This window comes from Lepisma saccharinum, chromosome 26 (genome assembly GCF_977018435.1).
Source record: "Lepisma saccharinum chromosome 26, izLepSacc3.1, whole genome shotgun sequence".
Taxonomy (NCBI): Eukaryota; Metazoa; Arthropoda; class Insecta; order Zygentoma; family Lepismatidae; genus Lepisma; species Lepisma saccharinum.
The window spans coordinates 45,810,390-45,954,568 of NC_139254.1; the positions used below are offsets into that span (position 1 = coordinate 45,810,390).

Below are 144,179 nucleotides of genomic sequence, written 5' to 3' on the forward strand. Positions count from 1 at the left end.
ATGATAATACCATACAATGTAAATACTGTAAAAATAATTTTAATTCAGATTATACAAAAGTTCGACACCACAACCATTTTAATGGAGAATATATTCATACATTTGTAATTCATGTAACTTGAAAATACAGAAACCAAATTATATTCCAGTATTTAATCACAATTTGCAAATTTTGATGCACATTTATTTATCAAAGAATTGGGATATGATGCAGAGAATATCAATATTATACCACGCAGTAAAGATAAATATATTGTTATAGAGAAAACTATAAAATTAGAAAATGGAAAAAAGTTGTTCTTAGATTCCTGGATTCATATCAGTTTCTTTCCAGCAGTTTAGCTACTCTGGTGAGTCAAGTAACTGATGATGTATTTGTTCATACAACAGAATATTTTGGTAGTGATAACATGAAATTGCTAAGGGGAAAAGGAGTCTACCCCTATCAATACATGGATATTTTAATAAATTTAATGAGACACAGTTAACATCGAGAGATGAAGAATGTAGCGAGTTAGATTATCAATATGCACAGACATCATCATGACAAGTACTTGATTCTAGATGTTCTCTTGTTGGCTGATGTGTTTGACATTTTTCGAGATCGTTGTTTCAAGAAATATAATTTGCATCCTGTTTTTATGAATACAACACCCGGATTATCCTGGCAGGCTATGCTTTTAAATACAAAAGTTGAAATTGGTCTCATCAACAATATTGAGCAGTTCGTGTTTGTTGAATCTGATAAACGTGGTGGTATAGTCTAGTGTCCTTTAAGATATGCAAAAGCAAACAATAAATATTTATCTAATTATAATACTGATGACAAAAATAAATATATTTTATATATTGATATGAATAATTTATATGGGTATGTCATGACTCAATCACTCGCAATTGGTAATTACGAATGGATGACCGATAGAAAACTTAAAAACAGGGATTTCTTAAACTGGTCTGAAATCATATAAAAGGTTGTCTACTGGAAGTTGATTTGGAATATCCATCAGATCTCCATGACGAACACCATGGATTAGCTATGGCACCAGTTTCTCAAAAGGTTTCGGGTACAGAGGAAACAAAATTGATATTATCATTTGAAATCAAAAATAATTATGTGGTTCATTATCGATGTTACAATATTATTTGAATCATGTTATGAAATTAATAAAAATTCATAAGGGGTTAAAATTTGATCAAGAAAAATGGTTAGCTCAATATATTGAGAAAAATACAGACAATAGAATACAAACAAATTCTAAAGTTTAAAAAAATCTTTATAAATATTGAAGATGTCTAGAGAACAAAAGAAATCTATTAAGGTGTAATTTGGTGTCCGATCAAAAAAAACTCCAGAAACTTATTGCCGATCCCACATACAAAGGTTTTACAAGAATTACTGATGTCTGACTCTTATTGAAAGATCCAATATCAATGTAATGTGTGATGTACCAATAGCTATGGGTGTTACCGTCCTAGAATTATCTAAATTGGAGATGTATAAATTTCATTTTAATGCTATGAAACCCAGATACAAAATAAAATTGAAGTAGCTTATATATTATATATATAGATACGGACAGTTTTATATATGTGATAGAAACATGTGTTTATACAGTGATTTGTTTGCTATAAAGAATATTTCGATTTTAGCAACTATTCAGAAAATGATCTATTATACAGTCTTAAAAACCAGATGATTCCTGGGAAAATGAAAGATGAGGCATCAGGATCTATAATATTAGAATTTGCCGGATTCAGACCAAAAATGTACAGACTGAAAATAAATGGGGAAGAAGGAATTAAAAGAGCTAAGGGTGTAAATCGAGCATGTACAGCAAGACTCACAGTAGAAGATGTCTGCATATCATCTCACTAGCAAATTGGATGGTGTCTATACTACAATAAAAAATAAAATAGCCCTTGATGGCAATGATAATAAGTTGCAAATGTTAGATTGCAATATCCATACTAGAGAATACAGACACTATAATACAAATAAAAAATGTTATAAATGTTAATCCAAGTTTTCTTAAAATTGATATAGGTATTAATATATTTTTTTAAACATTTTTCTTATTTATTGTAATATCTATTTGCTGAGTCAGGTGGTGTAGAGTAGCCTAAGGCTAAATTTTGCTTTGAAGTAAATAAATAAAAATATATTGTATTCTATTATATTCTATTAAAATTGTTCTATCACTCTCTCATTTTTACATTATATATATATATATATATATATATATATATATATATGATTTCTCTACAATTAAAATTGCATTGCATATGGTATTTTGGCCCGACCCTGTGGCCGAGTGGTTAGCACATCGCGCTGCGACGCCAAGGGTCCCGGGTTCGAATCCCGGTCGGGCTTGGTTGTTTGTGAATGTCCATTCATCAATTTCATCATTTCAACACTCATCCCCATCTTCGCAAATTAGCCAAGAGGCAAAAAACGCGAAGTAAGATAAACTAAATCAATCAATCAATCAATCATATGGTATTTTGAGGTAAAGTTTCATGAAACTCACATATTAACTTAATATTAATTCGATAATTAATAACTACCAATTTTCTACTTGATTCATTTATTAAAAACATTGGTCTGTGAATTATAAATTCGTCTGGATTATAATACATACCGATGTTTCCTTCAGTTACTCTTTTAAATGTACTATAGGCTTCATATAATTTCAAAAAATCTTGATCTGCAATGTTTAAATTGAAATTTTCACGTGGGAATACCTCATTTCGACCATTTCTCAGATATATATTTTTAATTTTACAATTATCAAACTGGTTGCTATCTTTTTCCTGTTTGTTATCTATCCCTGTCTGAAACAATACAGCTACAAACTCTGGCATATCGTATTGTAGAGATTGAAACTGATTAGTATTATCAAATACAAAGAATTTGCCCTCCACAGGCCTCTGTGTGTATGTATAAAATTGTATCGGAATTTGAGGATTTTTCAAAATGTTGGCTTTGTATTTGAGAGTATAATTCGATTCATATTCATCAATAGGCGTCACGGTAGAGGCACAAGTGGTTCGGATCCCACTTTAAACTCTAGGTCCAGTCCCGATTAGCCTTACTGTGCATAAAGTGGACTTAAACACCAAATCAATCAATCATTCAATCAATCAACAATAGGCACACGTAACTCCATAGATTGAATCACACATTTTGCAGCATCGGGCAAACTAGCATCATTAGCTGTTCCATCTGGATTCAAAATTTTGTATCTCATTAATAAATTATGATAATTGGGTGATCTGCGAAATATGATACTTAAACCACCTCAACATATTTTTTTTATAATCAGAGAAAAAAACAAATAGCAATCTCATGGGGAACAGTACTGTGTGACTTTTTGTTATGCATTTTGTTCCAGCATCGAATCCACCAACTTTATAATATACACCCTTTAATTTGGATAATTTTAATGTCCCCACTGTAGTGGATGTAATTCCAGGATAATCAATTCTGTCAATGACTGTACCTTGCTTTCTGATTTCAATTTGTGAGAATAAAAATGGATCAAAATTATCTATAAGTTTTACATTAGCAGTAGCTGGATATTCTTCACTATTATTTTTTTTACAATATCAAATTTTATATACAGATCCGATCTATGTGGATGAATAAAACCATCGCCTACTGTAATAATTTCCTTATTCGGTTCATTATGAGTAACAAAATGTCCTTCTGTTTGGAGGGAATGATTGTGATTCATAACTTTCGATATTTTCCATTGGTATTTATTTATATATTAATTTCTATTATTGCAGTGGTATTAGCACCGGCAAAATCGATTATCTCATTTTTCTCATTTGAAATTCTTATCTCTATGTAATTAACTTTATCATAATAAACAGGAAAATACATTGGCGAGATTGGGGAATAGATAATGGGTTCCATAAATTCCGAATTTGGTTTAAATATGGCAATGTTACCGGTTTCCTTGTGAGTACCAATTGAATTTTCTTCAGCTTTGATAATCATTCCTTTGGAAATATTGCAGGGAATATTCAATGTCTCGATAGCTAGGAATTTTGGTATAAATTTACCTGTGTGTCTAATACCAGGTTTTAATTTTGGCTCCATGCAATCCAAACACTTCATCTTTTTCAAATTTTCCAGGACTTAGGTAATCCCTTGCCAAAGAACACAACTCATTTTTTTCAGGTTCACTTATAGTTTTAGTAGGTGGTTGTTGGAGGGTCAGAGGTGTGTGAATACTAGATAATGATTTAGGATGAAAATCTGCATAATTTCTAGCAGTAAGAGGTACCAATTCATTTATGAGATTTTCATTTCTTTCTGTGACACCCTTAATCTCTTTACCGAGACCACTGATTGCATCGATAATTGGTTGGTCTTGATGTTTGTGTTGTTCATAGACTCCTCGATTCTCTGATTTCCAACCTTTAAATCGTTTAGTCACGTAATTTCAAATTGTCTTCGATTCTATGTTTTGTCATATTTTTTGATTAGAGGTTATTTTAAAATGTTATAACGTTTTCTTATATCGATTCTATGTTCATAAAATCGTTGATTTTGTTTCTGAATTTTCCATTTTTGGGTTTTCGATTCATATCAATTGTATCAAATCTAAAATTATTATTTTCCCAACAGGATGAGCAGAATTGGAAAATTGGTGGTAATTTAAATCTCCCCCCACATAATATTCATAAACATGTTTAAGATTAGTGTGATCTTCACGAAACAAACAAATTACGTTTGTATTATCCCTCAGTAACTGTTTGGGAATCTTGGAATAAGTTTGAGCCAAATAAAAACAATCTTTTCCCCTGTGTCGACCCTGAGTAAAGAAATTTCGAATTTGATTTTGATTTTCCAGAATCACATTATCAAACACCACAACAGAATTTTTTAAAGAGTGGTCAAGAGGTTACAGATAGAACATGATATATGGAGAATAAGAAATAATGTGGAATTAGAAAAATTAATCAATGGTGCAGACATTATACGATATATTAAAAGTCAAAGAATTAAATGGTTAGGCCACATGCAAAGAATGGATAACATGAGAAGTATAAAACGTATACTAGAGTGGAGACCTATGGGAAGGCGACTAATTGGAAGACCTAGGATGAGATGGATTGAAGATGTATGAGAAGATTTAAAGATTCTCAAAGTTAGAAATTGGAAATAAATGGCAAAGAAGAGGAAAGATTGGAACGACTTGTCTGAGAAAGCTAAAACCCACAAAGGGTTGTGATGCTAATGGAAGAAGAAGGTCAAGAGGTTTTATTTTTGATCCAAATGTGGCTATACCCAGTCCCTCATACAGTTTTATGAGTTGCTGGTGCTTTGGTTGTTCCAAACTCTTTCAGAATACATACAAGTGTATATTTTTCCAATCTTATCAATTGGGGGCAAGCAAAAAATTATCTATTGGCAGTGTAGTTTTTCTACAACCAGAGGGACCTACTATGAGACATCTTATGTTACCGGGTAACAACTTACCATTTTTTTACTAGTTTCCACTAAATCTGGTAAACGTTGTACAACATTCCAAGTTGGTATCATGGAATCACCTGGTTTGCATCTATCCAACTTTTTTCTGGCAATCCTAGATATTTAACATACAATTTGTTATCTTTTTGTATATTTTTTCAATAAGATATGTATCTGGATATTTTGTTTTACTAAGATCCTCTTCATAAAATTTTCTTCCAGTATTTTATTATAATTATCTTTTATTATGTATGTATACCTGTTTCCTGGTAAAACTGGAAGCACAGTAAACAACTCTGTGCTCCAATTTTTGGTGAAAACCTTCTCAAATAAATGTTTGAATTTACTGACTCTCACTTGATCTCCTATTTTAAACTTGGGTTTTTTGGTTGTGTATTTATATTTTTTACAATAAATAGTAGAAATCAGTCCTTTCTCGTCAGATTTGGTCACCTCAGCAGGTCTCAAATGAATAGTTCTATGTATCGAGTTATTATACACGTATTTATGAACTAGGTCAGGCAAAATTTTTACCCATTTATAGCTACCCTGTAGAGTAAATTGTTTCGACATGTGATTTTTTAATGTTCTGTTGAATCGTTCTACTATGCTTGCTTTAAGATCACTGTATGTAGTAGAATAATGTCTAATATTATGTTGATTCATTAATTTGGTAAATGTGGAAATGTAAAATTATTTTCCTCTATCTGTTTGCAAATAATTCGGTATCCTTCTCTCAGTAAATATTAATTTAAAAGCCTCGGTAACACAAGTACCAGTTTTGGATTTTAGAGGAAGAGCCTATGCATATTTTCTAAACGTATCTATCACAGCAAGTAAATATTTGTAACCATGATTTATCTTATGTAAACTTTTTAACATTCCTGTGTTTATTTCGATCAAATCCCCCTGCCATAGATCATCTATACCTTTTGTTGCTACAGATAATCGTTTGTACTTACGACTGGCTGGTTTGTGTAATTCATTAACTATATCTTGTCTAGATATTTAGTATGAAGAGACAATATTACATAAAATGGATTATTTTCAGGGTAAAATTGTTTTATATCATATTTAGTTTATCATCATTTTCAATATCAAAAACAGATAATTGTTCATCCTCATGTATTTTATATTTGTTGGTAGACTCATCCGATGTACGTAAATCATGTAATCTCTGATATAGAACCCAATTTCTGGCAAAGTGCACAATAGAAAGATCTGCGTTGTTCGTCATTAAGAAGAAAATTGGAGTCTCAAGAAGTAAATCTGATAATTAAAAGGAAGTATTCCGTTCATGATGGCATACTATTTTTCAAACCTTATGTAGATGATAATTGGAAGATAATAGTTCCTAGTGCTTTAATTGCAGATGTTTTGTATAAACAGCATGATTTAAAGGGACATTTCGGTTATTTCAAAATTTTTGATTTTTGTAAAAGGTTTTATTATTGGCCTAAAATGCGTAAAAGTATTAAGGACTATTTAAGAAACTGTTTTTCATGTGTAAAGGTATAAGCAATGAACCTTTAAAATTTCAAAGGAAGAATTACATGTGTATTCAACCAAACCTCACTACTTACTGTCAGCCGACTTAATTGGTCCATTACCTTTGTCTAAAGGTTTCCAACATATATTAGTCAATGTAGATGTAATGAGTAAATTTGTGATGGTTTATTGTCTTCGACGTGCAACCTCAAAGGAAATAATTAACAAATTTGGAATTTACTTTAATCATTACCCAAAGTGTAAGGTAATTCTCACCGACAATGGTTCGCAATTTAAGTCAACTGAATTTAAAAGTTATTTAGATTCTGTGAGTGTTAAACATGTGTTAACTTCAACATATGCAGCTTTTGCCAATCCTGTCGGACGTTACAATAAAGAGCTTGTGCGACTATTGAGATTGTTTTGTAAGTATAACCATAAACTTTGGTTTAATTATGTGAATATTGTCTTTCATCTATTGAATAATTCAAAATCCGAAACAACCGGTTTCACACCATCTGAACTTTTTATGCATGTTGATTATCACGATGAAATAATAGACAAAATAAGTTGGCCAGATGACTTGAAACATTTACCCTTGAAGACAAAGTGTATAATGGCTGAAGCAAATAGAAAAGAAAAACCAAAAGATTGAAAGGGATTTTCATGAACCTAAGCATCCGATAAAATCTGGTGACCTGGTTCTTGTTAGAAACCATCTTAAAAGCAAAGCTATAAGTGATAGCATTCACAAATTTTTCAGCTTGTATGTTAGTCCTTATCAAGTCAAGGAAGTTAAGAATAACCAAGCACATTTAATATCATTGTCGACGCCAGCAAAGGAACAAAAGCAGAACTTAACAAATCTTAAACTTTTCAATTGTACAGAAGAAAAGAGAACAGAGCTATTGAAAGCAAAAAATGTGTAACTCAAATGATTTTTGTGTATAATGTTGTGTTTATTTTCTGTGTTCTCAATTAAATATTTGTGTATATTTATGAAAGTTATAAATTTTGCTTCCTTGTATAAAGATAATATGACAAAGAAACTTACCTGAATTATGTATGAATGGCATGCTTGGACGCAAATATTTGTATTTCGTTAGTGTTTGTAGAAAGCAGTTTGTAATATGCCCCTTTTATTGTAAATTTTCTTCTTGTTCGACAATTTAATGTATATTGAATAATTGTCTCACGCAGAAAATGTTTTCTAAGAGAGGGGATTATATTGTGACAAGCACAACAGTTACAATGTTGTGTTATGTTGAGTTATGATGAGTTTGTAATGTGAATTTATGAACGTATGTGTTCAAAATGAAACAAATGACTATCGAATATAGTAAACAGTTTGTAAAAGTTATGTACAATATCTAAGTTATGAATACAAGAAATATTAACATTGGAATCTAGTTTTATGTTGATAAAAATGTGTAGGTTTCAAATCCCAATTACCAGCTAGGAAGCATCCTTTGCAGAACAAGATAAAATGACAGTTGCAGCACTGAGGATTGCACAGCTGGTTAGATTTAGTAGCATTAAGACAAAAGGACAACCAGCTGCTGAATTCAGACGTCAGAACGTAGATCAAGACACACCTCTACCTCTACACTTAGGATTGACATTTCGGAAAATGTATTACCTTGGAATATGTGTATCATATAAAAGAGTTCAACAAGTCGAAAAATAAACGCAGGTGTATGTGAATAATGTAACCATTAAAGGAATAGAAGCTTCCCCACACATTGTAAAGCACAGCGATCTACAATATAGATCATGATATCTGCTCTAATACGTCTGCCAATATATTACAAGGTACAAATAGTCACTAATGCGAAACACCTCCGAAAATAACAATAGCAACGTGGTAGAAACTCTAAATCTTAATGTAAATAACAAAACATCTCTGCCACACTGGAACAACACACTTTCTCCATCACTTGGAACTTCTTCCATGGGCTGCATTTTATTCTTGTAAGAAAGAAAATGATAAACTGATGAATTTGAAGAGTAAGTCGGTATTGCATCCTCTTCTAAAAGAAGATATTAACTCCCTAGCCATAAATATTATTGTCACTATATTAGAAACCCAAAAGAAACCGCTATTATAATATCAGATCAACCAGTATACGCACTTGCGATACAACTTTGGTGGAGTTATCCCGGGTTGTATGACAGCTGAAAAATTTGCTTGATGTTAGAATTAGACATTAAAATGGCAACTTGCTAGTTGGAAAGGTCTGGCTGGACTTGAAACGTCATTCAGTGAAGTGTTGCTACTCCAGGAATAGCTGAAGGCCTCCTTAAATCATTGACAACAGTAATGATAAATCATCCGAAAGCTTCACTCAGTAATGCAACAGAATGCAACAAGATTCTGTACAATTCAAGTACTGGAGACAACCATACAATTACAAGGTTTTCTCTTTGTTTTAGTACGGATCATCTGTAAAGTGAACATCCTCTACTTTCTTTCAGTACTTGAAAATATATCCCCTCGATGAACTCTCGATTGAGTTCGGAACTGCAATATTTGTCCATTTATGAACTGTAAACGTATTCTAAGCTTCCCAGTGGTGTATCAGAGTTGATTTCACTCTTCCATTCATTCATGGGGTGCGACAAGGTGTCGTAAATGTTTGGCATTGAGGAAAAAATGCCTAGAAAACATGGATGCCATTTCATGATATTAATGTGACTTTAAAGAATTTTAAAATATGTGAAGGAAAACATGACATTTTCTGACACTTCTAGCTTGTAATGATCCTATTGAAAGTCAACGGGGTTATTACAATGCAGGCACGCAGGTTGTACTGCTTAATAAGATACTAGCTGATTATCTGGCGTTACCCGGGTATTTATTTATCCCAAACTTCTATTAAGACAGAAAAATAATGAATTCTGACTATAGTGTAACATGTATTTACAGGTATTTAATCCACCCCTCAACACAAAGTATTACCCTCGTGGCAAGGTTGATTAAATGTCATCGTGAATGTCACCAATTAGCTTAGTAACTCCGAACACAACAAGTAAAAGCTTAGCATGTGGTGCCTCATGCACACAACTTTTCTCAGCGTCAGCGTGGAATTTGCTTTTTGCGTAAACATGTTTTAAACCTCTATGTCATGGTTATAGCTCTTGGTTATATACAACTTGAAAACATATTGCTTTACTTAGGAAAAATAAAGTTCAATATACTAGCGAATTTGAGCGAATGAAGTTATTACGGGATGAATAGGCTACATAAAATTATTACCTTTTTGACTTTTGAACGTTCATTATCTAATGTTTCTTCCTAGAAAGATCTGTCGGCTGATGTCACGGTTTACAGGGTTGCCAAATTGAAGGCTCCGGCCTCTATTAAAGTTGGCCGTGCATAGATTAGTATCGAATTCATAGTTTTCGGAGTCGCTAAGCTAATTGGTGACATTCACGATCAAATTTAAAATTAGTTACATTTTACACTATAGTTAGAATTCATTATTTTCCTGTCTAATGCAAGATTGGGATAAATAAGTACCCGGGCAACCCTGGGTAATGAGCTAGTACATATATAATTACTAGACAAAGTATGATGACTGAGATCATGCAGAGAGATTATTCAGTCACATTTTAGAACAGTTTCTAACCTCTAGGTGAATAATGAAAATGGGCACAGTGAGTAGACGGGGAAAAATCCCTTGATGTGGAGAAACGATGAAACCTTTTTCTTCTTTTCACGTGTGAAAATTGCGTTACGCACAACCCACTGCACTGACCTCGATCGCTGACTGCTTTCGGTGACGCAATTCCATGACCTTCCTTGACACTAAACTTTTTCTTGGCATTCAAACTGCCGTTGCGTGTGCGATGCCTATCGTGAAATCCGATGCTAAAGAGGTTGGTTTCTTGAGTGTGTTCCAAGAACCAGTCGTCAGTAGTAACCAGAGAATGTGCTGAAAGTGTCTATCTTCTTGATTTTTACTACAGGTTCCCAATCAGGTAGCTATTTTTGTTGTATGTAGATTTGTCTTGTAAAAAGTAATATTTAAGAACAAATTAATTTCTAAATGAGAAAATTAAAGTAAAGCTATGTTAATTTTGTCTTCATCAAGTTTGCATTTACTTGCCTATTATCAGCTTGCAATGCTAAAACGGATAATTTGACGGTCGTCTGACACTTCGTTTGTATTTTTGCTAGGATCGGTTGATGTTTTACTTGGGGATGTAGATGATCGATTGATTTGGTTTATTTTACTTCTTTTCTCCCACTTTTGGCTAATCGCGAAGTTGAGGATGAGCAATGTTTTGATGAAACAAAAGAGACACTCACCAAGAACACCCATGCACAGGCGACAGGCCAGGATTCAAACCCGGGTGCTGTGTTAATCACTCAGTCAAGGAAGCCGGTCAATTAAGAAAGGGCGTAGGATTTTGTTCGTGGTGCTACCTTTCACACCAAACTTGCGGGAGTGAAGAAATGAACGAAATGTAGGTGTCGCATTTACATGACAAAGTTAGATTGGGAGCATAGGCGTGGACAGACCCTCTGATTAGGAAGGGGGCAAACATAGGCACGACTTATGGGGCAATACAAATTCTGCCCCCCAAATTCCTCAAGTCGTATGCACATTATACGCAAAAAAATTGTGTATATACCCACGCCCCATATACACACATATTTACATAAAGTTTACCCTCTGGGCATTGGTCCCTCTATTGTTAAATATTGCCCTGCATTTTTTGAAAAATTTAAACAGTGGTTGCTTGACGTGATAATTGCACTTGTCATTATTGTTTTAACATTTTTGGTTATTATCTTACACAAACCTCGTGTCCATTGACTAACGGTGATATTTATTATGGTAAACGCATGGGCAATATTTATGTATTAATCTTAATGATTGTTTGATTTATTATTTTAAGTCCACTTTGTGCACAGTAAGGCTAATCGAGACTGGACCTACAGTTTAAAGTGGGATCCGACCCACTATGTGCCTTCACCTGGTAACTAACCAGGGGCCCCTAGTAGCCTATTAATCTTAAGTACTTCATGTTATTATATGTGTAAATTTAAGCATTTCACCCAGTATAAGTTGCTTTTCTTACATACATACCCTTGCCACGAATTTGTTTACTTCCTTCCTGATCAGCAATTAACTTTTCACACTACAAGGTGTGGTACTTTTGGTCACTCTCGTACCGCTACACGGGTTCGAATCCTGACCTGGGCACGGATGTATTGCGAGTGTCCATTCATTAATTTAGTCATGTCATCACTCATTCCCATCTTCTCAAATTAGCTACAAGTGGCACAAAAAGCGAAGTAAAATAAATAAAATTAAATTAAAGAAATCAAAACCTGATCATTGTTCAGACACATGCAGCTCAATGCCAATATCGACTACTGATCGTATCATTGTTCAGACATCGTTGCTCATTTACCATGTCGACTAAGGTTGCTGAATGCGCATATTGTCTACTGATCTTGTTATTGTTCAGCCAGGTGTTCCTCAATGTCATTGTTGACTACTGCTCTTGACTTTTTCAAGGTAATAATAACTAATTAGACTGTGGATTCATACCTTGGTAGAGTTCAACCGGACAGACAAATCAGTAGAATATCACGTCAGTTAAAAGCCCAAATCATTCTTGAGATTTCACACTGAACGTGAAGTCTGAAACAGTGATGTAATCGAATCGAGATTTTTGATGGAGTGGAAGAGTGGAAAGATGTATGAGGATCTCTAGCCGTTACAGATATTTAACAAAGTTTTATTATGCAGGCAATTGTATTAAGAACGTAAAATTATATTTTGAAAATATTATTGAATAACAACGCCAAAAGCAACTTATAATGGAATGTCATATTTACTCACTATTCACTGAGTCGACGATTGTAAGTAGAGCTGAGGTGATAATTGAAGTTTTTCGGAAAAAGTCACGTAAATCATAAAATGTAATTTTATTTTCCTTGCATCTAAGTAAAAATGAATCAATTAACGGAAATATTAGAAGTAAAATTTCACATTGGACATGTGTAAATTTTCTAAACAGTGTAGATGAGAGAACGGATTTTTAGGTCCATACCTTTTTTTTGCTACGTCCTAGACGTATCCTACGAGGGATGATCGAAAAAAAGATTACAAAGCCTATTATGGCTTATGTGTTAGACATAGCAGGAAGATCAACACACCTGATGATGGACGGCACTCAACACTAGTCCTCGATGTAATCACCTTTTTTGTTCAAGCATTTGTCACAGTGGTACATGAGGTTTTCCATACCGGTTGCACAGAAATCCGCGTCAAGTTATCGTAGCCACCGTGAGGCAGCTCTTTTGACATCATCACATGTCAGATAATGGTGGCCAGCCAACCAAATGGTAGTCCCAGCTCAGCTGATATTGAGCGTAATGTTCTTCTTCTGTCCTCACAAATACACTCATCCACAAGAGCACAGTTCACGTCAGTGGTTGAGGCACTGGTCCTACCGCTGTGTCGAGGGTTGTCATTAACAACACTGGTCCCTTCTTCTTTGAAGGCACGACACCACTGCACTACATGTTGCCTTGAAATTATCCCTTCCCCATACACCTCCACAATCTGCCTATGAATGTCAGCAGGAACCACACCACTGCCTCACTTCTACTCTTGACCAATTTTCTAGACGAGTCACCATTTTAAATGTCCGCTTCTCGGCTATACATGGTCAGAATCCGAAGTCCTCAAACTCGCAACAAGTCAAACATGTTATTAATTTACACATAAATTTTCGTTACGTTACAGTGAATAAAACAAAAGTTATATGCTTTGTAACCTTTTTTTCCGATCATCCCTCGTATTTAGAGATATTTACGTTTCATGTACACAGCACCTCCTCTACTGAAATTCAATGTGAGCTATAAATACCTATAAATGCCCTAAAAGCTATGTTCTGACCTAAAAAAACACATTTTAAACCTTTGACATAACTTTAAAAATAACCTATATTATGAACAACCCTTAATTGAATTGTTTGAATTGAATTGATTGCATTGTTGTTTTAAGACCAATTTATGCACAGAAAGGCTAATCGGGACTGTACCCACAGTTTAGAGTGGGGCCGAACCACTATGTGCCTCTGATATCGAACCTACGACCTATTCGTTACGATGACCTTATTACTACTCCTCAGGGAGCTCCAAACTGGTCTTAGGAATCAGCAGCAGTTGAGAAGTTTCTCCATGGACACATCTGGGTTGTAACGATCACATTGAAAGTTAATGAAATTCTTACAATCCAGAAGTGTCCATGACTGTGCAAACGCATACTCACGGACGACTGGAAAAAATCCATTATGGAGAACATTGAAAAGCATATGCAGTATTTTGAAATATGATGAAAGGTTTTGTATTGGACAAACTGTATCTTGTCTATAATGAAATTACATGTAACATTGCACCTCTTTGTATACAAATTGTACCTGAACTAGTTATTTCATTGTTATTTTTAGTTAATAATTACAGGTAATAATTTATTTTAAGCAGCTAAAAGACCTGAAATGGAGTTATAAAGTCCTAAATCCCGTTTTTTTACCACCTAAAAATCCGTTGATGATGATCTTACATATATACGATGACTGTAAATTTTGCTACATAAAGAATAGGCATAAAATTGTCTGTCGTAACATTGTATATTTCGACTTTATTTATATTTCCAGAGAGATTCCCTCTGCATTACGCAAAGCGGGAAAAATGTTTCATGCAGAACGAACTAAGGAAGAGGAGGGGAAACTTCGAAGCCTTTTCAACGACGAAGACGCTGAGCGGATTCAGAAAGACTTGGAGCACCTGAAGGAGTGGCTGAGGAAGCAGCCTCACTTACCACACGACGTTGGTAAGTAACGACTCAATTGCATAACTTTTAAAGTGCAAGTTCAATCTTTCCCAGCATTAAATATTGCAGGTGTTCTAGACCAAATGTATTCTGGGAAAAATCCAAGCTTTTCGGGGCTGAGGAGAAACCTTAGCTTGACGAAACTTGGAATCTTCTCCAGAGCTTTCTTGATCAGAAACCTGAGAGAAATTCTTCGCTGGTGATCTGGCGTCCCAGTGGATGGAGAGTGAAGGGAGGTTCTAAAATCATGGACTATTCTCCAGAAATCAGTAGTTTACATAATATGAGACTCAAGGTATCTCTTGAAAGTTTTTTTAGTTCAGTCTGAACTTGTTAACAACTCCAAAGTATTTTCAATATAATTTCAATGTTATGATTTGTAAAATAATAATAATAATAATAACCAGCACAATTTTTTCTGTCAACTTTTTTATTTATGAACATATCAGAATATTGTGAGTAGTTTTTATGATGAATGCAAGAACAAACCAATTTGAAGAGTACCGGCACCTGTCCTCCCAGATCAATATAAAACTGAAATTTTAAGTTTCTATGACTGGAGGGTAAGCTGTGACCACTCCCCTTTCTCCCGAGGAGAAAATCCTGCTCACACCCTTACAATGCTGTGGTTGATCAAAGAGTTCAATTTATTTGCAGTGCCGAAACAATGCATCAAAAATGCATTTTTAGTGGCTTCTACATGCACGAGTGGCACCTATTTTGATATTTAAGTTAGGAAATATAATTTAGTTACTTAAAATATATTTACTTTTGTTCTTGATACTTTATATTTTTTACTTCGATCAATTTTGGGAGCTGATGAATTCAAAATGCCTTTCATATTTTTGTAAGGTCAAAATTTATTTTCTGTATCAGGTAAGTAAAATCACCGAACGATTGCATTAATTGTGCATACAAATGTATAACTTGAAAATATGCTTTTAGATGCATAAGAGCCCATCGGACGGGCCATTGACACACTAAGGTGCATAAAAGGACTCACTCCTTAGTCAAAATTCATTTGATGCAGTAGAAGTGCATCAAATCCTGAGACAATTTCCAAAATTCCAAGCTTACACGTTTAGATGTGTCATTTGATGCACTACGAGTGCATCAAAATTCGCTTTGATGCACTTCGTGTTCTCTGACTGGAAGTACGGTGTTACTTTTCTTTAAAGTAAAGATATTCTATTAACGATTTCAAGCGTACGTGCATTACGATATTTTATTGCAATTCTTCTCAAGAGAACAACGTTCATATATTTTCTGAGATGCTCTCTGAAGGGAGGATACAATAATATCGATGTTAAAAAGTTCTGAGAATAAGACGATATTGTAAAACTCAACAAATGCATGCTAAAATATTATTTGTATCTGTAATATTTTAATGATTGTATTGTTGTCAACTCCACTACCTTTGGTAGTTCCTTCATGCTTTCCTGATGTCGTAGTGGTTACATCGTCGCCTTGTAATCGAGAGGTGCAGGGTGGAGGCACCTTTTAAACTGTTGGTCAAGTTCCGAATAGCCTATCTGTAGGATAAAGTTAACTTAAAACAAAAATGTAATACTTCCTCAAGTTATGGATAAAATGCTGTATTAGACAAATGCAATTGTTTCCTTGAGCGAAAAATAATTCTTCTACATGTAAGTATAAACTGTGAAAACGCATGTTCTCATTGTAATTTTTAAGGCTTAAAAATACAGATTATGTTGGAAAGCAATAAATTCATTTCACATTTAGATATTTTTACTTGATTGTACAAATAAACTTAGGATTTGTTTCTTCTTTGCTACAACAATTACATAAACATTATCTATTCTGTTTTAATTGGCAGTACTTTTCAAGCAAAGTAAATCTATTGAGTAAATATGTTTGACGTTGAGAAGAATAATGTCACTTCAATGCTCAGGCTATCACGGCCTGTTGAGACATTTACCTAATATCAAGTCTTCTCGGGGAATCTCCCCTTAAAGTAGCGGTATAGTATAATAATTAATAACATGTTTCCAAAATTGATGTTCCTATTTTCAGATAACACCATGCTGCTAAATTTCTTACGTGGTCGAAAGTACAGTTTAGAGGCTACGAAGACTAAGCTGGACAAGTTCTTCACTTACAAGGGAATCCTGCCAGAGTATTGCCAGAATCTCGATCCACTCTTACCTGAAGTCAAATTCTCAATGGAACATCAGTGAGTATTACTGCACGCAGTATATGTTATTTTATGTTTAACTTCAGTTCTTTGAACAACACTCACACAAACCTTACGAGAACATTTTTTCGGAATATTGACATTATTGTTCCAAATTACTGCAACTCATCGGTCAAAATGTTCATGCAATAAACATAGCAATATATTTGCATTACTCGCTTCAAATCGCATTGTGCCATTGCGCACATCACACAATGATAATAGCTTCCTAATGATGGGAAAGACAAACTGTGAACTAGTTCTCGTGGCATTATTAAGGCGAGTCTGAAATGAACTGGTAAATGGTCAATAATCACAAGGATAGGTCTACGAAACGACATATTCAAATTTAGTAGCATATCGTATCATTTTTGCATTCAATAAATTCAATATTACCACGTCCTCAAACATACCCCGTTTAAGTAAACTAAAAAAATGCTGAAGGGAAATTTGTTTTAAATTTTCTCTCAATCATAAATTATGTTTGGAGATCCGAATTTGAGGATGTAAATAGGACCAGCATTGGTGCACTTTTTAAAGATCATAATTGATTAAAGTTTTTACTAAGTTTAATCACGCTCTTCTTCTAAATGTATTCTGAGAGAGTGAATTCTTGCGCAAGATGTGAAAAATCATTTTAATAATTATTGAATTTTAGTTTTCTTTAATTACATTCAATATTCACTTGACATTGTCCATTGTGTAGTTCTGCTACTGCATGTACCTATTTTAACAATTCGGTTCTTTTTCAGGTGAACAATTTCTTTAATTGTAATTGTATCCATTGTCTAGCGCAGGGGTTTTCAAACCTTTTGCTGTCGTGGCTCCCCTTCGCTGCCAAAATCTGTACGTGCCTTCGGTCCGAAATAATAATAGAAAAATGCAGAGGACTACCGAAAACCAACAGAAAATCTATTCATGTGTTCTTCACTGTTGATAGACATACAGGTAATGAGAATACGAGTATAATGTGCGTAATTGATACAGGTGGCTTACAACTTTTTAATGTTTATTATCTTGTGTCAATTAATTCAGGAATTCCTTATTAATCAGAATAAAGAATAAATACAGACAGTAAGATCTGACGCATAGTAGATGGTAACACAATTAAGCCTTGCTCCTATACTAAATAAACTAAAGTTCCACCCTGCTATTTGTATAAATACTTTCTGGTTGTGTACTCCATCATTTTAGTTTAGTTCCTCGTCTAAGGAAAAACCTTATATAGTGTAGAAAAGTTACGTGTATATTTTCTTTTTAATTTTTAATAAACTGCCTTGGTCAGCAATTTTAGTTTACGTAGATAATATATGTTAAAAAAAGCATACAGATACAGCAATTGTTAAATTTCTTCATTTACTTGCTTTAATTGTAGGTCTCTTTCTTCAAACAATTTTCTCAACGTACGAAGCCAGTCACCAATGCTTTCAACTTTAATTGTTTTTCATTTATTTGAGAAATCCTGAATACAGAGAGGATTTATATCAGGATATCAACAACAGAGAGAAAAATAGAAATTAACAAATGAGAACACGCAAACATACACAAACACACATTGATATGTAACAAGAATAAAACAATACCTAGAATATAACATATATTAATTACTCTTCAGCTGCTTAATACACGTCTTTCTGAAAGCCTGCTTAGATAGATGGAAGCCTGGAGGACCATTTAGTGTATTGTACCTTGTTTGTAGACTATAGAGAAGTGACCATTGTTCTAGGGATAGCCTTGAGGCTTTTGTGTAAAAGAAGTTGTTGCATTTGCTGTTGGTACGTAGGATCCGGATGTGAAGATGTGGCAAGCGTTCGTTAGTGAAAAGTTGTCCATTCATGATTTTGAAAAGAAATGTTAGATCTGAAACTTGACGGCGAATTGAATGATCGTGAATTTGAAGATTGGATAGAATTTCATGTTTGGAAAGGTTTGCAAGGGCTGGACATCTAGGTTTTGACTATTCTGATGAAGTAATTTACCACTTTATTTGTTCTATTTATATTGTTATGACAGGCCATTGACCAAATACAGCAACCATATTCAATAATAGTTACAACGCACGTTGTAAAGCAGGTTTTGAGGGCAGAAACATCTGATATCTCTAAATCTGTAAATTAACCCAAGGGTTTTCATGGGTCAAGAAGTTATGTAATCTACATGGTGACTGAAAGTGAGTTTTTTTTCGAAAATGACCTTTGTGCTGTTGTACGAATGGGATAATTTTGTTGCGTAATCTATAGTATGGCTCTGTAAAATTGGAGGAACAGATTTCTCGGGATTTATTTTCAGATCCCAGTCCCCGCACAAGCGTTCAATGTTTCTCTTACAAAGCAGCAACTTCCTTTTGAAGGCTAGGTGCAGAAATCCCTTTTACTTCGACGGGGATAGAAGTTGCTTCATTGAATAAGGCATAGTGCTGTCAGATTATTCTTTATTCCTGTTTGGAAAGTTATACCAAAATTAAACTTTCACAAAACAGAGTTGCATTTAACTGTGTACCATACTTTGTTCCCTACAAACTTTAACTTCGAACCAATAAGTTGCTGACCAAGGCAGTTTATTAAGGTAAAAACACTTAACACGTAACGTTTCGACCCTGTATCAGGGTCTTCCTCAGACGAAGAACTAAACTAAAATGATGAAATAAACTACACACAGAAAGATTTCATACACATAGCAGGGTCACAAGCCACACAACAACAAATCAAATTGACAGTCCTTATCTAGGAAGATTTCTACAAAGGAATTAAACATATCACCTCCTGACAGTTGTTGACTAATGGGTCTACTACACTGACAGGTGATTGGCAGGTCAAGATCAGCAAGAGTCTAAGAACCACCTGCTCACCACTCCCCCACCCCTCCTGCCTTTCTGGTTATGGGTGAATACCTCCTCCTCTGGTCTTCTTCTTTTCTCTTCTTTCTTCCTTCTTCATACTTCTTTTTTCTTCATTCCTTTTCTTCATCCTTTCAACTTTCTCTAACACACTCTTCCATTCCTTGTTTATCTTGAGCCCTCCATTCCAATTCATGATGTCTTCTCCTTTCTTTTCTATTTCTTTGGCCTCCTTCCATTTTCTCACTAGTTCTCTCTTCTCTTTTCCTATTCGCCTAGCCGAATCCCATTCAACTTCATGTCCTGTTTCTCTAGTGTGTTTGAATATGGCATTCCTGTCTCTCTTCAATCTCACATCATCCATGTGTTGCTTTAACCTGTCTTTAAGTCTCTTCTTTGTTTCCCCTATATATACACTTTCACATCCTCTGCACTTCACCTCGTAGATAACCCCTTCCTCTTCCTCCTCTCTCTTTTCTTCATTCTTCTTGCTGGCTATACTTAAAATAGTGCGTCCTCCCTTCCTGTAAGTTCTTATACCCACTTTCCTCAGCACTTTGCATATCTTCTCTGTGGCATCGCCCATACTTCTTATACCAAACCATCTCTCTTTTTCTTTTTCTTCCTTCTCTTCCAGTCCTCTCTCTTTTATCTCTTTCCTTCTTCTGTTGATGTTGTGTCTGTCTTTCTTTTCATAGCCATTCTCTTCTAGTTGTTCCCACAGGCTATTAATCTTGGTTTCTTCTTCCCCTTTCTCTGTGCATATCTTCTTTATTCGGTCTTCCATATTCCTTATAAAATTACGTTTAGTTCCATCACCCACATCACTTCTTTTGTGGCAGAACACTCCTGCCGAACACTTCTTTTGATACCATGTAGCCACTATCCCCATTCCTCTCTTCTTTTTCATCTCAATATCCAAGAAATTTAATGTTCCTTCCTGTTCCGTTTCGAGCTCAAGGAATATCCCTGCTTTCTCATCTTCTACATCTTTAACAAGCTTACTCAGCTGCCTTTTTGTTCCTTTCCATATCCCAAAACAATCATCCACATATCTACAAAATAGACTTAACTTATCTCCTCCTTTCACTATCACTTCCTTCTCCCATTCATTCATAACTAATTCCGCCAGCACAGGGCTCAAGCAAGAGCCTATATTTAGACCTTCACTAATCTTGATGATTTTACTCCCCACTCTGCTGTAGCTATTGTCCCAAATGGTTTCCAGCGCTTGTACCACTCTCTCACTATCCCATTCTCCTATAATGCTTTTCCCAACTTTTTTCCTCACTATATCCACTACGTGTCCCCTTTTGATGCTCGGGAACATGCTTCTCACGTCTAGGCTAAACATTGTGATTTTATCCCCAGACTCCTTCAGACCTTTTATAAGGTCCACCACCTGCTCACTGTTTTTCACGGCTCTGCTTTCTTGTTCTCTCACTAACACTTCAATTACCTTTTTTAACTTCTTCTCCAAAGGTTCCAAAATATTGTCCCTGCAATTCATCACTGGTCTCAACTTTATCTCTTCTTTATGTATTTTGGGAAAGCCTTTTAAACAGGGCAGTCTTCCTGCCTCCTTCGTGAGCTTTTTAAACCCCATCCTTCCACAATCTTTTATGATCTTTTCTCTAATATTGCGCTCCTCTTCCATTCCACAAATCTCCTCATACGTGTCCCCTTTCAGGTCTTCAAACTTCTTCTCGTACCATTCTTTTTCCATCACGACTGTGGCCCCTCCCTTATCTGCCTGTTCCACCACCACATCGTTCCTTGTCTTGATTCTTTTCATACCCTCCCTTTCCTTCTGGCTCAAATTATCTAATCTTCTCTGTTTATCCATTTCTTTCTTCAAAATGGCTGCTGTTCTTCTTCTAATCTTATCCCTTTCTGCCTCTTCTTCAATATGTAGCACCGCTTCCTCAATATCATATACAATCTCTTCATAGTTCACATTTCTCTCCATCACTTTGAAACCTCGGCCTAATTTCAAAAAAGCTTCCTCTTCTTCTGATATTTGAACATCTCCGATTATAACCACTCTTCTCCTGCCCTCTTCACCTTCTTCCTCTTCTCTTCTTTCCTCTCTCCATCCCAGTCTTTCTCCTTTCTTCTTCATCTTCAGTTTCACCTTCTCTCTAAAGTTTTCTTGCCAGCAGAGGATGTGAAAGTGTATATATAGGGGAAACAAAGAAGAGACTTAAAGACAGGTTAAAGCAACACATGGATGATGTGAGATTGAAGAGAGACAGGAATGCCATATTCAAACACACTAGAGAAACAGGACATGAAGTTGAATGGGATTCGGCTAGGCGAATAGGAAAAGAGAAGAGAGAACTAGTGAGAAAATGGAAGGAGGCCAAAGAAATAGAAAAGAAAGGAGAAGACATCATGAATTGGAATGGAGGGCTCAAGATAAACAAGGAATGGAAGAGTGTGTTAGAGAAAGTTGAAAGGATGAAGAAAAGGAATAAAGAAAAAAGAAGTATGAAGAAGGAAGAAAGAAGAGAAAAGAAGAAGACCAGAGGAGGAGGTATTCACCCATAACCAGAAAGGCAGGAGGGGTGGGGGAGTGGTGAGCAGGTGGTTCTTAGACTCTTGCTGATCTTGACCTGCCAATCACCTGTCAGTGTAGTAGACCCATTAGTCAACAACTGTCAGGAGGTGATATGTTTAATTCCTTTGTAGAAATCTTCCTAGATAAGGACTGTCAATTTGATTTGTTGTTGTGTGGCTTGTGACCCTGCTATGTGTATGAAATCTTTCTGTGTGTAGTTTATTTCATCATTTTAGTTTAGTTCTTCGTCTGAGGAAGACCCTGATACAGGGTCGAAACGTTACGTGTTAAGTGTTTTTACCTTAATAAACTGCCTTGGTCAGCAACTTATTGGTTTCAATATGGAAACAAGGCTTAATTATATTACAATTTAACATTCATATGTTTATACATGTATATGCAAGGTCAAAAGTCACATCAGGTGAACTTGAAGTGAAAATTTTAATATTGTCATATAATTATTTTTTAATGAAAACTATGCTCCCTTAGCTTCAAAACAAGCACAAGTTGAAAGTTATACCATAATTAGAAACAAAGTTATGAATGGTTTTATATGACCTTGAAGGCACATAAATTTTATATTTGTTATAAGTAGGGCTAAGATTTTTATGACCTAAAAATCACAAAAATGTGCAAAATGAAATATGCTCTTATGATTTAAAATTTTACAAAATATGCACTATAATTTGAAAAATATTCCCTTATAACTAGACTGTTTCAAACATTATTATATAACTTATGCTGAAATATTTCTTATGCATGCTGTTTTTAGTTCACTTTACGGGCCCTGATGAGTTGAAATGCACAATAGATACTTTCTGTAAATTTTCAATTAAAAATGAAAAATATTTTGCTGGAGTCCAAAAAGGAAAACCTCGACTGAAAATGGGAGTAAGAATGAATCCACTTGCAAAATGATTGTATATTTCTTGAAAAGCGAAAATATGCTGACTATGACAAAAAATCCATCAAAATATGCTTTATCATATAGAAATTGCTAAATATGCCAAAATATGCCCTTAAAAAGCACCTTAAATCAGTTAGTTTCTTCACAGTATGAATTTTTATGTATATTTAGGGAACACATCACCCTTACCAAAAAAATATCCTAAGTCCTAAAAATCCTAGCCCTAGTTATAAGATTGGCAACCCTGCTGTATGAATACCGTGTATCACTGAGAGCTAAAATTTTACACATGTACGAGGGGGTATCCAAAAGTTTTAATTATCACCATGAAATAAAAAACATACAATAGTCACTTGCAGTGGTCAAAGTTAGTTCTTCTCCACGTAATCTCCCTGCAGAGTCACACATTTTTGCCAGGGTTTCTTCACCTGTTTCAAGCCCTCTTTGTAGAAGTTCTCCGCTTTGCTCAAAAACCACTGTTCCACTTCGAAAATAACATCCTCTCTGTCGTAAAATCGCCGACCACGAAGTGGTTTCTTCATCTCGGGAAAAAGGAAGAAGTCGCTTGGCGCAAGATCAGGCGAATAAGGTGGATGCTGCAAAAGTTCATAGCGTAACCGGTGGGCTGTGACAACGGATGCTTGGGCCGTATGGACGGCTGCATTGTCGGCCAGGAGACGGACGCCTTTGCTGATCATGCCACGACGTTTTTGTTTCAATGCATCACGCAGTTTCTCCAGAAGGTTGCAGCAGTAATCGCTGTTGAGGGTCTCGCCCTTTGGAAGGTAATCGGTTAAGATTACCCCGCGGCTATCCCAAAAAACGGACAGCATCACCTTCCCGGCAGGTTTCTGGACATTCGCCTTCTTGGGAGGGAGGAGGATGGATGTTTCCACTCCTTTCTCATTTCTTTGGTCTCCGGATCGTAGAGGTATACCCAGCACTCGTCCATAGTGACGAGACGAGCAAGAAAATCGTCTTCATTCCGCTTCAACAGAGTCAAATTCTGCTGGGAAAAGTCGTGGTGGGTTTGCTTTTGAAGAGGTGTCAACAAGCGAGGTACCCAGCGTACAGACACCTTATTCATGTGCAGTTCCTCATGAATAATCCTCCACGCACCTTCGTAACTTAGTCCAGTCTCCGCCATCACTCTTTCCATGGTCGATCTTCTGTCGTCGAGGATAATGGTCTCCACTTTCTTCACCATGGCAAGATCATCCTTGATTGAGGGTCTACCCGCTCGTGGCTCGTCTGTCAGGGACATGTGATCACTTTGAAAGTTCCTCTACCACTTCACAACCGTGTCATATGATGGGCTTTCATCCCCATAGACAGCTTTCATTTCGTCGTGGATTTGGAGTGCGTTGTTACCCTTCAAATGGAGGAACTTTATGACACTTCAGGCTTCAATTTTCTTCATCATGCAGGTTGATGTCTTCTACAGCCTGTGGAAAGAAAACTACGTTAGACAAAGATTTGATATTTGCACAAGTATGCATGGCAATGACACTGATTATGCACAAAAAGTTTCATGTAAATATCTCTATAACTTCGTAATTAAAACTTTTGGATACCCCCTCGTACATTACTTCATGTCTTCTACCATTCGAGAAAATGTCATGAAAATCTGAAATGATCGGGTTTAAGAGTTCATTTTTTGGTAATAATTTGGCATGGAATAAATCATATGAATGTCCATAAAACAAAACTTGTTTAATGAAGATTTATTAATAGAGGCAGTGAGAAAGCCACTAATTTTACTTTATAGCCTTTTGTAGAACATACGTTAGTCTTCAATTTTTTTTTAAAAAATGACCTGAAAACTGCGTTGTCTTTCAGTGATAATGCAATTTTAGTAACGTCAGACTTTGACACAAAAAAATAAACATTATTAACAATGCAATATTTTTTCTGCCTCTCAGTGCAAAGGAATCTTGGTGACAACTTTTAAAATGGAATATACATATATGTATGAAATTTAGAAAAAGACATTGATTTGATTCTGAGACATATTATTTTTTTTAATCACTGCAGGCAACCATCATGGTTTTGGCAATGACCAATCCGTGCAAAATTCTGAAAATTCAGCCTCCTGTTTCTCAGTAACTATGAGGTGCAGACAAGAAAAATTTTGAAATTTGTCTGAGTGATTTGATGTCGAATCAGTCAATGATCGTCTGGCTTTTCCTTCGCCAGAAAAGGAAATTCTGCTTGTTTACAAATCCATGAACGTACACATAATACTCGTGAGAATAATAAAAAATAATAAATTTGAAGTTAATCTTACTTCCGTCAGCCATTTCCGATATTTTTCGCAGCATTGGAGACGTCTTTGTTTGTCAATGTTACAGAGCTGCTCGATGAACAAAATCAGATACAATACGTGCATCTCACTGTTCCACGGCACATGCCATTCATACGTATATGTTTTGTACTTGTTTACTTTGCCTGAAATTATTGTCATCAATTCTTAAATTCCTAATACTGTACGGTGTTGTGATGCCATACAGCATTTCGGGCCAAGCATGTGACATTTTCTGCTACCAATGAGATTCCTGAACGGTACACGCTACATTGAATATTCAAGCACTCGATTGAAACTCATCTATTTCGAATAATTTTCTCTCTTTCCATTTCTCGCTATGTACACTAACAATGGAATGGAATTGCCTATTGTTGGTTGGTTGATTTTGATGCTTTAAGTCCACACGATTATTCGTAACTGGACCTAGAGTTTAAAGTGGGATCTAAACCACTATGTGCCTCCACTGGGTATCGACCTCTTCTTTACCAGATACCTTGATCGAGATATTTACCTGTAACCCCTCGGGGACCAAATATCTCGATCGAGATATGTTGGCATGTTCGTAGTTTTTACGTCATAATGTCGCTATTATTCGCTGGAATTGGAATTTTCTTCTTTTATATTGTTGTTAACACATATATTGCACCGTGAGAACTCTTGCATGTCTTGGTGTTCCAAAAAAAGGCGGGAAAATGGCGGCATCTTCTGTCAGCTTCTCCTGAAGAAAAAAGCATTGTGCCCATCATCGGCCGGAATTTTTGTTCCACTACAATAATGCAATTGAACCTCGATTTGGGAATAGTTTGCTGGTCGGTAGCAGGAGGTTGCCAAGTACTTTCAGTTTCGGCAAAAAAAGGGGGGGGGGAGTGAAGGGTGGAGGAAGGGAGGGTGTAACATAGGAAACGATCAAAGCGCAGGCGGAAATAGAAATCCTCATACCCGAGTACAGATATTAGTCACGTGACTGCAATGTGACCGGCAACGTCCAAAAATAGACTGATAACATACTTCTAAGAAATTCCGCGGTTGTGAGTCACTCACAATCGTGGTTGTACAGCGAAAAGTTCTTGTAGTGCGTGTCTGGGCATTGACAAGTTTCAGTGGCGTACAGACATGTCGTTTGGAGGTAGGGTACAAGTCGTGTTCTATTGCTCATATGATAATAGTACAATTATTTTCTTGTTCCAAACATGTCTGCGATCATTTCCATGTGTATTTTGACAATGACCTATACTTTGTTGTCCAGGAAGGGGCATTCTGTTTTTAGAAATTTTGGAATTCTCCAGTTCCTCCCCTCCCCTCGCATCCATATATACACTCAATGTGCATAAAATGTATGTACTCCGAATCTATGATTCATTCCCCGTATAACGGTACCTCATTCGTCCGTCTAGGGCAATTAGCCTCCGATCTACAGTCATCTAAATGAAACTCTGCATTTTGCTAAAGATTTGCCCGAGACCTCTTTATTACAAGGCGAGATGAGTTCATTGCGCCATCCGGAAAGCCCTTGGAGCTGCCTATCGGACCGGGCATTTGCATCACACTGTATTTCTAATAGCTGGGAATGTATACGTCAGCATCATGTATGTTAATTAAAACAATATTGAATTTCATTTCTGCCAGACTTTTTCTTTTTAATTATTGAAGTTTGTTTATCAAAACATTTTAACATGTATTACGTAACCTAAATCTAATATAACTCCGGATCTCATTGACTACTCGTTATTCAATTTTGTAAGTTACTAAGTAATATTGTTTGTATGACATATATGTTTTTTTGGAAATAATTAAAAGATCCACTTTTGAGATAATGGGTACCAAAAATTTATTTGCAACACCTTCAGTTATTTTTTACCGGGACATAGGCACGTAATATCTCGTGTCAATTAGCCCCCAAGACCTTTTCAACGCCGTCTGAATCACTTCTAAAGAGGCCCTGATTGCCGAAATATTGCGATTTAAAGTTAACAAGATGTTAAAAAAAAAATGCTCATTATCTCACATTTTGCGTCCTTGTAATTTCGGAAATACGAAAAATATGAATCTTCAACTTAGGTGCTCTTCGTAATGCAGTATTAGAATAGGTAAATGGGAAACACTAGGCAATGGATAGTAATGGCCAACTAACATGGAAATCCAAGGAACCTCTTAATATTGATAAATTGCTTTTAACTTTAAAATTAAGAAATGTATTTAAAGAGAACGAGTTGGTGACCCAACTTTCATACAATTCTCCTCATGCTAGCCAGTGGTATGACACTAAACAACGTTGATATAATTTGGAGATTTTATGTGACACACATCTTTAGGAAATTTAGGACTATCTGTGCTCAAATTTATTTATTATGCATTTAGATTCAGATTCAGGTAGTGCACTTATTACACAATGAATGTTATACATTTCAGTGTATTATGCATTGCACCCGGCTACACACCTGACGGGTATAGAGTATTCATCATGAGCTCTCGAGGCCTCGCCCCAGAAAACTTCGACAGCGACGTAGCCATAAAGCGCGTGGTATGCTGTTACGACACCTTCTTAGGATGGGACACTCTGAAGAGAGGCACTGTGATAATCTGTGATTTGAACGGATTAAAATCCGGGCATTTAGTGAAAGTTACTTTTCCGCAAATTACAAAAGCATTGATGCTGCTCCAGGTAAGCCTTTCTTACTTAGTACGCTACTTTATAATTAACTTCAAGGCTAATACTGTCTAATTAACTATCACTGTAATTAATTTCTCTGTTGTCCTGTATGTAGGGTATCCGACGGTCGCATGGGATTGTAGTTTTTTTTCCCGAGGTACCGTCAAGCGGGGTAACTTCGTCTTTGAGTGCAACTTCGTCATGAGACTGATAGATGTCGGTAGGAGTCACATGCTGGTGGAACAAAGCGAGTGTGAAGCCACAGACGTTCAGTTGTGGAGCGGACATCAAGGAAGGAAGTGTGTTGTGTGCAAGTGCATTGTGCTTTGACGGTGTTTCTCGTGCACGATGCCAAGAACATATAAGAAGGTAGTTGGTGGTCGGAAATTTCAGAACTATACCTCCGATTAGTTGCAGGAGGCTTTACGATTGATCGGAAAGGGGAAAACGGTCGCAGAAGCGTGACGATCTTACCTCTTCATGGGGATAATTTTGACCTGATAGAAACGTAAGCAGAGATGAGGAAGTTACCTCATTTGCTGGGGTAACTTCGTCACGAAAATACTGACGTATTTCCACCCATAATATTTTTTGGAATTTCTTTGGTATTCCTTCAGTACATTTATAAAGGACAAAGTGTTCCTCGCGTATAATTTTCGTGTTGTCACTCGCCACGGATTTTGCAGGGCACATTAGAATATGCCAAAATCTGTACGAAGTAGGAAGGTTATTTCAGGGAGGAATATTCCCAGCAATGCCCTTTCATTGAGTGGTTCTTACATTCATTGAGTCTATAGCAAGCGGGTACCTGCGAGCAATCGTCCAGGGTAAGGACGACAGGGGAGTGGTGCTGTTCACGTTACTGTAACACTCTCTGCTGCGAATAGCTGGTATCTGCAGTCGCGTTGCCCACCCCCATACAACCTCTTTCCCTCTCACGTGTTCATTGGTTGAGCCCTGTCGAGTCACTACTTGCGCAAGAACTTGGTTTCGGTCGCTTGCTCCGTACATACTTGGGGCAGAGCATATATATTTTTATTTGAACATAAAAATTCTGATTTTGAAACATTATTGCGTAGCCTAGCAACAGATTTTAATATTGACATAATCATACAAGAAAAATACAAATAATAAAAAAATATTCTAATATATTTACTGTAATATAGATTTCCAAGTAAAATAAATCATGAGTAATCCTATGTATAAAAGCCTCAATCCCACAACTCACTGACATAAACGTTCACCGTAAAGGAAGCCCCTGAGGCAAAGAATGGTCCATTACAAAAACCTACCCCGAGGAAATCTAAAAATTCACTTAATTTTAAGAGTGAAAATGTTTTTATTACATCCCTAATATCGCCAATTTCTAGGGGCTACAAATCCGACATTTTTTCATAGTTCATCTCCGAGATCATCATCAACACACCATGTAAGTTAAAATATGTCCGTGAAACAAGAGTCACATCTAAGGTATATACAAATATAACATTTTCGTGGTTGTTTCAATGATATATTTAGAGATGTAACCTTGCCGTGTTTGCCATGTTTATTGTTGAATTCGTTAATATTTTGAAACTCACAGTACTTACTCAGTTTATTACTAAGATATAAAATTTTTGAGTATTTTTACAATATTAGAGCACACATGTTCTAAACTTTTCAAACAAGCAAGGAACATTCAGGAACCCCATCTCTAACACGGGAGCATCCATAACGTGTCCAAATGTCACGTCTGCAAAAGCACAAGACGGGGCCAGAGGCCACATCACAAAAACTGAATATGCTGACCAAGGCAGAAAAATTATTTTATTTTAAAACGTAAACTAAACGTAACGTTTCAACCTTCTTCATCAGACTCAGTACCAAGTACAAATGAAACAAGGTACAAAAGGGGAAGAAATATCTACACAAAAATCACTCCCCTCCAGACACAAGATTATTAGAAAGTTGTTTTCTCTCGAGAACATTCCAACAGGTGGCCTTCCCTTGTCAATTGTGCTTTCACCTGACAGGCGATTTGGCTATACATTGTCTTTCATCTGGAAAGTGGTTGGACTCTTTATCTCACGCCCTTTTTCCTTATCCTTACTTTCTTCATTCCTCTTCCTTCTTCTCTCTTCCTTCGCTCTTATCCTTTCCACTCTTTCTAACACCTTCTTCCATTTTTTGTTTATCTTCACTCCCCCATTCCAGTTCATTGTGTCTTCTTCTCCTTTCTTCTCTATTTCATTGGCATCCTTCCATTTTCTCACCAGTACTCTCTTCTCCCTTCCTATCTGCTTAACTTCATCTCAGTCTATGTCATGTCCTGTTTCATCAGAAGTGTGCGAGTCCAATATAGGTAACGCTCCAACCTCACCGTTCATTGACATAAATGTTTTTCATAAAGAAAGCCTCAGAAGCAAAAATAAAAACCCTTTCCATTACGACCCCCAATACATTTTCTGAAAACAACGATGATTTAAAAAATACACTCATCCATTTTTTAAATGATGAATATGAATTTTTGTACGTCTGTAGCAACGCCCGTTTCCAGTGGATAAAAATGTAACATTTTCTCTCATACTGGATCCTCGAGATCAACAACGCAGATGATTTAATTGCAAGTTAGAAAACTTGTATCAAGCAAGAGTGACACCTACATAAGAAGATTCAGTTCAGAGATTACATAAACAGTCATGGCTGTTTTAGTGATATTTTTAGAGATGTAACGCTGTCGTGTTTGCAATGTTTGTCGTTGATCATCCAAACAGACGTTGCTAGGGAACTTACAGTAAAGTTACGTTAACCTCGAAAACTATGGTAAGTGAGAATTGTATGGAAATTTTCGTATTTCAAAATATAAGCGTTAAAATTTATTGGGGAGCAGTGGCGGCTGATGGTCTGGCTCTATGTGTGTGCACTTCATTCTCGCGTCCAGAAGAAGTGTAGTACCATCCATGTCAAATACTCGCAACCGTTCTTGCGTAGACAATGATGCTAAATGTATTGGCAACCCTAGTTTTGATCACTGAAACTGAGGCTATGACAGTTATATTTCATATTGTTTTTAACACTGATTTTTTACAAATTTAAAATATTTCGGAAATAATCCAGCCAAGCATGAGAAGAGCGATGTTATGTGCAGTATGTAATTCAGCATTCGATAATCTGACAAAATCATTCAAAACATAGAAATACCTATCTACAATATCAATACTATTGTCGATTTGCAAAATATTTCGTAAAAACTTCCTCCCCTGATATTATTGCGTACCATACCCTGTTCGATTAAGAAATATTGACCCTGGCAGACCTTGTCAGCTCCTTGCTCAGAAATGTGTAGGATAAGCTTTCTACAGGAAATGGTAAGAACACTGGCATTTGGCAAGAGGTGACGAGAGGCCAAGCGAGGGTTTATATACGTGCGCATGAGAGCGACACGAGGTCTTTTAATCTGGAATCATCGGAGAAGCAGGAGCTACTGGTCTTATTTCTAAACCGAACAGGGTAAGCTAGTCTACACCCATTCTGCCATTTGCATTGCTCACTTCAGTCTAGAAACGAATCATGAGTCTATTTTAATGAATTGTTAGATATTTGTACCTGCCCGTTCAGGGCTGTCTCTACCATCAACTAGTACTAATAGTACATCCCTATTTAAGATCCCCGCGTTCAGAGGAACGCTACGTGGTATGAGATGCGTGGGCTTTTCATCCATTTTTTCGGAAATGTGATGAAAAATTAGAGCAACGTGGTTCTTTTGGAAATGAAAGCATCATGCCTTGTTTTCCTAAACAGACATGAAAATTGAAAGGGTAGGCTGCGGAATTTTTTCATTTATTTCACTCTAAAATAAATGAAAATTGAAATGCATTAATATCATGTTAGACTTGTTTCTTCGCGGAATTTTTTCCTAATGGGGGTTAATTTTTCTTTAAATAAGGTACGTCACCATTGTTAGTAATGCCTTATGTCATTTATTGAGTTGGAGGACGAGCTTGATACCACATTGGATAGGCTCATCATTCTCGCCAATAATGCTGTTGGTCCGTCTTTTGATGTGGAGGGCCTACCTTGTGCCTCATCCACCCCAATCAGAAGTCCTCCATTAACTAGAAGTCGCGCACGCGCGCAGGCTCACTTTCAAATTGATAATCGTCCCACAGTTCTTGTGGACCCACCCACCATGGCTCAACTACCTTTTGTTCATCCCTTCCTGTTCGAGAGCATTCAGTTTCAGGGTGCCTCGGGGGAGGATGTTACTAAATTCATAGATCGTTTCGAAAGTGCGGCGATTCTGAACAATTGGGAGGAAACGAAGAAACGGCAAATTTTCCCGGCGTTGTTATCTGGGCCAGCCCTCCTCTGGTTCAATGCAGCAACCAGGCGTCAATTTAGTCAGCTATGAGGACGTCAAGAAAAAACTTATCGAAGAATTCACAGGCTCCCTTGATCAGCTGCAGATCGAGGAGCGGATCAGATATCGGTTCCACAGGGACGATGAACCGGTATCATCTTATGTTAGGGACAAGCAGACCCTCTTGTTTAAGATGGACCCTAACATGGCTGTGAATAAGCAGCTTAAATACATAAACGCAGGTCTTCAACCGGAATTTATCAGGGAGATATACAAAAAACAATATAATTCAGTTCCGGAGCTTTTGAAAGACCTCAAGGAATATGAAAAAGCAAAGTTCCTTATGCGCCGTAGAACGGTGCAAGAGCTCTTGCATTCGGCTCAAAAGGAAACTCTTTTCCCGTCTCCTGCTGAGTTGCGCATTCCTCACCAGAACCCCGTAGTCAGCACTACTGCGGTTGCTCCGGAATCAGCACCTCGGGCTAATCAAGACATGACTAATCAGCTGCAAGCCTTGCAAGCTGAATTGGACCTTGTCAAAAGACAACAAACGTCTCTCCCAACTTCAGAACCGTCCGCTGTAGAAGCTTTGGCTAAGCAGGTTAGCAACCTAGCGTTAAAAGTCGAGGAAGTTATACAGTCACACGATCACGAAAATTTTCAAACTGTAGGCCAAAATTATCAAAGGGGTAATTTTAATCACAATCGTGGTTCAAACAAAAGACGAGGCTTTCAGGGCAGGGGCAGTAGAGGCTACCGTTCAAACAACGGCCGGTTTCAGAATCGTTCCAATTTTCAGAGTGGCCGGGGGCGAGGTTCACCAGCCCCCCGCGGTCGTCCCGATCAAGGTGACCGGCGTGGCCAACAACTTTGTTATAAAAGTGGTTTTCCTAATCACCACCAAGAATTTTGTCTTCAAAATCCAGAAGATTTAAACGCCAATTAACCGCAAGTAATGGAGACATACCTGCGGGCAGTAAAAAGATTTTAGTCTCTACTTTCCCGTCTGAAGACCTCATTTATGTACATGCCAATGTAAATGGGGAACGTCAAAGGTTTATTGTCGATTGTGGGAGCCAAATAAGTGTAACAAGTGATAAGGGTATTCCTGCCCATGCTAAGAGGTTTAAAATCAACACTCTAGTTAAAGGTGTCACGAATAATTGTTTAACAATTAAAGAAATTGTACTTTTAGATTTTTCTCTAAATGGCTTTACATTTAGGCACCCCTTCAGGGTGATACAAGATTTTGGTCATAATACCATCCTTGGTAATGATTTTCTCAAAGCCCAAACTGCAACTTTAGATTTTGAAAGCAATAAATTGGCTTTGAGCAGATTTGGCACTCCCCCACGCAACCGCATTCGGTTTGAATCGAAGAAAGCTTTTGATGTTTCCGTTAAATTGGCAGGTTTGCTGGTACATACTGTTGAACCTGAATATGTGGCTTCTAAACTAATTGTTGTGAAACCAAGATCACATTTGTGCATCCCTTTAAAATTAGTCAATACAGCAAATCAGAATTTAACTTTACTTGAGCCGGATGCAAATTTTCAGGCTAAATCTGGCATAATGGTACCAAGGTCGATACTCAACCCTGCTACACAACTTGTTTGGGTATCCAACCCTTTGAATTATAGAATTGTAATTCGCAAAGGTACTCGGATTGGTGGCGCAGAATCTTGTGAGTTGGCAACGGTGGATCAGGAAAATAGTTCTGTAACAGTTAATTTAACAAAGGAAGAATCAGAAAACGACGATATCCCACAAGTGGATATATCCAAATTTGACATTAATCCTCAATTGGAGGAACATGAGTAAAATCAACTTTTAGAACTTTTGTTAAAATACAAAAATGTTTTCAGTTGGTCCGAGAATGACATGGGCCTTGCCACCAATTACAAACACAGGATAAAGCTTTCTGATCCTACTCCGTTCCATAAGCAGCAATATCCGATCCCGGTACATTTGCGAACAGAGATCAAGAAACAAATTGAGACTTTGAAAAAACAGGGAATAATTCGGGATAGTACAAGTCCTTATAACTCACCAGTTATTCTTGTGAAAAAGCGTGACGGAAGTTACCGTTTTATTCAAGACGGTCGCTTTTTGAATAAACGCTCTGTGTTCGATGCCATGGCCATGCCTTCCATTCAGTCTATCTTGCACGATATGGGGGGAAAGCAGTACTATTCTAGTGCCGATTTACGTTCAGGATTCTTTCAGATACCATTAACCGAAGACAGTAAACAGTACACAGCCTTCTCTATTCCCAACCTAGGTCATTTTGAATTTAATGTTTTAAGTCAGGGTCATATTACTTCGCCAGCAGCGATGAATCGAACACTTCAATTGGCCTGTAGCGGAATGCAAAGTGATAACTTCGCCTTCTATATGGATGATTTATTTACCTGGGGCCATACCTTTACTGAAATGTTGACAACACTGGAAAAATTGTTTCAGTGTCTACAAAACGCTGGCTTGAAAATTTCTCCACACAAATGTAAATTTGGTTATTTTGAGATACTCGCCCTTGGACATTTGGTGGGGCGTTATGGCCTACGCTTGAGTGACCGTATTATTTCTTCCATTAAGACTTACCGCACCCCCTCCACCACAAAACAAGTTAAACGATTTTTAGGTTTATGTTCATATGTCCGTAGATACGTCCCATCCTTTTCAGAGAAGGCCCAACCTTTCCAGTCCCTTTTGGGCAAAGGCAAAAAATTTGTATGGGGGGAGGACCAAGAAACAGCTTTTACAAACTTAATACACGCTTTAATAACTGCCCCAGTTTTGCTACCCTATGACCCTTCTAAAGAAACACGCGTCTACTGTGATGCAAGTCTGAAAGGCCTTGGTGCTATTTTAACACAGCCAAATGCAAATAATGATTTCCTTCCTGTAGCATATGCAAGTCGAACACTCAAAAAATGGGAAGAAAAATTGTCCATCATGGAACTAGAACTATCAGCGGTTCTGTATGCCCTCAAAACCTTTCGGTTTTATTTAATTGGGAAACATTTCGAAATTGTAACAGATAATAAAGCAGTCAGTTATTTGCGTACCACCCGTAATTTGAGTTCGAAGCTCTCGCGGTGGAGTGCAGAGCTTGATTCATACGACTTCACGGTCGTTCATTGTAAATCTACACAAAATATTTCCGACGCTATTAGCAGGGAATCAACCAACCCCCCGGACGACGAATCGCCAGAATTGGGCGAACCTCGTATATTTCTCCTCCAGGATGAATCAATAGATGTGTGAAAACACCAGCGCGACGACTCATTTTTTTTCAGAAATCATAAAAGTATTGGAGGGGGCAGATGACGCCCAATCCCCCTTCGAAAGACAGGCTTTTTATTATGTGCTGGAAAATGGTCTTTTATACAGGAACCATAAGATGGGTGGGGGAAGTAAGAAATTACTTTGTATACCTAAGTCCTTACGTCATACTGTAGTTGAACAATTACATTCTCACCCGTGTGGTGGTGGTCATTTAGGGTTTACTAAAACATATTACAATGCGCTCAATCGCATATATTTTCCCTATATGAAACGTTTTATACAGGACAAATGTCGCCAGTGCCTATCTTGTCAAACAAACAAGCGCCCTACAGGGCTGCCACAAGGTGAACTCCAGACCTTTCCAAGCTGTCGCCCTTTTGAACGCCTAGCTATAGATTTCGCGGGACCGTTCCCTCCCAGTGGCCCAAATAAATGTAAATATATTTTATCATGCATGGACTTTGGTACCCGATATATGATTGCTGCTCCTGTGGTCGATACCACTGCTCAAACGGCTGCTAACTTTCTCTACGAGCACATAATATTAAGATTTGGTTGTCCAAAAATTATCAACTCTGACAGGCGGGGTTCATTTAATTCCTCTGTATTTAAAGAGCTTAGTGCTAAACTCGGTATTCAGTTAAAATTTGTTACTGCGTATCACCATAATACTTCCGGTTTAGAGGAACGTGGTATCGGTATTTTGCAAAGTACAATTAAGCATTTTGTAACCCCGAAACATGATGACTGGATTACCTATCTACAACCAGCTGTGTTTACGTATAATATTACACGCGGCGACTCCAGTCGTTTTAGTCCGTTTTACCTCATGCATGGGTTCGAAGCCCGTCTGCCCTGGGAAAGTATGCTTCACGCAGATCCCTGCGAAAATAGTGCGAACACAGACAAACTTGAAAGGCTAATCAAGGCACGAGACGCAGCTCAAGAAAATTTACGTAAACGATTTGAGTCCCAAAAGAAGTATTATGACAGACGTCATCAAGCAACAAGTTACGCTCCTGGTGAATTGGTATTATTATATAACCCCACTCAGAAGGCAAAAACGGCTAAGTGCTTTTCAGGTGTTTATTTTGGGCCCGCGGTAATAGTAAGAAAGGAAAATAGCAATGCCTATTTAGTGGAATATGAAAATAAGCGCGGCAAGATTGTATCCGATTTAGTGGCTGTGCAAAGGTTAAAACTCTATCACCGCCCTTCAGGGGGTGAGGAAGAAACGAATATCGTATCTCTTCAAGAGGAAGATTTCGAACCAGTAACCGCCCATACGTAGCCCAAAGCACATGTCGTAATTGTTTTACTTTCTGTGTGGACCTTATTTTATAATTTTTATATTTTATTTTAATTTTATTTTTCGTTCCATTTCCCTAAAAGTATCAATACGTCAATTCGTTTTCTCGCCAAACGTATAAAACCTAATGTACGCACCATTGTTGTTTTCTCGTAGAAGTAAAACTATTTTGTTAGGCAATTGCATGTTTTATATATGAAGTTATTTATAAACACGCTCTGAAATATATGTGCATTTTTCCCAGCCATGCATGAGTTATAAAAAGAATTAAATATGTTGTCAGTGAGCTCACTTAGTTAATTAAAGCAACGAAAGTGCGGCAAGAGCGTTATCTAGTGTATATTTGTCTTTTCTATTGTGTATATTAAACCTACCGGTAGTATGTGAAAAGACCCGTTATTATAGTTAATAATGTAAGAAATGTTAATGTCCCCGTGACATTTAGCCTTAAATAAAGAAAGAAGTCTGCGTAAGCCGACTAAAATGAAGCAGAGAACCAAGTTCTCATTTAGACCATGTAATTTGTGCTAATAATAAGCAAGGTGTGAAGTTTCATACGTTTGACGAGATATTTTTTTTTTTATCTATTTTCAGTTAAAATTATTCCTGGCCGACAGTTTGACTTTATCTTCTTGACCCCTCCTTGAATAATTCCTATTTACATTGCACTAATTGCATTGTTTCTAAAAACTAGCTAAAATACCCGAGAAAATTTTAAGTTAAATTTATTTTGTGTAAAAATATGTGATTTATCACATTTATTGATTTGATATTTATTGGCCGAAAAGTAATTCATTTATTCTCAATAATAACTAAAAATAACAGTTGTGGTCATTTTAGCAAGTTTAGGTTCAATAATTGCTACATATTTCAACAAGATGCAGTTTTTCCTATATTTATTAATTTTAATTGCATTTATTTCTCACGTCAATTCCCTATCCTTCAAGGAAGTGGTCATAAGATCTTTCCAATACCCGTACATTATTTGTTCAGTAATTACGTTAACACTAGTTTTTATTTGTATGTTAATTATTGCCTTCATTTGTTGTCGGCGAAGATGTAAAAAGTTAAAAGTTTTGGAAAATAATTGCCCAAGGGAAATGGAACGAGTAAATATGTCTTCAAGTGTACAATTTTTAAATATATCCCAGTCGGATAGCGACTCTTGGCACAGTGGTCCCACCCAACCCGTTACATGTCGAAATCTTGCGTCAGTTTTTACCTTTCAAGACCCCTTTTATGACCAAGCAGATACTCCAAACGTAATTATCCCACTTGAAATTCCTCCCGTCCGTCTAGATACATTTAATGTTGCATGTCAAACTTTTAATCCATTAAAGTTAGATGATGTTAACACCTCATCTCGCTCTGTTCAAACTAATCCTGTTAAAGTAAAAAGAGTTAAAGGAGTTACGGTGAAAACACAAAACGTAGATGTGTCTCGAACCGACGACCCCCAGCCCCACTCTGAACCAATTGTCCCTTTCATTCAAAACATGTTTTATGACGACATATAATCAAGCTGCTTCTCCACGCACTCCCCTAGCCGTTATGCAACCGAGTTCGTACTAGCCTGGGGCGCCGAGCAAACATCTCCTTCTTTTTATTTTCCTCCGGTTCTGTCTCGATGAAATCCAGGTACATCAAGAACCAAAAGTTCATGAAAGGTACTCTCTTCCTCTTCCTATTTGCTCCTTGGCACCGCCTCCCTCGTTACCAGTCCTAAGTTTCTATCGTCGTGTTCCTCGCAGAGAAAGAACACGTTCCTGTTATTGGTCATCACTCACGGGGGCTCCGCCCATCCAGAACGGCCGCTATATACTTTTCCCCTTCCCCCCCTCCGACTCAGATCACACATTCAGCAGAGATGAACGATGTCTTTAGCTAGACTCCTCGAGTTCCTGCTTTATGCTGAATTGCATTTCCCTCGCAGTTATCTTTCGTCGAGGCCACTTCGGTGCGCAGTTTCTACTCCACATTCGAGTTAGCGGAAGATACATATCCTATTTCAGTCTCGGAGAAAGAGAATTTGATGACACCTTTCTTTGTTGTAGATGAACTTTATACTCTCAGGTGGCTTCGGCAATGAAATTCCTAGCCTCCAAACGAGGTGTGAATAATAGCCTCTTCAAGGGCGCTTATTTATGCGACGTTTTTCTCGTTTCTTCAGAATTTTCAAAAGTTTCCCGAATGAAATTTAATTACTTCTTACAGATTAATTTCGTATTAATCTTCGTACAGTAGGTAATAGCGAGTAATTGTGTTTATATTTTAATCTCCCACACGTCATAGACTTTAGTTGAAGTAATATCATACGAAAGGAACGTGTTGCCCAGGTTATTTGTAGGGGTGAGAAAATTGTCGCACAACATCCACTCGGCTAATTGTGACGGCCATGCCAAATCCTATACCTTTTCTCCTGGACCAGCGTCATGATGTTTCGTTTACGGTTCCGTTTATATTTTTTTACCAAGGCGACCATAAAAAGTAGTTTTGTTTACCTTATTAGGCTAAAAACTCAAAAGAGTGGATTTAGACGCCTACAGTTGTCATGGGTCAAGTGTAATCTCTTACGCGGCGAGCATTTATGCTAAGTGACAAAGAAAATCCACGGCGGGCTATAGCATGACGTAGAGTAGTTTTTTTCCCTCTTTTCTTTTTAACGCAATGCCTTATATTTTTTTTTCCTTTATTCTCAGAACCGTAAATTTACTTCACAGATAGCCAAGAAATGTTTTCTAAATCAATAACCCAGATTAGTTTCAGTTTTGAATTTACATTTTTACCTAAGAGAGACAAATGCGCCCCCCCTATTTTGCCGACGGTTTCAGCCCGGTCAAGGCAACCTCCTAGGGTCACACCCGGGATGTTTATGGTTTTCTTTGAGCAATTTTAATTTGATTTTTTTTTGGTTGGTTAGTATTCTAAACCGTTTTTTCCATTTTTCTCCGTTTATTTAGATCAATTTGTTTCATGAAATATTTTTGTCCCATTTTCCCGTTACTGTTATCCTATTACTACTTTGGAACTTCATTTTAACTGTTTATTTATGCTATACGTCAGGCGTATGCAAGCGCAAACCAACCTTGACTAGTGAGCGTTAACAATGCGTCACTATGTCGCCTTGATTTATTCATCCATTTTTATGTATTTTTCGTAACTAATGATCCTAACTTCATTGGTGCCATGTCATCTACTCTTTTATTATATCTTAGTGATCCCGAATTTACTTGTGGCTAGGTCCGTTTTAACAGCTGTGACGTTACCAGATTTTGGGTTAATTATTTTTTTTTTCGTCAGTTCCTCATTTTTACAATGCTTTGACACTTCTGACATGATATTAATGGATTTCGTCGGGTTATTTTTCTGATACCAGGGGATATATTTTATACCATCTACATATTACTTTTATATATTTATCAATATTTAATCCTACATATTTTCGTTTATTTTGTAGTGCCATGTTATAACTTTAGTTTTATATTGCACATTATTTTATATTTTGGGAGAAGCCAGGGGCTATATATATATATAATTTAGTCAATATATACATATATTACTTTTGATGAAGTCAGATTTTCATTTTAATGGTGTTCCAGTGTTAAGGCGTCAAATGACATTTTCCGCCTTTTATTTATTTAGCCTTCATTCAAACTTTGTTTTATAATTTATATCACTTATTGGGCAGTTTATTTTATTTTAGTTTCCTTATCTTTACTCATGATTTTCACTTGCCTATAAAAGACGATTACTTTACACATTTTTTATACATTTTAAATATTGAATGACTGAGAACAATGTAGTTTTTCCCATGTCCAACCTGTTTCCTACCCTGTTCGAGAATTCCACGAGTTCAAGGAATCTCGAAAGTAGTCCAGCGATTTTTTTGAGGCCGGAAGAAGAACGCATTCCTGAAGGCTTTGGAGCTCACCAGCCTCCTTTGGTTTTCAGCGGTGTATGTCACGTAGCAGCACCGAAAATCCTATTCCAATTGATATCCCAGGATCGGAACAGCGTCAGAAACATCAGAAGAAATGTCATCTTACAGAGCAAACCCACCCCCCCCACGACTCTAACCCCCCTTAAGAAGAAGCATGAACATCTTTCATGTACATCGTCCCCTTTTGCTCTGTAAGGCCAGGCAGTGTATTTCACCACATATTGGAACTTTCCGGGTACAGTCAACGACCCAAATGTGTTGAGACCCACCCCTGTGGATCAGCAACCTGCCAGGCCACCTGTGAACAGTTTCATCCTACCAGTGGCCATATTTACTGTTCCCCTTCTTGGAGTGATAGCAGCACGGTACACCTTCCGTTTTCACATGCAACCAGCGTACGAAATGTGTCGCCATTCGATGTGTGCCGGAAATATGCAATGGCGTCTGCTGTGAACTTTCGGGGGCCTATCATAAAAATCCCCCAGTGTTCGCCATTGGACAACGCATATTTTGGGGCTTGGAAACGCTACTTGGAGTGGCTTCCCATGGACTACCCTGTGTTCGCCCGCCCCACGGCCAACGTCTTTTCATCTGACCTTTGCTGGATAATATTCCAGAACTTTCCACACCGGGATTCGAATCCGGTCCCCCAGTGCAATTGTGATCGGTCAAGGACCGTGTATGTCCCGGAACAGTGCTTCGTACCCCAGGACTCCGGGGTTTGAGTGTATTTGGATTGCCCTGCCTTTTGATTTCTCAGGTCGTAGTGTGCACACATAGTGTGCTACGAACGTCAGTGAAAACATAATCTTCAACTATTTTTTTTAATCTTCGTGTGGTTGTGCGCAGTCCAGTGGAGCTTGGTGTTTACCACGGTCTTTTTGCTCTCGCCTCGAACTGTCATCCTGATGAGGCGGAAGATTGCGAGCATGCGGCCTTAAGGTTTCTCACGGATTACGTTCGGTGCTTAGTTAGCGCTTGTTCAGAAGACATTCGCATGTATCGCGTTACGATGCAGTGTGTTGAACTTTCCGCTGACTCCACGGACCTCCGAACAACACTTTATATCGCATGTTGACCAACCGTCAGCATTGTTGATTACGAAAGACTCTTCCAGCGTGTGGCTAATGAAAACAAAAGACTTTCTTTCAGCATTCAAGCTTGAGCTTAATTCTGTTCCATTTAATTTTCGGTGAAGGGTCTCCGACATTTTTTTTTATTATTTTATTTTATGTAACCTTTTTTTTTCATGTAATAAACAAAAACCTTTTAAATTTTGGTGAATGGCAGAAGGTTCAATTTAAACTTTAACGATTACAATTTCAATTTGAGGAAATTGTCTCGCAAGAGGGAGTGTCGTACCATACCCTGTTCGATTAAGAAATATTGACCCTGGCAGACCTTGTCAGCTCCTTTCTCAGAAATGTGTAGGATAAGCTTTCTACAGGAAATGGTAAGAACACTGGCCTTTGGCAAGAGGTGACGAGAGGCCAAGCGAGGGTTTATATACGTGCGCATGAGAGCGACACGAGGTCTTTTAATCTGGAATCATCGGAGAAGCAGGAGCTACTGGTCTTATTTCTAAACCGAACAGGGTAAGCTAGTCTACACCCCATTCTGCCATTTGCATTGCTCACTTCAGTCTAGAAACGAATCATGAGTCTATTTTAATGAATTGTTAGATATTTGTACCTGCCCGTTCAGGGCTGTCTCTACCATCAACTAGTACTAATAGTACATCCCTATTTAAGATCCCCGCGTTCAGAGGAACGCTACGATTGAACGAGGAGTATAATAACATCGGAGTACACCAACGAAGCCGATTCAAGTATCACATTGAGGAAATAAGTTGTAATCTATCTAGCTGTTGCTTATATATATATTACTTCAGATGCCACAGGCTTTGTAACTATCTTTTCTCCAAAGATTCAACAACGGTAAAAATTAAGTCTCTGCTTTCTCTATGTTTGTTTAGTTTCCCTATTTATCATTAAATCAAACACTTTGCACTGAAACAGGAACGACCATTTGACAGCACTAACCAATTTTGCAACGCAATAACAGGCACACAATGCAAAAGAGCTGACAGATTGATGTAAGCTCCGTCCGCGTGGGTTGATAATTCGGCTACTGCGCCACAGAACTGTTTATTTTGGCCAAGATGCGCTAAGCAAAGGTAATACCAGACATATTTAAAACACCAGTTTCGCTTACAGTCGCCCACCTCCCCTCCCCTTCTTCTCTGAAAAGGATGAGAGGGACAATATACAGGGTGAGGCAGTCAAACGGGAAGATTTAAAAAAAAATCACAAAAATAGAGTGTAACAGAAATGAGGTGATATCTTGAAACTACAACGAATAAAAAAACTTCAAGCAACATCAAATAGCAATATTTCGATAATGGCCTTTCAAGATCGCCAAATAATATAAAGTTTAACATAAATAGGCTAATAGGGACTGTATCTACTTGATATTTACAGGTCGATAATGTTAATGGACGATTAATATGTACCAACAGCTTTGGGCCTCTTTCCAGAACTGATTAAGGGAGACCTTTATAAATCATGCTTCATAATGATTCCCCCTAGTTTCCAGCATGCAAGATTTTTACGCACAAAGGAATCTAATGAGAATACAACAACACCATTGTGTTGTGTTATGGAATAAAAATTGAATTAATTAAATAATAATGGTTGCATATTATCTACACTTTGATTAATTGTGTAAAAATTTCTAATACATTTTTTTGTACTTGCTTAAAACATTAAAACATGGCCCCCTTAGTCCACCACGGACTATATTTCCTTCAAATGGGAGACTCTTGGATCACTACAGACAATGTTTGCCTACTGGTTATGTTAACCATTTTGCAAAATATTGTGTAAATTGTAGGTGAAATACATGTTTTTGACACCTGACAAACAAATAGGAATTCCTTGATTGATCAACGACTTCTTGGATTAGAATGTCATCATTAATATTTCATATTAAGTTTCATAGAAAGAAATTGTTTATAAGGGCGCAAATAGTTTTACGGGGCGCCATGGCATTCTCTTTAACATTTTTCTTTCATATAGATCGTTTGACTCCCATGGCCAACTCCCGCCGACCCATAGCTATGGCTCTGAACTTGGACTATAAGAACAGCAGACATTGCGAGCGGAGCGAGCAAGACAATTTTACGAAATGTACTTTTACTTGTATACAATTTGTAATCGAGGAGGGGGGCAATTGCCCCTCTGTCCCCCTTGCAAGTGTCCTTGGCCGTCTGGAAGAAAATGCAAGGAACACATGAAAACTAAATCCATCACGAGTATCCGATTGTCCTGCTATTCTTAGATTCTCTTAGTCTTGTTTTTTTTTTTTTTACTTCAATGTTTGCTTCCCCTAGAATGGACTTCCATCCAAGTTCAGGTGGGGACAATACCCCAGCCATCTGTGGTTGCGGCACTATTTATGAGTGTCTCTTCATCAATTTCACGTCATCACTCATTGTTGCGATTAGCTAGAAGTGGCAGTAAAGCAACGCTAAGTAACAAAAATTAAATATACATTCCCTCTCTCTACCACATGAATCATTATTACCAAAAAGTAGACTTGGGAAACAAAAATTTTAGCAGTTCCAAGTAACACATCCAAGAAAAACATCCGAAAACATTAGGCACCTTGAATACAAGACTACTGTCACAACTGTTCTAGATACTGAAAATTGCGAAATCATTTCCCGAAGTCTGAATCTGGAAGGTAATCCCCCACCAATCCTGATACGACATTATACGGAACCCCATATACCCTAATAAATCACAAAATCAATAAGTGTTTTTGTTATGATACTAGAGTAACACATGATATAATCGTAAACAGTGAACTGTTTGATGACAGATATGGCGTAACTAGATGTGACCGGAAAATGAAAACCTTGGGAAAAAAGGATGGAGGGGGGGTTATTTTAGGAATACAAAACAAATTCAGATCAACCACCATAGAATTAGCTGACCTACCAATTGAATGTGTCCTCGAAAAAACTGTAATTAACGATATTATGTCTCTGTATATATGCATAGTATATTTCCCACCCTTGTGTGCTATTTCAATTTATGAAGCGTTCTATGAAGCGATTTATTCTGTATGTCTTCCCAGTTCACGCATACTCCTCGTAGGTGATTTTAACTTGCCGGAAGTAACAGGTTCTAATTATGATTTCAGTAAAGACTCGCAAAAATCTAAAACTCTCTCCAACTTTATGTCTTACTACAATTTAAGTAGTGTAAACAATGTGTTAAACACCAACAACAAAACACTAGATTTAGTTCTGACTAACATCCAAAACGTGTCGGTCTGCAAAGAAACTGAAACGTTAGTACCGGAGGATGAACATCACCCCCAACTTAGCATCGAATTCTTTGTTACGAAACATGTGAAAGCAAATAAAGAGAAAACAATTAGCATGCGTAATTTCCAAAAAGCAAACTTTGAAGTAATGTACCGTGAAATTGCTACCATCAACTGGGAAGAAATATCCAATCAAAAGAATGTAAATGACGCGCTTGATATCTTTTACGAAAATCTTGATAAAGTTTTCGAAGTCACCGTCCCGTACAGAAAGAAATCCATAACATCACGATATCCTAGTTGGTTCACCAGTGGCATAATTAAAAACATTAAAAGCAAATCCCACCACCATAAGAAATGGAAACGTGGAATCGGTGATACCAACTTTCATCGTGCTCAGTTTGAAACTCTCCGCAAAATAACGAAAAGGCAAATTGAAAAAGCTTACAGGAATTACATATCAGAAACAGAAAATTATATAAAACTTGATTTTAGACACTTCTGGTCCTTCGTCCAAAATAATGGGAGGAAAAATACGTCCATGCCCCTCAAATACAATGACACTACACTAGACGATGACGAGGCAATTGCGAACGCCTTCGTCCAGCATTTCCTTTCCACCTATAAGAGCACGACCGCGAATTACGACTGCAATTTAATCGAAGACCACGAAAAGATAGACGTAGGTGAAGCATTTGTACTAAACGCAGTCAGTATTGATGATGTTGAAAAGGCAATAAAAAAGTTAAAACCAAAGAAATCCTGTGGCCCTGACGGCATTCCGCCCTACGTGTTAAAAGGTTGTGCAAGCTTATTAGCCCTACCCTTAATGAAAATATTCAATCTTTCCCTAGCTACGTCTGTATTTCCCAGGAAATGGAAAACATCTACAGTGCGTCCCGTACCCAAAAATAGTGGCACCGGTAACATTGAAGAGCATACATAGACCCATATCTTTATTGTCTGCGGCCGCAAAAGTTTTTGAAAGTATTACCGTGCGTCCATTTCGATCTGCAGCCGAGAGATCGGGAGAAGCGTGGCGGGCGGCGCTGGCGGAGATGCCGACATTTGCGGCCTGTAATGCTCGCTTATTTTTACGGACATATCCAGACATTTATATAAATATTGCAAAACGAGCACTAACCTGGGTTATAATTCATCATCTGTAATTCATCCAAGTTCTGCAATTATATACACAAAAAAATACGCTTTAGAAGTGACGATAAGAGTCACAGGTAATAAAACATTTTAATCATAGTTTTGACCAGCAACGTCCTGCTTAAGTTTATATCCTTGAAAGAGTTTTGTGTCGATGGGGATCGTTTGGAGGTTTCGAATGTGCAACACTGTATCAAGATTACGCTGCCGACGAAACCATTAAAAGTCAATGGTTTTCGTGAGCTTCCTCGATGAACTCGATGAAATTGGGGCAGCGTTAGAAAGTTATCCAAACAAACCTCTACGCCGTGTTTCACAGGAGATGGGAGTGTCAAAATCATCAGCACATACAGCCACTAAGCTACTAAAATTAAAACCATACTCTTATAACACAGGTTAGTGCTCGTTTTGCAATATTTATATAAATGTCTGCATATGTCCATAAAAATAAGCGGGCATTTCAGGCCGCAAATGTCGGCATCTCCGTCAGCGCCGCCCGCCACGCTTCTCCCGATCTCTCGGCTGCAGATCGAAATGGACGCACGGTATTTATCAAAGATTGTTGTCACACATATCCCCAGTAATATCTGCTAACCAACACGGATTCGTCCCGGGTAGATCCACTGTTACGAACCTATCCCTCCTAAGTCATTTCGTTGCAACTAATCTATACAGATATATCCAAAGCCTTCGACAGAGTAAACCACGATATTTTGTTGAGTAAACTCTCGTGTTACGACCTCTCCAAACCAGCACTAAATTTCTTTGCTTCTTATCTTAAAGACCGTAAGCAGAACGTATCTTATAATGGAATTTTAACAGAAGAGTTTGCAGTTTTCTCAGGAGTCCCCCAGGGTTCGAATCTCGGACCTCTGTTATTCTTAATTCTAATCAATGACTTACCAAAGTACCTGTGTGACTCATTCAGACTCTTATACGCGGATGACTTAAAATTCGGTAGGACTATTTGTAATATTGATGACTGCAAATCCTTACAGAATGAAATCAATACAGTAACAAAATGGTGCGAAATAAATGATCTTAATCTGAACATAGAAAAATGCTGCACGATGACATACTCGCGCAACAGAAAGCAAATTGAATTTAATTACAAAATAAATTCATTCATTCATTCATTGTTTTCTGCCTAATTGGCAGGTTTTTCACTGCAATCTCCAGCTTTCCCTGTTCTCTGCCTTACGCTTCGTAATAGCATACGACCCAGTTAATTTAATATCATCCATAAGCTGATATCTCTTTCTTCCACGGACTTTTCTTCCTTCAACCATTCCCTCCAAGGCATCTCTTAGCAGGCAGTTTCTTCTTAGACAGTGTCCTAACCAGTTTCTTTTCCTCTTCTTGATGGTCTCCAGTATAGATCTTTTTTCACCAACTCTTTTCAGTACGGCTTCGTTTCTTACCTTGTCTGTCCATTTTACACGCTCCATTTTTCGCCATGTCCACATTTCAAAAGCTTCGAGTCGTTTCTCTTCATTTCTTCTCAACGTCCAGGTTTCTGCACCATATAGTGCTACACTCCACACAAAACATTTCACTAATCTCTTCCTTAGACCTATGTCCATGGGTCCACAAAAAACATTTTTTCTTCTATTGAAAGCTTCTTTTGCTATTGCGATTCTCATTTTCACTTCTTGGTTGCAGCTCATGTCACTGCTTATAGTGCATCCGAGGTACTTGAAGCTATCCACTTGCTGGATTCTTTCACTGTTTGCTCTCACATTAATATTCCTTGGTTTCCGTCCTATAACCATTGCCTTTGTCTTCTTTACATTAATCTTCATTCCATACTGCTCACAGCTGCTGTTTAACTCTTCTAACATACTATCTATGGTTATTTCATCCTCAGCGAATAATGCCATGTCATCAGCAAATCTTATGCAGTTTATTCTTCTTCCTCCCAATTTGACACCTCCTGTGCCCTGGAAACAAGTTTTCACTATATCTTCTAAATAGATATTAAACAAAGTAGGCGATAGGCAGCATCATTGTCGTACTCCTCTTCCAATTTCACAGCCTTCTGTCATTTCGTCTCCTGTTCTCACTTTAACTCGTTGATTCATGTATAAGTTGCTTAGAAGTCTTCTCTCTTTCCAATCTACACCAATTTTCTTCAGAATTTCTAAAAGTTTAACCCAATTCACTCTATCAAAGGCTTTCTCCAGGTCTACAAATACTACAAACACCTCCTTTCCTTTCTCTAAATATCTTTCCCCAATGGTCCTCAGTAAACCAATTGCATCCCTTGTACCTCTTCCTTTCCTGAAACCAAACTGTTCTTCCTCTAACTCGCCACTGACCTTCGAGTATAGGCGTCTGTTCAGAATTCTTAGAAGAATTTTTGCCGAGTGAGATATCAAGCTGATTGTCCTGTACTCAGAACATTTTCTGGCATTGCTTTTCTTCTGCAGAGGTATCAAAACAGTCTCCGTGAAATCTTGTGGCCAATCTCCTTTCTCATAGATTTCATTGCATAAGTGCAGTATTTCTCTTTTTTCATCTCCCAGGCATTTGATAAGTTCAACAGGAAATTCATCATTGCCCGTTGCTTTCCCATTCCTCATTTCTTTGAGTGCTTGCTCAAATTCTTCATTCAGGATATAGTATCCTTTCTCATCATCAGGCACGTCGTCTTCATTTTCTACATTCAAACTGTCTGGGCGATTCTCTTTCTGGTAGAGCTCTTCAACGTACTTTCCCCACACATTCGATATTCCTTTTTTGTCTGTGATTTCACATCCTCGTCTTCTATCATCCACATTGTTTTCCATTTCTTCATTTGGAAGCCCAAGCAGTTTAATAAATAACACAAAAATTAAAAGGGTTAACGAGATGAGAGATCTAGGAGTTACATTTGATTCAAAACTTACATTTGCAACACATGTTGAAAGGGTCGTAAATGAGGCACACAGGAACCTAGGGTACGCAATTAGAATGAGTAAAGAGTTTATGAATAAAGAAATAATGAAAATAATATTTAACCCTTTAGTCCGAAGCAAAGTAGAATATGCAGCAGAAATATGGGCTCCTCAGGACAAAAAGTACACGCATAAAATAGAAATGCTACAGTCTAAATTCGTAAGGTACGCCACTTATAAAGAAACAGGCATATATCCCCGATACGAATCATACACTTCCCTCTGTAAACACCATAACCTGCCTTCTCTCAGCAAAAGAAGGAAGATGCAATTGCTCTGTTTCTTATACAAAATCATTAACAATAATATTCAAGTGCAACATCTTCTAGAACAAATACACATACGTGTTCCTATCTCCAAGACACGATCCAAAGGGGGCCTCTTTTACTGTAGTAACAGAAGATCGAACATTATAAATAAATCACCTATCAGGAGAATGTGTGAACTGTACAACAGATGTTCCGAAAGGGAACCAAAATTAGACATATTTCACATGCCTATTGGGACATTCAAAAATGTTATTCAAGGAATGGAAGAATAAATGTCAACAATGTAAACCTTAATTCAATATTTGTAAATATATATTTCTTTCGTAGTTTATACTCAATTACATATATGTACGTACTTTCTAGTGTGTCAATTATTTACAGGTCATTTATTACACACATAATTAATATATTTCTTTAATGTAAATAACTTCTATCCTTGATTTATCCTTGTTTATTTTATTTCCATATTTTATGTAATTTATAATATATTATATCAGTATCTTATATACAGGGTGTCATTTTAATGGCGCCCCACGGACCACAGATTCGTATAGAGAACATCAAAACAAACAACTTTTCTCAGTAACATTTTTCCCGTTGGTGCATCATTTCGGCGCTACAGCCTTTCAAAAAAGACTCTTTTGCCGCCTGGATGCTGGCAACCCAACACAACATTTGATCGTATCTGTGATGTCATTTCCTGCGACGAAACAGCGCACGGAAGGGTTGGAAGGAACACACAAATTTTGTGAAAATTGACAAACTACCAACCACATGATTAAGTGTGAAACGAAGCGAGAAACGCGTCCATTAGACCGAACATCATAGCCTAACAGCCGGAAGGCCAGCAGTCATCTCAGGGGAAGATAGAAGTGAATCAACGTTATGAGATGGTAAAAAACGTATTCAGAATTAAGTGTCACTATCGGATTTTGTCTCAGCCTACATGTCAAATATCAACAATAATACATTTTATTGGACTTACAGCTTACATGTGGCTGTTTACGCCCAGTTACATGTCAAGTATTTGCAAATCTCGTTGCAAGGTTGATATCTACACGTTTGTGTCCAGATGCCTTGTGGTACTTTTGTGCTGATAACTAAAGTATCCGAGGTTCACGTTGTTACAATACGGCTAAAACACGTACAACCACAGTAACAATCTAATGATGAATCAGTAGCGAATATACTGTCCTATTCACAGTTGCAAACTATTTATTGCATTACATGTGTTTCCGGTACGTATATAAACACAGTCGTCGGAGAGCTTGTATTACTACTACTTATATCCCTGCTTTTTCAACCAATTTTGTCATTTGCCTCATGATGCCCTGAATATAGATTATATTATGTGTTGCTTACCTTTGGAATTTTGAGATCTTTCATTTCTATTTTGTCATCTGTTCAGTGTGTCACAGACAACTAGTATCAGAAGGACGAAGTGGATAGACTAAATTGTAGATGCCAACTTGGTAACTAGATTTGCAAATATTTGACACGTAAGCTGCGACAAAATTCGATATGACCACTTCCACTTGAATTCTGTTTTTTTTCTACCAGTTTTCGTGTCGTTTGTTTACTTCCTGTTAGGTTAAAGAACGTGTTTTCTCGTTTTATTTTACGGTACATAATGTGGCTGATTGTAGCTATGTCATTTTACACAGAATATAAGTGTTCCTGGCAACCCTGGAACGCATCGCTTCAGGGCGGGATATGACGTCACAAATGCAGTCAAATGTTGTGTGTGGTTGCCGGCATTCAGGCGGCAAAACGGGCTTTTTTGAACGACTGTATCGCCGAAATGACGCACCAACGAGAAAAATGTTACTGAGAAAAGTTGTTTGTTTTGATGTGCTCTATACGTTTCCGTGGTCCGTGGGCGCCATTAAAATGACACCCTGTATATTGTACATGGTGGTAAAGATCTGAAATACTGAGTGTAAAGATAAATAAGAAATGTAGAACACTGTAATTGGGCATTCGCCTGTTGTGTTTAGTAATAAATAAATAGTAAATAGTAAAGATTAGAGAGAATTCCAGGTAGGAATGTGTTCCGTATTTTTCACAGGGACGGCAAAGCAGGGTCTCAGAAGGGGCATTTTCCTCCCCCCTGCCCACCTCTAACTACGGGCCTGGTATCCGTATTCTTTGGCCTACTAGTAGATTATACATTTCACAACAGTAGATTCAGAAATGACTTCATCTTTTGGCCAAATCTACTCTGGTAGATTATACGAGCGATAGCAATATTTCTTGGCCTACCAGGTAGATTATACGGAGGGTGATGTTCATCGATAGTTAATTTTTCATTAAGGTAAAAATAAGCAGTGTTTAATTAATGTTTTTAGCTTAGCTTTATTAAAGTAATTAATTAAAGTAAATAACGTTTACTTTTTTACTTTAACGTTTAATTAAGCTCTATCACGTATAAGCTTATAATAAATATCAATTTCTTGGTAATATTACTGTTTAATAGGAAGGCAGATTTAATTGTTCCTTGAGTCGTTAAATTAATGCCCTATTGTCCCCATATCATCACAGAGTCAACCCAATGCCCTAAAAAAATAAGGTCCGATATTCCCCACTGGAGAAAAAAATGAATGGTCCCTGTCTCCCTCTCCAAGATGCCTGCAGAGGAGATTCGAACCTGGAACTTCTGGAACGACAAAGTGCTGTCAAATCGTATCGGGAGATATTGTGACTTTGTTCTTGTGCGGATATCTAATTTCACCCCAGAGTTAAGTCAACGCTAACTTTCATTATATATATATATATATCCGAACCCTGAGTGCATAAGAACATATCTCCGGCTAGAGAAGAGCTAACATCATGGGTAAACTGAATAATGTTCCCCGTCACAACGTCGAACCCGGTACGTTGTAGTCAAGCCAGGTTGTGATTTTTACTGTCACTGCAACGTTGTGCCGAAGCCGTGTTTGCAGGAACCAAGGGCATTTCAGTTATTGGCGTCTATAACGTGGGGCCCGAGAAGCTTGTTGGATCAGACTGTATCTGTGGCCGATGTACGCAGAACGGTGAAACTAAGTGTCATTGCCCGAGAAGATTGTTGGCGCACGTTGTGTCCTTCCCCGAAAGACTTAGAATTGTGAAACTTTGTGTGCAGAACGGTGGAACTTTAGTGTCGTTCAGGAAGACTTAAAACTTGAAGTGTGAAGTATTCACGCGAGTGTAATGAACAGTGAGTTTAGTGGCAGAGTACTGAGGAGTAGATCAAAGAAAATCATGGACTCGCGAAAGAAGTGCAGTTGCTCTGAAGAAAGGGGTGACGAAACAGATCACTTCCAGTGTTGCCGATGTTCGTTACACTGTCACTTCACTTGTGATGGACAAGATGTAGCCACGGTGGAAGGTGATGTCGTGTGCAAGGCTTGCAGGTCTGCATCCAAGCAGTGCCTATTGCTATCAGCACGCCCTCCATCGGTGATGTGGTACAGTTGATTCTGTCTCTAAAAGAGGAACGAAAGCAAGAGAAAGAAGAAGAAGAAGAAGATAAACGAAAGAAAGAGAAAGATGATGAAGAAGATAAGCGATGAAAGAGAAACAAGATGATGAAGATAGACGAGAAAAGGATAAACAATCTCTGCTTCAGAATCTAGCCGATGAGCGTAAGAAATAAAAAGATGAGGAAAGATGAATGAAAGAGAAACAAGATGATGAAGATAGACAAAAGAAATAGAAAGAAGAAGAAGAAAAGAAGCTTCAGGCTAGGTTGAACTCTCCTAGCTCTGACAAAGAAATTATGTGAAACCGGGATGGCTGACTTTATGCAAGAAAAGCTGAAACTCGTAATCGAGAGGGTAGTGGTGATTGAGGAATCAGTGAAAGCCTATACAGAAAAGATTCAAGGTGTGGAGGATAAGGAGAATAGGTTAGAAACTCAGATGGAGAAGGTTGAAGCGAGTTTGCAAAATGTGTCCATATAGCACAAGAAGATGGCTGAGGACACAATTGGAAAGGTGGGTCTACTAGAAAGAACGCTTAGAAAGGAGATCGCGGACCAAACAGGTTTAATGGTGCGGAGAGTAAGCGATTTGCAAGAACGTTTTGAACAACTTCAAGTTCTTCCACAGACTTCCATTGTTGAATCCTCTCACTCCTCTCTAGAGTGACGTAATTTGAATCCAGATGCTCCTGAGTTTTGGCAACCTAATTTATCCTGTGAAGATCCTCATCTAAGGGAGATAGCTTCTCTAGAAAATATAAAGAGGACACGTGAGAGATACAGTTCCAGTGAGTCTCCACCTAGGAGGCGAGCGGGATTTAAGATGCCCAGGATGGCAGACATTGCTCATATCCCTAAGTTCAAAGGGGACATTGAAGCGCAGTCCGCAGAAAAGTACTTGCGAGAACTGAACGTTAGCTTCGAACTAATGCAGGTTCCTGGACATTATCGTCTAGAACTCTTATCCCGTGTTTTCTCTGGAAAGGCAGGACATTGGCTGGCGGCAAACATAGATAACTTCCAGAATTATGCAGACTTTTGCAAGAAGTTCCGCGAAGAATTTGCTTCCAGGAAAGCCAAGCAGCGACAATTGGCGGCAGTACGAAACAGGAGGGGTTATACGTCAAAACATCGACGTAAAAACATCGACAACAAAAACATCGCGTACATTTCATCGACAGTACAAAACATCGACAGCACAAAACATCGACAGTACAAAACATCGACAACAAAAACATCGACGGTAAAAACATCGACGACAAAAACATCGACTTCAAAAACATCGACGGCAAAAACATCGACAGTACAAAACATCGACGGCAAAAACATCGACACCAAAAACATCGACAGCAAAAACATCGACGCCGAAAACATCGACGGTAAAAACATCGACAGCAAAAACATCGACAGCAAAAACATCGACGGTAAAAACATCGACGGCAAAAACATCGACGGCAAAAACATCGACACCAAAAACATCGACGCCAAAAACATCGACACCAAAAACATCGACGCCAAAAACATCGACGCCAAAAACATCGACACCAAAAACATCGACGCCAAAAACATCGACGGCAAAAACATCGACAGCAAAAACATCGACGCCAAAAACATCGACAGCAAAAACATCGACGGGAAAAACATCGACGCCAAAAACATCGACGGGAAAAACATCGACGCCAAAAACATCGACAGCAAAAACAGACACCAAAATCATCGACGGCAAAAACATCGACACCAAAAGAATCGACGGCAAAAACATAGACACCAAAAACATCGACAGCAAAAACATCGACGGCAAAAACATCGACGCCAAAAACATCGACGGCAAAAACATCGACACCAAAAACCGCTATTTTTTTGTCATTAAAACTGTTAATTTATAATGCAGTCACGTTTTATTATTATTGGAGGAAGGCGGAAAGTAGGAGGAGCAGAGTAGAAAGATGGGGGTGAGTAATAGGGTGGAAAGTAGATCGGTGCTAAAACTTCAACTCGCCCAGGTGAAATTTATATCTTGATTCGCTTCATGAATAGGATTTAGTGTTATGATAATAGCATCATGAAGCTACAGCTCTTCTTTGTTTCGACCAAACATGCCTACATTGGTCGATCTTGTTTTTAGATTTCTTATCAGCCATGGTTGTTGTGCAAGAGCGGTATTTTCATTGATTCGATAATTTCGGGCTGCACGCGCACCTTCTGACATCAAAACAATATTATTATTAGCACCTGATTCTTGCCCCAAAGCTCAAACAATGGAATCGTAAACAATGCGAAGTGTCATGTTTCCTTCTGCTGCTTTTAACTTCATAGACGGGATAGTTGTATGCTCGTTATATTGTGGATGTGGAAGAAATGTTCCTTTATGACTATGGTACGAACCGACTGAGGGCCCCTTTGCTTTACCTCCCCCGCCCACCTTCACACAGCAGACCCCTTGTGACAGCGACTGGACAGAAGCCTTCAAAACATCGTCTCTCACAAACATATCAGGGTTTATCTGTAACTGATATCAATTCTACCAGTCACACCAGAAGGGTTTCTAGAATTTTTGTCACAAATGTAGATTGTGCATGAAGGGTTTTTAACAAACAACGTGTTTTATTTTTTAAAATACACAGCCTTATATGAACTTAAGAAAATAAGGAGAATAATTTAGCTGTAATTTTTTGCTAGTAGTTTGTGTTAGACATAAATATACAGGTTGTCGCCATACACACAGGCGGATATAGAACTTGTTTCTGAAATGATGTCCTCCTGCATCCACATATTTATAAGAAATTTTCACTAACACGTATCAGTTCCTCTTTCGAAATTGCTTCAATTTATTTCTTCATATTTTCTTTCAATTCTTCTGATATATGGCTTCCGGTATAAAACTCGCCACGATGACGTTAGAAATATGTCTTTCTTGTGCAAGGCGTCTGAGAGATTTCTGAGGAGTATGTTTCAATCATGTTCCAACGTTGTCTATTTTATCCTCAGTAAGCACGTGCCGTTTTACCTTAACAAGAGCAGACCCCATTTTCCTAAATTTGTTCACAAGTAACAGATCACTGTCTCTGTGTGAAACAGAAACATCTGGTAATTCTGCTGCAATACGCATTCTAACTTCACTACAAGAATTCCTAATGACGTAAGAGTCATATATAAAAATTCCTTGTTTAAAATTGTACGGATAGCGTGGCATTATTAGATTGCAGAAAGAACTGGTAATACGTAAACTAAAACAAAATAATCTAAAACACTTGTTAACAATTTAACACTTCACAAACACGTGCAAACTGGACAACAGCTGTTTGGATACTGAAGCACGGACGTGTCCAATGTCAAGGTCAGCATACAGTTGTGGGTTTAAATGCCGGCAGATGTGCTCTTACTTTCCGACGCGCTAGCCGCCGCCCAACGGCCACCTCGGCCGTGAAAGGTACGACGTTATGAAATCAAGGAGTTAACAAACTATGAATTAGAAATATTAAAATTGAGTTCCACACCTAGGTAGTCTGGCAATAAGACTGTTGCCTTGTAACCAAGTGTACCCGTGTTCAATCCCTGGTGGGGGTACATTTCGTTAAGTGGCTCGAATTCCACTATAAAATACTGCAATTTGTGCAAGAGTCAGCACGCTTGGGCAAGTTAATGCTCTTCGGAGTCTTAGCAGAATGCCTACATTCCCCAAGCATGCTGATTTTTGCACCGTATTGCAGTATTTAGTTGGTTGGATTTATATTAACCTCATTTCTGAGGTCAGAAAATAATTTGTGCACTGTCATAGTAGGCCATTTCGATTCCAGCATGTGAAAGCAGAAGAGCTACATGTGAAGAGAATATTAAAATTATGATTTATTAATTTCTAAATTAAAGGAAAGCTTTATTAAGGACACTAAGTGATGTGTTAATTGGATTTGGCCGTTTCAGTTCAGAAAGTTCCGAATTTATGAACTACGGAAAGCTACAATCCTACGCCGCTCACTACTGTTGTGATATGGAAGGGAATTAGCAATAAGAACCCTTCAGCAACTGCTTGCAATGGTTGAAACGTTCAAAATTGCCTTTAACGAACTTTATAAGCTTTGTGTTATTCATCAACAGTTAAATGCAGTGGAGGGCGATTGGGTTACAAAACTTTGGGGGGGACAAACAATTTACTTTCTCTTCGTACATACGGTTTAGCATAATGCGGGGGCAAAAGCGGCAAAAAGTGGGGGGGGGGGCATCTGCACCCCCATGCCAACCTAATCGCCGCCACTGCACTAATCGAGAATCGAAAAGTTGTTCCATCCCATAAAAATAATATCCAGGACTATTTTGTTAAATAACTGTTACATTTGAGGGAATAAATACAGCACTCAACCTCCAGTTACCAATCCCATTACGAAGGTAACCCATGATTTGCTGCAAAGTAGAAAAATGTTCTTTCACATTTAACTAGAGGCGGAGATTATGGGGACGTGGAGGGACAGTTGCACCATCTCATACATTTTGCCACATTTTCTCTCGCACTATGCTAAACCTTATGTACCAAGGGAAAGTAAACTGTCCTTGTCCTCCCCCTCCCCCTCCCCCAGTTTTGGAAACCAATCGCCGCCACATTTAGACATAATTTTGCCACGCATTATCTATTTTTATGTTTGACGAGGAATTTCTCTATCCACGTTCATGGGTGTAACTTGGAATCTAACTTTAGGGGGTCACAATCGAACTTGCCGCTCAACTTTTTTGGGGAGGATGAAAAAGTTTTCTAGGCCATAAAAATAGCGTCCAAGATTATTTCTATTTTGTGAAACAACTGTCACATTTGTGAAATCATAAAAATTGCTCCTCTGGCCCGAAGAGGTCAATAAAAGTACCATTGACTTGTACATTTTAATAAACCTGAAAATTTTAGACGGCCAATGCCCCCCTTGCTTCCGCCATTCTCATTTGCGAAAGCAGTCCTCTTCTATTGCCTTCACTTCAGTTACTTTTGTATTTGAGACTATTTCCTGATGTCAAATATTTACGGAAAGAATTTATGACTGTCGTAGCATTCGCACAGCAAGCCCATCTTGTTACAGATAGGATCTTTAAAGGAATAAGTTTCTATCCTGCATCTCTTAAGATGCTTTCGAAGATACCATGCCTTGTTGGACTACTTGCAATTAAGCTATATATGTATTGCATTATTAAAAAAAGATCACACTGTTTAAATTATATGTGACTTTAAATTAATCTCTCAGGTTCAGATTCAAAACAACTACACATAATTTATTAATTTCCAAGTATGAGCCATTTATTCGCCAGCCATATTAAGCTACACAGTTAACCGGCGCCCACCCAGCGTCGAATAACATGGGTACCTGGGGGAAACCCTGGGGGGTAAAGGCGGTCAGGGGCGTGATGCTGATCACATCACCCCCACTCACGACCGGATCAAGAAAGTGTGGGGCGTTACCCCCACACCCCCTATACGCCTTCATGGCGTGGTGCTATGCACAGGGGAACACTTTATATTATAACTGCAATAAGATTACATTGCATTTCTAAGTAAAGGATTAGGGGAGACAGTCGGCCACCTTTGCCTCCCGTGCGCACGCCTATGAAAATGAAGCTTAAAGGTTCGTTAGGTGTTGAACGTTCTCCTACTTATAAAAAAATATTTTCGCACCTGTTACACCTATTCCTAATAATGGTGATTCAATTTTTGTAGCAAGTTTGGTGAGTTATGATTGGCCAAATGGAAGTTTGTTAATGGAAAATATTGAGTGAGAAAACTTCTAGTTTTTCCTATTTTTGGTCGAAATGCGTCTAACCTACTATATAAATCTTGGGGAGAAGGGAGCCAGAGATGTTTTGTCCCCTAGCCCGCCTGGAACGCCGTCCCTGATGAGGTGGACATAAGGGAATAAGAGCGAATATTCTGAGGGAAAGTAACTCACTAGATTGACAGTTTGATTCAGATGGTCATTGATACCCATCACTGTAACATTTGTAAGAGTGCAGTGAAAAATTTAAAAATACTTTCAATCACCAATTACTTTATTTGCAAAAGAAACTAATTTTTCCAATTGTCTCTGCAAGAAACGCAGTGTTACCCTGTAATCAATGGGTCACGGGTTCGATACCCAGTGAAAGCACATGGTGGTTCAGATCCTATTTTAAACTTTGGGTCCAGTCCCGATTAACTTCTCTGTGCATAAAGAGGACTTAAAACTATTATTATTAATATTATTTTATGGGTGCACATGTAACATTGAAATTTTCGGTATTTGGAATGTTATTTATTTTGTCCTGTATATTTATTTTTAGAAACTGAAATATGCAATTCGTAGTTTTATACAATATCAATTGTTTGCAAATATATTTATAACAAAAAACAATATATATATTTAATCGTAATAATTGAGGATTTGGTGTGTTAGACCTTTAATTTAACTTATATCAAGATCCCGGTCTCTGGCACCGTGGGCGATCAACAAGAAAATTTTTCTCGTGTGACCCACGAAGGGTTAATCGGAACTGAACCTATAGTTTAAATAATCCATACCACTGTGCCACTTTCCTCCACCGGGGATCGAACCTCGGACACCTTGATTCAAATACAACAGCGGTACTGATACACAGTGAAGGCGCTTCGTCGTGCGACACCCGGGGAAAATGTCTGGAGAGGAAGGGGGCAAGACAATATTGCAAGGGGGCAGTTATATTACTTGCACACGGTGTGTACCAGTGCATGAACCGAAAGAAAGTCACTACAGAAAAGTCAAGTTGTACCGTGCGTCCATTTCGATCTGCAGCCGAGAGATCGGGAGAAGCGTGGCGGGCGGCGCTGACGGAGATGCCGACATTTGCGGCCTGTAATGCCCGCTTATTTTTATAGACATATGCAGACATTTATATAAATATTGCAAAACGAGCACTAACCTGTGTTATAACACGCAAAAGTTCTTCTGTAATTCATCCAAGTTCTGCTCTTATATACACAAATAATTACGCTATAGAAACGATGTTAAGAGCCACAGATAATAAAGCATTTTAATCATAGTTTTGACCAGTAACGTCCTGTTTAAGTTTATATCCTTGAAAGAGTTTTGTGGCCATGGGAATCGTTTGGAGGTTTCGAATGTGCAACACTGTATCAGGATTACACTGCAGACGATACCTATAAAAGTGAATGGTTCTCGTGAGCTTCCTTGCAATCCGAAATATCCGAGCTCGAGTTTTTTGTTCCTTCGCGACTAGATGAAGACAGAGTTGTAAATATAGTGGCGAGCAATGTAAACCAAGAGCGTGTTAATTTCGTACTGTGCGCAAGAGTGTTATTCTTGGTTACTTGCAGTTACTTGTTTGTGTTATTGTAGTGTGTATGTGTGACGTGTCAGTGAGACGATTGGAATGCCAGCCGCAAGATTCACGTTAGAACAAAGATTTTTTATGTATGACACGTACGTGAAAACAAACTCGTGTCGAGACGTGTGTAGGTAATTTGTACAGAAATTCCCATGCGTTTCAACTCCACACAGAGATACGGTTAGACATCTTGTCCTTAAATTACGAGAAACTGTATCGTTAAATTTTAAAACACCTAAGCAAAAACGACGGATTCTAACCGAAGCAAAACTCGATGATATTGGTGCAGCGTTAGAACGTTCTCCAAACAAACCTCTACGCCGTGTTTCACAAGAGGTGGGCGTGTCAAAATCATCGGCACATACAGTCACTAAGCTACTAAAATTAAAACCATACTCTTATAACACAGGTTAGTGCTCGTTTTGCAATATTTATATAAATGTCTGCATATGTCCATAAAAATAAGCGGGCATTTCAGGCCGCAAATGTCGGCATCTCCGTCAGCGCCGCCCGCCACGCTTCTCCCGATCTCTCGGCTGCAGATCGAAATGGACGCACGGTATATTGGTCCTTTCGGTCTCCTGCGTCTAATAAACAAGAAATAACAATAGTCGGTGGTCTTTTCATGTTTCACACGGAGGAGCCTTCCTTTCCCTTTCCCCCGACCACAAACGCTGCCGGCGAGAAGTGATAAATGGTTACCAGAAACTAAACAATCACGTTCACTGCGCAATCTCATTGTTTGTAATTTAATCAATAATAATAATAATAATATTAATAATAATAATAATAATAACGTCTTTATTGAGAGGGCGTGTTTCGGCCTCGCGGACCGTTCTTAAAACAATGACCATTATACATTGGTGCACTATAAGTTGGCAACTTGAGTTGGCTCATTACACATTGTTCGTTTCACTGAAACACTTTATAATTTAGGGTAGCCCATCTCAAAATATTCGGGATTAGATATGAATTTATTAGTGTGGATAACTTTGTCAAAAAATGATTTTCCCGTCGATGTTTTTGCCGTCGATGTTCTTGCCGTCGATGTTTTTACCGTCGATGTTTTTACCGTCGATGTTTTTGCCGTCGATGTTTTTGCCGTCGATGTTTTTGATGTCGATGTTTTTGATGTCGATGTTTTTACCGTCGATGTTTTTACCGTCGATGTTTTTGCCGTCGATGTTTTTACGGTCGATGTTTTTGATGTCGATGTTTTTGCCGTCGATGTTTTTGGCGTCGATGTTTTTACCGTCGATGTTTTTGATGTCGATCTTTTTGCCGTCGATGTTTTTGATGTCGATCTTTTTGCCGTCGATGTTTTTACCGTCGATGTTTTGCCGTCGATGTTTTTGCCGTCGATGTTTTTGATGTCGATGTTTTGGCCGTCGATGTTTTTGATGTTGATGTTTTTGATGTTGATGTTTTTGCCGTCGATGTTTTTACCGTCGATGTTTTTACCGTCGATGTTTTTGCCGTCGATGTTTTTACTGTCGATGTTCTTGCCGTCGATGTTTTTGCCGTCGATGTTTTTGCCGTCGATGTTTTTGGTGTCGATGTTTTTACCGTCGATGTTTTTGATGTCGATGTTTTTGCCGTCGATGTTTTGTACTGTCGATGTTTTGTACTGTCGATGTTTTGTACCGTCGATGTTTTGTACCGTCGATGTTTTGTACCGTCGATGTTTTGTTGGCGATGTTTTGTCGGCGATGATTTGACGCTACACCAACAGGAGGTACTCTCGGCTGATCCATGAGAATATGTAGAGTTATGATTGGAATGTGTATGCAGCATACCGAGACCTGGCAGATCACTTCAGTGAAGAAGAAGTGATAAACTTAATTGTGGGGCAATTGCCTTATAAGATACGAAACCTTTCTTTTGCTTACGAGCCCAAGTCAATAGATGATCTCACTCACTTCCTCAAGAACTTCGATATTTACGATGATCCTGAAGCGTGGAAGAATAGGGAAGAATTGAAGAACAAAGAAGCAAATGGGCAGAAAAACTTTAAGGTTAGAAATATCCCGAACAGGGAGAGAAGATCTTGTGGGAATTCACCCAGGTGTAGACGAAATAGCGACGGAGAAAATCCCCTGAGAATAAATTCTTGGAGGCCTAGAATGAATTTTAACAGAAATTCTAATCAAAGTCAGAGAAATGGAGATTCGAGGGTAGGAAATTCAGGGAGGAACAGCCAATCTCCTTCCAGAAGGAACTTTTCTCGAAACCGATTTAGATCTATGGAACCTTCAGAGGCCAGAAATCGTGAGCTCACGTCTGAACAAGAAGAAGCTGTTGCTGCGGCCCTTGAGTTTCCTCGCCGCAAACAAACTTGTCTGGATGTACCGTTCCACTACACTACACTACACTACACTACACTACAGGAACGAGACTGCCTGGAAGATATCCAAGAGTTACAAGTAAACTTCCACATGACTGAAACAGAAGAAGAGAAGCTGAAAATTGAACTGCAGTCTGTTAGGGAGTCAAGAAGAAGGTATAAATCTCCCATAGTTTATGCTAAATTATTAGACATTCCTGTAACATTACTGGAAGTGAGTGTTCGATCTTAAGTCATGCCGTTGGAAGAAGTTATCCATGAAGCTACCTGGGATGAAGATCCAGAAGGTACCAGAGGTTAGACTTGTTGATTTCTCAGGGATTCTTAAGAAGAGAGTTTGTGGGAGCAGACTAGCAGAATTGGAAATTGAAGAAATACGCTTCAGCACAGAGGTTTTTATTCTAATAGGATTCGGCACAAACCTTTTACTAGGAATGCCTTTCTTGGAGAAGCATGGAGCGGAAATCAGTTTCCGTGAAAACAAAGTAAGTTTGTACTTTGGTAAGTCTCAAGGAAGCGAGCATGGGAGTCCACTTAGCATTGAAATTGTGAGGTACGTCCAGCGAATTCAGGAAGAAGAAGATAAATGGACTTGTACCTACGCTGACTAAAAGACTGAGGTCAGTACTGTGGAATTGTTGACAGATTCCCAACGCTCGAGGCTATTAGATATTCTGTCTAAGTATCGGAAGCCTTTTTAGAAAAGCCAGGAACAATGACTGAAGTAGAATGTGAAATACTGTTAACTAGTGCCGAACCAGTTTACAGAGCGCCCTATTCAGTGCCTCTCTCCAAAAGAAAAGCTCTCGAGAAAGAATTAAATTTATGGAAGGATTGGAATATCATCCAGCCATCAGTCTCTCCATACCTCAACCCTCTTTTGGTTGTTGATAAACCAGACGACAGTGCTAGGCCTTGTTTAGATTTCAGAAAGCTCAATGCAATTATGATAGTGCGTAAGAGTTCAGTACCACCGATCGACGAAGCACTTCAAAGGTTCAAAGGATCTAAATTCTTCACCAGTTTGGATCTAACACCAGGCTACCTACAGATCCCTTTGAAGTCTGATTGTAGAAAATATACAGCTTTCTCGTACAAAAGGCAGACAATATGGAGTTCCTCAAGATGTCTTACGGCTTGTCCAATGCAGTGTCGACATTTGTTTCAGTGATGCACAAAGTTTTCGGGCCAGAAACATAAGATTATTTGACTGTTTACATTGATGACTTGTTGATTTTTGATTTAGATTTTGAAATTCATCTAAAGCGCATTGAAGAAGTCCTGTGGAAGTTGAATGAAGTTAGTCTTAAAGTTTAATTGCGAAAGTGTGACTTCGTGAAAGGACAGTTGATCTATCTAGGATACCTTATATCTAGGGACAAAATAAGAGTGGACCCCAAGAAAAATGAAGCCATACAAAAATACCCTCAACCGAAATGCAAAAAGGATGTGAGGAAGTTTCTAGGACTGGCGAACTGGAGGAGAAAGTTCATCAGAGATTTTTCTAACAAAACAGAGCCAGTAGTAAGATTGATGTGCAAATCTGTGAAGTGGAATTGGGGAGAAGAACAGGAAGCCTCCTTTCAAAGAATGAAGGCTGAACTAGTTTGCACTCCCGCCCTAGCACAGCCTGATATGAATAAGGACTTCTACCTACAGTGTGATACATCTATCAAAGATTTAGGGGCTATGTTATTTCTAGAAAATGGAGAAGATAAAGCTGTGGTACAGTATGCAAGTAGGAAGCTGAAAAAAATGAAAAGCATTACTCCATTCTCGAATTAGAGTGCCTTGCGATACTGTTCGGAGTGAACAAATTTGATGTCTATTTGAAAGGCAGACGATTCAAAATTTATACCGATCACCGAGGACTCGTGTGGCTTCAGAACTCTAAGAATTGGAAATGCCGACTAATCAGTTGGTCCTTGAAGCTTCAGTATTACTCGTTTGAAATCATTTATATAAAAGGGAAGGATAAGATTGTACCTGACATTCTAAGCAGATATACCATCGAGGATTTCCAAGGATGCATAGATCCGGTAATGTTCCATGTAAATTTTATCTGGCAAGAGAGAGAAGAATCTAAGGAGGCCACAGAATGGGTAGAAGCTCAGCAGAAAGATATTTTCTGCAAACCTATCTTTGAAGTAATGGCACAAAGTCCTGAAGATGTGTCTTTAGTGGAGGCTAAAGTCCAGAAACTATACAAAGTTCATGGAGGATTACTTTTCAGGAGAACTTCTGGAGACAAACTATCTTGGAAACTGTGCGTACCTTTCGAGTTCCTGAAGAAGGTTTGAGGACAACCATTGTAACTTAGGACATTTTGGTGTGGGCAAAACCGTCAAGAGACTTAAGATGAGATACTTTTGGCCCTCCTTGAAGCGAGATGTTTCCTCGTTTATTCTGGACTGCTTGACATGTGCTAAAACAAAGATGGATAAGTTGGGTATAATAAAGGAGAAACTGAACATCAACCAGAAGAAACCCCATGAACTTCTATCTGTCGACTTAATTGGAAAATTACCTATTTCTCAAGGGTACCAATACATCATGTAACTGGTGGATGTAGGAACTAAATTTACATTAGTTTACCCACTTAGAAGAGGCACTGCTAAGAAATAGTCAACCCTGTGGAAAAAGGTTATCTCGCTCACTATCCTAAAGTGAAGGCTATTCTGTCAGACCGAGGAATGCAGTTTAAGTCTCAGCTGTGGAAAAGTTACTTGGACAGGAAGAGTATTAAGTATTTTTAAACTACTGCATGTCATCCGAATAGCAACACAGTAGAGCGTATGAATCAAGAGATACTGTCACCATGAACACCAGAGTTTGTCCAGACATAAGTTGGCTCCTCAATAACTCTATATCAGAAACAACAGGGTTTGTTCCATCCGAGCTATTCTTAAACCGTCCCATACCACACCAAGTTATGGATAACTTCGACTGGCCTACTAATGAAGAGGACTCTAATTTCCCTAAATGGGAATTTTAATTATTCCAGGCAAAGTCTAGAGAGCGAGAACGAAACAAGACGAAGAAGAAGTTTAAGGTTAAGGGAAATGCATTCGTTCTAAAGGAAGGTGATTTGGTTTTGGTGAAGAACCATGAGCTTAGTTCAAAGAAAAACAGGACGATAGCAAAGTTATTTGAAGTGTACCGTATATATGGTAGAAACAACACGGCTATGATAGTGCATCCCAATACCAAGCGACCTGCCGACAAGGTAAATTTTAACAATCTAAAAGTGTTTAATTGTTCCCAGATCGAAAGTAGGAACTTGTTGATGACGTGAAAAACTAAATTATGGACTCTTAGTGTATAAGAAAAGAGCCTAGTGTTGAGTAATATTTAGTGGACTCTTAAGTGTGTTGACGAACATATAAAAGTCAAGGAAGTGTATACTTAGTGGACTTCTAATAATTAAAAGACTGTGACTAACATATTATAATCTACATAAAGTGTAGTGGCGAATATATAAAAGTCAAGTGTAATATTTAGTGGACCATAATGGAACATTGTTTTGAAAATTTTTTCTAGATTCTCATGAAAATGAAAATTTAGTCGAACTCTCAAAATTTTTCCCCAAGAGAGGGGCAAATGCAACGATCCCGCTAAATCGTTACAAAGTTACGAATTTGTTCTTTTTATTGTTGAATAGCATTGTGTAACCTTATCTGTTTTGTTATCGCTTCTGCATAGGATTTCACGGCTATGCTTGGTAGAGGAAGAAGTTCTACCATACTCATTAGGGAGCGTTATTGTTCTAATAGTTCATTGTTAACCTGTACAGATGGCACTCAATGTTAAGCAGCGCTCTCGTAGTTCGCGAGTCCACGAGAGGCGCTGGCGCTGCGCTCAGAATTGTATATAAGCAGCGACGCGGCTCCGGCCAGTTAGTTATGTGTTGACTCTTCGAAGACTCTTGGTCGAGCTCTGCTCCCGTAAATAGTACAGCATTGCTAGTACACGGGTGCTTAAGATTACAAGAGGGCTTTTTAAAGTGATAGCAATATTTCTCGGCCTACCAGGTAGAACATACGCATTGTTCTAAGCTACGGTTTAGCTCGTGTATATAATTACTGTTGGGAGACGGCCTACTAGTAGATTATACGAAGGGTATCCGTATTCTTTGGCCTACTAGTAGATTATACATTTCACAACAGTAGATTCAGAAATGACTTCATCTTTTGGCCAAATCTACTCTGGTAGATTATACGAGCGATAGCAATATTTCTTGGCCTACCAGGTAGATTATACGGAGGGTGATGTTCATCGATAGTTAATTTTTCATTAAGGTAAAAATAAGCAGTGTTTAATTAATGTTTTTAGCTTAGCTTTATTAAAGTAATTAATTAAAGTAAATAACGTTTACTTTTTTACTTTAACGTTTAATTAAGCTCTATCACGTATAAGCTTATAATAAATATCAATTTCTTGGTAATATTACTGTTTAATAGGAAGGCAGATTTAATTGTTCCTTGAGTCGTTAAATTAATGCCCTATTGTCCCCATGTCATCACAGAGGCAATGCCCTAAAACAAAAATAAGGTCCCATATTCCCCACTGGAGAAAGAATTGAATGGTCCCTGTCCTCCCTCTCCAAGATGCCTGCAGAGGAGATTCGAACCTGGAACTTCTGGAACGACAAAGTGCTGTGAAATCGTATCGGGAGATATTGTGACTTTGTTCTTGTGCGGATATCTAATTTCACCCCAGAGTTAAGTCAACGCTAACTTTCATTATATATATATATATCCGAACCCTGAGTGCATAAGAACATATCTCCGGCTAGAGAAGAGCTAACATCATGGGTAAACTGAATAATGTTCCCCGTCACAAAGTCGAACCCGGTACTTTGTAGTCAAGCCCGTTTCTGATTTTTACGGTCACTGCAATGTTGTGCCGAGGCCGTGTTTGCAGGAACCAAAGGTGTTTCACGAGAGAGGCAAGACCATGACGATACCACACATTACCCCGAAGGCAATTTCAACTCACCGCTGCCGCTGCTCGATTTCAACTGTCCGTGAATTCAAACAGAGGAACTGCCCTCTGTTGCGTGTTGCAGAAACTACAAAACCTTTTACTCAGAACTGAGCGGACAACCGCAAAACAACACTTGGTGGAGACTTGTAGGATTTTCGGTAATTTATGAATAATAAACAAGCTTTCTACCGAAGATAACTACAAATCTCCCCTACCTCACGAAAAAATTTACAACCTTCAAACATGAAATTGATATAAAACCATATTTTAACAAGCATCTCAAGTACATCAAAAATAAATATGCAAAATACACCCAAATATCATATAGAATAAATAAAGATGCATGCATCCCAAAAATTACATAACAAAATTCAATTATTCCAATGTGATAAAAGAGATATTATCACAGATAAATTATGAAAATTTTCACAAAAAAAAGAATCCTGATTAAAATTTGTGACCAACTTAGCACGAAACCAATATACATCTAAATAGAAAGCGCATATAGACATATATATATAATTAGAATGCATAATGAAGTCAATGAATTTCAATAAATAACCAAGAATGAATGGAATATTATGATTTCTCTTGATAAACTTTTGAGCATACCAATGCCGACTCAGCATGATAAAAATATAATTTATCATTATAAAGAAGCTGTAATAAATGTGTACCAAAAAAAGAAGACCCTTAATAACTATGTTACAATGCCTTCGTGAATTGAACATAGTTCCGGCTTGTTAACACTATAATTCCATTTCCATCTGAAGGAACTGCAATCTTATGTAGAAACGACATGAAGTAAATAAAGTAGCGCTGATCCATAATTTACTTATTATGCCAGATAATACGGCGAACTTTATTTGGATGAATTTTTTCCTCGATAACGACATGAAAATAAAAAGAATAACCAGAAATTAAAAGGCGAAGAGAGGACTTTATAGGAAAGTGTGAGGAAAAATAATTCAATTTGAATTGAAAGGAAAAGGATTGCGCACCTTTACACAATCGTTAAGATTAATATATATTTTACAATACGAAACTATATGAAATGAAAATGGTATTTATCTCATATATGACATTTGTAATTCCAAGAAATTTACATTTTCAAAATTTATAACAAAGTTTCAATTGTGCTCCGAAGAAAATCATGATAAATGTATTTGCAAACAAGAAAAAAATATTATAGAGAGCAACAGAACAAAATAAAGAATATCACAATACAAAAAATACACTATTACCCATCATCCTAAATATACAACAAAGCATTATACTAGCAAAAAAAATCCAAATGATGATGATATACCTTTAAATAGAATACAGATAACAGTATATGCTTAAACATACCTAGGAAAATCATACATAGACCTCTTTTGAAAAAAATATATTGAGACCATTACAATTTTAGTTGTGCGTACGCAACATTGAAAGTATTTTCCTGCAGTATCTTACTATATGTTCAGCCTTATGGCAATAAGTACAGGTTAAGGGAGTTGAAGTTCTATTTTGATGGGTTTGTACGTGTTCCACTAACCGAGAAGGTGCTCAAAGTGGTGGAGAAGAACCGAATTGTTGTCTCTCATATGCATTCTGAATTTCCATTGGGGAAATTTCTTGAGCGACAATCATAAGTTCCTGCATGGAACGTGGGCCTGAATAGAAAAGCAAACAATCTGTGGTAATAGCATACAAAATAAAGGTCACCAAGATGGATTCATTACCATTAAGAGCGAGAGCTTGTACTGAGTCATTCACATCAGAAAAATAAACCGATAAGGTTTCGTTCGAATGTTGGGAACGTTTAACATGCCTCTCTACCAAAGATTAATGCAGAGACATGCAACAGATTGTCGCCAAATATGAACTTTTAGGTCCCACCAGGACATGGGAGACGCCAAGGCAGAAAGCCAAACTGAGTGACAGGTTCCGCGTGTACGGCGTAAAACATTACGCAATATCCAATGCAACTGAAACTGTTATGACACCACCAAACGTTGCAATGATTTCAAGTTAAACAAAACATCATGTGTTCGTCCGTCACAATACGGAATATCATCAATGGCCAGATTCAAATTGCGAAGATCCATATTATATTCAGGAGAATGTGCGCAAGCTTGATGGACCAAATTTGGTGGTGCGACTGTGAAGCATTCGCAGAAGATATTGGCGTGGGTATTGAAGTTGATACAGTGACAGATGTACCAGAAGTACTAGAACATTTGTTGTACCAAGAGAATTCACATGAGACTGAGGAGTAGGATAAGAATACAAATGTGGAAAAGGAGAAGCAGCCAAAGAAGAAAAATAAGGGCCTAACAATGGTGGAGGTTGTGGATAGTTAAAGGCGGAGGAAGTGGTTTGCGAATAGGTAAGAGAAGTAGTGGTTTGTGGCAGAGCAAAAATTTCCTCTTTAGGAGGAGAATCTGCTTGAGGAAGCATAATCCCCCCCCAAAAGATTATTCAACGAAAAGGGAAAAGGTAAGGTGAAGTTACAAAATTCAAATGTAAACAAAAATATTTAAAATAAAAAAAATTGAAAACTGAATTATTTTTTTTTGCAAATGCAATATGAAAAAAATCTCCAATATCAGTCTTCTATGCCACAAGTTATACGCAAGCAATAAATTACCAAAAGGTAATGTGTAATTCAAGTTGAATTTTTTTTCCAAAAATCAAGTTCCAAAATTCAAGAACTGCCCCGCAAAAATTTTAAGAGAATTTGGTCTGATTCAAAAATTATAAGTCGGGTAATTTTATCAAGAATAGTCTGCTGCCATGAATTTTATTACGTTCCATTTGCGTGGTGTAATAAAGAAAAGGGAAGCTGCTACAAATTACAAAGAGAGGCCTGGATATACATAATTCACGAAAAACGCAGAACGTACAAAATTGCTAAGGTGTGAAGCTATTTACAGCGCCTCAAGAGCTATTTTAAGAACTTCAATAATCTTTGTACAAGGGCTCATAAACAAAGCACTTCAATAGTACTATACAGTATCAATAGACAAATTTCAACATTTTGCGGGGAGGAGGAGCAAATAATAAGTCAGTGTCACTAGTGTATCTTCTTAGTAATACGTAAGTAGGCTGTAAGAAAAGATGCAACGCCAAAAATGTTCCAATTTTGCGTACACACACAACAGTAAGAATATAGACTTTACTTATTCTACCTCAACCACTAACTACAAGACTTCACAGGAATCCCTCATTCAGTTGTTATTTTGTACTAAGGTCAAATGATTGTACGACGATATTCAATTTCAACAACAACAACAACAGTTTTATTCAAGATTCAATTAGCAAGCTTTCTTACTATTCGTAGAACAGTATGATAAGCAAATTTCAAATCAACAATACGAATCGATAAACGTTTCTGCAACAGTTAAGTTCCTTCAAATTTTCACTTGTAACAAAGCTTTGAGTTTTCTTTACTGTAACTTACAAGGAAATATCAAAAGGCGTATAAACATATAGCATTGATGTAACTACATTCGTTGCTTACTGCAAACGACAAAAAAATATGAAAGTGCTTTCTTTGGATGCACACAATTTAGCAATTCTAGAACAACTAACCGTACAAATAAATGAAATGTACTAAAATAGTAATTTCTGCACAGCAAAAATTCCAAATTCAATTTATCTTACAAGCGTTCAACACTTGATTCTCTTAAACATCAATCATGAATGTATCGTGAAATTTCCTAACAAATGCATGAACCTTAGTAAAAACAGAGATCCTTTATATTTTTTAACCAATTAAGAATATCATTGAAACATGCGTGGCATTAGATACTCAAGGAAGGTTCTTTACCTAAAGGGGTCGTTATAACGCGATCAAATAAATTTTTTTTGTGTTCAATCAAAAGTCAGTCGTCGTCGCGGTTATTCAAGGTAACTATTTGGGACGATTTCATTCTTTCACTATTTGTTGTACATTTATCACAGTAAGAATCACTTTAATGGCAACGTGCTCTCACGGTCTCTTTATTCTCCTTCGCAGACTAAAATTACGCAGTGAAGAAAAAAAATATTTATATACGAGCGTAATTTTGACAGATTTTTAGGGGCAATCAAAAATGCTATTTCTAACGTTACGATTGATCCCAGCAACAATATTGAATGAGAACTGTTCTACTCCTTTCTACTAGCACACCTTATCTCAACATGTGCAAATCTCGGGAGAGAGGGAACGCATCACTTTTCACAATTTCGTGGGCACACAAATACAAGAATATAGTTGAGTACCTGTATTATTTAACACTGACGTTCACTGGATTCGTTGTAGAAACTTCCATCGAAAAATCTGCAGTCTGTTTAAATCGCTCGAGAAGAATCCATTGCCCAATTCCCAAATTTTGTGTTCGTAAAATTGTACTTCTTTTTACAAGGCACGTGCCATAGTCAAAAGTTCATATCTGCTTGTCCATTGACTTTACGTACGAGTACATAATACATAATCCCTGGTAATCCTGTATGCCGAGAGAGGCAAGACCACTACGATACCACACAAGATTAACCCGAAGGCAATTTCAACTCAGCGCTGCCGCTGCTCGATTTCAACTGTCCGTGAATTCATACTGTGCTGCTTCGGTTACCTTCTTACATAACATCCAGTTACGTCATACTCCAGGTGGCGTGATTACGACGACAAGAGGAGAAGCACAGAGGAACTGCCCTCTGTTGCGTGTTGCAGAAACTACACAACTTTTTACTCACAAGGGAGGTTATCTAAGTGTCGCCCTCCGATTTCCATGAAACGTGGAAGGTGTAGAGAGGGGCCAAAGGAAGAAATACGTGTTTTTTTTGTTTCGGCTAAAAAACAGTTTTCGGGTGCAAAACCTCCCCTCTAATGTCAAGATGAGGACAAATTGAAGTGGGGATCTGACCCCTGCGTCCCTCTCCGATTTCCATGAAACTTGGCAGGTGTATAGAGGGGCCCAAAGGAAGAAATACGTGTTTTTTGTTTCGGCTAAAAAACAGTTTTAGGGGGCAACCCCCCCCCCCAAATGTCAAGTTGAGGACAAATTGGAGTGGGGATCTGACCCCGAAACCATGTAAATCTGGCATAGGATGAACACGCTCATATAATTGGAACACACACAGCACAAAACTGTAGGATTGTCGGTACCAAACGCAGTGCAATTGCAGAGAGATGCCGAATTCATAGACACCGTTGTTCCCGGATAGGGATGGGCATAACAATAGACGGACCAGAGCAGGGTAATGGAGCATCAAAATAGCCTCACACGGGAACCATAACCCTATCAAGCATGACCTAGATATCATATAGGTGATATCCATAGCCAAGGACACAAGAGGATAGTTCCACAGATAAACACACGGCATGTATAAAACATTTAATACCATCAGAAAGTAACACGAAACAACGTTATGGTAACCGATCTGCCAACACAAAGTAAGGACAAGCACCCATGCATCACATTGAAAACCGCCCCCATTGTTACTTCCACGGTATCAATGTACATACTCGTCACAGTAATGGTACTCCTAAAAAATGATTTAAACATAATGTTCGGTTACACCATGCACATCTGATTACTACCACTGCACCACAAACATCACATATCGGATTACTGTCACCACCAAAACAGAATGCCACCGGATTCTCAAATGGCGGTGGCCTTTCGGGAAGATACCCACTCTTATAAAGTGCGTATTGGAAGACGTGTCGAAACCTGGGTGAGTACAACTTGTTATGTGTGAGTGATTGTAGTTTGCTAATGTTATTGCGTAGGTGGAGATTAATGTCACTGTGTAGTAACAGGACAAGATCGGAAAACAGTCCAACGAAATTTTTCCAAATCCTAAATCCATACACATCTAAAGGTTGGAGAGTGCCAGTCAATCCTTTAGGTATTGTCAACAGAGTAATGTTTTTGTCCCGTGGTGTCACCTCTCGCATAACAATATCACTATGTCCACTCCACGAATCCAATAGCAGAGCACCGAAATCACCTGTGTTTGGGAAGTACAACTCCTTGAGCCAGGTCTTAAAGTGATTTGTTGTCAGTTTCCCCGATGTAGAGGCTGCAATGAACACATTTGCTGGACGGAACAGTGTTCGGTTGACATACGGTCCAATGGTACCTTCAGATTCCTTCAGAGGAGACAACACCTCTCCCGCGGCCGAAATAATTGGTTGAATGGTGTAGCTATGTGTTGTGGAAGCAACAGATTGCACGATATTTTCCAGTTTCTTCGTTCCCTTAATAGCTAGGGTGCGACCACTGTGTATTTCTAAATTAAACCACTTTGATCAGAGTTAAACACATTTCAGACAGAGTACTGTGCAATACATGATTAACAGTATTCACAAAGCCGTCACGTTCGTTCTGAACATGTTCCCCCTTGCCAGCAGATGTGCTTGTAAATGAATTTGGTGACCTTCCGGGAAACGATGTGATGTGTTTTCTTAAATTTCACAATCCAAAACCGTGACTGTAAAACGAGGAAGGTCCAATTCAGCTTTAGTTTGCAGAGCCCATCTCCTAATATCAATATCGTGAATTGGAACCTGTGCTTGCACGGCATCACTAAAGTTTTCTAAAACGTTTTTGGAAACCTGATACAGCTTTTCTTTCCGTGTTCCTCCTGCACGTACCTGCTCTTCCCATCTTCGTAGTTGCCGTGTTGAGGAAACCTTCTTATACTGATTTTGCACGGTGGTCAGAGACAAACGTCGCTTCTGTCCACTCCTCCAAAAGTCAACTGCTCTTCGTTTATATCCAATGGATACAGTATGTGGTGAACAATGGTCGTTATAGTCTTCTTCCGTGTCATCATCTGTATCTTCCAAAGCGTGTGCATACGTATCGTCTTGCTGGTCAAAGTCCAAGGAAGTAACAAATTCAACGATGTACGCAGGATCTTCGGTACATCTTTCAATGACGTCCTTCACAATGTCTGCGACATATGCCTCCTCTGCTGTTAAAGGAGATGGGCTACTGGCGTTAAATGCCTGTATTAAAAGTGTGACCACATTCATTACATTCAACATGGTACCTCCATACAGAATGATTGTCCTTATTTTCTTCTGTGAGCCTTTATATACGGGGTCACACATACGGAATTTGGATTCATGATGTGTTATCGTGCATACCATCCCACTACAGCACACCGGATAATTGTGTTTAACTGTGGCCTCCTGGCACCATTTCACGTTTCCTTACTCTTATCTCCTCTGCTTGTGAGGTATCTCATGACAGACTGCCCATAGGTGATACGTCGTGGTAGGTGCGTTGCACATTATTTGTGTCAAGCATGTAACATTTTATGTAACGCATTTTGTCACATTGTATGCTCTCGCGTTGCATATTTGCCTTTCTTCGTCTCGTCGGTGATAGCTGCGTTTCCCAGTGACATGCACTTCATATCTCAAATGCTCCACTTGTGTATCTGCCAGTTTTTAGCCGAAACAAAAAAACACGTATTTCTTCCTTTGTGCCCATCTATACACCTGCCACGTTTCATGGAAATCGGAGGGGGACACAGAGGTCAGATCCCCACTTAAATTTGTCCTCATCTTGATATTTGAGGGGGTTTTGAACCCGAAAACAGTTTTTTGGCCGAAAAAAAAAAGAATTTCTTCCTTTGAGCCCCTCTATACACCTGCCAAGTTTCATGGAAATCGGAGTGGGACACAGCGGTCAGATCCCAACTTCAATTTGTCCTCATCTTGACATTAGAGGGGAGGTTTCGCCCCCTAAAACAGTTTTTTAACCGAAACAAAAAAACACGTATTTCTTCCTTTGGGCCCCGCTACACACCTGCCAAGTTTCATGGAAATCGGAGGGGGACATTTATATAACCTCCATTGTCAAGACCTGAGCGGACAACCGCAAAACAACACTTGGTGTTGAGACTTGTAGGATTTTTCGGTAATTTATGAATAATAAACAAGCTTTTTACTGAAGATCACTACAAATATCTCCTACCTCACAAAAAAATTTACAACCTTCAAACATGAAATTGATATAAAACCATAAATTAACAAGCATCTCAAGTATACCAAAAATAAATATGCAAAATACACCCAACCATCATATAGAATAAATAAAGGTGCATGCCTTTACCGAAGATAACTACAAGAGAGAGCAAATATTATGTATTTTTTTTTAATATGAATGTACTGTACATGAGTGGAAATTGCTGGTGTACCTGAAAAATGTTCATTTCTTTAATATGGTGTCAGTAAGATGGCGTTCTTTAGGTTTGCAAACATTGTCGTAGTCTCAGAGTAAATCCGCCCATGACGTTGAGTAGCATCTTGAACGGAATGTTGTGGATTCCACTCAGAAAAAGTAACAGTGTGCTGTGCATTATGATCTCGTGGAATCATCGGCCCCTAGTTTTTCGAAATAAACACGGTAACACGGTAACACGGTAACACGGTGGCGGTAAACTCTAGACGTTATGCTGACATGTTGATAAACTTTTTCCTGCCTGCCTTCGATGACTATGACCCAGATGAAGAAACACTCTTCGAGCAAGTTGGTGCAAGTAGCCATACTGCCAGAGTCTATGGATGTGCTTAGACTCACATTTTTGACGGTCGTCTCATCATCAGATTCGGCGATATTCCGTGGTCTGCTCGTTCACCCGACTTGCCAGCTCCGGACTTTTTTCTTTGGGGTCACCTCAAACCCAAAGTATTCATGGACAACCCTCCAAGAACCAGGGAAAATTTGAAGGAGATAATACGGCAAGAGATCCACAACATTCCGTTGAAGATGCTACGCAACGTCATGGGCGGATTTACTCTGAGACTCCGACAATGTGTGCAAGACCAAGGACGCCATCTTGCTGACACCATATTCAAGAAATGCACATATTTTCGGTACACTAGTAATTTCCACTCATGTACAGTACATTCCTGTCCAAAAAATAAAAATAAAAATTTATTGTCTCCATTTATTGTGAATTTTTTAAATCTTCCCGTTTGACTGCCTCACCCTGTACAATCGAAACTTCCCTTTTCTAAAAAAATATAAAAATAAAAGGAAAACTCAATTTGCAATGATGCATGGGTTCCTTCGACTCCGTCACACCGTCTCGAATGGAATGGGTTTGCAACACTATATTTGCTAACACACCGACTGCTGTTTCATGGGGTTTCCTTATGATGCAAAATGTCCAGGCACGGCCCCAAAGCCAGAAGACCCAATCAGCGTTCTCCACGCAACTGCTGTAACAGCGTCAGAGGGAACGAAACTCGTATAGTGTGAGCGAGCCTCGGTCTACGGGGGTTGATATCACTGATCGCAGGCTTCTCCACCACCTCTCTTGGTGAAGCGGCGTGGGAACACTTAATGTTTCGAAGGAGACAGAGTTCAATGAATAAGTATGATAATAATGATTTCCATTACAGATTTATTTTTGGTGTGCACGTGCGAATGTGTGAATAGGCAGAAGCTGCTATTGTTTGAAAGTCAAAGTGGGGATTACCGGAAATGACGGAATACAATTGAAGGGCTATGGCGTAAACCATGGTAAGCGACATTTTGGTAATTTTTGAGTTACAAAGTAAAATGTGCCATCCTTCAATTTTTGGGTGAAATTGCCCATACAATTTGCATTGGGCTCAGTGGAGACTTCTGAAATTGGTAAACACAACACAAGAACAATTTATCTAAAAGCGTCTACTAACCTTTTTTCTTAATGAACTCCGAAATGATCAAAATGCCACTTATCATGTTTTGCACCCGAGCCAATTATTCTTAAAAATGTAAACATGCCTTTGCAATTTAGGGTCGCTAATGCATGTAAGACACCTAACTGATTTGAAACGGACAGTACTTTCCCAGTTTAATACTATAAGAAAACAGACAAAACTATTTTGAGTACTTGTACAATGTTAGAGCACGTACACACATGGCATTACGTTCTAAACTTTTGAAACAAGCGAACGCAGTTACTTGTTTATCTCCCTCCCATAATATATGCTGACATTTTCAAAAATTTAAGAGCATTGAGGAACCCTGTCCCTAACATGAGAGCGCACAGAACGTGTCCCCAATCTCACCAATGGTTCACTGGTGTAAATTTTTTCCAAGAAATAAGCCCTGAGAAATATTCTCAAAACAAAGACAAAATTAAAGAAAAAACTCACTTCTTTCTTGAATGTGAAAATGCCATTTTCTAACGTCCCTAGCCGGCCCCTGTGGCGGAGTGGTTAGCACATCGCGCTACGACGCTAGGGGTCCCGGGTTCGAATCCTGGCCTGGGCATGGATATTTGTAAGTGTCCATTCATCAATTTCATCATATCTTCCCTCATTCCCATCTTCACAAATTAGCCAAAGGTGGTACAAAAAGCGAAGTAAAGTAAAACAAATTAAATCAAATCTAACGTTCCTAGAAACGTCCATTTTCAAGGACGAAATGCGACATTTTCCCCTCATATCTTGAGATCAACAACAATGCAGATGATTCGATTTCACATTGTGTGTCACACTGATGACCTTACAGTTCGTGGCCTTTCACTCCATTCTCTCAAAATGCTGAGATTTCTTCAGCTGGGGTTTTCTTTAAGAGCATGATAAACTCAAGATCGCACAGTACTGATGTCTACACATTCATCCCCATAAAATTCCCTCAGTCTCACATGAATGTCAATTTGTAGCACATTTTCTTGCGGTTAGAAACTCGATCACTGCACGCTACTTCAGGCGATTCACCAACATTGCATGGTTACATGCTGCCATTTTCCTCGCAATAGTTCAGCACCCCCTGGAGATAGAAATTTGAAACCTTCAATGGAGAAGCGGGAAAGTCTTATAAGTGCAATGTATGGTTGCTCAAAATCCAAAATGCGTTTACAAGGTAACAAAGAAAATAAAAACATAGGAAGATTTACTTTTCAGCACGCCCTCGTATATATACTTTATTGTAGATCCATTTCAGGATTGTAATGTTGTTGATTGACATTCCAAATTACAGTTTGCAGAATTTCAACAGAAAATGTTAATAAGAAATGAAATTAGGCATACCATACTTAATGCAAAATATTGAATTTTTCACGAGTTTTGTATCTCTTAAACCAATTGAATCTCAAACTCAAAATTTTTACAGAAGTTACTTATCATGGAGTACTGCATTGTGTACAAATTTCAAATTTGTAAACAACTGCCAACCAGAGATATTTAACCCTGAACTTGGATTTTTTTAACAAAAAGTACATGTTTATGACCCTGTAGAAAAAAAATGTTAAAGTCTCAAGCTTCAAATAATTTTAACATAGCAAACAAACTGCCTTCCCCCCCCAAAAAAAATGTCCGAAAATGTCATTTTGAGCGATTAAATTACACAATTTTCACCTTAAAATTTATTATGAATGAATAATATTTAGAAAATTACACAGAAATGTAATTGTAGCCTATAATGTGCTTAACATCACAGATTTTTTTTTATTTACTCAGAGTTTCAGATACAGTCTTATTGGCCATTTTACACACATTGTCGTAGGACTTACCAGAGCTGAGAAAAAAAAGTTGCCGCTGATGCTTAGGAATGGAGAAAATGACGTGCGCCATGATAAAAAAATGCCCGCCATCTTCAAATTGGTGATAGTAAAAATAAAATAACAGTGGTTCTGAACTGTCAACATACGAAGCTCACACCACACAAAAAAGTAAACTTTTTAAAAAATGGTCAAGCAACCATGTTGTATAACTTCATATGGATTGACCCAAGACTGATATTTACATAATAAGATGAAGTCATGCAACTTAGTACTCATTACGAAAATAACTACAGGATTTCCACCGTGAGACACCTACATTTTAAACAAATATAGTGGAAAGAAAAATTTGTGCACCATCAATACTATACATGCAATTGATAATGTAACTCACAGAACTCACAAAATTCAGTTCAGTGTACTTGCACATGGGCGCCTTTTGTAGCATTTTGGTCTTTCACGGACTCTACAAAAATGATACATTCCCACACCATGTCCTTTCACAACAGTGCCGATCGCCAAAAACTGATCACGCCACTTCTTTATAGTTTTGAATGTCAGAGGGTCCTTTTTGTACACACGAGGAAAGTTTCGTGGCACTTGACTAATAGATTTTGTTTCTTCATACCACCACACAACGCTCGTCTGGAATCGCCATTTTAGAAGAAATTTATTGTTTTCGCGCCACTGTGGTTTTAGTTCGAACTACAACATTAGGACGTCAACTTTTTGAGTATATGCATCTGCTCCTATTGGAATCACAACAGCATGACCGGAAATGAAAAAAGAAATACACTTTCGAAATGTTGGAGTCCCACGGTGGACTCGCAGTATATGGTGACTGTTTTAATCAAATGTTTACAGATCCAACACTGTTTTGTTTCCATATTTATTGTTGACCATGGAAACTTAAATAAAGAATGATTATTTTTAATTGTTTTCTCAAATGTTCAAGTTTAACGAATATGTGTTTATTTATTCATGTATTACAGAAGATAAATATGAAGACTCACACGCGAGGGCACAAGACGTGGGAGAAAGCCACGTTGAAAGTGCGCGAGTATTACATATTATATCGTGTACTTGATTTATATGAAAATGTTTTTTTTGTGTTTTATGTTGTGTTCTGTTCTACATATGCAGTTTTGTGTGCTTTCGTTAGATTACATCGGCGCAGGTTCCTATAGTTCATTTTACAGGGGGATTGCTAAATTATCTATTATGAATGAGATGAAATTTATGTTCGTACAGTAAAATCACCTGCGAGATATACTATTAGCTGTTCCACATGAACAGTCAGTATATCTATGGACGAGCAGAGTTGAACATATTTACTAGCGAGGAAGTAGTAGGGAACGGATATTGATTGATTGATTGAGTTGGTGTTTTAAGTCCACTTTATGCACAGGAAGGCTGATCGGGACTGGACCTACAGTATAAAGTGGGATCCGAACAACTATGTGCTTCCACCGGGTATCGAACAAGGGACCGCTTGATTACAAGGCCACGACGCTACCACTGCGCCACGGGGAACCCCGATAGGGAACGGATTTATATACACACACACACACACACACACACACACATATATATATATATATATATAAGCTGAAATCTGTTATATTTTGTACTTTTTTGCGCATCATGGCATGTAGTATCGAAAAATTAAGTTTTCATTTGCCATGTTTGTACATATATTATGTACGTTTGGATCATATTTAGCATATTTTGGTTAGTTTGACATATTATTTCCATATTTCAGAACATTTCTCAACATATACTCCGTATTGGTGCAATAAATACATTTCTCTTTTGACCGAATCAGTTGGGTGAAATCCTTGCGAATAACTGACAAATTTGAAATACTCTCCAATTAGATTTTTCGATATTGAACGCAGTTTTAGTGAATATAAATCCATCTAAAGAGACAACAGAAGGAAATTCACTTTTGAACACTTACAACAAAATTTTGTTTTTCACTGTTTTGGAAACAGAAAATGAAAAAAAGACACATTTTGTGTTCTTTTACAAGTAATGTCAATGTAAGCGAACTGTAAGCGTGCAGAGTCTTATATTATTAAAAAAGGTTGTTTTTTTATAAAATTTTTAAGCCCATATTTAACTCCATATTTTTTCGTGAAATTGTCTAAATATTGAGCACATTTTTTACTACTTTGTAAAAGAACACACAATGTGTTTTATTTTTCTGTGTACAAAACAGTGAAAAACAAATCCGTTCGTTGCTCATAAAGTCATTTGTTTTTGATTACGCTGGCTTATTGCTCCGAACGATTAGTAGATAACAATGCATGCGTGTGGGTAAGTATTACGTTCTATTATATTAGATTTGTGTACATTAATTATAATTGTAAACAAAATTTATCGTATTTCAGGAAGGATATCCAAACCAATTCAATAATATTTTTTTGTTGGGAATGAATTCCATTGCTAGAACAATTGTGAACTTCGTAATGAACTTCGTGAAAGAGAAGCTCCGGAAAAGGGTGAGTTAAGTCTATTTATTTAGTAACGAGTACAAAGGTCCTGCACTAGTGCCGCAGGGGCGAAGATGAGCAAGCCTATAAGGGGGGGCTTGCGATGGCCTTTAAATGCTCAAATATATGTACACCTCTCCAAACGTTACTTCATCGACCTGAAAGTTTTCTAAGTCCAGAAATTGTTAATTTGGGAACATAGCTCTCGAGAACGAGCAGAGAGTAGCCAACTTTACTCCAGGTCACTCTTCTAGGCGAGAAACCCTGTAGTGAAATATTTACATTCTCTTTAATAATATGAAGTCAGAAACTATAATTGATCAACATATTAATAGAGAAAATACGGAAATCTTAAGTATGAGAAATAATTTAAGAGAATGCTTGCAATTCGGCATGTTAAAATTAGAGTCAGAGAGACTTTTGTGAGGTTGGAAACACTACACTCGCTCGTGATGCACCTGGAGGAAATCACTGTCAAGTTAGAACACAAAAGGACATAATTACGAATAGTTTATGCAAATAAAATATAACAACACCATGAAAAGTGTTGTGCAATGAGCGAAAATTAAAGTATCTCGCAATTGGCAGCGAAAATCTGTTCGTCGCATAGAAAAGTGGTAGCTTGAGCAATCAACTCGTTTCAAAGCAATTGCTACAAGCGATACTGTAGAGTGTTGGTAAAGTACTCGCATCACAAATATATTTTTCCACTGGTCTACAAAAAAAATATTTGTGAATGTTACAAGAACAAAACAAGCTGTTTCTAGAAGTTGCTGAGCCCCTGAATGCAGATCTCATTTCAGAATTTCTCCATCGGGCTCAGATTTCCTGTAAAAATGTTTTTTGTATTTTCCTACATCAGTCTATGTTCTATAGGACTCGCTTTCACAAAAGTGCTACAAACGTAAAAGGTAATAAATCTGTGTCAGTATACAAAGGAATGAAGTAAATGAGTAACATAAAAGTGTATAAACATACCTAAAAATGTTTCCTTCCTGATTTCCTACAAAACTTTGCCTCAGAAACATCTCTTCGTAAGGTCCAGCAGTAGTCGGACAGCATTGCGGCACTCCATTTGCCTTGATACCGCTTTTCCATTAGAGCAATGTCTTGGTGAAACCGTTCACCGTGTTCGTCACTAACGGCACCAAGGTTAGTTGGGAAGAAGTCCAGGTGATCATTCAGGAAATGTAATTTTAGAGACATGTTGCATCCCATATGTTGGTATGATCTAATTAGTCCATGTACAATATCGCGATACTTCTCGGCTTTATGGTTGCCTAAAAAGTTTTTACATACACTTGTAAAAGACAACCATGCCATTTTTTCAACATCTGTTAATTGTTGAATGAAATTCTCGTCATTCATCAATACCCTTATTTGAGGCCCTACAAATATTCCTTCTTTAATTTTGGCATCGCTGATTCGTGGGAATTTCTGTTGCAAGTACATGAATCCACGTGAAGTTCTGTCCATGGCTTTCACAAAGTTTTTAATTAGTCCCAATTTTATGTGCAGAGGAGGGAGATACACATTATTGGGGTCAACAAGAGGAGTGTTCGCCACATTCTTCTGTCCAGGCACTAATTCACTACGAAGAGGCCATTTTTTTTTTCCACAATAGTGATTTTTTCTGTCTCTGCTGTCCCACTCGCATAAGAAGCAGCAATGCTTTGTGTACCCAAGCTGCATGCCAAGCAGAATTGCAATAACCTTCAGATCTCCGCATATATTCCATTTGTATTTCTCATATTGGATATTTTTCAGAAGCTGTTTCAAGTTCTCATACGTCTCCTTCATGTTAACAGCATGAGCAATTGGTACTGATGGGAATTTGTTTCCATTATGGAGAAGTACAGCTTTCATACTAACTTTGCTGGAATCGATGAAAAGATGCCAATCGTGTGAACTGTATTCATGGCCAAGACAATCCATAATGGATGAGATGTCATTACAAAAAACCATGTCTCTTTCGTGGGAGAAATATTCTGAGAAAATTGTATGACGGTCACGAAAAAAACACACTTTCGTATCGCAAGCGAGGAGATTCCAACCTTTCAGTCGCGATGCTAAAAGTTCAGACTGTTGCTTAGACAAATTTAAATCCCGCGTAAGATCGTTCAGATCCCCTTGTGACAATAAGTGTGGCTCCATTGATGAACCGGGCACTTTAAATGTTGGGTCGACAGTTTCATCACCTCTTGCACTTTCTTCCCCGTGTTGGTCACGACCATCATCTTCACTCACATTCTCAGGAGGCTTTGGTACCGGCAATTCTTCATTGTAACATACAGGTCTCATGGCTGATAGTAAATTTGGGTACTGCACAGTGTTCCTTGTTTTCGACGTGATTCCAGCTATTTTGGTCAGGCAGAAATAACAGTCTGTTGTGTGATCAGATGGTTCTGTTCCCTCCAAACCATGGGAACAGCAAACGACATGTGACGTGATCCTTTTAACCAGCTTGTCAGAAGTGTAACACAGGTCAAACAGCATATGTGGGGAGCCCATGTTTTGTCTTGGTCCCCAACTTTACACCCAAAATAAAGTTCGTAGCACTTCTTTATAAGAAGGGTAATTCGTCGCTTTTGTGACTTAAATGTCAACTCTCCACATATATAACAAAACGAATTGGGGCTATTTACTCAGGTACGAGGCATTTTCTTATGCACTAACACTACACACGACTTCTGAAACTTCGAATCACAACCTAATCAAAGGCAGTCACTTCCCACTCTGTCAGAACTCACAATGCTGAGACGCACGTGACAACAAACAACACTGCGATTCTACGTGTTCGGGCATGACTCATCGACAGCGTTGCCATGCCTCTCTCTTATTCACGATTTGGTTTGTACCAATTGGAGAAAGGTCCCTGGCCTTAGGAACGTGCTGGTCATTCTATGGTCATATAATGACTGTTATTCAACAATATCTGTGGAGTAAATATAGGTTAAGCCACAGCCCAATAGGACGAATTTTCACGCATTGCATTAGGTACAGGTTAGTGTGTAACAAGAAAACTGAGCCCGATAGGAAAAAACGGATTTCATTTTCGAATTCAGCACCACCGACTTACCTTAGAACAACATTCACATTCCTTGTAACAAATTTCATGTTGACCAGTGTAATTAAGGTTTCGGGTTCAAAACCAAAGCTCTCCAATGTTTCTTTTAGATATGCATCAGATACATTGAGCATGGAGTTTAGTAATTAAGTTGAATGATTTTATTTCAGAATGTTTACGCAAAAAATAATTCGGTGTTGAAATCGACGAATGTTTCTAGCAGCTCATTGTATTTGTTTCTTATTTCTGGCACTAACATTCATCAATTTGGATCCAAAAATATCTAAAATGTTGTCGTATTCCAACAGATAGTATTTGGTCAAACAAGGAATGTGCTGACAATGGCTCGGAAGTTGATGAAGAATAATTTTCTTTTCTGAGCCTACCCAACAATGCTAAACCGAATATCAGTCCGTTTGCCTTCAGCTAGAACCAGAAAACGATATTTCTTTACTTTTGTCGGCCTTCTTTTGGCTTTTAGGTCATTTTCAGTACTTTTGGCCCTGCTTGTTACATTTTACTTAATTTTATGCCTTATGTTTATCCTTCCTTGTTGTTTAGTGAACTTTAAATGCATCTGCTATCATAACTTATAAATCTAACTTTCCTGACATGGTCCTTTTAGCAAGTTCATCACTAAACGAATATATGGTCAATAGAAAAGCCCAACTATCATTTTCAACTTTGGCAATGCATTACATAATTCTGATAATTTTTTTTCCTACACCAAACTTAAGATACGTTGTCTGAACCGTACTTTGGGATTCCCTTGCTAACCTCTGTTATCGCTTTAATCTTTGCTTTTAAAATATAATTAGTCACAATATTAAAGAAGATATAATCTTATATACATAGATCTTACGACCTTGTCACACAAGTCGAGCACGTTACCGCTACACCACAGATGATATTAGTACTGAACGTAAAGTTTAAACAATGACAATCCCACAGCATAGATTTTTTAATTTAACAAATTCTCGTATCCATATTTCTCAAATCACGCAAAATGAAATTGTAAAAATACCCTGCTTGCTTTGTGAAGTGTCTTTCTCTCTTCCACTCGTGAGATGGAAAAGCCATGTGTTTGGCCTCTCCTCTTTCCCCAACGTTTCTCAGGACTTCGAACTTGTGAACATACGAACGCACTACTTGCACATCCATGAGTAATTCCCCGCACGTCTCACATTACTAATAGTGTTTACGAATACGAAATTTTGTTAAACAAAAATACCTAAATAGTTGACTTTCATATTTTGAACTACATATTTAGTACAAGTGATTTCTGTGGTGTAGTCGTATCGTGTGTGACAGAGGTCGTAAGATCGATTCCAAACCTCAACAGAAACTATTTCAGATGGGGAAATGTATAAAACATTCACCTCCATTGAGAATGAATCTTCTACGATAGAGTAGACGGCCAGCAACTGAAATACATTTGTGTTTTGGCGTACATAAGATTATATCTTCTTTAATATTCTGACTAATTTTATTTTAAAAGCACAGATTAAAGCGATAACAGAGGTTAGAAAGGAAATCTCAAAGTAGGGTTCACACTACGTATCTTAAGTTTAGTGTAGGAAAAATAAATTATCAGAATTATTTAATGCATTTCCAAAGATGAAAATGATAGTTGGGCTTTTCTATTGACCATATATTCGTATAATGATGAACGTGCTAAAAGGACCATGTCAGGAAAGTTAGATTTACAAGTTATGATAGCAGATGCATTTAAAGTTCACTAAACAACAAGGAAGGATAAACATAAGGCATAAAATTAAGTAAAATGTAACAAGCAGGGCCAAAAGTACTGAAAATGACCTAAAAGCCAAAAGAAGGCCGACAAAAGTAAAGAAATATCGTTTTCTGGTTCTAGCTGAAGGCAAACGGACTGATATTCGGTTTAGCATTGTTGGATAGGCTCAGAAAAGAAGATGATTCTTCATCAACTTCCGAGCCATTGTCAGCACATTCCTTGTTTGACCAAATACTATCTGTTGGAATACGACAACATTTTAGATATTTTTGGATCCAAATTGATGAATGTTAGTGCCAGAAATAAGAAACAAATACAATGAGCTGCTAGAAACATTCGTCGATTTCAGCACCGAATTATTTTTTGCGTAAACAATCTGAAATAAAACCATTCAACTTAATTACTAAACTCCATGCTCAATGTATCTGATGCATATCTAAAAGAAACATTGGAGAGCTTTGGGTTTGAACCCGAAACCTTAATTATTAGGAAAAATATATTTGTGATGCGAGTACTTTACCAACACTATACAACGTCGCTTGTAGCAATTTCTTTGAAACTTGTTGATGATTGCTCAAGCTACCACTTTTCTAAGCGACGAAGAGATTTTCGCTGCAAATTGCAAGATTCTTTAATTTTGGCTGATTGCACAGCACTTTGCAAGGTGTTGTTATATTTTATTTGCATAAACTATTTGTAATTATGTCCTTTTGTGTTCTAACTTGACACCAATTTCCCCCAGATGTACCACGAGAAAGTGCAGCGTTTCCAACCTCACAAAATCTCTCTTTTTCAAATTTTAACATGCCGAATCGCAAGCATTCTCTTAAATTATTTCTCATACTTAAGTTTTCCGTATTTTTCTCTATTAATATTTTGATCAATTTTAGTTTCTGACTTCATGTTTTTAAAGATTTTTTTTTTGATTTGATTTGATTTAGTTTATTTTACTTCGCGTTTTGTGCCTCTTGGCTAATTTGCGAAGATGGGGATGAGTGATGAAATGATGAAATTGATGAAAGGACATTCACAAACAACCAAGCCCGACCGGGATTCGAACCCGGGACCCTTGGCGTCGCAGCGCGATGTGCTAACCACTCGGCCACAGGGTCGGGCTGTTTTTAAAGAGAATGTAAATATTTCACTACAGGGTTTCTCGCCAAGAAGAGTGACGTGGAGTAAAGTTGGCTACTCTCTGCTCGTTCTCAAGAGCTATGTTGCCAAATTAACGATTTCTGTACTTAGAAAACTTTCAGGTCGGAAGTGTACATAAAACAATGAACGTAGAAATTTGTCCAGCACCGCGAGCCAAAGAAGAAAATACTACTGAAATATTGTAAGGTGAAAGGATTTGTTGTTAATTTTAAGTCGGCTGACATGCAGTAGTTTTCAGTTAATAACTTATGCTTATTACTCCATACCACTAACTGAATATTAATTCCCTTGTAACCGCAAGTGTTTCTACCCTAGATCTGTCGTTTGAATCTATAGGAGTTGGGATTCTACTGTACGTACACATGAGTTAAGAGGTAAGGTGGGTCTTATTACACAGAATTCCGTGGATAGGACGAAATTTCCCTGCATACTTCGGGGTTCCTAAAACCCGATTTGCTTACCTCAACACTACTGCATTCCGAACCCAACGCAGAGGAATTGGTAGGAAAGGCAGACCAATTACAGAAATGTTGTGAAACAGGTATTGGTCTATCATTATAAGCTGAATTAGCCTATCTAATTCCAAAGTGCTTGATCATAAAGTTTCGTCTTCTGCACATGATTTTGCAAAACTTCTGTATGAAAAGTACAATACAATTCTGTATCTCTCTATATACAGACCTCCGTGGCGGAGTGGTTAGCATGACGTTCTACGACGGGGGTACCTGCTTTGAATCCGGGCGGGCATGAGTGTTCTATTTGAATGTTCCTTCCTCAGTTGCATCCCATCATCATTCTCATCGTCGCGATTAGCCAAAAGTGGCAGTAAAACGACGCTAACAAACATTAAATTACACACACGCATATACATTGAACAAACTGAATAACAGCAAAAACATTGACATGCCCTTTCACAAGTACCGTGTATTTTACGTGGAAGAGGCCTGTAGTAATATTTTGTTGGAGAGCCTGAAATTTGTAGATTCAGAATTGCCCTGCACATTTTTTAAAAGCATGAACATTATTACGACTCTTCCTAATAGGTGGATACCGATACGAAATAAAGACACAGTAAAAAGCAGAAAATGGAAAATAATGTCGCATAATGGCGGTGGGTTTGCGGCAACATTAACAAAGAAAGTTCATGTTTGTACGGTTTTTGGAGAGACGAATTCTAAAGTTAGTTCGCAACCTCAAGATAGCTCAAGTCTGTGTGCATACTATCACGAAAATTCGAGCAATTCCCAGAAAATGTCAAACTTCATGGTCTTAGTTATATATAGTGATAAGCAATGTGCTGCAGAGAAATATCTGTAGATCGTTAATTTAAATTACACTGTACACTGTATTTAAACTCTAAAATTTGCCTGTAAAAAGTTTCCTCTTCAAGCACTAACTCAGATTCAGAAAATCCAGTTACATAGGTTTCCAATTGTGTCAGTGTGCTGCTTTCAAATTTATAGTGTGAAACACAATTCCCTTAATACCTCTTATAAAACGTGAAGAAGTTATGCTCGGTAGAATTGATCATGAGTGAAACAGGATATGGCCAGAGGAAACCATAGTTGCGTGTACCAATCGGATGTCCGCCATATTGTTAGCCGCCATATTGAATTCTACTCGAAAATTTTATATGGAAGGTGGGTGTCTGGATATATATAATCGCGCTAGAATTTAAGGAGAAATGCAGTTATGTAGGTTTTTGAATGTATTTAACCGATAAAGAGTTATGAATGCATCCTTGAAACCACTGGCGTACGCACAGAGGGTGCTGATGGGGCTACAGCATTCTCCGAAATTTTGAGAAAGTTAACATTTTCAAATTCAAGCTGTGAAGAACTTAGGTAAAAAACAGAGTGGTAAATGAAAACCCACTCCTTTACATAATGTTCGATTGTCATTTTTTAAAAATGGACAGTTCTAAATATACGAAATATTATAACGGGTATCGTTATGCGAGTCATATTATATTCAACTGTATTCATGTTTTACTCTCTATTATTGATAATGATTATTGATAATTAACCACGACTGTTGCTGCGCGCATGTTTATATCCTTGAGGACTCACAGAACAAAATCTTTATATCTGTTGGCAACATTGTGCAGCACGTTACGAGTAACAAATCTTTTGAATGGTTCAATGGTAAGAACTGATCTTGATTTTCAGCAAGAAAATGCTACTTCCTTTAATGTGATTTGGTGAATTTGTGAAAAACAAAGAAAAAACAATGGTTATTGATCATTCTCGGAAATACGTTGTATGTGAAAGCAGCTCTGCGCTGAGGTTTGAACTGGTTGCAGGAAATCGCAGGTTGGAATCTTAACGTAAGGAACGGGTCGCGGAAGAGCGATTCAAGAGTTCGAGAAGAAGGAATGGTAGACACAGAAGTGAGCTGTTTGGGAGGCTTGAGATATCAAGGGATATCGGACCATCCATAGGCTATCCGTCCAAATTGAATGATGCCTATGATCCACAAAGGATAATATTACCTTCTTCACGAGAAGTCTGTGAGCGCAAGTGAAGGTGTGGGCGGATATGTGAAATTTATTTCCGCTCAATGTTCACAAATTAATGGACCCGGATGTATTGTAAGTAGGAACCCTTTTCTATCTAAGCGCTTACGGATAAACTCAAATCCAACTTGGAATACATGAAACTCATCGGCTTTATACGTGATTTAAGCTAGCTTTCGTGTGCGTATATTATGGCCATAATACGGAACTTAAAACGTCGTTAATTTGGGCGCGAAGCACATGCTAGGGGTAGCCATCTTGACGAGGAAATCTCTCGCTGCCTAAGACTGTGTGAATAATAATTATTGTATATAATCTTAATTTATCGTGCTCGAATTATCCATTATTTTCTGTGTATTTGTCAAAATTTACCTCATAATGAATGAGAGATTTTATGACGCATGTTTACGTCCGTTAGCTGTCAATAATTGAGGCAGCTTCAACTTGCATTGTCAAATTTTGTTGATTGTTTTCATATGTTGATATGGTACAAAGTTGTATTCGTCAGCAACGTTAAAATGGTCTAATGATAATCCTACAGATTTTTATCACACGTAATAATCGGCGGTGTCAACGAGCTTGGTGTGATCGGTTTTAAGGAAAAGATAACAGTCACATCAGTTGATATTCATGTATTAATATGCAATTGTTTGGCAAGTTGGTTAGATGCAAAATGTTGTTTACACAAAATAATGTGTTCTCATGTTGTCGTTAATTAAAGTAAAATCCAGCAGATCTTATTTCTGCAATTGTTTCAGATAATAAATGCTCATAAACCAACTTTCTAGTGTGAATATTATTAATTTACAGATTTTCAATTCATGTAAGATAACCATGTGTACACTAATGTCGGTGATCTCTTTCAGTTGTTGTTTCACTTCTTACTGGTCACTCGTGCATGAATATTAACTCAAGTAGTTGTATCTTAATGTTACCTCAACGTATAATTTACCGGGAAAGAATTTGAATTAAATTCATCTTTCGGGTGCGGCATTAAGTCAACGGAAATGGGTTCATTCTAAGGTACAGGGTGGTCTGGTGTTAGTGGAATTTTGTACAAAACATAAGTTCATTTTTGCTGCGGTTTTATAAGTCTTGAGCTCAAGAGTGATGAACGTAAACCTTTAGGTTAATTTAGGTCAAGATTCTTTGGTTTGTTTAAGCTTAATCGTTGTAATTCTTTAACACGGCAACCGGCGTTACCGAAGTGAGGGGTGGGGTCACGTGTGGGAATTTGGCGTGATTTCAGTGTTCTGTTACTGAGATGTCATCTAAATTGTTTACACTAATTAGTATACCACCCTCCAGGCATTGACATACTGATTGGGAGCTCTCGTCTCTTAGGGTGCGTCACAATATCTTATTGTGTATGCAGCCCTCCCCAGAAAGCACTGTGAACTAGCCACCTTTACAGTTCCAGCCCTTCCAGAAAATTCCTGCGTACAGTAGTGCTTCTTTCCATTTTCTTGATTTCGAAGTGTCAGAAAAAAAAATTTAAATGTCTCTAAGGCATGACGCCTCCAATCGTACAACAGCGTATAGTTGACAACTGATCTAAGGACTGTTGGAAAAATATATACTTACAAACTTACTTTGTCACTAAACCTTGTTGCTAGCATTGTTTTAGAGTTTTTATCTTTTGTTGTTTACAATACAACCTCATCCCTTCGATCAAAATTTTACTGCTTCAAAATCCACTCCTCTCCCATGTTCTAATTGGTTGCAGCCATCGGTAGGTCATTTGAAGCATGATTTGCTTTTATTTGTTAGGGGTATTTTATAGCTCTGCACTTCTCTAAAATATTTTCCCGATATTTGATTATACGTACAGTAATATAATTCCGATTCATAAATGTAACAAAGTGAAAAAATTACCCTATCAAAATTTATGGTAGCTAAATATTTTTTTTCTTTGAAAAAATCGATTTGTCACTTATTTTTCCATCATTTTAGTAGCATCAGGTGACCCCCCTTCCTACCCGAGAGGTGCCCCAACATGAAGCGACGCCTGCATGGATATTATTAATGTCATTTTCTGCGATATTTTGCTAAATCTAACTGACAGATGCTACATCACACACAATCACATGTGAACACATACAAAATATCTACTATCCGTGACAAAAGTATTGCGTTCTCTGTTGATGTTCTTGCAAAATTGTTCTCCGTGGGAGGAAAAAGTCAAATATACCTAATTGGAAAGCCAGAAGTGTCTGCTTTTAGACAAAAGCAGTACAAAGTGATTTTACCTCTGTCTGTTCCTCTATTCAGACAATTTGTTTTTCGTAAAAGTGTAGTTTTCTCGTGTCGTACATAAGTCGAATTCAATTGCGTATAGCTTCTTGTAAGCTAGTCGTAAGTATGGTATTTCTTGTGATTGAACCTTGTTTATGTGGAAATATTTGAGGCACAAATAATGCTGCTATTATCTGTGGAACAGCCACAATTAATGTTTAATAACAGTTTTGAGATCTTTCTAATGGTCAGCCCAATGGCGATGTAAAGCAAATGCAGATGATGAGGATGGAAAAGAAAATCAAATTTCCATATGTTATTCTACAAACTGAGAACAACAGACACAATTGTTTTTCCTGGCAACCGGCTCGCGCGTTTTCCTTACCGTTGCTAAGGGCACGTGCGCTTTGTTGCTACACGCCGTCGCCAGTCCTTTGAACTCTGCGTCCAGCCAGCTGCTTTGACACGGAAAGCGAGCCGAAAGTTTTGGTTACTCAGCGAATGGACATTTCCACTCAATTTTTTTTACAACAATTTTAAAAACTGCACCCTGGAAAAATGACCCCTGCAAGTTCTCGCGTTTCTATGCGTCCAGTTTAAAGCAGAAACGAGACTTCCAAAGTTGCGAGGCTAGCGTTGCGCTGAAAACACGCCGCCGCCATGTTACTACGTCACTCCTTAGGGAGAGCTCGTTTGTCGTCTGCTTCCAGCGTCCAGTTCCGGATGGGTAGCCCACCGTGAGCGAACACGTGCAGCAGTTTTACAAATCTGTACCGATTTAAATAATGGAAGAAGGAGCGGTAGGAGAAAGGAAAGCTATGCTTTGAAATGATCATTCTTCTATGAAATATCCGTGCTGCTCACGTGCAAGATAAATGAAAGGGTTCAGCTGCGTGTGTTCTCAGGCCATGCGAAAAATATTGCTTATAAAATTGGTTGCTGACCAGACACTCAAAAATATTTTTTAAACTTATATTTATCGATATTTACCGTAACGTATGTAGTGCAAAATAGGAATTTTCACATTCTTCATTTTATTTATAAAGCCTATTTAACTTTCTTTTCCATAAAGCAATTTCAGTTTGTGTTCCATTTCTGTTGCGCAAATCATAGAATTGTTAACTATTCTATGCGCAAATTATGATCAAATATTTTTGTGCAGATAAGGGAAAATACACTGAGAAGATTACATTAGTTGCACAGTACATATCTATACTTAGTTTATGTATAATTATTACAAGGAAATAATGTGTATAACTATGGGCGTATTTAAGGGGGATTCAACAAGTCCAACCCCTCTCTTTTTTTGGTTCATTAAAATTACCAGTTTCCTTGTTCTATCTGCTTGTTCATAAAAAAATTCCTTCGGACTTATTTCATTCTCTTAAATTAGAGACTTATAGGACGGGATACGGATGGGAAGGAAATTTCGTAATACCACATACCAGATGGGACTGCAGACCAATATCTGCAATTTCCTGATAGTTTCGGAATTTCTGCGATAAGAAACTGCATTGAGACTATCAAATCAGTTATTTCCCCCCCTCGAATCATATTAAAGAAATTTGGTTCTTAAAAACGTAGTGACACAAGATGAACAAAAAAGTATCAATACTTCGCGACTACAAACACACAACTTTGTAGGGTCCAACATCCCCTCCCCCCATGCTCCCCAACAAGCTTCCAGCCAGCAGTGTCCTGGATTTTCACTTACGAAATAAAGCAACCCTAATCATACCAAAAGTTGATCCATCCCTCCCCCCGTGAACTATATATACGCCCATGTGTGTAACAATATCCCATACTGAAATGGTACGATATAACTATTTTGAATTTTGTACTGCGAAAAAAGGAGCCTCATCTCGTTACCCCGAACGCATTAATTGGTTGGTTCACAACTTCACCACTAAGGATCCTATCGAGACGAGACATGGCAGCCTTGGTCTCGTTCTCGTTGAGAGTTGTAAATGTCTGTCTCTTGTTTATTTGTAAATGTCTCATTGACAGTCTCGTCTCAATTTATAAACATCCGTCTCGGTTTTGGAGGGCAATTCACATTCTCGTCTGAAGTCTAGAAAAATATAGAATTAACAACGTATGCAGAGGCTTATCATTATAAATACAAAAAAACTTTCTTAATTTTTTAAAATTATTATTATTATTATTATTATTTTTGACTCCTCGTTTCGACAGTACAGCCCTCGAAAACTAAATATTATCCTGCTTATATATGCAAACCAAACTGCAGATTCAGAATGACCAGGAATGAACTGGCGTTGTAATTATTATACACAAAAATCATGATTTATCTGAGGAATTCGCATGTTCCAGGTTTGACTCTCGACCTGGGCATGACTGTTTCCTTGTGAGTGACATTTCATTGAACTGGAAATTGTTACATGGGAGGATGTTTGCTCGAGACTTTAGGGACAGCTAGGGGGATGCTTCTATTGTTAATGTTAGTGTTGCTCACGAGACGAGGCATATTCCGTCTCGTCTCATAAAAGGAGATGGGACAAGTGAATGTTTTCGAAATGAGATGGGACAGAAAAAAAAAGTTCGTCTCTTATCATGGCAGATTGGGTGATACTTAGATTGTGCAGTTGGTGGTAGTGTGTGTGTGTGTGTGGGGGGGGTGTACTCCTGCACCCCGACTTCGAATACAGCCTGTAGTTATTCATCTTCATTGTAGCGATTAGCCAAAAGTGGGAAGAAATGTGATGTTAGAGATGATACATACTAAATTAACCATGCGTTCTCATCGTTGCGGTTAAACAAAGTGAACGGAAAAGCGAGGTAAAAGTAGGCTAAATACAAAAATTTGCAATATATATATTAACTGAAGAAAACTGTCATTTACTGCAGGAAATTTAAAAACTCACCGTACTTTTTTATACCGTATCACCTCTTATATTGCAGAAATTGGCGTGTAAACCAGTGTGTTCTAAACGTATTATCTTAAAATTTGTGAAGAAAATACTATGACGAAAATAACTGTAATTCCAGAAAAGGCATTCCTATAACATTAACTTCTTGCCAGTCAGAACTAACCTATGTATTCGCAATGAACAAGGCTGTTCACGTGTTCAGCCATCGACTGTTACAAGGTTTGCTTTGTCACCCTAATGGGAAAACCCTCTACCGAGTGGCTGAATTATAGTAAATACTACTATACTGCTAGGGCATAATTCATCTCCAAGAAATGAAGCACAGATTTTGCACTGGAAGTTGTAAGATACTTGTTTTACACAGTAACACGTGAATTTTCTGTCGCTTCCACGGCTCATGCTAAGTTGACGGGACGAGCAGAAGACTCCGCCTGCACGCATTTCTAAGTGATGACGTCAGAGCCTCCTGTCTGTGGAGAGGAGGACGTTTTCAAATCTGTGACGTAGTAGGTGAATTTCAGCGGTGTTTGAAGGCCTGTTTCTCGAGAACCGAAACAAATATCGCCGATATATTTTGCACATCTCATGTTTGTGTCATTATCTGTAAAATGAATGGATTTAAAACGTTTTTCATGTCAAAGTGGAAATGTCCATTGTTGCGCACAGAGAAGCATAGTTGAGATGCTGTAATTGACCATTGCAAATTTTATTTTATCACTCCTGTGTTCCTACTATGAATTATTGCCTGATCTCGTACACATCCATAATAGCCCTTACGTGCAATTTCTCTTCCCTGTTTTCCTTTGTTATGAAGTTGCTGTACGTCGCAGGAACGTTATTGTTTTATACAGAGGGGAATGCGTAACCGGAAGTTACGGGTTCGAATATTTGTTAAGATCTTCATCGCCTTAATCAAATCATGCTCATCGTTGCACTTACTCTGTTTAAAGAAGCGACTTAAAAATGATACGTAGAAAATGACGTTTGTATAAGGATTGGATAAAAGCTAGAAAATATAAAAAACAAAACTACAGTATACAACGAAAATATATTTCATCCATAATATGAAAAATTCTTCATTCTTTATTTTACACTGCCACAATGCTTTGGCTCGGACCAACGGAACGAACTTCTAGTATTCCCGCAGACCTTGTGATGTGGCAACACTGTGGAAGTTACCTGCTGCACGTGGAGTCTGAGATTGGCCGCATCTTGTCATACGTCATCCGCGCGATTATCATATCAGGAGTGGCAAATAATAATTTATATCTGTAGCCATACTTGAGATACACACGTTAAACGTATGGAATTGGATTAATTGTGTTACATAATTTAGTGTGGGGCGTTACCCCCACACACCCTATACGCCTTCATGGCGTGGTGTTAAGCACAGGGGAGCACTTTACTTTTTTTTAATACAATTTAATTGAATTTCCAATAATGCATTTCAAGATTGCAAGTTTCCCTAAAATATCATTTTTTGAAGTATCTAGTGAAGATTTGCATTTCACTTTTTGCACAGAGGTGCGAGAGGTGCAACAATAAGCCGTCCTCAAGTACAAAAAATCACAGTAATACATCAAGAGTTGACTATGAACTGTATGATCTTAAGTTCCCCGTTCTTGCAAAATTGAAGAAAAACTACACTTTTTAGTGAGTTCTTCCATATAATAAGAAAATGCAATGAACAATAATTTTCAGATGCTTATTAAAAAATAGATACGTGAAGCTTTCCAAGGAGGTATATTTGGAATTTTTTCTCGTACGGAGTATAATGTTACAAGCACGTAAACAGAGGGCTCAATATTTTTTGTCACGAAAAGTAGTGTGAACTTCCCCGCACAACTGACACTGGATGTTAAATCCCACTGAAATGTTTTCATTTTATTTTGCAGTTTGTATTTTTGTCGGAGAAAAATTTAGAACCAATCTATGAAGTGGTGCCTAAGAAAATGCTCCCTTTGGAATTTGGAGGATCTGCTGGAACTCTGTTCGAAGTCAATGGTAAGTTTGAGTACTGCAGTAGATGTAATTCGGTTAAGCGTAAAATAATAAAGTTTGGATAATTAGCCAATATCAATGGTGCGAGTTAATTTATTTCTATACCCTGACAAATTGTTGCTCATTGGCAACACTCTAGGTTAGCGGGGTGGCCTTCATTTGACTGTTACTTGACCTTAGCTTTGGCTGACTTTCTTGCATGGTAGGTCTTCACCCTCAATAGTCTGTCGCGCTACAGAATTTACATTACTTATACCACGTGTATAAAGTTGGAGTAATATGCTTCACCTTGTGCAATGCCATTATATTTATTTTACGTACATTCTCATGTTGACCAAAGTATCCGCTAGAGAGAATCATGAACTGGATGTACTCTATCTGGATATTTCCCATTTGCTGGCTGTCCTTATCTCGATTGCGTTTACAACAATGTTTAATCCTGGCTTACCCGAGGAGAAGAGGGTGGATGGCTGCCGGGTCCACCACCTTTTGTTCTCAGTTTTTCAACTGTGAATATTTTTACAGAAAAAATAAAACAAAATAATTACATTGTTCCCTAAGGTATCCCCAATGTTTCTGTTTAACTTTTGTTCATTGAATCATGAAGCAAACTTACGCAGGGGGTGAGCATGTCAGGTCCCCTCTTGGGATCTGTGTTCCGAAGTGATATTCATGCCTGTAAAAATGGTAATCTTTGAAATTATTATAATTAGTGAATAATTGCACTTTTTTAAATAAAGAAAGCATTGATGTAAATTAATGTGTTTTTTTTGTTTTTGTTTCTTTCACGATTAGTTCATTGATTGATTTGATGTTTTAAATACACTTTAAAAACAGTAAGGCTAATCGGGAATGGACCTACAGTTTAAAGTGCGATCCGAACAACTATGTACGTCTACCGTGTATCGAATCGTGATCCCTTGATTACGTGGCGACGACGCTTCCACTATTTTTTTTAAGGATTATGGCTAAGCGGAAGTATCTTCCGTTTTTAAACTATTTCTCAATTATCACACATCTCATTTTATTCTCAATTTTCAGTTTTTCTCACTAGGACAGACACAAACATCCATATCTTGCCCGGGATTCGAACCCGGGATCCCTGGTGTCGCAGCGCACTGTGCTAACCACTGCGACATCGGGGAGGCCCTTTTAGGTTTAGTGAATGATAAAATACGTGCGTTACAATCATGCAAGGATTTCTTCTTATCCTTTCCTTAATTGCATTTATTACTAAACTCCACGAAAGGAAGCACGGACACAATAACTAACTAAGTAACTAACTAACTAACTCTCTAGCCTTCTTAAACCCAAAGGTTCATGGCTGCAGCAACATGGGCCTTCCATTTGCCCCTAAGTAGTATAAAATATGATAGGATGAGCACAACTTTTAAGTGTAGAAAAGGCGAGGCTATTTGATTGAACAATCTGATTTGCTTACACTTAAAACAAAGCCAAAAGGGGCCTATACCCCAATTTTTCAGGTGTGATATGCTCTGATTTTTAAGAAATTCTGAATTTCTAGTGTAGAAAAGGCGAGGGCTCAACAGATAGATTTACCCATACTTAAAACAATGGCAAGAGGGGCTTATACCCCAATTCTTCAGGTGTGGAGGTTCGGGTTTAAGTCCTCATAAAATGTGAAGCCTCCCCTGATGGCAAAATGATAATATTGCTGTCTTGTAAACAAGGGGTTCTGGGTTCGAGTCCTGATAAAATATTTAAGATTGAAAACGTGTGGCAAAATAATATGTCCACAAGTGAGATTTTGAGAATAATTACTGCTAGTTGATAGCCCCCAGATCTGAAAACCTGGTAAAAAGTGTTTTACAACAATATACTGAATTTCTCAGTTTTCTTATTTTCTCATGTTTTATAACCACTTGCTCAATACAATATGAGAAAAGCGGGCAAATATAATTAATTGTTTGCATGTCTTGCCGGCACGCAAGAGATAAAATCTACACGCTAGAAGGGAACATTAATGATTTTTCTGTACGATTCACTGAAGGGGCCATTAATCTTTCTGTGCGACAGGGGAAAAAGTGTAACATGTCTGCAACATGTAAAAGTGTAACAAAGATTATTGAGATAAAAATACATATTTTCACACAGTGGCAATGAACTGCACCCCCTTCATGCTGAAAGCAATTCTATTCTGATAATATGAGCCTAGGCAAAGACTTAGAAAATATTATGGCAGTTCAAAATCCAATTTTGTCTGTATAAGGGTCTCAGAACCCAGTAAAATGTGGGCATATTCCATATTGAGAAGTGTTAATATTGTTGCATTGTAAGGGGCTTTGGGTTTGAGTCCTGATAAAAGATTGAAATATATACAACTGCCCACACATAAGATATTCACTGCTAGCTGATAATACAGTTGAGGTTTCAAAGCTGGTAGAGTGTCTGGGACCTCTCTGACAGCAAAGTGTTGGTATTATTGCTTTGTAATCAAGGGGTTTCTGTGTTTGAATCGGGTCTCTAGAACTGCTCCGTGACCCTCTCATTTCTCACATCATAAACATATGATTTTTCACCTATGAGAATAACACTTCTTTCTCCTCTGCTCAGACAGATTCGGCCATGTGTGTAAAAGTTATATCTGTATGATTGTTGTTTATAAACTTGTCAAAAATATGGCTTTTTTGTATGAAAACATGCAATCCTGAATACAATTCTGGTTTTGTCTTGTTCTGTTAATATAAACACAAGTGAGACTTACAGAATATTTATTGCACAGTTCAAAATCCAATTTTGAATTGTATTTAGTTGATATAGAGATGAGGTTTTAAACCTGGTGAAGTGTGTTGTACATCAGCAAAACTATCACCAAAACCTAGTTACTGCTGTTGTTTGGGTATAAAAGCACCAGCTCAGCCATTAACTGCTGAACCCAACTGATATTTTTATTAAGTATAAAGTTTTGAATTGAAGCCCAGAAAATCTTATATAATAAACAACAAGAAAAAAATGCCAAAACAAAAATATTGCAATCAGTGTAATAAAAATATATCTAGTTCTCATTGGGCTAGGCACCGGCATATTTGTAAGCCTAGGAAATGCAGAAAGGCCATGAAAATATGTCCAAGATGCCATAAAATATTAAGCAAGGCATATTACAAATGGCATAAGTGTAATTCTTATGTACAGTCATCAACATTGCCCTCACAACCATCTACATCTGGTCTGAAAAGAAAGCACGAAGCACCTCTTAATGCCAGATCAGCAAAGCAGCCACGCCATGAACCCATCCGTAGCAGTTTTAACGGCCAATTAAGGGATCACAAGTTTGTATCAGAGCCAAGATGTGGCATTGAGAATTTCTTGAACAGTAAAAAACCTGATGTACAGGCAATTCTAAATGCACAAAATGGCTCTTATAAGCTGTCCCTCAAATTGTATACTCAATATAAGAAACCAAATGGCACAAAATTTATACAGCCCCACATAACAGCAACTGTACCGGTATATTCAAACGCAAATTCAGACAAAATAATAAGCAGTTTGATAGATCAACTGAATATTAAACACTCTGAATTTGCGGCAAAAGAGTCCGGATGGAGCCTATGCGGCTCTCCGCACAAGTTATATGTTAATATTTCTGAATTCAGCCCATTACAAGGATCTACATATCTGCCATTACCTGCTAATATCAAAAATAAAAGAGCCGTGGTCAATATAAAAAATAATGACCAGAAATGCTTTTTGTGGTGTATTTTAGCTGCTTTGTATCCAGTTTCAAGGAATCCTGAGAGAATAACTTATTACAAACAGCATGAACATCTTTTTGACGATGCAATGGAGGGTTTAGAATATCCAATGTTAGTTCAGAATATTGATAAATTTGAAAAAAGGGCCAGGGATATGAATGGCAAACAATTATCTATTAATGTATTTACTTGTTCCACTGGCCATTGCCCGATAGAACCTCTCAGAATCAGTACACTTGATGATGAATCTGCTGTTCCGATTGATCTGCTCTTAATTGAAGGGGATGATACACACCATTATACTCTGATACATAATCTTGAAGCTTTAGTGAGAACACAACTAGACAAATCTAATAGAATATTTAAGTTGTGCAGAAGATGTTTAACTGTATTTGATGGTCAAAAAATGGTGAAGGGGGTTCCTGAATGTAATACAGAAATTGCCAAAAACAAGTTAATTGAGCATCTGAAATACTGTGGGAACCATAAACCTGTTCATATGGTGATGCCCAATCCAAGTGAAAATTGCAAATTCAAAAAGTATGAAGCCTTGTTGGAACACCCAGCATATATTGTCTGTGATTTCGAATCGAACCTCAAACCTCTTGAATTCTGCAATCCAGATCCCGAGGAATCTTCAAGTACACCATACCAGCAACATGAACCTTCCAGCTTTTGTTATGTGGTTGTACAGGATGGTGTAGCTAGTGAGCCACACTTATACATGGGACCAGATGCCATCAAAGAATTTGCACATAAAATAGAAAATGTGTGCCGTGACATAGCATCTAATATTTTATTAAAATCAAAGCCTATGTTGCCTTTAACAGAGAAACAGATTGAAGATTTCAACAATGCAGAAAAATGCCCGGTATGTGATTCTGAATTTTCAGATACAAATATCAAGGTGAAACACCATTCTCATACAGATGGTCGATATAAACAGGCCCTGTGTAATAGCTGTAATATTAAGATCAAGAGACCAAGATTTGTCCCCATATTTTGCCATGGAGCATCCAATTATGATTTCCATCATCTGATCAGGTACGAGGGGTTTGAGAAGCAGAATTTAAATATTTTAGCTGAAAATGATGAGAAATATATATCTATTAGCAAGATAATTAAAGTTGATGGTGTTCCTATTCACATAAGATTTCTTGATTCTTACAGATTTTTATCTGCTAGCCTGGCTACACTGACCACTCAATTACCTGATGATCAATTAAAAATTACACGTGCCTCGTTTCCAAATCAGGACCTGAAATTAATTAGGCGGAAGGGTGTATATCCATATGACTATGTTACAGATTTTTCTAAATTTGATGAGTGTTCCCTGCCACCACAAGAAGAGTTTTACAGCAAAATCAGAGGATCTGGAATTACTGATGATGATTATCACCATGCTCAGTTGATGTGGAACAATTTAAAATGCCAGACATTTGGTGATTATCACATGGCGTATTTAAAACTTGATGTGACCCTCTTAGCTGATATATTGCAGGCATTCAGAAAATCTTCCATGCAAAATTATAAACTGGACCCAATATATTTTTTCAGTGCCCCGGGCCTAGCATGGGCCGCAACGTTTTTGAATACCAAAATGCATTTGGATCTGATCCACGATCAAGATATGTATCTGTTTATGGAGAAATGTATAAGAGGAGGGATGGTGCAATGTTCCCAGAGATATGCCAGAGCAAATAACAAGCATATGCCTGATTATGATCCAGCACGGCCATCAAATTATATAACGTATGTAGATGCCAACAGCCTCTATGGTCATGCCATGATGCAAAAACTGCCATATGCAGGGCTTGAATGGGTTGAAGATTTCAATATTGAGAATCTTAAGAATTATGATGACAGTGACTATGGCCTGTTCTTAGAGGTTGATCTGATAATTCCAGATCATTTGCACAACAAATTTTCTGATCTGCCCCCAATTCCCGAGGTTCAGTGCTCACCTGGCTCTAAACAGAAGAAACTCATGATGACTCTAGAGCCGAAACAGGGATATGTCATATATTACAAAAACCTCCAGTTCCTGATGAAGCATGGTGTTCAAGTGAGCAAAGTTAGAAAAGTCTTAAGGTTCAGGCACTCAGAATGGTTGAAACCATACATTGATACAAATACAGAGCTTCGAACATCTGCAAAGAGCCAATTTGATAAGGGCTTGTTTAAATTGATGGTGAATTCAGTGTATGGCAAAACAATTGAAAATGTCAGAAAACATACCGATGTTAAAATAATTACTGACCCCAGCCTGAGCAAAAAATTGGTTGCAAAGCCCAACTTCAATTACAGAAGAATTTATGATGAGCATATGGCACTTTTCAACATGATGAAAACAAAGATCAAGTTTGATAAACCTATTTATGTAGGGGCTGTGATATTGGAATTGTCCAAATTACATATGTTAATATTGTATTATGATGTGCTGAAACCTTTTTATGGTGATCGTGTAAAATTATTGTACATGGACACGGATAGTTTTATTCTTGATATTCAAACAGAAGATGTTTATCAAGATATGTCACAGCCTGAATTGTTTCAATACTTTGATACCAGTGAACATACAATAATTCAACCCCACAACAAAAAGGTGCCCGGCAAGTTAAAAGATGAGACACTTGGTGATGTTATTGTGAAATTTGCTGGGTTAAGTGCCAAGATGTACACTTTTGAAACATGTAGTGGTGCTGTTGCCAAAAAAGCCAAGGGCATTGGCAGAGTTACTGTTGAAAAAGATCTTGAATTTGAAGATTATGAAAATTGCATCAAATCCCAGAATTCAATCAGAACATCAGAAAATAGAATTCAGAGTGAGGATCACTTATTGACCAGCAATGTTGTAAGAAAAGTGGCTCTGGACCCACATGATGATAAGAGATGCATTTTATCATGTGGCATACATACTTTACCTTGGGGGCATTGTGATTTGAAAAATGGCAAACAATGCCCAATTACAGAGCATGATTTGAAATAAATAAACATGCCTATGAACTTATTTGGGTTCAAAAAACAGGCTATTATGGAGCTGCCAACACCACAAGCCTCTCCTGATATGCTGTCTAAACTGAGTGGCTTGTTAATTATTCATCTGAACAGCATACTTACAGATAATGATGATGAAACAGGTAAAACATTATACATATTTAACAATAATTTAAATCATTACCAATTACCTGTAGGTGGGCAATTGCAATTTATTACAACCCCTGAGGGTGATGTCAAGATTTCAGTAGGGAGAAATATTTATAGAATTAAGCACTCAAACATGATTTCTGGCACTGTATATACTGTTTCTGCTGGTGACTGCTTATATATTGAGGTCCCTGGGTCATATGACAAGCTTATACCCTTTTTTATAGAATTAAGAATCAGATACTCTATAATAAATAACCACTAAAACAAAAATGCCTAATGATATATTTGGCCATACAAGACATGAAGATCACAGTGATGAGATTCTTGTGCTTGATGTCAGAGTCAAGAAATTAAGAAGTGATTTACAAGCTTTACAAACCACACTCAATGCCAGTCTTCAATTAGAAATTACAAATTTACAATCACAATGCATGGACCCTCTTCTTAAAATTGATTCTGAACTCAAATTGTTGCTTCAAAAATATACTGATTTGGCCACATTGGATAATTTTCAAAGTTTGGAAGAAGCTGTTGCAGCTCTTCAAGCCAAATTTAAGACCCAGGCCACCAACTCTGAGCAATTGAAACAACAATTGGAAGAGCAAATAAATAATGTCCAGGCACAGCTCCAAACAATTGTCAAAAGCATAAAATCACAAGAAGATTTTGATCTAGTCATTTCCACTCTAAAAGAACAGATTCAGTCACTCCAAATACCTAATCTGGATCCTCTGCACAAAGCCATAGCCGAGGTTAAAGAAAAAATTGAGACACTTGAAAATTTTATGAACAATTTGCCATCTTCTGATGCTTTGAATGCAATAACTCGGAGTGTTGCAAACATCAAGCTGCAACTTGAGACATATGAAGATTTTGGAAAAATTCAAAGTACCATAACCCATCTTGAAGGTACAATAGCAGCAGTGCAAAGTGATTTGGCAAATGTACAAGAATCTCGCCTGCCCGGTATTGTAGATACTCTTGTTAGTGTCCAGCAACAGATCACAAAACTTGAAAACCTCAACACTGAATCTGAACTGTCTCATTTTCATCACTTGATAGATGATATCCAAACAAAACTTGAAATTTTACAACAATCCACACCCACTCAGGCAGATATAGCCCTGCTCCAAAATGCTATGCAAAATGTGGCTGATGCTTCTGAATTAAACAATGTCAAATTGGCACTTGAATCTTTGCAAAATACAGTATCAAATGTTCCCACATCACAGGAACTTAAAAATATTAAGAGGGCAGTGAATAGGATATTGAAATCAGAAGATTTCAAGAATATCCAGGCAGAGATCAAACAACTCACTCAGACAGTGGCCACTCTACCAACTAATCAACATATTAATGAACTGCATGCCCTGTTTGAGGATATCAGAAGACAAGTTCATGATCTTACTGCTCAAAATTCAAAATTGGCAGTTGTTGAAAATTTGCAACAAATTGTAGCTAATATCAAGCAGCAGCTAGGGGCCATGGAATCCAATCAAGCAAATGCTCTGTCTGTTTTTGCCACCCAGCTTCAAGAGATTGTGCAACAATACAAGAAACTTATTGTGGACATAAAAATCAAGCCAGGCTACGATGATGTTGTTAGGACCATCAATGAGCACCTTGAATCTGTAACAAGCAGATTGCTCACAGCAGAAAAGGAAATAACAGGCATAATCGAGAATCCAAAACATACAGTAATTCTTGAATTGTACAGCATCCCCAACAAAGAATATGATTCACCATTTACACCAGGTGGCATAATATATATGCTGTCCCCTGTACAATTTTATTACCAGTTTTTTGTTGGGGGCACATTGAGACCAATCAAGATCAAATATTGGCATCAGCCACAGGCACACCACTACCCTACCTTATCAATAACAAATGCTGACAACAAACCGAAAATCACCAGTGTAGAGTTAGAGGATTTTACAGATCCCAATACATTAGAAACAGCCTATACTGAAGATGATGGATCTCTGGAATTTAAAATACAAATAGGGGACAAATTATATTTAGAAAATCCTGTAGTATCAGCTGCTGAACACCCCATAGTTGCAATATTCTTGTTTACATATTATGTCTAGAGAAATTATTGTTGATGAATTACACAGACAAGCCAGACATAATTTTAAGAGACTCCCAGTAGTCACAAAGGGCATAGATGATTTATGGCAGAGCGACTTGATTGAGTTGGCAAGTGGACAGTTGAAAAACTTAGACAAAATCAACAAGGGCTACAAGTATCTACTCACTGTAATAGATACATTTTCAAAATTTGCCTGGGCTGTGCCACTCAAATCCAAGACTGGAAAATGTGTTACAGAAGCCATCAGGACAATCATCAATCAGAGTGGAAGATCCCCGCGCTATTTGCAAACAGATAATGGCAAAGAATTTTATAATTCAGTGTTTCAACAATTTATTAAAAGCCAGGCAATACAACATTATTCGAGTTACAGTGACCTCAAGGCCTCAATTGTAGAGAGATTCAACAAAACCCTAAAAAATCTTATGTATAAACAATTTACACTTCAAGGTAATTATAAATGGATTAATATTCTTCCAGAACTTCTACATAAATATAACAACTCGGTCCATTCCACAATCAACATGAAACCCTCTGAAGTAACTTCATCTGATGAGCAAAAATTGATCAGGACTGTTTATTATCCTAGATACCAGCCAACAACAAGAAATGCCAAATACAGGGTAGGTGATCAAGTAAGAATAAGCAAATATAAGCACTTATTCAAGAGAGGCTTTACAAGAAACTGGAGTACTGAATTATTTACAGTAGTTCAAGTTAAACCCGGGACCCTTAACACATATATAATAAAAGATCACCGAGGAGAAATTCTCAAAGGCAGGTTCTATGAACAAGAGCTCAGCAAAACTAAACAGCCTGACACATATCTCATAGAAAAAATCATCCGCAGAAAAGGCAACAAGTTATTTGTCAAATGGCTAGGACTTCCAGAGCACAGCTGGATCGATGCAAACAAAATAATAATATGAGCACCTGGGATGTTATAAAGAGGCTGCCAGAACCTGAACAGCAGATTAAGAGAAATGGCAAGTTGCTGCCTGAAAATATTAGGTGTCTTATTGTTGGGCCATCTGCTTGTGGTAAAACTACACTAATGGTTGATAATTTTTTATTGGCACCCAACTGGTTAGACTGGAAAAACAGGCACTTGTATATCTTCTCTAAGAGCTTGGAACAATTAAAATATCAGCAGCTGATGAAGCTATATGATGGATTAGATATTGCCACTTTTGAACCAGATGTTAAGCCACTTCATGAATGTCTCGATAATTCCGTTGTTGTGTTTGATGACGTTATACTGGATAATCAAAACAAGGTTAGAAATTTCTTTACACAGGGGCGGCACAAAAATATTGATTGTTTCTACCTGGCACAGACTTTTTCTAAAATACCGAAGCAGCTGATCCGAGACAACAGCAATTTTATATGTGTGTTTCATCAAGATCATACCAACCTCAAACACATACATGATGAATATGTAGGTGGGGACTTGAGCTACAATGATTTTTCCAAGTTTTGCAGTAGGTGCTGGAACCAGGACAGTTATGGGTTTGTCACAATTGATATGACAAGAACACCTAATACTGGAAAATACAGAAATAAAATCAACGATTTTCTAGACGTTGAAACATATATAAATAACCATGAAAAGGCCAATCATTGCCGATCTTAAGTTAAGAGATTATCTTGTAAAAAGATTTAAGGGATGGAAATCAGAGAACCGTGGAATTTATGAAAAACACAAACAAACAGAACAGCCTGTAATTGATGCTATTAATAATTTAGGTAAGAATATCAAAACTGTTACAGAGCAAAATCAAGATTTGATCACGGAGCTTGTGCCTGTAGCTGCTAGGAACATATTAGATTATCCATTCACCCCACTTTCCAGCATTCATACACCTAGTCCTATTGCTCCTCGAAGTATTGAAGCTACACAGGATCCTATTGAATTGGGTCTTCTTGCTCAAAAATATTTAACCACACCTAAAGACAACAAAGATGAGGTTTTTGGCTTATATGCTGACACAGAGCTTGATGGGAGCATCATACATAGAATTGGCAATTTCAGAGTAACATTTATGGGGGATGATATAATTGTTTATTCAGAATCTCGTCTCGGAGAAAAAGGTGCTTTTGTTAAGTACACCGGCACACCTGGATTGTGGGAATTGATAACTAGGAAAAGGCCTGGCAGCTATACAGATCAAGATTATGAGGATTACAAAGAAATATTAATAAAATCAGATGCTCTATACCAGAACAATGATCCCACACAAAAAAGAGTCAAGTCTAGCAGTGGGGCAAAATACAATAATTTAATCAAGCCCATATGGTCACAGATCAAGACAGGTAGTGGAATCAAACAATACAACACCCTGCCTAAAGAATTTGTGTGGGTTGATGATGTCAGGAAACTTGTAGATAGGTTATTGGTGATAGCTGGGGAGGAAAATGCTGGGAACCACAATTTTTACAATGAAAAAGTTGGAATTATGGACATGATAAGCACCAAATTGTCTAATTTTATAGTGAATGACACTAAGGGGATTGGATATCTCATAAAAATTATTAATACTCTACCCCCCAAATTTTGGAATATTTCTGAGGGTCGGGGCCTGGTTAATGACATTATAAACAAGCTGCAATTTGAACTACATATTCCAGGCTATCAGTATTGTGGTCCCGGCACAAAATTGGATCATAGATTAAACAGGGGTGATCCTGGTGTAAATCCCCTAGATGCTGCTTGTAGAGACCATGACATAGCATACAACACACATTCTGATCTTGACAAGAGACATGTTGCAGACAAGAAATTAGAAGAGGCTGCATTTGGTAGATTTGTAAGCAAAGATGCTTCTTTGAGTGAAAAAATAGCAGCATTGGGAACCACCATAGCTATGAGCACCAAACAAAAACTGGGGTGGGGTTTGTGAATATATATATAATAAACCTACAATGAAGCCCAAGGGTGTTATGTATCAAATACCTTATGCAGGTCTCAAATCTCTTAAAACTATTGACAGTCTCTTGACCAAAAAGCAACGCAAGAAAAAAAATTCTTGTATTGCAAAGGGTCATGGTATGAAATTGTTGCTTAGTACCCCCCAATTAAAAAAATTACAGCAATCAATGAAAAAATCACATGTGGGGGGTTTCATATTTACCATCCCGGCCATCTTAGCTGCTCTCGGGGCTGTTGGGAGCTTGGCTGGGGGATCAGCTGCCATAGCAAAAACAGTAATAGATGCCAAGAAAAATAGGGCAGAATTAGATGAACAGAGGCGCCATAACCTGGCCATGGAGAAAAAAGGCAAAGGTGTTAAGAGAGCCATGAATAAGTTTAAAAAAAACAAGAGCCGCTTACAAACAAAGATATTGAAGCTTTAATCAAGCCACTGGGCATCAAACATTTTAGAGGTGTGTACATATCTGATTCTTTACCAGAACAACCACTCAACAAAGAGTGTGGCATTGTTAATTTGGATGAGTACAAAAATCAGGGCACTCACTGGATCTGTTATCTTAAATATTTAAACAATGAGGCATTTGTGTTTGATTCATTTGGAGGTGTTCCACCTGAAAATTTAGTAAAATATCTAAAATCACCCAATCTTTATTACAATAATGCCCGTGTTCAAAACTTCAAAGATGTTAATTGCGGACATTTGTGTTTATCTGTTCTTAGATATATGTCTCAAATAAATAAACCATCAATTGAAAATTTTCAAAAAGCCTTGTGGTATTTAAAACATCATGGGGGTATTCCATCTCACCAGCCAAAATTCAATATTGAAACTCAAATTGCATGATGACATAGTGTATCCCAAAACAATAGCTCTCAGAGCATTTTACGGCATGTACTTGATCCCTAATATTACACACCACAACAATACAATTGCAGTAGGGGATCAAAAAATTGTCATCACTCCAGGGCAATATAATCTATCCACTCTAAATGCTCAATTACCCAGAGGTGTAGTGTTAAGTCAAAATTCTGTCACTCACAGAGTAGAGATTGTATCTGCTACAGAAACAGTGCATCTGGGTACTATAGGAGAGCTGTTAGGCTTTGAGAACAACACAAAACTCGAAGCGGCCATCAAACACACTGCTATGAATATACCTAAATTCTTAGCCATAGAGACTCTGAATATTCACTGTAATGTGGCCGAGGGTATGATCACCAAATCAAATGGCATAGGCACTCACAAACAAACTGGCATCATTGCAACATTCAAACCTAATTCTGAATTCATGGAGCCCATCATCTACAATCCATCCCCAACATTATATTTTCCTGTGTGCCATAATAGAATAGATTACATTGAATTGATGGTCACTAATGAAAAAGAAGAATTAGTTGATTTTGCTGGAGCCACAACAACTGCTATCATAGAGATTAATATTTAAATAAAAATACATACAATGGAAAATATTGAGAGTTATGAGCTACAATCATTCCCCCCAAACAGGAGGACATTTGCAAATTTAAATCAACCCAACACAGAAATTGAGGTTGATCTTGATGTAGGGGATGGATTTATACACCCCCACAGAGCAGATCTATACATCAAATTTGATGTTGTAAAGCTCGATGGAACAGATTATCCGGCAAATTCAAATATAAGATTGGTAGACAATTTTGTGCCGCATCTGTTCTCTGAAATTGAGATCAGAAAGCATGGCGTTGTTATAAACAGAGTGAATTATCCCGGCATTACCTCCACAGCTTTGGCCACATTAAAATTATCCAAAACCGAAGCTTCTTACTACAAAATAGGGGGATTTGAAGCTGGTGATAAGATATTATCTAAAAATCACACAGTGCTGTTTCCTATGCGCCTGTTGCCAGGATTCTTCTCGGATTACAAAGATATTATGTGGAAGGGCGGGTTAAGAATCACATTTAGAAGAGCTGCCAATGATAATAATGCTTTGATGAGGTACAGCACATTAAACCCTACAGGGGAAGCTCTGCCTAATACCTTACCAGATGAGGGCAAATGCATTATTCAGACTATGGAGCTAAGAATCCCTGTTGTTGAGTATGAGGCCAGTTACGCTCTTAAATACAAAGCTGATATAATAAAAAATCCACAGATTCCTCTGCAATGTTACACATATCAATGCGTACAGAAGCCCGCATCTGGTTCTTATTATGAGTTTGATGCTACAAATTCATTCTCCAGCATACAATACGACATGCCTGATTTTGTGGTGGTACTGTTTCAGACTGGGAGACACAATAATCAGGAAAAAAATTCAAGTAAATTTGATAGCTGCAACATCAAGAACATATATCTTAAAAATGGCAGAAATGAGGTATTCCCTAGAGAAAATTATAATTTAGACATGTCCAAGGATGATTTTCTTAAATTATATGAGGCTTTTTCTTCCTTCAAGAGGGTCACTACTGGCAGTACTGACATGTATTACGCACCAGATGAATTCAAGACACAGAGACCCATGTTTGTAATTAACACTTCAAAAAGGAAACAATTTGTGGTGAATGACAGAACAAACATTAAAATTATCTGTGAATTCCACGAGGCTTTACCCGATGACACCATATGTAGTGTTATTCTCATAGGTGAAAAATCATATGTTTATGATGTGAGAAATGAGAGGGTCACGGAGCAGTTCTAGAGACCCGATTCAAACACAGAAGCCCCTTGATTACAAAGCAATAATACCAACACTTTGCTGTCAGAGAGGCCCCAGACACTCTACCAGCTTTGAAACCTCAACTGTATTATCAGCTAGCAGTATATTGTTGTAAAACACTTTTTACCAGGTTTAAGATCTGGGGGCTATCAACTAGCAGTAATTATTCTCAAAATCTCACTTGTGGACATATTATTTTGCCACACGTTTTCAATCTTAAATATTTTATCAGGACTCGAACCCAGAACCCCTTGTTTACAAGACAGCAATATTATCATTTTGCCATCAGGGGAGGCTTCACATTTTATGAGGACTTAAACCCGAACCTCCACACCTGAAGAATTGGGGTATAAGCCCCTCTTGCCATTGTTTTAAGTATGGGTAAATCTATCTGTTGAGCCCTCGCCTTTTCTACACTAGAAATTCAGAATTTCTTAAAAATCAGAGCATATCACACCTGAAAAATTGGGGTATAGGCCCCTTTTGGCTTTGTTTTAAGTGTAAGCAAATCAGATTGTTCAATCAAATAGCCTCGCCTTTTCTACACTTAAAAGTTGTGCTCATCCTATCATATTTTATACTACTCCCCTATCCTGAGCAAGATCTATATACTGTTTTCCATCCCTACTGACTTCCTTTAGGTCCATCTCAACGCTGTCAAAGTGACACAATAATAAAAACAAACCTGAATATTTTTGATAAGTTGTATCCATGCTTATTAACTTTCGTGCTAGAATGTGGAACACTTTGAGTGTGATGAAAGTATGAGTATGTTTGATACTATATACAAATAATAATATTTTGATACTTTATTAAATCATTTAATTTTTCTATGAAATTCCTCAAACTCTCATATTTTTTCCTTCCCAGAGCGCTGGAACCAGGAGCTCTATGCCAAGAGAGACTGGTTAGTAGAGTTGGGAAAGAAGAAAGCGAACGAATCCAAGAGACCAGGGAAACCGAGAAATGCGAGTGATCTCCTTGGAATGGAAGGCTCCTTCAGGCAGCTCTCTTTGGACTGACTCAAGTCAAATTATCAATTTACCATTATTTGGTTATTCCGACTGTAATGTAATTAATGTGGTGAGACGATAAGAAAATTACTTGTGCAAAGAGGTTGATTTCCAACAGAGGCGCCCACAGACTTTTTTTTCTGGGGGGGGGATCAAAACTGAGTTGTGCCCCAATGGTGTTAAGGTATGAATCATCAACAATTTTAATTTTCCAATGTTCTTAAGAAATCACTTCTAGGGCTTAGTGTGACGCATTTTGAAGCCAGAAATCCTTGGTTGAAATATAATTACGGAGGTAAAACTACTGTAACAACATCGTTTGAGGTGTAACACACTGTACTATACAGGAGAAAGTAGAAAGTTTGTATGTATTACTTTATGTATTTCACCATGATCATTTTTCTTTCAAGAACTGCAAAATATTGTTGGATCAAGCACAGAAAACAATCTTACTGCCAAATGCAATTTAGCATACTCTACAAAAGAAATTGTTTAGTAATCTGAAATACAAAAACCGTTAATTACAGAAAATATTAACAAACACTCTTCTCTAGAACTGTCAAAGTCTCTATGGAAACAAAATACCCTAACCTTCTTTTCTTCTTCCCAAATGTTTTGACTTTATCTGCACAAAATCAGCAAAACATTATGTTTGAAGCAATCAAAAAAATCACTTCGAAAAAAAAAAATTGTAACCTTATTTTTTCAATCCATATAATTCCACCACTTTATTACAGAAATCAACAAATGCTTCCTGATTGCTGATACCGTCTCTGTGAACACTACGCATACGGAGAACATCCAGACGTTCCTCCAACATCGTTGATCTCAACCAAGTTTTAATTCTCCTTAAGGTGCTGAATGAACGCTCAATGGTGCAAGTTTTCACAGGCAGTGCTAATGCAATTTTCAGTGCCTTTGCTATCGAGGGGTAAAGGAGTGGGGATGTTTCAAGCACTTCAATCAAACTTAAGTTTATTTCTTCTTGTGATCTGTTTTTTCCACATATGAAACCACGTTGTAGCTTCAGCTTTCAAGTTGTCTAAAAGGTCATTGTGCGAAACGTTACGTCCATATACATGTAATATATTTTCCACATGAGTTAAATAATCAGCTTCCTTGAGTACTCTCATGTTCTTTGGATGCAGTTGAAGTAGGGAGAAACAGTTTTCATTCTCTGTTAAAAACCTGGATTCCAAAGAATTTATTAAGGTGTCTAAATATGGTACAGTCATGTAAGAAAAATCTGTCGCATGGCATTTTTCTAAGTCCAACGTCTTACGAAATTATGTTGGTAGCTCTCAAACAAGAAAGTGTTGTGAAATATACGATCCTCCAATCAGAGTGAAGTTCGATTCGGAGTTGCAGGAGGCGTGACTCACGGTCTTGTCCACAGGAAGTTCAACCAATGCAGAATTTTCAAACATGAGATAACGTCCCCATTGGTTAAATATTGTTTCAATAACGCGAATCAGCAGAAATATTGCGAAAAAGTATACTTTGTCGCTTTAATTGCCTTTAATCTTTTCAATTAGTATTAAATTCTCCCAACTATAATTCACGAACTTAATATACGTATGTATTCATGTATGTGTTTGACAATCATATATCACTGATTACAACAATTTTCACATTGTTTTCACTACGTGAGATGACATTTCATTTACATTTACGATAAAATAGCGGTTTGGGTGTAATAACAGTTTTCATTAATTAATTTAGAGATGCATTTTTGTTTGTTGAGTTAATGATTAGGTTAATTCGTTATTTTCCGCGGAAAGAGGGAACCACAGCTGAAATAAAATACACAAATTGCATTATTGAGGTGAAGAGTTCGTTTTAACATCATTTTTTGCACACATAGGCCAATCACGACTCGGTATACATTTAAATTGGAATCTGAAACCTTATGCGATCTGACTGGAACTCGGAAAAGGACACACTGATTACAATATGTCGATACATTACCACTATGGTCTGGCGAACGCCAATAATAATGAGGGGTTGTGGGAGTTGGAGATGGGTGACGGAAGGTAGAAAATAAATAGTATTTTTGGGGATATTTAATGTTATATTTATGCACATGAAAACCTAAGAAAAGAAGAATTTTGATACATGTGTGTGGGGGTGGGGAAGGGGGAAAACAGAGGAACAGAAAGATATTGGGAGAGATAGGGCGAAGAGATGATTGTAGAAAATGTTTTATTTGACGTTCAGTAATAAAAACAATCAAATCAATAATGATTATCTTATAAATACCAAATTTCATGTTAATTTGTTTTAGAAATGGGGGCGGGGAGCTGTTTGTTTAAGTTCAGTGCAGGATAACAAGTGGAGACACATAGTGTTTCATATCTCACTTTAAACTGTAGGTCCAGGCCCGATTAGCCTATCTGTGCATAAAGTGGACTTAGAATTCAGTAGGAAAATAACGTCGATCTAGTATTTTGGATTTTAGATGCGTTGAGACCACTAAAATTTCCAATTCTTATAATAAGAAACCTGTCCTTATATTACCATTTTGAAAGGAAGAGAGTTAATTGTATAATCTTTCGTTGTTAATTTCAAAGAAGACTAATTCAAATAGTAGCAATGGGAACGAATAAAGCTTACGAAAAGTTTTTGTCATCGTTGGGATTTGAACCTACTACCATTAGAGTGACAACACAATGCGATAACAACTACCCCACGAGTTCGTTCCTTCATACGGCATGATTATAAGATAACACCAATTCGTTCAATGTGCATTAGAAATATAATCCCCACCCACCTCTTTATAAACAACACACCCAAACGCTCCTTTGTAGCAAATGAAAGAAAGGTGGTATGAATGTCACAAAACATTTAAGCAAAATCTACTATATTTACGACGCAATCGTTTTACATGGAGAGGTTACTGCTTCGAAAATTGAGATTATGACGTGGCTTCTTTTAGTGGTAGGTAGATATTGGTATGGCAAGGTTCCAGCGTGCACTAGCCAGTAATTTCCGAGAAAGAAACTTCATATTTTTTTTAAGATGGTAAAGTGGTTCGGTGATGGGCTATCAGTATCACACGCCGAAGATTATCGTTTTGACTTCTGTTCGATTACCTCTGTTATTATTATATAGAGCAACAAAGTATTGTATTTAATTAATAATTTAAAGAAATAAAAATGTTATCTATTTTTAAAAAATAACACTCCATTGTAATGATTTTTCAATGTTATTTTTGAAAGTAATTTTTTAGAATATGTTTTTGAATTTCTCATCATTTTACAAATATTTGCATAAAAATTATCCACGTGTTATATTCGACGAAATGTCATGTACAGCAGTAGTAGTAAATACAATATTATAAACCCGAGAAAGGAACAGCTCCCCTCAAGCAGATTTGCTTATACTTAAAACTAGCTCAACATGCCCACATGAGCTTTTTGCTCAAGTGTGGAACCCTGCCTAATCCGAGATTTTTGTCAAAATGCCCTCCTGAGAAAGGAAGAGCTCCCTGAGAAAGGAAGAGCTCCCTGAGAAAGGAGGAGCTCCCCGAGAAAAGAAGAACTCTTCTCATGCAGATTTGCTACACTTAAAACTTGCTCAACATGTTCATATGAGTTTTTTGCTCTAGTGTAGCACCCTGCCTAACCCAAGGATTTTGTAAAAATGCCCTCGGGGAATTTTTCAGAAAAGAAGAGCTCCCCTCAGATTGATTTGCCTATACTTACAACAGTACCAAGTTCCCATATGATTTTATTGTTTATAGTATGTTTTTTCTGTCAAAATCTTGAATTGATATACAACTCATAGAACTTAGTGGAGTGTTGTGCATATCAGCTCAGCTATTAACTGTTGTTATGCAGGTAAAAATTGCCCGATCAATACAATGGGAAGAGACGCGGACAAACATAATTTATTGTTTCCATGTTTTTATAATCTTTTGATCAGTCCCATGTTTCGGCCAGCAATAAATTATTGCATGCCCGGGAGTTGTATGCCAGCAGATATAATCTATATTGTGTTTTTTCAGAGTTATTCATCATCAAAGAGAAATTAGTAAATGCCTGAGTGATTATATCTGTTGATATTACCTGCACTGTGTCTTTTCCAAGGGAAATTACATGTCATTTGTCATGGAACTCAAAGAGAAATTCTTATCTACACTATGCCCTTTTCAGGAACCATCCATCATATTGAGGAAATTCCTAGTATTGGCTTCTCGGATATTGTTTGGCCTTGTCGCAACAGAATAATCATTGCAATATTTCCTGTATTTAGGCTTTTGGCAGATGTGCTGTTAAATTTGGCTAGGTAATATATATAAAAGCTTTTCTGCCACGAGCAGAGGTGCTATAAAATGGGTAGGTAATATATTTTCTGACGGTAAAGTGTTGTTTTATATCAAAGGGCCTCTGTGTTTGAATCGGGCCTCTAGAATTGCTCTGTGACCCTCTCATTTCTTACATCATAAACATATGATTTTGCACCTATGAGAATAACACTACATATGGTGTCATCAGGTAATGCCTCATGGAATTCACAGATAATTTTAATGTTTGTCCTGTCATTCACCACAACTTGTTTCCTTTTTGAAGTGTTGATTACAAACATGGGTCTCTGTGCTTTGAATTCATCTGGTGTGTAATACATGTCAGTATTGCCAGTAGTGACTCTTTTGTATGATGAAAATGCTTCATATAATTTGAGGAAATCATCCTTGGACATGTCTAAATTGTAATTTTCTCTAGGGAATACCTCATTTCTGCCATTTTTAAGATATATGTTCTTGATGTTGCAGTTATCAAATCTACTTGAATTTTTTTCCTGATTATTGTGTCTTCCAGTCTGAAACAGAACCACCACAAAATCCGGCATGTCATATTGTATGCTGGAGAATGAATTTGTAGCATCAAACTCATAATAAGTACCAGATGCGGGCTTCTGTACACATTGATATGTATAAAATTGCAGAGGAATCTGTGGATTTTTTGTTATATCAGCTTTGTATTTAAGAGCATAACTGGCTTCATATTCAACAACAGGGATTCTTAGCTCGATAGTCTGAATAATGCATTTGCCCTCATCAGGTAGGGTATTGGGCAGAGCTTCCCCTGTAGAGTTTAATGTACTGTACCTCATCAAAGCATTGTTATCATTTGCAGCTCTTCTAAATGTGATTCTTAAACCACCCTTCCACATAATATCTTTGTAATCTGAGAAGAATCCTGGCAACAGGCGCATAGGGAACAGCACTGTGTGGCTCTTGGTTAATATTTTATCACCAGCCTCAAATCCACCTATTTTGTAGTAAGAAGCCTCGGTTTTGGATAATTTTAATGTGGCCAAAGCTGTGGAGGTAATGCCGGGATAATCCACTCTGTTTATAACAACACCATGCTTTCTGATCTCAATTTCAGAGAACAGATGCGGCACAAAATTGTCTACCAATCTTATATTAGAATTTGCCGGATAATCTGTTCCATCGAGCTTTACAACATCAAATTTGATGTATAGATCTGCTCTGTGGGGGTGTATAAAGCCATCCCCTACATCAAGATCAACCTCAATTTCTGTGTTGGGTTGATTTAAATTTGCAAATGTCCTCCTGTTTGGAGGGAATGATTGTAGCTCATAACTCTCAATATTTTCCATTGTATGTATTTTTATTTAAATATTAATCTCTATGATAGCAGTTGTTGTGGCTCCAGCAAAATCAACTAATTCTTCTTTTTCATTAGTGACCATCAATTCAATATTATCTATTCTATTATGGCACACAGGAAAATATAATGTTGGGGATGGATTGTAGATGATTGGCTCCATGAATTCAGAATTAGGTTTGAATGTTGCAATGATGCCTGTTTGTTTGTGAGTGCCCATGCCATTTGATTTGGTGATCATACCCTCAGCCACATTACAGTGAATATTCAGAGTCTCTATGGCTAAGAATTTAGGTATATTCATAGCAGTGTGTTTGATGCCTGCTTCAAGTTTTGTGTTGTTCTCAAAGCCTAACAGCTCTCCTATAGTACCCAGATGCACTGTTTCTGTAGCAGATACAATCTCTACTCTGTGAGTGACAGAATTTTGACTTAACACTACACCTCTGGGTAATTGAGCATTTAGAGTGGATAGATTATACTGCCCTGGAGTGATGACAATGTTTTGATCCCCTACTGCAATTTTGTTGTTGTGGTGTGTAATATTAGGGATCAAGTACATGCCGTAAAATGCTCTGAGAGCTATTGTTTTGGGATACACTATATCATGATGCAATTTGAGTTTCAATATTGAATTTTGGCTGGTGAGATGGAATACCCCTATGATGTTTTAAATACCACAAGGCTTTTTGAAAATTTTCAATTGATGGTTTACTTATTTGAGACATATATCTGTGAACAAATAAACACAAATGTCCACAATTAACATCTTTGAAATTTTGAACACGGGCATTATTGTAATAAAGATTAGCTGATTTTAGATATTTTACTAAATTTTCAGGTGGAACACCTCCAAATGAATCAAACACAAATGCATCATCTTTTAAATATTTAAGATAACAAATCCAGTGAGTGCCCTGATTTTTGTACTTATCCAAATTAACAATGCCACACTCTTTGTTGAGTGGTTGTTCTGGTAAAGAATCAGACATGTACACACCTCTAAAATTTTTGATGCCCAGTGGCTTGATTAAAGCTTCAATATCTTGGTTTGTAAGCGGCTCTTGTTTTTTTTAAACTTATTCATGGCTCTCTTAACACCTTTGCCTTTTTTCTCCATGGCCAGGTTATGGCGCCTCTGCTCATCTAATTCTGCCCTATTTTTCTTGGCATCTATTACTGTTTTTGCTATGGCAGCTGATCCCCCAGCCAAGCTCCCAACAGCCCCGAGAGCAGCTAAGATGGCAGGGATAGTAAATATGAATCCCCCCACATGTGATTTTTTTCTTGATTGCTGTAATTTTTTTAATTGGGGGGTACTAAGCAACAATTTCATACCATGTCCCTTTGCAATACATGAATTTTTTTTCTTGCGTTGTTTTTTGGTCAAAAGGCTATCAATAGGCCCAAGAGATTTGAGACCTGCATAAGGTATTTGATACATAACACCCTTGGCCTTCATTGTTGGTTTATTATATACATATTCACAGCCCCCACCCCAGTTTTTGTTTGGTGCTCATAGCTATGGTGGTCCCCAATGCTGCTTTTCTCTCACTCAAAGAAGCATCGTTGCTTACAAATCTGCCAAATGCAGCCTCTTCTAATTTCTTGTCTGCAACATGTCTCTTGTCAAGATCAGAATGTGTCTTGTATGCTATGTCATGGTCTCTACAAGCAGCATCTAGGGGATTAACACCAGGATCACCTCTGTTTAATCTATGGTCCAGTTTTGTGCCTGGACCACAATACTGATAGCCTGGAATATGTAGTTCAAATGGCAGCTTGTTTATAATGTCATTAACCAACCCCCGACCCTCAGAAATATTCCAAAATTTAGGTGGTAGAGTATTAATAATTTTTATAAGATATCCAATCCCCTTAGTGTCATTCACTATAAAATTAGACAATTTGGTGCTTATCATGTCCATAATTCCAACTTTTTCATTGTAAAAATTGTGGTTGCCAGCATTTTCCTCCCCAGCTATCACCAATAACCTATCTACAAGTTTCCTGACATCATCAACCCACACAAATTCTTTAGGCAGGGTGTTGTATTGTTTGATTCCACTACCTGTCTTGATCTGTGACCATATGGGCTTGATTAAGTTGTTGTATTTTGCTCCACTGCTAGACTTGACTCTTTTTTGTGTGGGATCATTGTTCTGGTATAGAGCATCTGATTTTATTAATATTTCTTTGTAATATTCATAATCTTGATCTGTATAGCTGCCAGGCCTTTTCCTAGTCATCAGTTCCCACAACCCAGGTGTGCCGGGGTACTTAACAAAAGCACCTTTTTCTCCGAGACGAGATTCTGAATATACAATTAGATCATCTCCCATAAATGTTACTCTGAAATTGCCAATTCTATGTATGATGCTACCATCACGCTCTGTGTCAGCATATAAGCCAAAGGCCTCATCTTTGTTGTCTTTAGGTGTGCTTAAATATTTTTGAGCAAGAAGACCCAATTCAATAGGATCCTGAGTAGCTTCAATTCTTCTAGGAGCAACAGGACTAGGTGTATGAATACTGGAAAGTGGGGTGAATGGATAATCTAATATGTTCCTTGCAGCTACAGGTACAAGCTCTGTGATCAAATTTTGATTTTGCTCTGTAACAGTTTTGATATTTTTTCCTAATTCGCTAATAGCATCAATGATGGGCTGTTCTGTTTGTTTGTGTTTTTCATAAATTCCCCGGTTCTCTGATTTCCATCCCTTAAATCTTTTTACAAGATAATCTCTTAATTTAAGATCGTCAACAATTGGTCGTTTCATGGTTGTTTATATACGTCTCTACGTCTAGAAAATTGTTGATTTTATTTCTGTATTTGCCACTATTGGGTGTTCTTGTCATATCAATTGTGACAAACCCATAGCTGTCCTGGTTCCAGCATCTGCTGCAAAACTTGGAAAAATTATTGTAGCTCAAGTCCCCACCTACATATTCATCATGTATGTGTTTGAGGTTGGTATGATCTTGATGAAACACACATATAAAATTGCTGTTGTCTCGGATCAGCTGCTTCGGAATTTTTGAAAAAGTCTGTGCCAGGTAGAAGCAATCAATGTTTTTGTGTCGGCCCTGTGTAAAGAAATTTCTAACCTTGTTTTGATTATCCAGTATAATGTAATCAAACACAACAACAGAATTATCGAGACATTCATGAAGTGGCTTAACATCTGGTTCAAAAGTGGCAATATACAATCCATCATATAGCTTCATCAGTTGCTGATATTTTAATTGTTCCAAGCTCTTAGAGAAGACATACAAGTGCCTGTTTTTCCAGTCTAACCAGTTGGGTGCCAATAAAAAATTATCAACCATTAGTGTAGTTTTACCACAAGCAGATGGCCCAACAATAAGACACCTAATATTATCAGGCAGCAAGTTGCCATTTCTCTTATTCTGCTGTTCAGGTTCTGGCAGCCTCTTTATAACATCCCAGGTGTTCATATTATTATTTTGTCTGCATTGATCCAGCTGTGTTCTGGAAGTCCTAGCCATTTGACAAATAACTTGTTACCTTTTCTGCGGATGATTTTTTCTATGAGATATGTGTCAGGCTGTTCAGTTTTGCTGAGCTCTTGTTCATAGAACCTGCCTTTGAGAATTTCTCCTCGGTGATCTTTTATTATATATGTGTTAAGGGTCCCGGGTTTAACTTGAACCACTGTAAATAATTCAGTGCTCCAGTTTCTTGTAAAGCCTCTTTTGAATAAGTGCTTATATTTGCTGATTCTTACTTGATCACCCACCCTGTATTTGGCCTTTCTTGTTGTTGGCTGGTATCTAGGATAATAAACAGTCCTGATCAATTTTTGCTCATCAGATGAAGTTACTTCAGAGGGTTTCATGTTGATTGTGGAATGGACCGAGTTGTTATATTTATGTAGAAGTTCTGGAAGAATATTAAGCCATTTATAATTATCTTGAAGTGTAAATTGTTTATACATAAGATTTTTTAGGGTTTTGTTGAATCTCTCTACAATTGAGGCCTTGAGGTCACTGTAACTCGAATAATGTTGTATTGCCTGGCTTTTAATAAATTGTTGAAACACTGAATTATAAAATTCTTTGCCGTTATCTGTTTGCAAATAGCGCGGGGATCTTCCACTCTGATTGATGATTGTCCTGATGGCTTCTGTAACACATTTTCCAGTCTTGGATTTGAGTGGCACAGCCCAGGCAAATTTTGAAAATGTATCTATTACAGTGAGTAGATACTTGTAGCCCTTGTTGATTTTGTCTAAGTTTTTCAACTGTCCACTTGCCAACTCAATCAAGTCGCTCTGCCATAAATCATCTATGCCCTTTGTGACTACTGGGAGTCTCTTAAAATTATGTCTGGCTTGTCTGTGTAATTCATCAACAATAATTTCTCTAGACATAATATGTAAACAAGAATATTGCAACTATGGGGTGTTCAGCAGCTGATACTACAGGATTTTCTAAATATAATTTGTCCCCTATTTGTATTTTAAATTCCAGAGATCCATCATCTTCAGTATAGGCTGTTTCTAATGTATTGGGATCTGTAAAATCCTCTAACTCTACACTGGTGATTTTCGGTTTGTTGTCAGCATTTGTTATTGATAAGGTGGGGTAGTGGTGTGCCTGTGGTTGAAGCCAATATTTGATCTTGATTGGTCTCAGTGTGCCCCCAACAAAAAACTGGTAATAAAATTGTGCAGGGGACAGCATATATATTTTGCCACCTGGTGTAAATGGTGAATCATATTCTTTGTTGGGGATGCTGTACAATTCAAGAATTACTGTATGTTTTGGATTCTCGATTATGCCTGTTATTTCCTTTTCTGCTGTGAGCAATCTGCTTGTTACAGATTCAAGGTGCTCATTGATGGTCCTAACAATTTCATCGTGCCCAGGCTTGATTCTTATGTCCACAGCAAGTTTCTTGTATTGTTGCACAATTTCTTGAAGCTGGGTGGCAAAAACAGACAGAGCATTTGCTTGATTGGATTCCATGGTTCCTAGCTGTTGCTTGATATTAGCTACAATTTGTTGCAAATTTTCAACAACTGCCAATTTTGAATTTTGAGCAGTAAGATCATGGACCTGTCTTCTGATATCCTCAAACAGGGCATGCAGTTCATTAATATGTTGATTGGTTGGTAGAGTGGCCACTGTCTGAGTGAGATGTTTGATCTCTGCTTGGATATTCTTGATATCTTCTGATTTCAATATCCTATTCACTGGCCTCTTAATATTTTTAAGTTCCTGTGATGTGGGAAGATTTGATACTGTATTTTGCAAAGATTCAAGTGCCAATTTTACATTGTTTAATTCAGAAGCATCAGCCACATTTTGCATAGCATTTTGGAGCAGGGCTATATCTGCCTGAGTGGGTGTGGATTGTTGTAAAATTTCAAGCTTTGTTTGGATATCATCGATCAAGTGATGAAAATGTGACAGCTCAGATTCCGTGTTGAGGTTTTCAAGCTTTGTGATTTGGTGCTGGACACTAACAAGAGTGTCTACAATACCGGGCAGGCGAGATTCTAGAGTTTCTTGTACATTTGCCAAATCACTTTGCACTGCTGCTATTGTACCTTCAAGATGGGTTATGGTACTTTGAATTTTTCCAAAATCTTCATATGTTTCAAGTTGCAGCTTGATGTTTGCAACACTCCGAGTTATTGCACTCAAAGCATCAGAAGATGGCAAGTTGTTCATAAAATTTTCAAGTGTCTCAATTTTTTCTTTAACCTCGGCTATGACATTGTTCAAGGGGTCCAGATTAGGTATCTGGAGTGATTGAATCTGTTCTTTTAGAGTGGAAATTACTAGATCAAAATCTTCTTGTGATTTTATGCTTTTGACAATTGTTTGGAGCTGTGCCTGGACATTATTTATCTGCTCTTCCAGTTGCTGTTTCAATTGCTGAGAATTGGTGGCCTGGGTCTTAAATTTGGCTTGAAGAGCTGCTACAGCTTCTTCTAAACTTTGAAAATTATCCAATGTGGCCAAATCAGTATATTTTTGAAGCAACAATTTGAGTTCTGAGTCAATTTTAAGAAGAGGGTCCATGCATTGTGTTTGTAAATTTGTAATTTCTAGTTGAAGACTGGCATTCAGTGTGGTTTGTAAAGCTTGTAAATCACTTCTTAATTTCTTGACTCTGACATCAAGCATCAGAATCTCATCACTGTGATCTTCATGCCTTGTATGGCCAAATATATCATTAGGCATTTTTGTTTTAGTGGTTATTTATTATAGAGTATCTGATTCTTAATTCTATAAAAAAGGGTATAAGCTTGTCATAAGATCCAGGGACCTCAATATATAAGCAGTCACCAGCAGAAACAGTATATACAGTGCCAGAAATCATGTTTGAGTGCTTAATTCTATAAATATTTCTCCCTACTGAAATCTTGACATTACCCTCAGGGGTTGTAATAAATTGCAATTGCCCACCTACAGGTAATTGGTAATGATTTAAATTATTGTTAAATATGTATAATATTTTGCCTGTTTTATCATCAACATCTGTAAGTATACTGTTCAGATGAATAATTAACAAGCCACTCAGTTTAGACAGCATATCAGGAGAGGCTTGTGGTGTTGGCAGCTCCATAATAGCCTGTTTTTTGAACCCAAATAAGTTCATAGGCATGTTTATTTATTTCAAATCATGCTCTGTAATTGGGCATTGATTCCCATTTTTCAAATCACAATGCCCCCATGGTAGAGTATGTATGCCACATGATAAAATGCATCTCTTATCATCATGTGGGTCCAGAGCCACTTTTCTTACAATATTGCTAGTCAGCAAGTGATCCACACTCTGGATTCTGGATTCTGATGTTTTGATTAAATTCTGGGATTTGATGCAATTTTTATAATCTTCAAATTCAAGATCTTTTTCCACAGTTACTTTGCCAATGCCCTTGGCCTTTTTGGCAGCAACACCACTACATGTTTTAAAAGTGTACATCTTGGCACTTAACCCAGCAAATTCCACAATAACATCACCAAGTGTCTCATCTTTTAACTTGCCAGGCACCTTTTTGTTGTGGTGGTGTTGAATCTTTGTATGTTCACTGGTATCAAAATATTTAAACAATTCAGGCTGTAACATATCTTGATAAACATCTTCTGTTTTAATATCAAGAATAAAACTATCCGTATCCATGTACATCAATTTTACATTATCACCATAAAAAGGTTTCAACACATCATAATACAATATTAACATACGTAATTTGGACAATTCCAATATCGTAGCCCCTACATAAATAGGTTTATCAAACTTAATCTTTGTTTTCTTCATGTTGAAAAGTGCCATGTGCTCATCATAAATTCTTCTGTAATTGAAATTAGGCTTTGCAACCAATTCTTTGCTCCGGCTGGGGTCAGTAATTATTTTAACATCGGTATGTTTTCTGACATTTTCAATTGTTTTGCCATACACAGAATTAACCATCAATTTAAACAAGCCCTTATCAAATTGGCTCTTTGCAGATGTTCGAAGCTCTGTGTTTGTATCAATGTATGGTTTGAACCATTCTGAGTGCCTGAACCTCAAAACTTTGCCAACTTTGGTCACTTGAACACCATGTTTCATCAGGAACTGGAGGTTTTTGTAATATATGACATAATCCTGTTTTGGCTCCAGGGTCATCATGAGCTTCTTCTGTTTAGAGCCAGGTGAGCACTGAACCTCAGGAATTGGGGGCAGATCAGAAAATTTATTGTGCAAATCATCAGGAATTGTCAGATCAACCTCTAAGAAGAGGCCATAGTCACTGTCATCAAAATCCTTAAGATCTTCAATATTAAAATTTTCGACCCTTTCAAGCCCTGCATATGGCAGTTTTTGCATCATAGCATGACCATAGAGGCTGTTTGCATCTACATACACTATATAATTTGATGGCCGTGCTGGATCATAATCAGGCATATATTTGTTATTTGCTCTGGCATATCTCTGGGAACATTGCACCATCCCCCCTCTTATATATTTCTCCATAAACAGATACATATCTTGATCGTGGATCAGATCCAATGGCTTTTTGGTGTTCAAAAACGTTGCGGCCCATGCTAGGCTCGGGGCACTGAAAAAATATATTGGATCCAGTCTATAATTTTGCATAGAAGATTTTCTGAATGCCTGAAGTATATCAGCTAAGAGGGTGACATCAAGTTTCAAATATGCCATGTGATAATCACCAAATGTCTGGCATTTTAAATTGTTCCACATCAACTGAGCATGGTGATAATCTTCATCAGTGATTCCAGATCCTCTGATTTTGCTGTAAAACTCTTCTTGTGGTGGCAGAGCACACTCATCAAATTTAGAAAAATCTGTAACATAGTCATATGGATATACACCCTTCCGCCTAATTAATTTCAGGTCCTGATTTGGAAACAAGGCACGTGTGATTTTGAATTGATTATCAGATAATTGAGTGGCCAATGTAGCCAGGCCAGCAGATAAAATTCTGTAAGAATCAAGAAATCTTAATTGAATAGAAACACCATTAACTTTAATTATCTTGCTAATAGATATATATTTCTCATCATTTTCAGCTAAAATATTTAAATTCTGCTTCTCAAACCCTTCATATCTGATCAGATGATGAAAATCATAATTGGATGGTCCATGGCAAAATGTAGGAACAAATTTTGGTCTCTTGATCTGAATATTGCAGCTATTACACAGTGCCATTTTGAATTTACCATTTGTATGGGAATGGTGTTTCACCTTGATATTTGTATCTGAAAATTCAGAATCACATACCGGGCATTTTTCTGCATTGTTGAAATCTTCAATCTGTTCCTCTGTTAAAGGCAACATAGGCTTTGATTTTAATAAGATATTAGATGCTATGTCACGGCACTCATTTTCTATTTTATCTGCAAATATTTTGATGGCATTTGGTCCCATGTATAAGTGTGGCTCACTAGCTACACCATCCCGTATAACTATATAACAAAAGCTGGAAGGTTCATGTAGCTGGTATGGTGTAATTGAGGATTCTTCAGGATCTGGATTGCAGAATGCAAGAGGTTTGAGGTTCGATTCAAAATCACAGACAATATATGCTGGGTGTTCCAACAAGGCTTCAAACTTTTTGAATTTGCAATTTTCACTTGGATTGGGCATCACCATATGAACAGGTTTATGGTTGCCACAGTATTTCAGATGCTCAATTAACTTGTTTTTGGCAATTTTTGCATTCACTCCCGAACCCCATTCACTATTTTTGACCATCAAATACACTTAAACATCTTCTGCACAACTTGAATATTGTATTGGATTTGTCTAGTTGTGTTCTCACTAAAGCTTCAAGACTGTGTATCAGAGTGTAATGATATGTGCCATCCCCTTCAATTAAGAGCAGATCAATCGGAACAGCAGATTCATCATCAATTGTACTGATTCTGAGAGGATCTATTAAGCAATTGTCACGGCCAGTAGAACAAATAAATACATTAATAGATAATTGTTTGCCATTGATATTCCTGGCCTTTTTTTCAAATTCATCAATATTCTGAACAGACATTGGATATTCTAAACCCTCCATTGCATCATCAAAATCGTGCTCATGTTGTTTATAATAACTTATTCTCTCAGGATGCCTTGAAGCTGGAAACAAAGCAGCTAATATACACCACAAAAAGCATTTCTGGTCGGTATTTTCAATATTGACCACGGCTCTTTTGTTTTTAATATTGGCAGGTAATGGCAGATATGTAGATCCTTGTAATGGGCTGAATTCAGAAATATTAACATATAACTTGTGCGGAGAGCCGCATAGGCTCCATCCAGACTCTTTTCCAGCAAATTCAGAGTGTTTAATATTCAATTGATCTATCAACCTGCTTATTATTTTGTTTGAATTTGCGTTTGAATATACCGGTACAGTTTCTGTTATGTGGGGCTGTGTAAATTTTGTGCCATTTGGCTTCTTATATTGTGTAAACATTTTGAGAGATAGCTTATAAGAGCCATTTTGTGCATTTAGAATTGCCTGCAGATCAGAATTTATACTGTTCAAAAAATTATTAATGTCACATCTTGGCTCTGATACAAACCGATAATCTCTTAATTGGCTATTAAAACTGCTATGGATGGGTTCATAGCGTGGCTGCTTTGCAGGTCCAGCATTAACAGGTGTTTCATGTTTCCTTTTCAGACCAGATGTAGATGGTTGTGTTGATGACTGTGCAGAGCAAGTACCTTTATGTTTATATGTGAAATATTCCATGTTGTATTTTCTATGGCATTTAGGGCAAATTTTTGTGGGAGTTCTGCATTTGTCTGGGTTACAAATCTTTTGGTGTCTGGCCCAATTAGAGCTAAATATATTTTTATGGCATTGGTCACAATATTTTTGACTTGGCATTTTTGTTGTTGTTTATTATATACAATTTCCTGGGATTCAAATCAAAACTCTATGCTGGATAAAAATATCAGCTGGGTTCAGCACTGTGCTTTGTATATTTTGTGTGTGTATGTGTGTGTGTGTGTATGTGTGTTAATATTTTTTGGCTTTGGTATTTATATAAAATTTCCTGGGGTCCAAATCAAAAACTCTATGCTTATCTTATGACAGGTTGTAAAGCCAATAGCCTACAAGTAGAAAAAGAGAATAAATATTCATTCACACTGACCTAGCACAAATACCTGCACGGACATGCATGTCTAGAATGGCCTTGTTATGTATTGATTTTTGTATAACAGGCTGGGACAGATATAAACCTGATCCCCTAAATATGAGTGGATTACAATAAACAAGCTGGATGTCAGGCAAAATATTGTTCAATATACCAGAAATATAAATTAAAACAAACAGGCCTGTAAGTATGAGAAGCACTGTAACAACACATCTGTTCTCCTCAACCACTCTCACAATAGTGGCTGATGCAATTGTTTGCACGCAAAGCTTCATTACTCGGGAAGCAAAAATCAATACATAACAAGGTCATTGCCATTCTAGAGGGGCTCTGCATATAGATAAAAAAATTGAACCTGGCATCCAATTGAACTTAAACCTGAAGTAAATATGTATATGTAGGTATGGGTTTTAGCTTAATTTTAAGTGTAGCCAAAAAAATATCAATTTTTAACAAGTTTATGGACAAAAATCTGGCTGATGCAACTTTTTTAAGTATAAGCAAATCAATCTGAGGGGAGCTCTTCTTTTCTGAAAAATTCCCCGAGGGCATTTTTACAAAATCCTTGGGTTAGGCAGGGTGCTACACTAGAGCAAAAAACTCATATGAACATGTTGAGCAAGTTTTAAGTGTAGCAAATCTGCATGAGAAGAGTTCTTCTTTTCTCGGGGAGCTCCTCCTTTCTCAGGGAGCTCTTCCTTTCTCAGGGAGCTCTTCCTTTCTCAGGGAGCTCTTCCTTTCTCAGAAAATATTTGAGGGCATTTTGACAAAAATCTCGGATTAAGCAGGCTTCCACACTTGAGCAAAAAGCTCATGTGGGCATGTTGAGCTAGTTTTAAGTGTAAGCAAATCTGCTTGAGGGGAGCTCTTCCTTTCTCGGGTTTATAATATTGTATTTACTACTACTTACAGCGAGAGTTATACATTTTTATTTTAGGGAAAATTATCAAGAAACAAAACAAATAAATACTATTGACATCATTTTGTGAATAGTTTTTATTTTATTTTGGCTCGTTACAGAGATTTCCGGGGCAGAGTGTAACAATAAATGAAAATGTACACTGTCACACACGATACTGTGTCAGAATTCACACCCAATTATCATTGTATCAATATTATGATGATATCGAAGCAATAGAGTTAACACACACACAGAAGAAAGGAAAATATCTAGGAGCCGTCCTTCCATGGATCTGGTCATGGAACCGTGATTCCTGGTTCAGTGTAGTACGTAGTTGTGGTGTGCTTGTGTATGGGTTTGTTTTGTGTGGTAGGTGTGCTGTCTAGTGTGTTTGGGATTGTCTTGTGTATGTAGTTGTGCTGTCTAGTGTGTTTGTGTTTATCTTGTGTAGTAGTTATGCTGTCTAGTGTGTTTCTGTCTTGTGTAGTATCGGTGGTGTGTATGTATGTGTCTTGTGTTGTAGTTGTGCTGTCTAGTATGTTTGTGTAGTAGTTGTGCTGTCTAGTATGTTTGTTTTGTCTTGCGTAGTAGTTATGCTGTCTAATTTGTTTGTGTTTAGAGTTGCTTTTTTTACTTTATTTGAGCGCAGGGTATTAGGATATATTCAAATTCGTAGGGGGCCTAACCGGGTTGGAATTTGTGGTATTTTTCAGCCTTTTGCTGATGCAGTTAAATGTCTTGTGTAGTAGTTGTGGTGTGTAGTTTGTTTATGTTTATATTGTGTAGTAGTTGTGGTGTGTTTGCGTTTATATTGTGATATAGTTGTGATGTGTTTGTGTGTGTCTTGTATAGTAGTTGTGCTGTCTAATGTGTTTGTGTTCGTCTTGTGTAGTAAATGTGCTGTCTAATGTGTTTGTGTTTGTCTTGTGTAGTAGTTCCTCCATTCATATTGGGGGTTAGTCGTAGAGCTGACAACTCTGCACTGTAAAAAGAAAAAATGTCAAGAAACAGCAATATAAGGCCATGTATGTTCCCAAGGTAAAATATTCCGGAGGTAAAATAGTCCCCCGTTCGGATCTCCGGGTGGGGACTACTTTGGGAGGTCCCTGGACTAAGGATAAGATCTACGTTAGAAATAAGGATATTAAATTAGGCACCTGAAATGTTCTGAGCCTTTACCGGCCTGGGGCATTTCAGTGTACAGTTAATGAGATAGTTAAGTATAAATTAGATGTAGTAGCTGTCCAGGAAGTTAGGTGGCCAGGAGAAGGGAATTGTAAAACTAAAAATTATACTTATTTCTATGGTGGTACTGAAAATCATAATTTTGGAACAGGCTTTTTCATAAATAATAGAATTATCTCGGCTCTTAAAACAGTAGAATTTATTAATGATAGGATATCATATGCAGTTTTACAGGGTAGGTGGTGTAAAATTATTTTAATAAACATACATGCACCAACGGAAGATAAAGATGATAATACTAAAGATGATTTTTATACAGAGTTAGAACAGGTCTTTGATAAATTTTCTCAGTATGATATGAAAATTCTGTTAGGTGACTGTAATGCACAGATTGGCAAAGAAGAGACATTTAAACCCACGATTGGTAAAGAAAGTGTTCACGAATTAAGTAATGATAATGGTATAAGATTGATTACTTTTGCAACCTGAAAGAATTTAATTGTGAAAAGTACCACTTTTAAACATAAAGATATCCATAAATATACCTGGTCTTCTCCAGATGGTAAAACTCATAATCAGATAGATCATATTCTCATTGATAAGAGAAGGCATACTAGTATAATTGAAGTTCGTACACAAAGAGGTGCTGACCGTGCCAGTGACCATTATTTAGTAATTGCTAAATTAAGAGAAAGACTCTCAGTGATAAATCATAAGCAACAAAATCTAAAAGTTCGAAAAGTTCTAAAATTTGATACAGGAAAGTTTACTGATGAAAGAATTAAGAAAGATTACCAAATTAAACTGTCAAATAGATTTGATGTTTTGCAGGATTTAAATGATGATGAAAATATAAATGAAACAGACGTAAATAAGAATTGGGAGCACATACGTAATGCAATAGAATCAGCAGCTGAAGAAAGTATAGGATACCATAAACTGAGAAAAAGTAAGCCATGGTTTGATAATGAATGTCAAAATCTAATAGAAATAAGAAATCAGGCTAGACTTAGGTGGTTAAATAACTCTGATGATACAAATCTAAACAATTATAATAGAATAAAGCGAGAAGTTAACCGCACGTTTAGAAGTATAAAAAGTGATTACTTGAAAAGCAAAATTAACGAAATTGAAACAAACAGCAAAAATAAAAATATCAGAGATTTATACAAAGGTGTAAATGAGTTTAGAAAGGGGTGGCAACCTAAAGTAAACTTGATAAAAGATAAAGACGGTGATTTTCTAGCTGACCCAAGCTATATTCTAAATAGATGGAAGAACTACTTTAATGACCTTTTAAATGTCCATGTAGGAGATAAATCAGAAGTAAATTAAGTCCACACAGCAGAACCCTTAGTTCCCGAACCTAACTTGACTGAAGTTAAAGATGGTATTAAATGGCTAAAGAATAACAAAGCACCTGGCATTGATTTAATACCAGCTGAGTTAATTAAATGTGGTGGAAATTCATAAATATGTCAAATTCATAAATTAATTTGTTTAATATGGAATAAAGAAGAAATCCCTCAACAGTGGAAAGAATCCATAATTGTTCCTGTGTTTAAAAAAGGTGATAAAATGAACTGCAATAATTACCGTGGAATTTCTCTACTCTCAACAACATATAAAATATTATATAACATTATTTTAACAAGACTAACCCCATATGCTAATGAAATTATAGGTGATTATCAATGTGGATTTAAACGTAACAGATCAACTACAGATCAAAATTTTCACATCAGACTGACACTTGAAAAAAAATGGGAATATAATCAAAATGTCCATCAGCTATTCATTGATTTCAAAAAAGCATATGATTCGGTCAAAAGAGGTAAATTATATAATATATTAGTAGAGTTTGGAATACCTAAGAAGCTTGTTAATATGATAAAAATATGCACCAGTGAAACAGAAAGTAAAATTTGTGTGGGTATTAATATGTCTGACAAATTTACAATTCATGATGGGTTAAAACAAGGAGATGCATTATCTCCATTGCTCTTTAATTTTGCCATAGAATATGCTGTTAGGAAGGTAAAAGAAACTAAAGAAGGACTAAAATTAAATGGTATGACTCAGTTGTTAGCATATCCAGATGATGTAGACTTACTGGGGGATGATGTGAATACAATTAAGAATAATGCTAAAATATTTTTCAAAACTGCTATAGAGATAGGTTTGGAAGTTAACAAAGAGAAAACTAAATATATGCTTACAGGCCGAAACCAAGTGTTAGGTAATAATCAAAATCTAATTATTGATAACAACTCGTTTGAACCAGTTTCCAAATTCAAATACTTAGGATTAATATTAACAAACGAAAGTTATATTAAAGAGGAAATAAAAAGTAGGCTTAATTCAGGAAATGCATGTTACTTCTCTCTTCATAAACTTTTGTCTTCTCGTTTAATATCTAAGAAACTAAAAGTTAAAATATACAAAACGGTAATTTTGCCTGTAGTATTATATGGATGTGAAACTTGGTCCCTTACATTTAAAGAGGAACATAAATTGAGAGTATTTGAAAATAAGATCCTTAGGAAAATCTTTGGACCTAAAAGGGATGAGGAGACAGGTGAGTGGAGAAGGTTACATAATTTAGAACTACATAATTTGTATTCATGTCCAGATATTATTAGAATAATTAAATCAAGAAGACTTAGGTGAGCAGGCCATGTGGCACGAATGGGAGAGGAAAGAGGAGTTTACAGGATTCTTGTTGGGAAACCTGATGGTACGAGACCTGTAGGAAGGCCAAGACGAAGATGGAGGGACAACGTTGAGATGGACCTAAGGGAAATCGGTAGGGATGGAAAAGAGTATATAGAACTTGCTCAAGATAGGGAAAGATGGAAGGCCTGTGTTGCTGCAGCCATGAACCTTCAGGTTTAAGAAGGCTAGGGAGTTAGTTAGTTAGTTAGTTTTATTTTATATTATTTTTTGTTCACCATGCATAGTTGTATTCTTGTAAAAGCATGAAAATCAGTATTTCTCTACATTTCGCAAAGAAAATAATATACGAATTTTCGTAATATGTAAAATGCAATAATAATTTTCTGGTTTAGTAAAGAATAAAAATCTCAGGGTTAACCGAACGGGAATTGAACACAGAATTTTACACTCCATAGAATGCATTTTAGCATTTGCAATGAAGTGATGTAGATTCAAGTAGTAAAATGTCATGCAAAATCGCACGTTATAAGATTGTTCAAATATCTTAACTCAAATCAATGTGTCTATAATTTATTATACTGTCAGCCATTCGGCACATCTCGTTACAAAATCTCACTAATTAATCGAATTGAATATTGATCCACTTCACAGTTCAATGTGCAACAATAGTTTCGAGTCATATCACGCGAGACGTAAACTCAATTCAATTCTCTCATTGTATGTAACTTGTATGTTGAGCTCATGTAGAAATATCAATTATGAGCTCGGTGGCTCAGTCGGTAACGCGTCTGACTACCATGCTAAAGGTCCCGGGTTCGATCCCCGGCCGGTTCAAATCCGGGAACTTTTCTAACGGTGGAAGCGGCCCCGGCGCCTACCCAGCGTCGAATAACATGGGTACCTGGGGGAAACCCTGGGGTGTAAAGGCGGTCAGGGGCGTGATGCTGATCACATCACCCCTACTCACGACCGGATCAAGAAAGTGTGGGGCGTTACCCCCACACCCCTATACGCCTTCATGGCGTGGTGCTAAGCACAGGGGGAACACAAAAAAAAAAAAAAGCTGAATTTGACGCTACAATCGCTTGATCCACTCTTGCGTCTCGCTGCCAGACATTCTACTTTCCTGTTTGCTCCAGGTCGCTTCTGCATTTCATTATCATTGTTTTTACCTCTGTTTCATTCTCATCGTCGTTATAAGCCTACGTAATTTCTACTGTTTACAGTAGATATAATCTACTGTTATCAAGTGTAGTACTCTACTGTGTCTCTCGGAAATCCACTCAAAATCAATGATTTCCTACTGAACACTTTTAGTAGGCCTAATGTGCAATTATAGTTGAGGAACTACAAGTGAAATATTCTCTTCAGTAGCTACTACATGTAATATTGCATGTAATGTGTTTGAATTCACACTTAGGCTATTTTGAAGCTGTCACTTTATACGGGGTCCAGCCCTTACCAGAACTAAAATAACATAACTGTAACGTCTTGTTGTAAAATATTCTGAATTCGGTTAAAAGCTGAGGCTGTAAGGAGGCACTCAGAACCCACAACGACCAAACACAGGACAACACAGAACATTATACAGGCCATGGGGCCAGTCGCTAGAGCCTCGTTTGTCTTCAAACTGAAGTCCAGGGTATACTAAGTGGAAGCAACAATTGAGTGTAGTTCGTGGAAGGTCATCCCTTACACCCTTGTAGTATGTTTAGCTCAGCACGATAGCTGTAAATGTAACTTTTTATTCCTCCTGATTAACAATTTGTTTTTATATCTATTTAAAATCTAAACCAACCTCACTTCCATATAGTACACCCTGAACTGCATTTTGCAGAATAACAAGGCTCTGGTATACACGGTATATTCACTGCCCAGACAGAAATCATCGGTCCCGACTTCTTGAAGGAAAATTACATCCAGGTGACTTTGCTTAATATAATCTAAGAATGCATGATGCTTGACACTAGATTTCATCTTGTTAATGTTTATTGTTGCAAAATGATATATGGGGGTCGTCATGTGGGATTCTGTGCTATTGTTCCCGGTGGGAATGTTATGTGCAGTTACTGACGTTAAACTATTTACCTTTTTCAATTTCACTACGACATGCGACAAACATGTAATAAGGGGGGAACCCCCGAAGTAAGCCCGCCTCCTCCCGCCTGCATTCGAGGGTATGGTCTTATTGTCCTGGTTCCTAAAAATATACCAGGACGTCAGTTGCTCCGAATTTGACGGTTCCCCCGACTTTATTTCCTCTATTTATTACTATTTGATTGCATTTTAAAATAGGTATAATAATAAATTGTAATGCTATACAAGGAATATATACATGATATAATTGATGTATACAATACTTTATGTGATATTATTTCTGTTCTGGGATCCAGAACAGAGGACATGAACCTCCTGAGTGACATTACATTACATGTACACATTTTTTTTTTCTAAACCAATTATGAATAGTGTGAATATAACATTTTCCATTATTGTACTGTTTCTAATTTCGACACTTATGTTTACATGGTAGGACAGTAATAACAATATTAATAATATTATTTTTAACTACATCATGAAGAACATCTTCAATAACATTCTCTATAACGTTTTCCGGGCAGTGAGACAGGCATGCATAATCTCGGAGTCGCAGTGGATTCCGTTCCGGCATTCCAGAGCGGTTTGATATACGAGATTATTTTCTTCATCACCACATAACTTAACTCACAAGTCCTGAACCCAGTCTGGCATACCAGAGCAGGGTGCCCAAGAGAAGGCCGCATCCTGCGCCCACACTGATTGCTATTCATTCATTAAGAAAGAAGAGATAAAATTAAAATTTTGGAGTGTGATATTTGTATTTGAATATTGGCTTCCTTCTCGCTTGTTCTTTAGTGTGGTAGCCGCCGCGTGCACAACTGCTTATCTGGCACACGTCGATGCAAGAGTGCAGCGTCTGCATTCCAGGGCGGGGACAAGGGATCACGACCGACAAGGAGCAATGTCCGTGCGAAGAACAATGCTTTATTGTCTTTGCGTCTCCACATCATTCTAAGGGCCGTGCATTATGTTTCCTGCATCGAGTTCGTTGGAAATGCCAAAAATAGGATAACGTGTAGCCTAATTAAAATAAAATGGCATCCTATCACGCCCATCTCACTACCAGGGATCATATCAACGAAAATCAAGTCTGATATCATATTGTAGATTTAACTATTTTAGACTGGTAGAGTCGGTGTTGAAATAATTTGAATTTGCTCCAAGTATGAGATTAACATCATATAACTTAATTTGGAAAACGTAAATGATTAAATTATAAGAACTTTTTGTTTTATTACATTATTATTTAATTATTTAATCAATGTAACGGGAGTAAAAGTACGTGATTAATGTTTATGAGACTAAAAATATGATTTCCCTTTATTACTTTCACCTGTTAAAATTATATATGTGTAAGGTACAGAAAATATAAACATACTAATATTACATAAGAAAAACAGAATATCAATTTTGCATATTGTTTGTGAATATTATATTGTGAAAGATATATACACACACACACACACACACACATACATACATACATACATATATAAAAATACATACATATATATATATATATATATATATATGTATACACACACATACACACATATATTTATATATATATATATATATATGACAAAATTACGTTATATTATATAATGTAAAGAAGGAAGAAAAGTATGTAATTATCATTTCCCTGCGTTACCTTCCCCTATTGCAATAATATATGCGTGAATACAGGAAATATGAGCATTTTAACATTTCATGAAGAACAAAAACTAATTATGCAAATTTTTAACTCATATTTTCACACAAGATACATATATTGAATACTGAAGGTAACGTTATGTTAAACCATCCTAAGCGTACAACTTGTGTAAGTTAATTGAATGCAACGAACATAGTTAATTACAAAGATTGCATAGAGTTCTATATTATACATAGAGCTCTATAAATTATAAATTAGATACATATGGTAGTTGTTGTTAAATTATAATCTTAAATTCTAATCTCAGTCCCGAGCTCAGTTCCTAGGGAGTCCACTGGCTTCCAGCGGTGATTCATTTATTTGATCTAATTAATCAGATAAACTGTCTTAAGTAAATTAAAAATCTCCAGAAGGGAAGCTCCCGGAATGTCAGTTTCTTTGTTTTGGGAATTTTATTTAAAGTTGTTTCATTAGCATTTTTTTGGTCCTCCCCGGGGATCGAGCTGAGATCGTTTACTTAATACTGCTTCTTCCTCCTAACGCCGTTCCATCCGTCTCAGTAGTCCCTGTGTCGCTCCCCAGCCGTGCGGGGTGGGTGGATTCTTCTTCTCTCGGCCGCCTCCTTCGTCCACCGGCGACAACGCAGCAGCGACGCCCCGACGCACCCTCCGGCGACTCCTCTTCGTGTTACCCCTGTTCGGGGCGGGGCTCGGGAGGGGGCGCAGGGATTCCTCTCCTCGGATTCCTTCTTGGTGTTTCGGCGGGGGCTGGGCAAGGCAGGGAGCCAAAAGGTCGCCGGCGATTGTCTCGCATGAATATCTTCAGCTCCGCATCGGACACCATGTCTGCCAGAGCATTTAGTTTATCAAAGTGTGGACTCCTTAGCAGATTGTAGACGTCCGTGTGGGGAAGTTCCCGCCTCGCTGCGATGATACTTTCGTCCGAAGCTTGGCAGAAAAATACCTTGTGCTCTGGGGTGTCGATTTCCGTCGTGCAGGACCTGCAGAGATCGTTGTCTCGTCTCTCCGTTTTTAAAAGATGGGTGACGTATGGGCCGTGGCCCGTGAGAAAATGGATCAAGCCCTTTGAGAACCCCTTGTTTTTATGCACCAAAGGATCGTTCGTGTTCGGCATGAACCGGTAGAGTCTCCTACCCTTCTCGGAAGAGCTCCATTCCCTCTGCCAATCCTCTCTTACTCTTTGCTTTATGTCACGGAATGTTGGGTAGAAGTTTCCTAGCATCTCGGTTATCTTTCTTTCGTTGCCCTTCTTGAAAAAGTAGGAAAGGGCCCGGAGCTTTATAATGTAATCCAACGGCAAGGTGCCCGTTACTGTGAGCAAGGCTTCGGTAGATGTTGTTCTGAACGCCCCGGTTAGCCTGAGCAGAACCTTTCTCTGCGACGATCTGAGTCTATGCACGTATGTCGATTTCCCCAGGGATGTCGATGCCCACGCAGATGCACCATACGATACTATCGAGTCATAAATGGAGACCAAGTACGTTTTCCAGGTTGAGGGTGGCAGATGGAATTTGTTGGAGGCTATCGTAATCACCTTGTTCATTATTAGTTCTGCTTTAGAGGTAATGATTTCGATGTGCCTCTTGAAAAGCAGCCCCTCGTAAAGTGTGACTCCGAGATATTATACTTCCTTCACTCTTTTGATGGAATTATTATTTATTTTAATTGTAGGGTTTCTGTTAAAACTTAATTTTCCTTTTAGTAAAACATAGTTGGTTTTATTCGCAGAAAGATCCAATTTGGCTTTGTTACACCATTGCGTCAATCTATTACGAGCAGTTGATTTTTCCTTCTGGAAGAGCTAAAGACACTCTCCTGTCGGTGAGGTAGTCAAGTAAGATAGTGTACAGTGTCCCAGGACAGTCCAAGTTCCGCAAAGTTTGGAAGAGGTGGGGCCACCAGAGGTTGTCGAAGGCCCCCGATATATCTGCCAGCACCGCCACTGCATATTTCTCATCAACCAAGCCAATCTTGTTTAATATATTGTTTATAGCGTCTTCGGTAGATCTGCCTTTCTTGAAGCCGAATTGAGTGTCTGAGCCGTTTGTTAAAGCTGTGAATTCCAAAAGTCTTTTAGTCAGTAATTTTTCGAATATTTTTCCCAATATATTGATAAGACAGATCGGTCTGTACGACTTGGGGTGTGTTTCCTCTTTTTTCCCGTATTTTTTAATAATAATAAGTTCGGATTCCTTCCAAATTTTCGGAAATTCCTTAACAGTAAGACATTTATTGTATAGAGACGTTAGAAAAGGGGCGATTGCCGGGGTTGCCATTTTAATTATTTCGGCAGGAATTTTGTCTGGACCAGGCGATTTTTTGCTTCTTGTGGCCGTGATTACAGTTATGACCTCTTCCACGCTGAAGGGAAGAAGGGGTCTGTTGTTGTTTTTTTTCTTTATAATTACTTCTGATGTATTTATGGGTGTCGGTATCTTCATTTACGTTATCATCTGGAAGTAGAGTGTTAAGTAGCAATTCCGCTGTGTCTTGCAGGTTCTTAGTGTAGGTGCCGTCTTCTTTCTGCAGAGTTGTAAAACCAGTTCCAATCTTTATCTTGTCCATTGCAACCTTATAGGGGAGTTCCCATTTGTCATTTTTTAAATTTTGATTCGACAAAGCGTTTCCAGCTATTGGTTTTAAAGTTCTTCAGCTCGGCTTCGTATCTGCTCTTGGCCCTCCTGTAGAGATCTAAGTTTATTACCCTCAGAGCGTGTATTCGCGTCCTCTGGTACAGCTTACGTGCTTTCTTCATGACTTGCTTTAGGTTTTTAAGTTTTTTTGGGCCAGAGCTTACCAGATTGTCTCTCGCTGGACGATATTTTTGGGGTTGATTGATCTATTGCATTTTTTAGTTCTTCTGTCACTTATTTTGCCCATTCATGCACGGTCTTTGTAAAGTCCACCTGCGGTGGGAGATTTATTGCTTGCATAAGAAGTCTATGATTAGTTTTTCTCCAGTCATACGTATTTTTGGCATTGGTTGTGGGTTCGTTGATGTCGGTTAATAAACAGCAGGTGATTATGTTATGGTCACTCGTGGTTTCCATGTCGAAGACCTTCCACTCTCGTACTTTTCCTGAGAGTTTGTTGTTTGATAAAGTGACGTCTATCTTGCTGGAGGCCCCAGCTCTTCCCCTGTACAGTGGTGGAAAAAAGTTCTTCCCCATAAGACTTTAATGGCAGTAAATAATGCCGGAAGAGTAGGCAACACACATTGCACCATTAGGTGATCGGGTGATTCTGTCTGTCTCAAGAGCAACTCGTCTTTCATGCAATAGCCAACAGACACAGGAAAGGTGGGAATGTCACGTGACTTGTCAGGTGGAATGTTGTTCGTCAGAAAATCGCCTTTTCTCAAGCCAGGTCGCAGAACCGACAAGAGCTACACGTTATATCTCCGAAAATGATTCCCCTAGAAACGTTGAACGAAACGCTAAAACAATTCTTGACTTAATTACTGTATGTGCCGCAGTAGCACAGTCATTAGGGCGTTTTATTACCATGTGAGAGATCTGGGTTCGATCCCCGACGGGGGATAATCGGGATTTTGTCCACCTGTCCAAACTGCTTCGGTGCCCACCCAGCGTCGTATAAAGTGGGTACCTGGAGGAAACTCTGGGGAAGGGGGGGTAAGGCGGCCAGGGGCGTGGTGCTGATCACATCATTCCCACCTTCGGCCTGATGAAGAAAGCGTGGGGCCCTGACTCCACTAACTCCACACCCCCTACACGCCTTCATGGCTTGGTGCAAAGCACAAGGTAGGACTTTGCATTTTAATTTACTATACATCCCAATTTTGTCGTAATAAAACTTCCCAATCTCTACGTGGGCTTTCTTCCAAGTTCCGTAGGGATGTGAATAGGCTCCAATATTTCTTGACACAATTCATACATGTTACATTTCCTTATAAGAACAACAGCCGATATATTGTGTGTGCGTGTGTGTAGGGGGGGGGTATAATCCAAACATGTGAGGTGATCCTTTTACCACTACTCCATTCTCAGAAATAAATCGCAATTCCACACACTGAATATGCAGCACTTTCTAGCTACATCTTAGCATGCAAATGTCTACATAGTAGCAAAGTAATATGTGGAAAGAGAAAAATTAACGATTTGTAACGGCACTCTGGAATTTTTTAGTTTATTTTTTTTCAATTTGAACTGACATTCATAACATTCATTAACAATCCCAATATTGACAAAAGAATAGCTTAGTCGTTCTGCTACTTTCAATTCTTCATTATCGTAGTCACAGTAACTCTCTCCTCTCTCTCTCTCTCTCTCTCTCTCTCTCTCTCTCTCTCTCTCTCTCTCTCTCTCTCTCTCTCATCCTTCCCGATGGCGCTGTAGTAGAGTCGCCGCCTTGTAATCAAGGAGTCCCCGGTTCGATGTTCGATACCCGGTGGAGACACAGTGGTTAGGATCCCACTTTAAACTGTAGATGCAGTCTCGATTAGCCTTTGTGTGCATAAAGTGGACTGAAAATACCAAATGAAAATAAAAATAAAAATCACCGTAACTCTCTACAAAGCCAGAGGATCCATTTTTGAAACCTGTTGAGGCTTAGATGTAGCATTGCATTCGTATCATTACTCATCATCTTCATCGTCGCGATTATCGCAAGAGGTAAAAATGCGTCACAAAATAACCCAAACAGAAGCTTGGAATCAATCTGAATATTGGTTACGTTGGATACGTGGTAGAACTGTTTTAAATATCACTTCCTGTGATGTAATAGGGTTTTTGATTAGAGACCATTTGTATAATACATATCGTTGTTGCGAACAATAAGTAGTTTCACGTTCACCACACTCTTCGGTTGTTTAGAAATCGTAAGGAAGAAGGATCTCTAAATTTCCGCTTTCACATGCCAATGAAACTTTAAAATAAGTTCAGTGTAGGTCACAAAAGAGATTTACATATTGTTATGAAATCTCTTAAACACCACGAAATCTAATTCCAATAGAATACGATACCACTCCTTACGTTCCTGTAAATGTTCACCATTAGTCTGGCGAAAAAATGTAACGAAGAATTCAGAGTTTCCTTGAGGAAAGATAAGGCGCCTGCTTGTAGCAAGCAAGCCTAACTGCTTCGATCAGTGACCTTTACTGCCAGAGTAGAGTGACTCACTCACAGCTGGCCTTCCCTCGTTCCAGTGTGCGTATAAAACAGGTATTTTATTTCGTTCGTTCCAATCCACAGTTATATCAAGCCAACATTCTAATACTTTCGTAAAATATGTAGTAAACTAGTTGTATACACTTCCAGAGTGTTGTTGCCTGCTATTTACACGCGGGAGATGGGGGTGTTTTAAACATTTCTGAACCCAAAGGTCGAGCACGAAGGAAAAGTCGTGTAAGCATTGGAGGTAATAACAAGGTAATAGAAGTTGAAGGAAATGCTGGAATAAATTATATCAGAAATTGAGTAAAAACAGTTTCCATCACACACAGGGCTCTCAGATCACTCTTCAGCGGAAAGTAGGACAAATTGTCTCAAAATGTTGGACGCGAACGTATTTGCAGTAAATATAATAGGTTACTAGGACATCTTAGCATATAACAAGAATATGACACATCTTCAGCTCAAAAATTAATGTTTAAGTGAACGGTTGAGTTCAAAATTCCTCAACTGCTAATTAATAGCACGGCCGTATGTGACTTCAACTTGTGTATGTAAGACAGAATGTTTTTCGTCGATGTGGGGCCAGGAAGAGAAAACAATCCATGAATTCGGGAAGGAAAAAATTCACAATTTCGTAAACAAAGTCTGGAAGTTCTTGTTTATTAATATGTAAAAAACCACTATACATTGGGAAAAAACAGAATTGTGTGCCTTATTTCTCCAATAAGGAGAATAATTACTTGTTACTTCGAACAAATTACCGACACTTATATCGATAAAACTTCACAAAGTAAGCACTTTTATACATATATCCGGACTTTTCCGGATCTAGAAAATCGTGAAGTAATTTCTGAGCTGGGATTGTAATTGCTTTTCCGAACATCCAGTAGCAACCATGCTTGCTTGATTTAAGCATACTTCTACAAGGAACCACGTTATCTTAGACTCCCCTCAGTTTTTCTGTTTCTCCATCTAATTTGAAGTTACGTGATGCCTAAAATACGTATAAGACATTTGAGATTTCTTTCAAATTCCTTCCGGAGGCCAGACACAACTATAAAA

General features: G+C 37.6%; 1 protein-coding gene across 1 annotated transcript; it reads left to right on the forward strand.

The window, feature by feature from the left end:
• The first annotated feature begins 10,812 nt into the window (after positions 1–10,812).
• Positions 10,813–116,345, forward strand: LOC145979313 (alpha-tocopherol transfer protein-like). Its single transcript, XM_083112155.1, has 7 exons — positions 10,813–10,954; positions 14,654–14,829; positions 16,864–17,023; positions 28,041–28,293; positions 81,852–81,962; positions 97,462–97,570; positions 113,024–116,345. Exons 2-7 carry the CDS (start codon positions 14,688–14,690, stop codon positions 113,173–113,175), a joined length of 927 nt encoding a protein of 308 aa, XP_082968281.1. The 5' UTR covers positions 10,813–10,954; positions 14,654–14,687; the 3' UTR covers positions 113,176–116,345.
• The last annotated feature ends 27,834 nt before the right edge of the window (positions 116,346–144,179 follow it).

Coding starts and splice junctions, on each gene's coding strand:
- LOC145979313 (XM_083112155.1), top strand. CDS start 14,688: ATGTTTCATGCAGAACGAACTAAGGAAGAGGAGGGGAAACTTCGAAGC. Junction 17,024..28,040: donor AAATTCTCAATGGAACATCA/GTGAGTATTACT, acceptor TATACATTTCAG/TGTATTATGCATTGCACCCG. Junction 97,571..113,023: donor AACTCTGTTCGAAGTCAATG/GTAAGTTTGAGT, acceptor TTTCCTTCCCAG/AGCGCTGGAACCAGGAGCTC.